The 143,439-nt window shown below is 44.1% G+C and overlaps 4 protein-coding genes across 19 annotated transcripts in view; 1 reads left to right on the top strand and 3 right to left on the bottom strand.

Moving 5' to 3' along the window:
* Positions 1-313: 313 nt before the first annotated feature.
* ENTPD4 (ectonucleoside triphosphate diphosphohydrolase 4) lies at positions 314-54,122 on the bottom strand. 7 transcript variants are annotated; one of them, XM_073324955.1, is made up of 18 exons: positions 53,993-54,122; positions 53,517-53,780; positions 51,495-51,650; positions 43,199-43,282; positions 34,171-34,305; positions 15,835-15,945; positions 15,227-15,353; positions 13,329-13,523; positions 11,539-11,744; positions 9,556-9,706; positions 9,358-9,461; positions 7,615-7,674; positions 7,142-7,296; positions 5,284-5,450; positions 3,447-3,771; positions 2,862-2,947; positions 1,835-1,996; positions 314-1,456 (listed from the first exon to the last, which is right to left on the bottom strand). In XM_073324955.1, exons 7-18 carry the CDS (start codon positions 15,232-15,234, stop codon positions 1,228-1,230), a joined length of 1,848 nt encoding a protein of 615 aa, XP_073181056.1. In that variant the 5' UTR covers positions 15,235-15,353; positions 15,835-15,945; positions 34,171-34,305; positions 43,199-43,282; positions 51,495-51,650; positions 53,517-53,780; positions 53,993-54,122; the 3' UTR covers positions 314-1,227. The 7 variants fall into 7 exon arrangements, with proteins under 7 accessions (XP_073181056.1, XP_073181057.1, XP_073181061.1 ...); XM_073324956.1 differs by lacking the exon at positions 53,517-53,780 and having other exon boundaries at positions 51,495-51,606; XM_073324960.1 differs by lacking the exon at positions 53,517-53,780 and having other exon boundaries at positions 7,166-7,296.
* On the top strand, positions 46,689-82,402 carry SLC25A37 (solute carrier family 25 member 37). 10 transcript variants are annotated; one of them, XR_012156273.1, is made up of 6 exons: positions 54,610-54,765; positions 72,507-72,735; positions 75,303-75,359; positions 77,172-78,216; positions 80,707-80,773; positions 82,019-82,402. XR_012156273.1 is itself a non-coding variant. In XM_073324963.1 (4 exons), exons 2-4 carry the CDS (start codon positions 72,513-72,515, stop codon positions 77,690-77,692), a joined length of 801 nt encoding a protein of 266 aa, XP_073181064.1. In that variant the 5' UTR covers positions 46,689-46,711; positions 72,507-72,512; the 3' UTR covers positions 77,693-82,402. The 10 variants fall into 10 exon arrangements, 5 of the variants coding, with proteins under 5 accessions (XP_073181064.1, XP_073181063.1, XP_073181062.1 ...); XR_012156270.1 differs by having other exon boundaries at positions 77,172-80,773; positions 81,342-82,402; XR_012156271.1 differs by having other exon boundaries at positions 77,172-80,773.
* A 35,838-nt stretch (positions 82,403-118,240) lies between these two features.
* NKX3-1 (NK3 homeobox 1) lies at positions 118,241-123,421 on the bottom strand. Its single transcript, XM_073324968.1, has 2 exons — positions 123,085-123,421; positions 118,241-119,958 (listed from the first exon to the last, which is right to left on the bottom strand). Exons 1-2 carry the CDS (start codon positions 123,410-123,412, stop codon positions 119,543-119,545), a joined length of 744 nt encoding a protein of 247 aa, XP_073181069.1. The 5' UTR covers positions 123,413-123,421; the 3' UTR covers positions 118,241-119,542.
* Positions 123,422-138,593: 15,172 nt separating this feature from the next.
* The window catches only part of NKX2-6 (NK2 homeobox 6), a 4,902-nt gene continuing 56 nt past the window's right edge, over positions 138,594-143,439 (bottom strand). Inside the window, exons 1-2 of the mRNA XM_073324835.1 lie at positions 143,204-143,439; positions 138,594-139,186 (exon numbers count right to left, since the gene is read on the bottom strand). The exon at positions 143,204-143,439 is cut by the window's right edge and continues 56 nt beyond it. Of these exons, the coding sequence (XP_073180936.1) occupies positions 138,594-139,186; positions 143,204-143,439 (829 nt within the window). The remainder of the gene's footprint in view (positions 139,187-143,203) is intronic.

Genomic DNA, 143,439 nt, shown 5'->3' on the forward strand with positions numbered 1-143,439 from the left:
TCCACCAATGCAGTGCAGCAACTTCTGGGATGGAGCTTAACCCCCTCGAACTGCATATCCGATCACGGTACACCAGTTCAAAACAGGAAGTGAAAACATACAAACCACCCACAGATCTGTTTGCTCTTAGTTTTAAAAAAGTGGACAAAAAAGTCAACTCTCTTCAGAAGCTGGGGGGATTCTAATATTAAGACTTGCATCAAGTTTCATAACACATTTATACTCACCATGGCAGGTGATTTATAACGGGCATGTTAGAAGCGAGCGCCCGCACTGTTTTATATAGGATAATAAAGTTTTCATCAACCAGAGGTTCATATAAATGCCACTTTTAATCATGAACAAGTTTGCTTTCAAGTAAAACTAATATTGTTTTAAATAAAATATAAATTAACAGGTAAGAAGTTATACCAGGAAAGAACAAAAATAAAGACAAATGTGCACTAACTGAAGTCTGTGCATTTTCCAGTCCTTTCAAGCTTATGAGAGTTTCAGGGAGATCTCTGGACCATCATGAAACACTGTCAAATGAAGGATGAAAAAGAAATCACTTTTGCCACCATAAAACTATGCTTCTGAGACATCAAGGCGAAATCTATAATGACTAAACGAAGCAATGATTTCAGTTGTGTTTTGCATAAACACAGCAGTAGCCACAATAGATGTTTCTCTTCCGTTGCAGTACCTCAACACTTAAGATGTCAGCTTTTCACATTTTAACAGGTCCATTTGTTACTGCTTCTAAAAAAACCCCACACTTCCTTTTTCTTGATTTAGGAGGCTGAGAGTTTAGAAGCTGAGTGATATCAACCATGGACTTGAACAAAAATATGCACAGCTATATCCACTCATCCTATCTAGTAAGTGATATTTCAATATTTTACTGAGGAAAGAGAAATCAATCATTCTGTTACCATAAGCTGCCTCCACTTATTTGTTTACTGGCATCAAGTCTTGACTTCCCCTCCCCTTTAACGTGAAAGTGCATTTACTTTTTTAAATTACTTTTAAAAAACATTTTTGGCAGATATTCTCTAGTCCATTCGGCGTAGTCTGACCTCGATTTCCCATAATCTAAGTTGTTTCCAAAGCTCTTGCTGAGTTTAATACTGCTGGGAGAGGTTTCCTCATATGATTTTTGCGGGGGCGGGAGGGAGAAACCCTGAGGTAAAAAAAAATGGCTTGTACTTTAAAAAGTCTAATAAGGAGGCTCTTTATCCTGGTGTTTCATAAGGCTCCTGGAATCTTCTGCGGTGGGAGGCCTTCCTCAAGCCAGAGGGAAGCGGATGAGCCATTGCGCAGCATTCTCCGGTGAATCCGTCTCAGCCTCAGCAGATACAGCACAATGGACAGCAGCACAATCAGAAAACAGACGAAGAACAAGTAGTGATTGTAAACAAAGGAGAAGCCCCTCCAGTGGGAGTGATTTCCTCTGAAGTTCTCTTGCTGGATGTCTCTGAGAAACAAAGGGGGAAAACACGTACAAAACAGGAAACAGGACTTCAATCCTTCAGCAAGGCAAAAAAATTGCCTTTTGATCTTACCACAAAAACTGAAAGCACGTACACTAAACACATCTCAGCAACCATTACTGTCGTTGAGCTATCTGAAGACAAGAGGAATCTGGCTGACTTGCTGGCGTTTGTTTTTTATCCGCAGAGATTTTTACAAGACATGCTTTGATTTAAAATAAGCACCCAGGCCCTACGTACAAGTGTTTTATATGCTAAACTTGAAGCAATGTTTCCTCTGCTCTTGTTCGCCACCTGCTTTCATATCAAGCCACCCCACCATCCAAGCCTTGCACCTAACCATTTGCAAAAACAAACAGTACCTTAAAGGTAAAAATCGTGTTCGGTAAAGGATGGCTCCCAAAGTCCATTGCACTTCCTTATCATAAACCTGCAGAGCAGTTTTTAAGTTGCTGTAGTTGATGGGAAAAGAGAAACCACTGTGGAACACTTCATACATCCAGGAAGACTTAAAACACTGATACCTACAGAACAAGCGGAATAAAGGCTGGTTATGTGTCATTTGATTTTTCATTTTTTAATACTACTTATACAGTGCCATCGGGTCACGCAGCACTTACATATACAAGATTCAGATCCCTGCTCTGAGGGGTTCATAACCCACTGTAAAGACAAGAATATAGATAGCCCCAGGCCCAATGGTCTTCCACATTATATACGTTAGGTCTTCTCTGTGCCTGTCTTATAGGTGACAGCGGGTTAACCAATCTCTTATTATTTAAGCCCACTCTTCTTCTCCGATCCAGTACTGATGTGGGTTAGCTGTTTTGGGACTCACGGGAACTGGGGGTTTGTTCCCCCCCCCCCGCTTTTATGAAGGGATGGCACCAAGCACAATGAGACTGGAAAGCAACACGGAAGCCTCGATTCCTAGTCACCTGCTCCAATCATGAAACTACACGGCAAGGTAACACCTGTCCTGCCAATCAGTGACATACGGAGATACCTCAGATTTCATTAAAAAGTTTTATAAATCGCAATAAAAATGCATTACAAGATTGTTTCCCATACTCCAAGAGTTGCATTGCTGTATCACTAAAGAGCAACACTGGTTTACGATCAAGCTCTCTTATAGCGGATGCAATTAAGTTTCACTCAACCTGATCACAATAGGTCCTTTCTGGCCTGGGAATCTTCAAACTTGCATTCAGATTTCCAATGCCTTTTTAAAAAGGGAGAGACCCACCTTCTCTCTCTAATATCCTGGGACTGACACAGCTACACCTATGCCACATACAACAATGTTTTAAAATCAGTCATTTGGGCATAACGCTTCTCTTCTGGCAACTCTGCACGAATGATTTCTGCTGTACAAACATGAATACTCACTTCAATCTATGAAGATCAGCATGTGATGCATAAAGACCACGGTCAAACCGTTCCTGCAGGACAGACCACTTAGTGGCACAATAATCCTTAACAAAACAAAAAAAGGCTCTGTTTACATACTAAATTAAGGAAAATATGTGATGCCAATGGATAAGCAGCTTTATAAACAATGAAATGGAATTTAAAAATAAAAGTCAAGGGAAGGCTGGCAAAAAGTTAGTGGGTCACAGTTGGTTTGTGTTCTGGTCTCCTTTTATATGATTTGAAGCACATCTGCTGCATGACAGATAAAGAGACTGTAGTTACATTTTTCAAGTGTAAGAGTTCGGCCTGAGTTTTCTACAGTTCCAGCCCAGAATTTGAGAGCTGAACTCCAGACAATCTTGCTCATCCTAGAATCCCTCTACTATTACGTAGTAGCGAATCGTTCTCATGAGAAAACCCCGATGAGGCCAGACAATGAGCTACTGTCAGTTATATAGGAAAAAGGAGTTTGGATTCCAAAAGAAAAGCCTCATTGCCCCAGTTTCAGAAGTGGACGCTGTTTTGGATTACTAGGAAGATTATACCACAAGTATACTTCACCTTTGCAGCTTTAATAAATTTAGCAGCACTGTAGTCTCCCCCCATACGCAATACATCTTCGGTACAGTAGAAAAACTCAGAGAAGCCATAAAACTCGCTGTTCTGGAAGTGCACTGCAGGCTGATAGATGCCGTTTAAAGAGGTCTGGGTTTCATTGGTCTTATTCATGAGAGGCTGAATAATTTCACGACACAGATTAAAATCTCCAGTCCCTCGCATGTACAGTGTCTGTCCATTCTGTCGGATTTCATCCTCAACCTCTAGAGGCAGGCAAGGGTCCAGGTAGGGAGACTCAGAAGTCATACCAGTCTGTTTACCCAGAAGTCTGTCGTAAAATTAAGCACAGTTGAAACAATCGCAGGTACAGTACGCTCAAAATCTTATTTCGGACAAAGTTACATCATCAAAACAGATAGAATGAAGACCAAGTCATTCTGACTGGAGCAAGTTTTGGCACCTACTTTTGCATTCAGAAACCATCATACAGAGTACATTAAGTCAGGCACGCTGCGCTAGATCTACCGGAGCTATAAGCCATTTGGTCCGGAGACAGAGGAAACAAAAATTCAAGCCACTGCAGATTTTTTGTATTATGTTAAGATTTTACAATAACTCCATGAAGTGCATCTAAAAATGCCTCGGTGCAGAGCAGGCTTTATTCAGAATGCTGAAGCTACCAGAAACAACAGCTGCATCGCTACTCCAGTTACAGCCTGGCTAACTGATGCAAAAGTCTTTAATTAGCATAATTAAAGAAAAAAGTTTCATAAAAACAGTAACTGGAAGTTGGTACAAAAAAAAAAAAAAAAAACTACACACACACAAGTAGAAGTGCAGCTAAAATGGATTCTAAGGCCCCGTCGACAGTGCCCCACATTTTGGATCAAGGTGGTGTCAACAGCAAGGTGCTGTGCTGTAACTCCCCCGTGTGGACACTGTGCACACAAACTAAAATAAGCGAAGTTAATAACTTAGTGCAGCTTGATAACTTAATTGGTTAACAACACAGTAAAAGCCTCCTGATTGGTTAATCATTAAATCACACCGTGTTTCAATAGCATGTGCTGCAAAGAGCTGCAGGAGGCACATTAAAGGACTACTTGTGGCTCCCATGCTTCAGTCTGAGTATGACTGCTCCAGGCTGATGCAGTGTGGGATCTGGAGGAGATTTCCGTTTTGAGGGCGAGTCAGAGAATTTTCCCTCAGCCCCAAAAAAGAAAACAATTATTCTATTTATCCAGTCAGACATTTGGTACCTGCAGTTAACTATACTGCTAGAACAGACTGCTTGGCTCAGTGAAGCCCGAGCACCTCACATGGGCGAATTCAAATGCTCCCAGGCCCTCCTGTGGCTGAAGGAATAATTCCTCCATCAGCAATCTCAATGGTAATTTACAGCACTTGTATAAAAATTGACTGTTTCCTAGAACAGAGCTTCAAAATAATTTGCTGGAATGGCAGGTCTTGGGAACACCAAACACTTTGGATCATGAAAGCAGGCTTAGGTGGTTCTCCCAGTCCACGCTTTCTTCCCTGCAGCAGGACAGTTCCGTAGCCCTGAGAGTAAAGCCATGCGGCAGCATTAAAGCACTTGAGTCCTGCTGAGCTAGCCATTCTCTGAACATCATACTTCTGCCATTTGTGGGTCACAAACCTATTTCAGTCTATCAAGGTTCCAGAGTATTCAAGTTAGGGAATGAGTAGGAATAGTATTTAAAGAGGGACAGTATACTGCTCAACAATTTTACATGTGTCTATTTAGGAGGTCTACATTTTGCTTGGGTTTTCAGGACAGTTTAAGCATTTATAATATGCAATCAGCCACACAGCAAATTACCTGTTTCTAAACATTGTGTTGGTAAATATACTGTCCTCGTATCTCTGCCGTGCTGCATTCCCACCAAAACCAAGGAACGTCGCTACATACACTCTGTACACGTGCTCGGTCTGATGAGCATCACAGCCCAAATTGAACTCTGCAAGTAAGTTTTTGGCTACTTCCTCCTGCAAGCACCGAAGTGACAGGAGATTAGAGATACTTTTGCAATATAAAGCAAAGCTAGTCACAACAAGCCTATGAACACTCGAGTGCTACAGGCACTGAAGTGTCATCTCAGATCGGTTCTCAGAGACTCTGCATTCAGCCACTCTCACTCAGATTGCCTCAAGACATGTCCCAAAGTTGCTTGTCAAAATTTCTGAAGCACTTCAGAGAAAACACCAGTTCCGACACTTTGGGATGGTCTTCACTACAGGGAGATCTATGCTGCTGCAATCGAGGTAGCAGGGATCGATTTAGCGGGTCTAGCAAAGACCTGCTAAATCAATGGCAGAGTGCTCTCCGGTAGACCCTGGTACTCCAACTCTCCGAGAAGAGTACGGGAAGTCGACCAGAGAGTGATATTCACGTAGCTAGAGTAGCGTACCTTAAGTTGATTTACCCCGGTAGTGAAGACAAGCCCTTCAAGTAGAATGTGCAAAGGGAACGGGCGTAATGGTGTGTGGGGGTTGCAGCATCTGCAGTAGCAGGCTCACACACATTTGCTTGGTCAAGAGGGCAGAGGGAGGACCAAGGCATCACAAAAACTCTTTAGATCTAACATCTGACCCCAAATTCAGATAGTGCCTTATAAAACGATATGCTGGTAAACAATTCTTTACAACCTCTCGAACTATCAAATTCATCTTTAGTTCAGAGGACAATTTTTTTTTTTTTAATAGTACAAATAGTCAGTTTCCTCTCCCTGTTCAAGTTTTGAAACACTTAAAGTATAAGTGCTTTGTCAAAGACTTGTAATAAAATAAGGAGCTCAGATGGTATGTATTTCAAAGATTAGGATGATCCCCCATTAACATTGGTATTGAATTCTAAGTTTTCAAAGACTTCTCCAATTAGATTTCCACTCCAGTATCCTCTTCCTATATATGGGCATATCCCAAAGATGTGTGTAGGAAGAAGGGGAAGAATATTGCAGTAGATCTTTTGAGGAAAGAGGACAATTCTGCCCTCTATCTGAAGAGGCAGAGCTTGCTAATACAATTGTTCAGAATGAGGAAAAAATGCAATTTTACAGACTGCTTAAATAAAAATTGTTTCGTTTTAATCATGTATTGTTGGTCAAAGCCTGTGTTTCTTATACAGTCTCTCCTCTGGCAAATTCACCAGGAAGTCCATGGGAGTTTGCCTTATTCAAGACTTCAGGATTTGCCCTAAAAATCAATACATACTTTTGAGATTAAAATAAGTCATATGGTTCCATTTGAAATTTAGAAACAAAGTTAGTTCTCGTCTCTTTCACAGCACATATATTGTGTAGTGCACATAGCACATTTTGTTTAATACAGTGACCTGTTACTTTGATCATTTTCTCACGTTCAAGTTTATCAAGGGAAATTACATGACAAATAAATACAGCTCCCTTTTTATGCGGGAATTACACTACTTTTAGCATGAAAACTCTTAAGTACAAGTCTGCTTAGAAAAATCCAATTAAGAAAGTTAAATACTTGTACAAACGAACTTTCCACCATGCTTTATCAACTTATTTTTTTCAAATGAACAAAACACAAATGAATTGCTTAGCTGATGAGGGACTCGTGGTCACATCTTCTCTTGCCTGGTGTTGGGATGTGATGTAATGAAACAAAAACCAATGGATATGGGTTAAAAACAGAAAAAATGTACAGATAATAACCTGCTGTGAAGAGGCAAAGCTTACAGTTTTAGGGACTTCATATGCTATCTGGGTCGACACACCACCCATGTCGAGAATACCCACTGTCCTCTTACGAATGATGGCTTCTTTGTTCTCACTGGTAGGGATATGCACCTCTACTACTGCCTCATCCTCTGGAACACAAAATGGATAGCTGGCAATTCTGAGAAATACATTTGTGATGGGATCTGAAGCAGTATCAAACTCAAAGAGAAAGAGCACCTTCCATTGAACTGCTGTGTTGTTAATTACAAAATTTAATATTGAACATGAATCACTGGACTAGTCCGGTGAAATTTAGATATTGCTCTTTGCACAGTGCGTGACTGGTATGCTCCAATATGCCTATTTGAAGACACTCATTAAAAAATAGTTATCTGGCACTTCACTTCCACCCCCATGTGTTGATAATATACAGGAAGTTCCTTCTAAAATATAATTAATATACTTGCCATCATCAATATGTTCAAATCGTCCCAAAACAAAGTTGATGCCAATCCACGCATACACTCCTAGAAGCATTTAAAAAAAAGCAGCAAGATTGTAAAAAATGTTAGACCATCTGGTAGCTTTTTAAAAATCTATTACAGTTTAATCTCCCTCACTTATCTTTATGTTCATTTCATTTGTTAACACATTGTATGTCAACTGTGTTAGACACTGAAACTTTTTATAAGCATTACTTCAAAATTTAACAGTTTTTGTCACCTAAAATACTCAAACAATTCTCATAAAGTTCATTAGTTTAATCATTCAGTAGTTCAGTCATTCTTTAAGGCAAGTTTTTAAGTAAAAACAAAATATCAGAATAAAACGGGAAGATCTTGTCATCTATAAGTAATGCTACATTGCAGTCATGGGTATTTTTAATAGAAGTCAAGGACAGGTCATGGGCAGTAAACAAAAAGAAAAGGAGTACTTGTGGCACCTAAGAGACTAACAAATTTATTTGAGCCTAAGCTTTTGTGAACTACAGCTCACTTCATCGAATGCATCCGATGAAGTAAGCTATAGCTCACAAAAGCTTAGGCTCAAATAAATTTGTTAGTCTCTATGGTGCCACAAGTACTCCTTTTCTTTTTGCGAATATAGACTAACACAGCTGCTACTCTAAACTGGTCAGTAAACAAAAATTCATGGGCCATGACCTGTCCTGACTTTTACTATATAAGCCTGACTAAAAGTTGGGGGGGTGGGGAGTGGGAAGAGGGGAATATTGACTCAGCAAGACAGCTCTGGGGGGCCCCGCGGGTGCTCCCTACTCAGCTCCTAAGCGCCTCGTGCTGCCTCCGCTGTGCCCTAAGCCCCGGTTCTGCAGCTCCCATTGTCTGGGAACCGCGCCAAATGGGAACTGTGGGGGTGGTGCCTGCCGGCAGAGGCAGTACGTATCGCTAGGAGCTGAGGGAGAAGAGTTCCTCTCGCCCTTCCAGGGAACCTGCCCTACATAAGCACTTCCCCGCATGCCAATCCCCAGCCCTGAGCCGCCCCCACCCCCACCCAAACGCCAGCTGCTGGGGAGCAGGGGGGCGAGACTGCCCCAGCAGCAGCCTGTGCGACGGGCCCAGGGGCTTCGTCAGCTGCTCAGGAGGCCCCTGACCAGGCACACCAGCAGCCACTGCAGAAGTCATGGAAAAAGCCAAGGAATCTGTGACAACCACAGAGCCTTATCTATAAGCCAGTCATAGCCAACTATTCTTCCTCTACAGTGAGCATATATGTTTCTAAAAAGACTACTTTTTTCATACAATCAGAAATACAGGGCTGGAAGGGATTTTGTGAGGTCATCTAGTACAGCCCCCTGCACTGAGGCAAGACCAAGAAAACCTAGATCATCCCTGACAAGTGTTTGTCCAATCTGTTCTTAAAAATTGCCAATGATGGGGATTCCACAACCTTCCTTGGAATCCTATTATATTGGACTGGCTGATGTCAGAAATAAGAGAAAATGGACACATATGGCCTGACAGCTAAATAAGGAGGCATTTGTTATTTCTCCTGATTTTAGATGACATTTTTCATAAATTATTGGGCATTTTTTGCTTTTGACCAGGATGCAAAACAGTTGCTGTTGAGACATAAGAACTCTTAACTTACCAAGCATTTGGACAAGCCAGAAACAACAAGAATTTAACAAAACGGGACTGGAAAGGAACAAAAATATGTTAAAACTCTTTTCTTCTACAGCATTAACTTACCTTCCTGTTTCCCTGAAATAACTTCTGCATGAGAGTCCGAAAACAGAAAATCAAAATGCACAGGAATATCAGTGAGCAGATCTTCTAGTATTGCCTTCTGCTGGCTGCAAAATTACCAACATTTTGAACAACGGTTAAACTACTCAAAGCACTAAAATCTTTAAACTAAATATTGAAAGAAATAAGGTACCTATTCACCTCTCAGGCAGGATTCTCATCCCTGCAGTACAGAGGATATAGAGAGGAGTTTCTTTGTGTTTTGCACGGGGCACGTGTTCTGCAGCAAAGTTCAGAAGTGGAGAAATATAATCACTGACTCTTTCAGGAGAGCTAGCAAACTCTGAAATGCCTAGAGAAACAGATAGATGAATGAGGAAATGCCAAGTGTAAAGTAAAAGTTTCTTTCACATAAAAGCATCAAACTTGCTTTTTTTTTTAACCTCATAGGCTTTGAAGATTTAAAGTAATTATTTTTACATAAAATTAGCTATTTGCAACCGCTAACCAGTTTTGTAAGAAAGGGGCTCACAATCAGTTAATGTGTGTAAGGGAATTACTTAAAAACTAAAGAAGACTTGCTCTACTAATAACTTTCCAGCTAACAGTCAATGCAAGGCACAAACCAAGTACAAAATACTATTAAAGTATCTATGCTATATATAACCCTCATAACAATTCATGGTAATTTCTTTTTGGCTCTATCAATATAGCTTAGTGAAGTTCTAAAGTTCTGAAATGCAGTTTACCTCACCCTGCTCCCATTTCTAGATGTTTCAGTTCATTGTGGTTTTTAGGTTAAGATTAATATAACTCTTAAATGCTCAGCACAGACTTTGGCCCAATCCTCATTGTGATCAGAATAGTGCTTGCTATGCTGTCACCAGCAGCATTTCCATGGTCAGCATACACAGATATTTTCACACAATGGCATGAGAACTATGCAACAGGAAGACATGGATTGGACTTCAAAAGGAGATTGCTTAAACTCTTATTTTAAAAGTTCCCAAACAGTCAGTTTTTAATTATTCAAATACGTTGTTCCACTAAGTTACCCAATTGTTTACTTTCAAATTTGAGACAGATTCCATTTATGAATTAAAAATAACTTTGCATTTAACCTAAGACCTTACAGCATTTTACAAATAGTAAACCTTATAAACCGTGAGAGAGAAGTATTTCCCGCTCTGAAAAACGGAGGTAACTTCTGTACAGAAGTTAAATGACTTAAGGTCACCTAGTGAGTTAACTGCAGACGTGAGAAGATAACTCAGGTCTGACTCCTATTCTAACCAATAAACAATGGCCACAATCTATAGTTCAGCCCATTATCACTTCTTTGAATTTGTCTCTGAAACATTTAAAAACAAACACACACACACCCACTACTTGTTTGCCAAAATAACAGAATCAAAACTGATTCTAACTGAGCAGAACTGGTTATTTAACTGACAGCTCAACCTGTGATGCTTATAGGTACCTCCTACCTCCACATTGGCAGCATTGTAACAAACTGTAAAGCTGAATAAATCACCTTTCAAACCAAAACACAGATGAAGTCAATGGAGGACTACAATAATGTAGTTGTCCATTTCATAGTCCTTTGGGAAGCCACTGCAATCCAGTCATTAATATATAATTTGATATGAAGCAATTTTAAATTATCTGTGGCAAGAATTGCTTTACTGATATGCCTAAATATGATTTATTACTCCTTAATTTATACTTGCATCTAAGATATTTTAAAAGATGGACATAGGTTGGTTGTTTGTATTCCAACTGACCTTTCAGGCAGCAGGAAACAGTTTTTGGTTTTGAAGCCTTATTTTCTCTACCAACCTAGCATGATTATTTTTATGATTGGAGACGAGAGCAAGCTACATTATGACATTTCAACTAGCTTAATTTTCAGATGGTTTTACAATTAAGATAATTTTCAAGAAATTGTAACACTGTTCTATTTATTACTCGGAGGCCCTTATAAAAGGCTGTTTATGAAATACATCTAATTATTCAAATATGCCTAGAGACCAGTTGTAGCTACGAGACTCCAGAATTAAAAAAGAAGTCAGCTCTCTTCAGAAAAATGAAGCCTTGGGATTTTAATATGAATCTTGAATATTGTTTTGGGTTAGATAATCAGCTGTTCAGTCATTTTTTTCTAAACATTAGGGTTTTTCATACCTGGTTTAATTTTCATAACCACTGGTTTTCTGTTTTTGTCCCTCATTTGTTTGATGTCCAACAGATCATGTGGGTTGCCATTGTGTCTTGGCCAACAATACACAAAGATCCTAGACCCGCTGCTGCCACAGTCTACCACGATGCCATAGTTCAGATTGGGATTGCTGGTATCTGTAGCTTCAGTGTCAGTCACTCGAGCAAGGTATCTAGAAGAAAAAGCGGCTAAAGTCTATTGGGAATAAGGTTTTGTTTATATGCATGTGTATTATAAGTGTGATTTGATATACCAGACTAAAAAAAATTGTGAGGGTCTTTAATAGAAGGGAAAAGTGGTTGGGTTTTTTTTTGTTTGTTTTTTTTATTAAATAGACCTTAAGGCACACCATACATTATGAGATTTGTAAGCATTATCGTCATTTTGCACAGGGACAACATGAAGCACAGGGAAGAGAAACGTCTGCCCAAAATCATACAGTTGTTGGTGGCAGAGCTGGAAGTGGAAGCCAGGAGTTTCTGACTCCCCGTCGGAAATGTTATCTACTACACAGTACTTCTCCTTCCAGCTTTTATATGTGGAGATAAGGACAAATCAAACATCCTAAATTATTGGAAAGATTAATGGTTAATAAACTAAAAGCAATTTTAAGTGAGGAGAGGTACATCTAAAGAGAAACATGAGAGAAAAAATTTAAAATACAATTATGCAACATATAGACATTCACATACAGTCGATTCCCCTTATTAGCAACCTCTCTGTTGCCAGCAAAGAGTTGCTATTATCTGAAGGTTGTCAATAAGCAAAAGATAGATGTGCAGAGCTGCAACTCCGGGAGGAAGCACTGCGACATGCACGATGTCTCCCTGCAGCCCTGCAAATCTGCCTATGGTTGGGAGGGGAGGCTGCGGACAGGACAGCAACGGGGAGGGTTGTAAGACTGCAGCCAGGGAAGGCATGTCCGAGTGCTTCCTTCCTTTGCTGCATCCCTGCAAACCTTCCTGAAGCTGGGGCTTGGTACGTTCCTGCGCTTCCTTCCTGGCTGCTGTCCTGCAAATTTGCAGCCAACGAAGGAAGCACTGGGACATGCCGAGCCTAGGTTCCCGGTACCAGGGCAGGGCACAGCCTGGAGAGGACAGACAAGTACTGTGCATCCTCTCGGGCCCCCAGCGCTCCTGACCTCTGTGGAAAGCCCCTGCAGCTCCCCTTCCAGCTGCAGGCAGGTTTGTGGGACTGCAGCCAGGGATGCCATATCAAAAAGTTGTCAATAAGTCGCATGCCTGTTGCCAATATCCAAATCCCATTTACATTAAAGGCAGTGGGACAGGATCGGTTCCTGGCAAAACACTGCTATTACCTGGAAGTTGTTAATATCCTGATTGTTATTAAGTGGCATCCACTGTATATGTAAGAGAGAGAGATAAACATATACAGTTGTCCAACAAGCTCAAGAGAAGAGTGCCAAAAGGATATAGGATTTAACAAAAAAGTTCAGACCTCACTTGCAAGCTTGTTTAGGAGTTTACGCCTTTGCCTTCAAAATACAAAAAACAATAAGTGTGAAATTACTCCAAAAGTAATATACAAGGTTTGGAGAGAGGAAAGGATTCCTCCAAGACTGATTTCAGTGAGTAGCATCTTACATAAAAGGCTTTCAGTCAATTTATTTTTCCATGCTGCTTCGTACACATCAGGAGACCCAATCGCGACTCGCTGGTTCAACTGTTTGAAGTGATCAACATGGAACACCTGAGTTATGTTCATTTCCTGTCCTGAACATTATATTAGTCCTCACCTGTGAAACTTTTTATCCCTGTACAAACGCCCATATTTATTCCGGATGACAAGGGAATAATAAAGCAAGGAGCCGGCAGCAGCAAGTATACCAATGACAATAATTTGTCGCAAAGTGGTGTTCAGTATACGAGGACACCCCACTGGGGAGATGCTGAAGTGCCAGGAAGCAGGAAACAAACAGGAGATGCTGATCCTGAAATTCATAAAGGAGACAGACTATTTGAAATGCATCCTAAAGGCAGGGAGCTAAGCCTTCCCAAAACTGGCTAAGAATTTGAACAAATACTTAAATGAACTTCCAACTTTAAAGGTACATACAAAGGACCTGCTCCTGTTCCTAATAAAATTATACTGAACTCAGTGGGATCAAGATTACACCCTGAATGCTCGAAGAATCATCATCACAAGTTTAACAGCCAACAAACACCTTTCTGTCGGAACATGCATCCTACAATTTCAGTCAAACAGATCTTTAACTACCAAAATCTTAACGTTGCATAGGCCTCCTACTCAGGTTTTGCTTATGTTTCAATGACATCCAGCGTTAACAGAGGTTTTGCCTTTGTAAAATGCAAACAAGCTGGAAACCCAAATACTTCAGCACTATGACAGTACATGAGCTTAGGCAAGTGTTTGACACATGCAGCATTCTATTCCACACCACAAACTTTAAGCTCTTAATTTCTGCTTCAGAATCCATGCACAACAAGTTTTAAAAGCTGCACAACAAAAGCTTCTTTCATAAGGCTCATTAGCACAAACATATCAGAATGAGTTTTGAGTATAAAACTGTTAAAACCCTTTCTGATAAGAACGGCCATACTTTGTCAGACCAAAGGTCCATCTAGCCCAGTGTCCTCTTTTCCAACAGTGGCCAATGCCAGGTGCCCCAGAGGGAACGAACAGAACAGGTAATCATCAAGCGATCCATCCCGTTGCCTGTTCCCAGCTTCTGGCAAACAAAGAGGCTAGGGACACCATTCCTGCCCATCCTGGCTAATAGCCATTGATGGATCTATCCTCCATGAACGTACCTAGTTCTTTTTTGAACCCTGTTATAGTCTTGGCCTTCACAACAGCCTCTGGCAAGCAGTTCCACACGTTGACCGTGCATTGTGTGAAAAAATACTTCCTTTTGTTTGTTTTAAACCTGCTGCCTATTAATACATTTTGGTGACCCCTAGTTCTTGTGTTATGAGAAGGAGTAAATAACGCTTCCATATTTACTTTCTCCACACCAGTCATGATTTTATAGACCTCTATCATATCTCCTCTTCGTTGTCTTTTTTCCAAGCTGAAAAATCCCAGTCTTATTAATCTCTCCTCATATGGCGGCCGTTTGCCCTATTCCAATTCCAATAAAGCTTTTTTGAGATGGGGCAACCACATCCGCACACAGTATTCAAGATGTGAGCGTATCATGGATTTATATAAAGGCAATATGATCTAGCTTAATTTGCATTTTAATGGAGCTATATTAAATGCCACTGTACTTACTTTCCTTTAATACCATTGTTTCATGGCACTCAATCTGTTGTGCTCTGGAGGATGGTGTTACAGTGAAAGTGCTTTATAATTCTAACACCTCTGTTCTGCATTTATTCTTAGCTTTGCATTATCATGTTCAGCAGAAATGTGATCCAAGATTCGTCACTTTTCATTTTCAGAACAATTTCCAAATAACTAACCAACTAATCCTCAATGTCCCTGTGAGGTGGGTGGTATTGTCGCCATTATAGAACTATGGGAAAAAAGAGATTGAGTGGATGCCCAGATTTAGAGGCACTCAAACCTCAGAGCTGGGATTGGAGTTCAAGATTTCTAGGATTGCAGCCCTGTATTCACCATCCTGCAACTCTAGCTGTTTGATATTGAGGATTAGTTTGAGTGTCTCACCTTCCCATGTTGGGATATTCTGATCAGGGCAGGCAGTCAGGCAAAGTAGCTTGTGTTCTAGTATCATCCAGACATTCCAGATTTATAAGGCACATGGATCCTCCCCAGAGCCATCGTTCTTCTATTCCTGTATAACACAGATTTTAGTTAAATTAAAAAGTGATGTTCTCAGTAAGGCCCCAATCCTGTAATTCAGGAGCCTGAATGAAGTCAAACACTTATTAGGATTAGTTTTATATATTCCTTGCAGCATATCTGGTAGAGAAGCTCATTTTGAGGAGTTTATCTTTAGCTCTCGTAAATCACCAACAGGGATGGCAGCCCCCAAAATATAAATCATTCCAACTGTATTCTTCCGGAGGATTTTCAACATTTCAAACACAAAAAGCAATAAATCCAGACTACATTTCATTAATATTCTTAAATAAAGCATTTCTTTCCAATTAATCCCAAAGCACTTTACAAACACAGGCCCCAATACCGAAACAGGATCTGCACAGTTGGTTGATGGGATCCCATATGGATGCATGGGTACACCCATACACATCACACTGTGAAATTGAAGCCCTAAATATATACTGTATGAATTATATGCATGGATCACTTACCACTGAAATGCAGCCACCAATGAGATGGAACAGCAGCTGTAGCAGTGCACAGCAACACCATATAAAAAGCTCAGGACGGGTAGTGCTGAAGAACAGTGAATCAAGTTGGAACTGCAGGGAGAATTTAAGGAAAAAATCTGAATAATTAAATTGGAATTTGATCCACACCAGCATTAACATATTTCAATAGAGGAAACCTACCAGTTTACAAAAAATTCTGATATGTGATTTTTATCTACCATTGTTAAAAACAGCATTTACAACTGAGGGAAAGAAAAAATACACCTTTTTTTCAGTTTACTTTCCCATGTGACAGCACCTTTCCTATAGTCAATTTCATGTCTGTGTGGGCTTCAAACAATAACAATGGAGAGAAACATTAAAACCATGTAAATATAATTCTGAAACCACAAATTGCCATGGAAACTATCAGGCATATGTAATACCCAGAACTACTTTTGATTTCTTCTGCTTTATATTTTTTAAGCTTGTCTAGGTTTCATATTGGCAATGTTCCTTTATTAAATAAGTAAAAAGTTACTATTTCAAAATAATTTTGGATGTACGATTCTTATTTATAGTCACACGTGCCCACTTTTACTCGAACCGTCCTCTCAATCAACAATTCTGTAAATCCAGATTACAGGTTAAAAAAGCACTCTGGTTCACAAACTCAGTGGAGTAAGGAAAAACTCTTTTTGAAAGACATTGTGAGACCTGGATCACCAGACGCATTTTCTCCCTCAGCTCAAAAATCCACATAGCAAATGCAACAACCCTATCATTGCCGTGAATATGAGAGTGTTTTCAAAGTCTCATTTACAAAATGACATACCAGCCAGCCTTAATTATTCTAGCAGATACGCTGTACAACAAAGATGCTACAAGACATTTTGAGAGTTAGGTTAGAAAAACAGCCAATCCTCTGTTAGTGCTGCAGTCAGTAAAACGGTGTCCTTCAATACTATAGAAGCCTGGAAAGATCAATATTTCAAGGTCTGCGTGGCCTTTAGCAACGGGAGGCAGATAAACTTTACTGACCCAGATGACAGAATTTAAATTCTGTATTCAGAGAGGGTTTGTTTAAAGGAAAGTAACAGGTGCAACCTATAGGGTCACAGTGCAGCGTATGGTTTGATTAGCAAGGTTAGGACAGCAGCTCAGGAACATTACTACTGCTTAGGGCACGTCTACACTACACCAATGCAGCTGCTTCTCTGTAGCACATGTGGTGAAGACGTGCTATGCTGACAGGAAAGTGCTCTCCCGTCAGCATAATGACTCCACCTCCGCAAGAGTGTCCTTTCCACATCCCTGAGCGAGGTAAGTTACATCGACTTCACTGGCAGTGTAGACCGACCCAAAGCAATAGGATAATAACGCCAAACTCTTATATAAACCTTTCCAACCCCAACATTTTCCACAAACCACAATTATAACCTTCACTCATTCCATCACAGAGCGGGGAAGTGACTGGCCCCAGGTTGGCCACATAGTGAGCCACACAGCAGAATCAGGGCAGATCCCAGCAGTCTTAGCTCCCAGTGCCCCCCCTGCCCTAGTTCCCTAGGACCTCACTCCCCTCCTAGACTCAGAAAGAGAACCCTGGAAGCCACACTTCTAGTTCCCGCCTGCTGTAACCCGCTTACCCCATCCTAGAACTGGATGTTCAGGAGTTCCAGCCCCCCCCCACCCCAGAATAGAACCCAGGAGTCCGGCCTCCCAGGCCCCCCCTTCTAGAACCAGAACCAGAACCCAGGAGTCCGGCCTCCCAGTCTCTCTCTCCCCCTCCCCTTCGAGGGCCAAAAACAGAACCCAGGAGTCCCCATCCAAGGGATGGAACCCAGGAGTCCGGCTTCCCAGTCTCTCCCCGCCCCCACCGAACCGAGAACAGACCCAGGAGTCCCAGCCCCCCTTCGTCCCATTGCTTTCCCAAGCCAGGGGATGGAAGGAACCCAGGCGTCCGGCCCCCAGCCCCTCCCCGCCCGATGCTCCGGTGGGGAGGAAAACGAGGCGACTCCTCCCCCGACGCCCACCCCATCAGCCCCGACCCTGCTCCTACCCGCTGGTCTCGCTCCGGCTTGGCTCAGCCCCGGCACCGCCGCGGCGCGTCGCGACACCTCAACCATTCCCACTTCCGGGTCCCGCACGCCGGACGTGACGGAAGCACGCCGGCCTTCACGCGGGAAGCCCACGAGAAGCTAAGGGGAGGGGAGCGAAGGGCAATGGGCTGGGCTAAGGATTGGTCTGCGTAGGCCAGGGGGGCGTGGCTAGAGGCTGGGGCGGGGCTGAGATGGGGGCTGGGGTAGGGCAACAAGGCATGATGGGAGTCTGGCTAAGGCAAAGCATCATGGGAGATAGGCGTGAGCTGGGAGCCTGGCTAAGGTAAAGCATCATGGGAGTCTGGCTAAAGCAAAGCATCATGGGAGCTAGGTGTCAGCTGGGAGCCTGGCTAAGGTAAAGCATCATGGGAGTCTGGCTAAAGCAAAGCATCATGGGAGCTAGGTGTCAGCTGGGAGCCTGGCTAAGGTAAAGCATCATGGGAGTCTGGCTAAAGCAAAGCATCATGGGAGCTAGGTGTCAGCTGGGAGCCTGGCTAAGGTAAAGCATGATGGGAGCCTGGCTAGGAGTGGGCTGGGGGCATGGCTAGGGTCAGGTATAGTGGGGGCTTAGTTACGGCAGGGCAGCTGCTGTGTAAGGGATCCAGGCAAATAATTAAGTGGCTATTTAACTGTCCCTCACGTGGGGTTCATGCTGGGCCAGCGGGGGCTGCTCATTGACCTCCCCAACGTTTATTTATTTAGCTTTCCAGAGTATTGAACCATTGCAGATTTCCATCAGAATTAAAATTAACAATGAACACAGCCCCTTTTTAAATGCAATTTTGCGGCACAGATACTAAAGGTTCTTCCAGCCCTATGTGGATTAACAGACCACTACTGTATTTATATCTGAAATCTTTGGCACTACTTACAACACTCTAGATGCTTAGGAATCATCCTGTAACTTCACACCTAGGGCACTGCACGCATACAGTACTGGTAACCCCACATGTTTAAAAATCATCAGTCTCGGGACCCAAAAAAATCACGGGATTGGTTTTAAAATCATAAGATTTTTTAAAACTGGGCTTCTTTTTATTTACCTTTTGGATTCTGGTACTTGGATCACATTTTCAAGCTTTTCTGTACAGCCCCAGGGCCTAGACATCTAATGGTGTTTTTAAATGAAAGCTGAGATTTTCACATAATCACTCTAGTCCAGGAACTGGGACTTTAAGAAAAAACATCAAATATCACATGAGACTCCTCAAATGTTGCAGGCTCGTGGCACTGCACTTATAAAAACATTGCACACTGAAGGCCTGATCCTGCAACTGTGCACAGTGAGGGCACTGTGCACTTCGAAGAACACTGCAGGTAAAATCCTCCCCCCTTTGAAGTCAATGAGAGTTTTGCTGTTGACATTAGTGGGGCCAGGATTTCATCCTGCCTGCTTTGGGCCTGATCCTACAAACACTTCCACATGGGAATTGTTTTTGTGGAGATGTGTTTGCAAGATTCAGCTCACACTTTGGAATGCTTTGCCTATAGATTGTTTTATTTCCGCATGTTGACTAACAGACTGGAGCACCTTTCCATCACAAATCCACATGCGATCTTAACAAAGGCATTGTCCTCACAAATGCACTTTAAGAAGTTTTATTGCTTAGTCTTTATGAGCACTTGGTATTGGTCTTTATCTGCAAATCCATCCTTGGATATAAACATTAAACAATTTGACATGCAGCTCAATTGTATTCCACAGTCCAACAGATCATTAAAATGGAACCAAGAAACAGAACACTGAAAGACTTTAATCTCTCTGGACACTCGATTACAGACCTAAAAGTTGCAATTCTTCAACAAAAAAACTTCAAAAACAGACTCCAACGAGAGACTGTTGAATTGGAATTAATTTGCAAACTGAACACCATTACATTGGGCTTGAATAAAGACTGGGAGTGGATGTGTCATTACACAAAGTAAAACTATTTCCCCATGTTTATCCCCCGCGCCCCGCCCCCCCCCACCTCCCCCCATTCCTCACACGTTCTTGTCAACTGCTGGAAATGGCCCACCTTGATTATCACTACAAAAGGTGTTTGGTTTTTTTCTCTCCTGCTGGTAATAGCTCACCTTACCTGATCACTCTCATTACATTGTGTATAGTAGCACCCGTTGTTTCATGTTCTCTGTGTATATAAAATCTCCCCACTGTATTTTCCACTGCATGCATCTGATGAAGTGAGCTGTAGCTCACGAAAGCTTATGTTCAAATACATTTGTTAGTCTCTAAGGTGCCACAAGTACTCCTGTTCTTTTTGCGGATACAGACTAACACGGCTGCTTCTCTGAAAATTGCCACTGTAGTGTCTCCTTAATCTTATTGTCAGGAATGGTCTACTTATTACATACTCCTGCTGTGAGTGCAAGGGACTGGACTAGATGACCTCTTGAGGTCCCTTCCAGTCCTACACTTCTATGATTCAGCCACTCTACCTGGATCAACAGGCTTTTTAGTAAGTCTTTCCATTAACACTGGACCCATCACCTATGTCTGAGTTGATAATAGCATAAAGTTCACACCCCAGACTGGAATGTATCTGATAAAGTGTGTCTGTTTTTCTTCACATCTATTTACTGGTAATGCCAATGGATCTTCCAGCCAGTAATTTAGGTTGGGGAGCCTGCTAATTAGAAGAGAGCTAAAAGATTTTTGCATAACATTTAAAATGTGTCTAAGTGGAGATGCTGTTTGTCTTATTTTGATAAGAAGTGACTTGAGGTCAATCTTTGTGGGAAACAAGGCTTTGGGTAATGTGAACATTTACAATATAAAATATAAATCCCGGTAGGGATTATACATGTCAACAATAGTTCTGTCTAGTTTACAAAATTATTTAAACACTGTTCTCATCTGGGTCCCAATCTGACAGGCACCCCCAGGCTTAAGTTTAAGTACATGAGTAATCTGACTCAGTGGTTATATATCATGCAAAAATATCTCGGTTCTCTGCTAAGTAAATTCACTTGTATAAACGTTGATGGGATTGAGGCCATTATTTGGTCCTGTCTACAAAACTGGCCACTCAGGACTGGGAACCATTTTAGCTTGAACTTTATTTAAACGAGTTGAAACAAGTTGATTTATGGGTTTAGTTGGTTCATTTTTTTTACTTTAAATAGCAGGAATATCAAGTCTCATCTTCCCTGTTTCTGCTGAAGGACTCATTGGAAGATCAGAGAACTGCAGTAGGAGCTTTTTCAGCCCTCATTGGAGGCCATGTGGAATTGAATCTTTCACAAAAGATGGATCTACACTAGATTTCTTTTTATACCTTCCAGTGGTATCAGCAGTAGAAGCTCTAGTGTAGACAGTGCACTGGCATCTATACTACATCTATACAGATGGTTCTATAATGGGCTGGGGCATCAGCCCAATTTCATCCTCCTGCACGCTGGTAGAAACCCATTTAAATTCGAAACCAAAATCCAGCCAGGTTCAAGGTCCCAGTGCACTTTCGGTATGTGTTTGAATATTAACCCTGCTACTAATTATTATTATTATTTTATTTATGCTATTGTAGGAATGCCTAGAGGCCCAAATCATAGTTTAGGACACCACTGTGCTAGGCACTATACAAACAGAACACAAAAGACAGTCTCTGCTCTGAAGAGTTTGCAATTTAATCCGAGACAAATGCCAACCTAAATTCACTCGACAATTTCAGATCGATAAGGGCTTCTTCACTTCTTGCATTAACATATTGTGGAGAGTGCTACTGTACTGTGTTAAACAGCCATCATGTTCTATTCCAGAGGTGGCTACATTTCAATGGTGGATCCCTAAATATCCCTTGCTTACGTCTGAAGGAATTTGTGAGGTTTAATTAATGTTCTTTGAGATCCTCAGGTGGAAGGCACTACAGAAAGGCATTATTAATCTGCTAAATATGTTTTAAATTTACAATCAACATAAAACATGCCAGTGCTGACAGTTTCGGGGCAGTGAAAGTTTCCTTGACATGTGCGCGTATCATGTTTTCAGTCAAACACTGTTTCCATTCTTACCCATTTGCATGACTGCCTGGGGCGGGGTTGTATACTCAGCTGCTTTTCCATCTTTGCTGGGCAAGAGATTGACACAGTAACCTCCCTCTGTTTTTTCTGTGGTGTCTCTAAACATGACATCCTGGCACTTTTGCCCCATCAGAGACACTTTGGCAAATCTCCTCCGGCACTTGGTCAATTAATATGAAGAGTTCTCACTTCTCCTCGCTCAGCGTTGGAGGCCATTATTTATTTCTTAAAGGCACAGTATCCCACATCTTACAGTTTGTTTCCCAGTTGTTTGCTATTCACAAATTCATGCTGCCTTACCAATGTGCACAGTCTTCCCCAACAGGGTCACCTGCAGACTGAAAGGCAATGCTGGCTGGTGAAGATGGGTACGAAAAATTGATATATAAAACCAGAGAGACAGTGTTATCTACTGGACAGGGCACTGGACTAGGAGAAGACAGTTTTATTTTCATCTCTGCCATAAAACTCATCGTGTAACCTTGGGGAAGTGATTTTACCATCTGTGCCTCTGTTTCCCCTCCAGCCCTTTGTCCATCTTGTGTATTTAGATTTATGCCGTTCAGGGCAGGGATTGTGTGTCTGTGCAGCACACAATTGCTCTGGGCTGAGATCTCTAGGTGCTATTGTAATACCAATAAAGAACAATTATAAAGATGCCACTTAGATACAGTTTATAGCAGGTAAAGATCATAATGTATCTCATTCAAAACAGGGCAGAAAATGCTCACACTACGTATCTTTTATAGATAAAAAGAAAAGACTCTCTTCATGGCCTGCTATCCTTGGTATCTCTGGTATGACTGCCCACAAGAAGGACTATGTAAATATACTTAGAGAGAGAGACCTACCCAGTGCGTACTAGAATGAGACCCGCCAATTCAGACAGACCACTGAACAACCATCAGATGCTAACAATTTTAGGATGCTACTGACAGAGTCCGGAATTGAACCAAAGACCTAGAGGTTGAACACCTTCTCTTGTTTCTAAATAGCCATCTTTAAAATTATGGTGTAGCTAGGCCATTTGCTATGGAGCAACAGCAGCTCTTTAGCCAAGGCTCTGTATGAGAGAAGGGATAACCTGTATGAAGCCATGTGGTTGCAAAGAACTTTCCAAAGGCTGAAGCTCATCTCCCTCAAATTTGCTACTTGAAGTGGGACAGAGCCACATGCTCCTGTGCTGCTGCTGGGCTCTACATCCTTCATACATAAGGCAGTGTTGCCCACTAATGTGTTGCAAGTATGTATTCAGCACGGGGTGCCAAGCAACGTTGAGCTGATAGATGGTTTTGTCAGGTGATACCTCACAGCAAGGATTTAGCACGTATGAACTGCTTTGTTAAAATTAGATTCTGAAATTCCTTCCAATCGGTCACCTGGAAAATGTCTTTTCAATGCAGATTCAGCACCCACAATATTCTTAAGAGCTTGTATGTATTCGGCAATGGTGGTAACATGAGGCCCTGAGTTTAGGACACATTAAAGAAGGAACCACCGTATATACGGCTGTGTCACAACCTCAGCATCACTCCGTGTTTCTTTTTGTTAGCTGTTTTGCCATTTTCTCCTCTACCACCAGCCTTGTTTATGTGAAAGAGTCAAACCACAGTCAGGGCTGGGTTTGCACATGGGCCACACAGTGACCCTCCATATGGTTGAGCAGCAGGGTTTGCACTGAGGAGCTTCCGCACTACAGCACTGAACACGACCATCTGAGCTAAAGGAGTACCACTTGATGGTGGTAGTAGTAGTAGTAAACTATTATCCTCTAGTGGAAGAGCCACTAGAAGGGAGGGTGACACAAACTTTGCCAGGATGTTACACCAGCAACCTCCTCTCCATGAGCGCACACATGTCCTCCATTGTCTTCTGGCCTAGTCTAATTCCCAACCGTGGCAGATAAACTTGGGGAAGGGGCTATCTTCTTGTCCTCTCCCAACTCTCGCCTCAGTGACAAGTTCTCTAGCCCCATCCTCCCTAACCAAATCTTGATTTACACTAAGAAAGGTGAATTCTATTCCTAACCCTTGCTGTGCAGATAGGAAAACAAGATCTGGGGCTAACTAGGTAACAGCCTCATAAGGTTTTCTCTTCTCTGATCCATGCTGGTAGGAAAGACACATGATTCAGCAGGAATGTTTACCTAGCTAAAGTGTTACTGTTAGTGATCTCTGGTAGTATAGGTGGTCCTATTCCCAGCTCTCCCAGGGGCCTTGTCTGTCTGCTAAGAACTTGTGTTTCATTCCAGCCCCTAGTGTTATGCCATGATGAATTAATCTGCTAACACAGCTACAAAACAGACACTAGTGACTTTCTGATGATATTTGCTGGAACAAAGGTAGAGAGGAAATGTCCAAGTTCACTTGCCCCTTTAAACCATTTCAGTAGTCTAATTCTGCCCTCAACCCTTCTCTGTTTGTTACTGTGCAGTTCGAAATAAACAGACTAAATTCAGGGATGGGCCCAGGAGTCTGAATTTTGGTTGTGCGAAACCTCATCAATCATGTTTTAATTTTGCAAACCCCATGCTCGAAACCAAAAAGGGTCTAGGTTCCAATTTATCACGACTGCCAGAGTAGGGGAGGACTTCGGGTGACGGGTCCCGGTTTTCTTTCTTCTCAATAAGAAACAATTAGTTTTGCAAGCCGTCAGCCATCAGCTTTCAGTTTCACAAAATCAAAACCTGACCTAGTTTGGCTCTAGGATTCATTTTTTTCTCCAGACCACAGTTCAGGGGATTGTGAACAAAATCTTTCAGTTGTGGCCCATCTCATGTTACACAGTAAAGGCCAAACCCTGCTCTTTCTCTCATGTAAATTGGGTGTAACTTCCTGATGCCATTGGGAATTTACATCAGTGTAAGTGGAAACAGAATTTGGACCTGGGTGACTGGAATGAGCGCTGCAGATGCCCAGCTTGTCTGTAAATAAAATGAGACCACTTGGATTAATTATTATTATTATTTATTATTATTTGCAGTGCCTAGATGTCCTACCCAAGCTCGGGGAGTCATTGTGCTAGCTGCCGCACAGACACATAGTAAAAGACGGTGCCTGCTCCGAAGAATTTGCAAACGAAATAGGCAAGACAGACAAAGGTTGAGAGAGGACACAGAGGAGTGAAGTGACTTGTCCAACATCACACAGAAGATCAGCGGCGGAACCAGGAATAGAACCCAGGTGGCCTGGGTCCCTGTCCATCGCCTTAACATGGATGTAGGTGCTCAATGTTGAGAATTTTGGCCTACATGACCTACTTGTGACATAGGCAGGTGTTGTTATCCCCACTTGCAAGGGGAAAACTAAGGCTCCGAGAGCTGGAGTGACTTGCCACAGCTCACACAGAGTCAGTTTCATCCAGGAATAGAAGCCACAGGCTAAGCTTCTCTTTTCCATTCAAATGTGAACATCTGTCCCAAGTATCTGCACTGTGAAATGGAATGTTGTCAACTGGATTTAGACATTTTTAGTTTAACCCGGAGGTAAATATTTTGACAGATGGGGATTTATTCCCTTCAAAGAGCCATCGGGGCATCAGCATTTTGTCAGAATTATGCGGGGGGAATTCTTACATTAAATATTTCTTGGAAAGAGTGACACAGCTCTGCTCCTGACTAGAACTGAGATTACCATCATCCCTGTACAAACTCTGTATGCAAACAGAGCCGATCTCAGCACAGTGCAGAGAAAGAAAGTAATGCTTTTTGTAACCACTAAGTGGCAGAGAAGCTTTAAAGTGGCTGCATTAATCACTGCTGGGAAATATATCCTGTCCAGAGCTATGAGAAGAACCATTGGTTTTTCCTTGAGATAGGTACATAGATCTGTGTTGAATTTCTCATGATTCAGATGTGATAGGGAAAGGAAGATGGGATTGGTAAGGAGGTGTAGAGTGGTGGGAGGATTTTCTTGTCATGTAGTTGCTATTTAATGCTTAAGTTTGTATCTTTGTTTTTAAATCAGTAAAGACATATTATTAGGAATAATGATAGCAATACTAATTAATATATAATAATTAATCCTACAAATTAGCATTCCTTTTTTCAACCTGAAAATGTATATTTTGTGGGAGGAAAATTTGGTAAAAATCCATTTTCGTTTTCCTGAGCCATCCAAGCATTTGAAAGAAAGTGCTACCTGTTAACATAATACAGATAATTATTAATAATAATGATCGCTCATTGGTCCTCATCTGCTATGCTATTTAAAATGAGACCAGTAACCTTTACAGGCATACATTAAGGCTTTTCATCTAAATATTTGACAATTATTTTCTTTCAGTTACAGATTTGTTTTTTCCCCTGACTTTTACTCTTTAAACAATTTAATTTTATTTTGGTTCCATTTTGTTTATTATAAGGAAGCTCATTTGTTGTCAACTCTTTATGACAATAGGTGATACGTGAACCAAAAAAACCTGAAAGTAAAACACAAACCCACCCCAGAGCTCTTGATTAACTGGGTCTAATACCAAACTTTCTGCATTGATCTTGTCATATACCTACTCATTCCTTCCTTAGCCTTTCCGTCCATACTGACTCTCCCTCCGTACAAAGTACAACTTCATTTCGTTACTGTGATTTGTTTCCTTTTCAATTCACTGTTGTTTCAGGATTTGTGTCTTTTACTGTATTGTGGGTTTGGGGAAAAGATGTGGGTGTTTTCATTCCTGGACTAAAAGAAAAGGAGTACTTGTGGCACCTTAGAGACTAACCAATTTATCTGAGCATAACCTTTTGTGAGCTACAGCTCACTTCATGGGATGCATTCAGTGGAAAATACAGTGAGGAGATTTATATACACACAGAACATGAAAAAATAGGTGTTATCATACACACTGTAAGGAGAGTGATCACTTAAGATGAGCTATTACCAGCAGGAGAGCCGGGGGGGAGAGGGGGCGAAGAAAACCTTTTGTAGTGATAAGCAAGGTGGGCCATTTCCAGCAGTTAACAAGAACGTCTGAGGAACAGTGCGGGGGGTGGGGATACTGGGGGGTGGGGGGAATAAACATGGGGAAATAGTTTTACTTTGTGTAATGACTCATCCACTCCCAGTCTCTATTCAAGCCTGAGTTAATTGTGTCCAGTTTGCAAATTAATTCCAATTCAGCAGTCTCTCGTTGGAGTCTGTTTTTGAAGTCTTTTTGTAGTAATATTGTGACTTTTAGGTCAGAGATTGAGTGACCAGAGAGATTGAAGTGTTCTCTGACTGGTTTATGAATGTTATAATTCTTGACATCTGATTTGTGTCCATTTATTCTTTTACGTAGAGACTGTCCAGTTTGACCAATGTACGTGGCAGAGGGGCATTGCTGGCACATGATGGCATATATCACATTGGTAGATGTGCAGGTGAATGAGCCTCTGATAGTGTGGCTGATGTGATTAGGCCCTAGGGTGGTGTCCCCTGAATAGATATGTGGACACAGTTGGCAACAGGCTTTGTTGCAAGGATAGGTTCCTGGGTTAGTGGTTCTGTGGTTTGGTGTGTGGTTGCTGGTGAGTATTTGCTTCAGGTTGGGGGGCTGTCTGTAAGCAAGGACTGGCCTGTCTCCCAAGATCTGTGAGAGTGATGGGTCGTCCTTCAGGATAGGTTGTAGATCCTTGACGATGCATCGGAGAAGTTTTCTTTGGGGGCTCAAGGTGACGGCTAGTGGCGTTCTGTTATTTTCTTTGTTGGGCCTGTCCTGTAGTAGGTGACTTCTGGGTACTCTTCTGGCTCTGTCAATCTGTTTCTTCACTTCAGCAGGTGGGTATTGTAGTTGTAAGAATGCTTGATAGAGATCTTGTAAGTGTTTGTCTCTGTCTGAGGGGTTGGAGCAAATGCGCTTGTATCATAGAGCTTGGCTGTAGACGATGGATCGTGTGGTGTGGTCTGAATGAAAGCTGGAGGCATGTACGTAGGAATAGCGGTCAGTAGGTTTCCGGTATAGGGTAGTGTTTATGTGACCATCGCTTTTTAGCACCGTAGTGTCCAGGAAGTGGATCTCTTGTGTGGACTGGTCCAGGCTGAGGTTGATGGTGGGATGGAAATTGTTGAAATCATGGTGGAATTCCTCAAGGGCTTCTTTTCCATGGGTCCAGAGGATGAAGATGTCATCAATGTAGCGCAAGTAGAGTAGGGGCATTAGGGGACGAGAGCTGAGGAAGCGTTGTTCTAAGTCAGCCATAAAAATGTTGGCATACTGTGGGGCCATGCGGGTATGCATAGCAGTGCCGCTGATCTGAAGGTATAATTCTCCCCAAATGTGAAATAGTTATGGGTGAGGACAAAGTCACAAAGTTCAGCCACCAGGTTTGCCGTGACATTATCGGGGATAGTGTTTCTGACGGCTTGTAGTCCATCTTTGTGTGGAATGTTGGTGTAGAGGGCTTCTACATCCATAGTGGCCAGGATGGTGTTTTCAGGAAGATCACCGATGGATTGTAGTTTCGTCAGGAAATCAGTGGTGTCTCGAAGATAGCTGGGAGTGCTGGTAGCGTAGGGCCTGAGGAGGGAATCTACATAGCCAGACAATCCTGCTGTCAGGGTGCCAATGCCTGAGATGATGGGGCGTCCAGGATTTCCAGGTTTATGGATCTTGGGTAGCAGATAGAATACCCCAGGTCGGGGTTCCAGGGGTGTGTCTGTGTGGATTTGTTCTTGTGCTTTTTCAGGGAGTTTCTTGAGCAAATGGTGTAGTTTCTTTTGGTAATCCTCAGTGGGATCAGAGGGTAATGGCTTGTAGAAAGTGGTGTTGGAGAGCTGCCGAGCAGCCTCTTGTTCATATTCTGACCTATTCATGATGACGACAGCACCTCCTTTATCAGCCTTTTTGATTATGATGTCAGAGTTGTTTCTGAGGCTGTGGATGGCATTGTGTTCTGCACGGCTGAGGTTATGGGGCAAGTGGTGCTGCTTTTCTACAATTTCAGCCCGTGCACGTTGGCGGAAGCACTCTATGTAGAAGTCCAGGCTGTTGTTTCGACCACAGAACCACTAACCCAGGAACAACTATCCTTGCAACAAGCCCGTTGCCAACTGTGTCCACATATCTATTCAGGGGACACCACCCTAGGGCCTAATCACATCAGCCACACTATCAGAGGCTCATTCACCTGCACATCTACCAATGTGATATATGCCATCATGTGCCAGCAATGCCCCTCTGCCACGTACATTGGTCAAACTGGACAGTCTCTACGTAAAAGAATAAATGGACACAAATCAGATGTCAAGAATTATAACATTCATAAACCAGTCGGAGAACACTTCAATCTCTCTGGTCACTCGATCTCTGACCTAAAAGTCGCAATATTACTTCAAAAAGACTTCAAAAACAGACTCCAACGAGAGACTGCTGAATTGGAATTAATTTGCAAACTGGATACAATTAACTCAGGCTTGAATAGAGACTGGGAGTGGATGAGTCATTACACAAAGTAAAACTATTTCCCCATGTTTATTCCCCCCTCCCCCCCTTGTTCCTCAGAGGTTCTTGTTAACTGCTGGAAATGGCCCACCTTGATTATCACTACAAAAGGTTTTCTTCACCCTCCCACCCCCCCGCCCCCCTCCCCGGCTCTCCTGCTAGTAATAGCTCATCTTAAGTGATCACTCTCCTTACACATCTCCTTATGATAACACCTATTTTATCATGTTCTGTGTGTATATAAATCTCCTCACTGTATTTTCCACTGAATGCATCCAACGAAGTGAGCTGTAGCTCACGATAGCATATGCTCAAATAAATTTGTTAGTCTCTAAGGTGCCACAAGTACTCCTTTTCTTTTTGCGAATACAGACTAACACGGCTGCTACTGTGATTCCTGGACTATGGGCTCAATCCAAAACCCATTTAAATCAAAAGGAGTCTTTCTGCCAACTTCAAAGGGCTTTTGGATCGGGCTACAGCTCTGGTTTTCATTGATGAGACCACGCAGCCTTTGCTTTTGTTTAAATTATACCCGTTTAGTTATGTAGCTATAAACATCCAGGAGTTTTCAGGCTCTTTATATACAGACACTTGTTATTAATTATTATACTTTATCATGATTAATTTTGAACCTTGCTGAGAACTTGACTCAAAGGGAGAATACAGGAGCTGAGTCTCCTCTCCCTTACACTGGTTTTATACCAGGTAGTTCCAGCAAAGCGCTTACTTAGCTTTAAGCATGTGCTTGGTCAGGTGTTTTGCTGAATAGGGATGGACTTAATCATGGGCCTACAGATAAGTACCCACTTAAGTTCTTTGCTTAATTGGGGCCTAAGCTTTTTCAAGGTGTAGAGTGAGTGCAGAATCAGATGCACAGAGTTTGTCACCAAGTCCCCTATTTGACTCTCTGCACCTTGGTTCCCCATCTGCAGCGTGAGGATGGGAATGGCTCCCAGGGGTGTGCTGAGATCAGTTGTATAATCTCTAGCGTGGAATGCCATGGAAATGCCTATACATCATGTTGCCTCGATGCACAAATGACAGTGGAATTTGCTTTTGCTTCTCCTCACCTGTAATAATTACTCATTTCCATGGGACAAATCTTACCCTCTAAAAGCCAGCTCCCTTGTACCTTTGTTCCTAAATTAGAATGATCAGTGGGGGCTGTTAGGAGCTAAGATCAGACTGGAAACTATTCCTTTGATTCCTTTTAAAGTTTTTAAAGTCAGGCAAGAATTTTGTATGGCACTCAGCTGCAGGCAGAGAATGCTAGAGCTTGTGAGGCTGCCAGTTCAAACCAATTATGAATTAACTGACTTGCCTGGGCATTAAAATGCCTAATAAAACTTGCTCAGTCATTGTAATATGGACACTATGTTTCTATTCTCATTATCTGATTTGGGAAGGTCATGGACCTGCATGTACTAGTCCACAGAATCATTTTGGTGTAGTAGTTAGCTCTGATGGTGCCCAAACTGAGCCTCCTAACAAACTTCCTCTCTGTGTACAGCTCACAAGAAATATATTGTATTGGGGCTGTGTACCTTGAATGGTCCCTTGAAATATGTATTAACTCCTTACGCTAAACAATCACCTTGTATTTAGCAGTGACACTCTGAGTTAGTTTCCCAGACCTGAAGAAGAGCTCCCTGTAAGCTCAAAAGCTTGTCTCTCTTATCAACAGAAGTTGGTCTAATAAAATATATTACCTCACCCATCTTGTCTTTGTGGGTCAGGAAGGAATTTATCTTCATGAATGAACAACATGCTTATATCACAGTGGCCTGGGGTGGAATGAACGGTGGGCATGTAAACTAATGTGCATACATCAGACCTGTCCTGACATCACCCTTTGGAGAATGTTATATAAATCTCCAGTGGTTCAAACTGGAAGTGCTTCCAAAACAAATTTCACACAGAAAGGGAGCAAGTTATATAGTGGGTAATATGGTAACTTCACCGAGGATTAAGTTTTTCTTGGAGGACTGCATCACTACAGCTACTTATCCTTTCAAAAGCAGCTTTTCATCCATTGATCTCAAAGTACATTACAAAGGTGGATATGTGTCCTTATCTCCATTGTACAGATGGGAAAACTGAGGCACAGAGCTTGGCAGTGACATGTTCAAGGTCAGTGGCAGAGCCAGAAGTAAAACCCAGGTCCAGCTAGTCACCTGTTGTAAATCAGCATAACTCCACTGAAGTCAATAGAGATCATGCCAATTCACACCAGGATCTGGCTCTCTCTTGGGATATTCCATTGCCAAAGTGATTTCTGTTGAAAAAGTGAGAGGGCCAGATTCTCCACTTGCATATCATAGTGGTAACATTTTACACTCACTTGATTTGCCTCTCTATTGCTCTGCACCTTGTGTAATCGATTATTCCAGCACTAGCGTTTTGTACCCAGTTTGAACATGAGTAAATGACGGCAAAAGGTAGTGGGGACACAAGGCCTGTTATTATTGTGCAATAATTGTGCATTTAGCAATAATACCAATCTTTATTCTACTCTGAAACCTGTATTAAAGCAACTATTATTCACATGAGTAGACTTGATGCTCACCACAGAACTAGCTTTTCTTGCCAGCCAGCCCTAACAAGTGCTTCTTCTGAAAGCTTTTTATCCTTTCTCACACTGCCCAGCCTTGTTTTACTACAGCGTATACATATGTTTGGCACTAACCTAATTCCCTTCATTTCTTCTTCTATTGCAGGTCATTACTGTGCCCATTACTAGGCTCATTCTATTGCCTGGAATTGAAACGGGCCACAGGAAATCAGATTTTGGAGCTGTTGCCAAGAACAGCTGACGTAAGTGACCTGTCAACAGGTACTCCTCCGTAGGTCCTTATTCTGCCAGTGTCCCCTCTGCCTGCACAGAACTCCATTGTAGTCATCAGATCAGATCGCAGAATCAGGGCAATAGTTGGGTTCTCAGAACAGTGTTCAATAGGGATGATAGAACAGTGTCAATGTGAAGTGAAATGAAACTGTGATAGCTCAGTACGATCGGCAGTTTCTTAGATTCATCAGGTGTTTCCAATCTAATCTATCATCACCTACTTATTTAGCAGTTATCACCACAGGGCAAGATTTTCAAAAGTGACTACACATTTTGGATACCCACATTTTGAGGTGCCCAGTTTCAGACCATGCTGAGCACCCACATGCTTTGGAAAATCAGGCCCCATCAAGGTGCCTCGAGTTGGGCGCCCAAAACCACTCGTCCCTTTGGAAAATCTTGGCCACATTAAACATCTGAGAAGCTCAGTGTAGAAGGATCAAGCCTGGTATGAAACACGCAGGAATGGGATGGTGTGTCTGGGCCCCTTATGAAAACCAGATGGGGCTCTGATTTGGGCACATTGTTAAAGTGGAATTGTTCTAAGTCACGATAGAGTTGCAAAGATAATGGAGGGATTCAATGAAGTGAGGTAAAGTACTGAAGGCTGCAGGTTTTCTTACATGCTTCCTCTCTTTTTAACTTTCACTGTTACTCTCTCACATATACACACACACAGTCTTTCTCTCTCTCTGTCTTACACTAACTCACACACTCTCTGTCTCTCTCTTCTACACACTTTGGCTGTGTCTTCTCTGCTAAGAAAAGGGGTGTTTTTCTACGATGTAACTAACACACATTAGCTATCCTGCAGGAACAACACACTGGTGAGAAGTCATGTTAGATTTATCATGAGGGAAACTAGACAAGGCCGGCACCATACCTCCTGCCTGGGGTGACCTCGCCCAGAAAGCTCATGCTCAAATAAATTGGTTAGTCTCTAAGGTGCCACAAGTCCTCCTTTAGTTTACCTTGCAGTAAAACTAAAGTGCCTTATCCCCACTAGCTAATTCACACACCTTTTCTCAGCAGCACCTTCACCTATCTCCCCATCTTACACAGACATCCACCAAATGGTAGCCACAGAAACTCCTTTCGTTTCATGCTAGTGGCTAGGGATGCCTCTTCGTTGGTTCAGTAACTTGTGTTTAGTAATTACTTTCTAATGTAGTATCCTTCAGAAATGCCAAGTGTGCTGTTCCCACGGCTGCAACCAGAGGCAGCTGGTCGAACCACTTTACCTTAGGAGCTTTGTCTTCACTGCAGAGTTAACTTGGGTAATCAGCACTGGGTCTGAGTGCTCAGGTTGGCCTAGCTGGGGCATGAGTAGCCACACTGCAGAGCCCTACCTGAGTGAGTGTGTCTTTATGGGTGCGTCACTCACCTTAATTTACATGCCGATGGAGAGAGAGACCTTTTGCCTGGCAGAAAACGTGATTCTCAGTTCTGACTTTAGGAACATATTTGCAGTATGCATACATAACTCCTTACATAGTATCTGTACATACATTGCACCATGATATACGTGTGACCCTCATTTTCATTTAAGACCTCACACGATATTCTTTGGTGAACCAGATTGGACATACCAGGATCAGGGTATTCTTGTCACCCCGGGCTAGTTGGCATTGAGGGGTTTATGGAAGTTTCTTTTTCAGTGGAAGCCATTTTCTCCTAAAGCTACTGGACCTTTGCATGGAACTGCAGCCTCTCAGTCTGCATTAACCCACAGCTATGGGGATTTCTAGGACAGAAAGAATTACTGCATAGGGACAACCAGACTGCAGACTCTTTTGGTTTAGTATCCAGCATGGGTGCAGGACAGGCAGTGCCAGAACCAACTTTCCTCCCACCCTGTACTGTCTCTGCCAGTGCACCTCAGGCCTTACGGTTGGGCTGGATCCAAAGCCCAGTGAAGTCAATGGAAAGAGTCCCATTGTTAATAGTCACCTCAAGGGCTGAGAGATGAGCTCATCTCTGTAGCCTCTTCATTTCTTGTCTCTCTGTTAGGACTGTTACGAAGGAGGCCAGTTGTTTTCTTATCTTCAGCAGAAGGGTGGGCCTGGAACCAGCCCTCAGAGCCTCCTGTTGGCACAGATAAAGAATCACGGGCTAACAGGGGTGGAATTCATCCAAGGCGAATACGATGAGCAGAGATCTTAGCAGCTCAGTAAGCAAGTGGGTGCTTTTGGATCAGAAATACTGGCAGGACACTGAAAGAACTTCATAGGAGACTGGAGCTAGTACACTTGTCCTTGCTTTTCCAGGACATGAGAGACACGAGGGATAGCTCAGTTGTTTGAGCATTGGCCTGCTAAACCCAGGGTTGTGAGTTCAATCCTTGAGGGGGCCATTTAGGGATCTGGGGCAAAAATTGGGGATTGGTCCTGCTTTGAGCAAGGGGTTGGACTAGATGACCTCCTGAGGTCCCTTCCAACCCTGATATTTTATGACTCTATGAAACCTTGAGCGCAGCAACAGTTGCTTTCTGCTGTGATGGCTCACTGGTTCAACAGATGTGAGCAAACTTTTAGGTGGGCTGCATCTCACAGTCTTAAAAGGCATGATCAGCATGTGATCCTCTTGAAAGCATAAGGACCATGCTTCCATTCAGTCATCTGATAATGATGTCGAACAGCTATTTTAGATATAGATGGCTATAGATACAGCGGTTAGCTGTGCCACTATAACTAACATAAACCTTATTTCTCCTCCGACAATATTGCACTTAGCTCGTGTCCAGACAGGAATTTTAGCCACTAGTGTAGCTGCATCAGTTTGTATCACTGCAGTGTGATGTGTGATGTGAACCTTGTTGCACGTACCGCTGCACTGGTGGAAATCATGCCTACACAAGAGGTTTCCACCAGCATAGCTAGCTATGCCAGCTAATACTGAGTGTAGACCAGCATTCAGTGATCTCTTCTGCCAAGACTCTTTTACTAAGGTGAGCTCTGGTCCCTTTTGTTTGTTGTTCTCCCCTTCTTCTTCTTTTTTTTTTTCACACAGCAAATCCAGTTGCCTTTGACAAACTGCACAGAGACAAGGCTTCTGTATATCTCAGAGCAGGGGCACAGTCCACAAAATTGGGACCCAGATGCACATGCAAATTGGCTGAAAATAGGTATTCCTAGGATTCATAATTCCAGCCTGGGCCTGTTATAGGATGGGTCTGAAATGTGAAGTTCAGGAACCATCTGAACTTTGGGAAAGTTTATCTCTCTGCAGAAAAGTCCCGTGGAACTGAATTGAGAATGAGCTCCTTTCTGTAGGTTTTCTCAGCCATCCTATAGAATATTCCTGCTCTAAAGTTCTATAGAATGATTACAACAACCTATTCAAAGAATCTCATCCTCTATTTAAATTCTATAGGTTTTTCAGAGTAATTACTGTAGAAACACGTTGGTTCCATCCCTATTAAATTCTATAGGAAGGAAGAGGAAGTGCTCGCCTGGATTCCTGGTTCAGGCCCATCTCTGTAGTGTATATGGCAAAAGGGGGAAAGGTTATTTGCCTTTTGCAGACTGAACAGAGATGAGGCAGAGGTGCATAGGTTTGTGTGAAACTGGCAGCTGGCTGCAGTGGGGGTGTGACTGGCGGCTACAATGTGTGACTGGCAGTGGGGATGGGACTGGGGGCTGAAGTATGTGTGGCTGGCAGATGCCACATGAAGGAAGCAATTTGAGGGTCACCAACAATCCCAGAGGCCACACATCGAGCAGCCCTCCACTCGTGTCTGCTTTGCTGCTGACTCCTAACTGAACCTGACAGGAAGGCAGTTACCAGAACCGCTAACTCTCTGGGGAAAAGCTTACAGGAGCTCATTCCCTTGACGCTCACTTTCCGTACAGAGACTAGAGGAGTAGCGAGAGTGTGTGTTAACAACAGCTAAGGCTGTGTGGGGAAAAAACAGAGTCACCATCAAACCAGCCAAATATAAAAACCCTCCTTTGGGCCTGTTTGTTGGAAAACCAAAGTGAAGCTTTTACTTTGTCAGCAAATCTTGGCCAGGGTTCGAATTGGGCCTGTTTGTTGCAGCTTGGTAAGCAGCTGTAGTAGCTGCTCTGGAATCTAAACTTTCGTTTAATAAAATAAGGTCCCCTGCCCTTACAGTTGTGGAGAAAACTTTTAAAACCTGGCCTGAGTGTAACTGGTGCAGCCATATCTGCCTGAGTCTGCAGACAGCCTGAAGCACTAGTGGGTAAGAGGCACAGATAAATTATTATTATGGGGGTTCTCCAAATGTGCGAAATGCTTTCCAGGCACAGCAGGAGATACAGTCTCTGGTGTTAAGGAGCATATAGTCTTTATTTGTTGGCATATTTTCAATTATTATTTATATGATAGTCGCACCAAGGGGGTCAGAGATTAGGGCCCCATTGTGCTAGGTGCTGCACAAACACATACTCAGATATGGTCCCTGCCCTGAAGAGCTTGCAATCTAAAAAGACAAAACAGATGAAAGGTGGGAGAAGAGGAGTATTATTGTCACCCTTTCATAGATGGGGAGCTGGATCACAAGATGAAGTGACTTGCCTGAGGTCACACAGGGAGCCTGTGGCAGAGCTCTCAGATCTCCTAAGTCCCAGTCTAGTGCATGAACCACAAGACTACCCGTCTGCTAAAGTTTACAGTTACAAATCCGTTATATTTTTATGTCACATTTATTCCAAGGCTTTTTAAGTCTGAATCTTAATGACGACAATTTAAATGCAAATTTTAAATTCCTGATCATAGCATCCAAAAAAGGAGAATGGCCATCCTATTCTGAAGATCTGCACCATCTGCTGAGTAGCGTCTCATTTTGGCAGCATGACTTGGAGGAATTTGGGTTATGGGCGGAGCTTGGGAGAAACACCATCACTTTATTTTTCCTTTCTGACCCCTGTTTAAGACCTTACCCATCTCAGGTCTAATATCCTGGGACCGACATGGCTACAAAGTACACTGCATAAGACAAAGTTGTAAGGCATTATTCCCAGCCTCTCATCATAGCAAACAGGAATAATATGCCATGTACGTAAGAGAAAGATAAACAGACATTGATGCAACCGGCCAGATGATTATTTGTCACATTATTGACTCTGCTCATTACTTCTATGGGGTGGGTTACTAAAGTGGACACCTGAAGGTTAAGGAAGAGCAATAGTAGAAAAACATGAAAGAGAACGGAGAGGAGCAGAGGCTGAGTTGAAGTAGAATATAAAGGCCTGATTCTCCATTGCCTACACTTTGTGCAGTCATTTATGTCAATGCAAACTGGGTGTAGAGCCAAGCCATTTTGATATACGAGCATGTGTTGCTCCTTTTGCACTGGGGTAAAATACTGCACAAGATGCAGAGCACCAGAGTAGCAGGCCCAGAAAGAGGTTAGAAAAGAGGAAAATGGATAAGCAGAGAGGTGATGTAGGTGATATTTACAGCCTATGGTATGATCTAGCTTGAAGAGAAAAAAGAATTTGTCCAGGTTATCATTTCTGGAGAGGATAATTTTGGAGAAGTGCTGAGAAAAATCCTATTTCCATTTTCAAGCTGCGAAATGCTGTTTGTGGTGGTAAAACCTAGAGTGACCAGACAGGAAATGTGAAAAATCGGGACAGGGGGTGGATGGTAATAGGAGGCATTATAAGAAAAAGACCCCAAAATCGGGACTGTCCCTATAAAATCGGGACATCTGGTCACCCTAGTAAAACCACCTCTGGCAGAAATGGGATCAGCTGAGCTCCCAGGTCAGATCCTCAGCTGGTGTAAATTAACATCACTCTATTGAAGTCAAAGCAGTAATGCCTATATACACCAACTGAGGATCTGACCGTGGGTACCAAATTCTGTTCTCAGTTCTGCCTATCTAACAAAAGGAAATGGAATTACTCTAAATTTGCACCGGTGTAACCAAGAGTGGAATTTGGCCCTAAGGGTCCAAACTTCTTGTCCTTACTGCCTGAATGAGGACTGCAGGATCAGACCCTTTGTAGAAAAGACAAGGAGTAAAGGACCTGCACACATGGAGGCTGCTCGTGATATTACAATAACTGTGACTGCCCCAAATGCACTCCCCTACCTTGGGGCTAGCACGATAGCATCTTGGCCCATGACTAAGGCTCCTAGGTGCTAAAGTAGTACAAATAAATAACAATAATAATAGGGCTTGGTGTCAGTGACTTCAACAGGCTTTGAATCAGCCCCTATTGCAGAAAAGGAGTGGACCTCATAGCACCCCGCCAGCATCAGGAGATGGCTACGTTGCGCGAGTACAAGAAAACTCTTGCTAACCAGAAGCTTTCGCTCCATGACAACCTTGTTCACTTGCCTTGCATTCATCTTAAGCCCCACTGACCATTCTGGGTGGCCAGAGAAGCTCTTTTTTCATCCAGCTTCAACCCAGAAGACACCTGGTGAATGCAATGGGCTGCGTCTGATGTAAACAGCAAGCACCTCGTAGATGATCTCACGTTGAACCCCCTGGTTTCTTGCTTCACTGAAGACAGTGGATGACCATCAACTGTATTAGGATGCTACATGGAAGATGCATGCACCTGATGCATGAATGGAGAACCAAGGATTCGCCACAGTGTGAATGGGGAGCCCTCCAAGCCACTGAACACAAGTGTCCCATCTTTCCATCACCAGGAGGTCTAGCAAAGGTGCACTTTGCATCTCCTGAAGCTCTCGAATGGGTTTCAGATCTTTCTATTAACTTGTAAATGTTGCTAGTTCCATATGAAAGAAGAAAAGTAAGGAAAGAGAAGAAGAAAGACTTGGACTGAGTTTGGCACTCCATTGCCTTCAGTGGGAGTCAGGCACTTAAATACCTTTGAGGATCTGGGTCTTGGGGGTCTGGTTTTCCAATGTAGTTACTGCTGATTTCTACCACAATAAAGGTGAGGAGAATCAGGTCTTAGGCATTCACTTAATCTATGCCATGCTTCTGGATCCCGGGCCCCTGTTCAGCACAGCCCACGTTGAACAGAACAGCCCCCCACTTTCTATTTTAAAGCAGAAGCTGCATCTACAAAACAACCTTGTTAATATTGTCCCTTGAGGAGGCTGATAGGAGAGACAAGGTGTATTCAGAATGGGTGGGCTCCTATCTCTCTGTAACATATCTGTGGCTCATTCGCTGTCCTGCCAGCACCTACCTGAATATCTGGTTGCTGCCTGAACAGCAGCAGGGAGATACAAGCTGAGGACTGGAAACACAGAGCTGTGTGTGCGGGTGCCCTTTCTGATCAGTCTGAAATCACCATGGACCAGTCACTTGAGTCAGACTGGAGTTAGAGGGGGAGGAGGCAGCATAGGGAGGACAGTGCACAGCGATGGAGGCGGGGCCTTGGTTTTATCCTCTCTTCCTGCATTTTTATACATTTTTCTTCATCTCCCTTGTGCTCTGGTTCCAAAACCAGATGGGCACCTCCACAGACTAACTTGTCCCTGCAGCCTGGCATTCTTTGCTTCATGTAGATTGTAAAGCCAGAAGGGGCCATTATGACTCTTCCAAACCTGTTGGGTTGTAGGTGTTCTATGAATTAAGATACTTGCATGGTCCTCATTACTGTAAAGATAATACAAGCACCTGCTACTCACTAATGACTGTACCCCTCGTGAAGAAGGTCTGGTTTATTACCCCCATTTTTACAGGTGGGGAACTGAGGCACACAGAAATGAAGTGACCTGCCCAAGGGCACACAGCAAGTCTGTGGCAGTCCCAGATTTGAACCCAGATTTTCTGAATATTAATATGGTGCCTAAAACACAAGATCATTCTTTTCCCTCCTCCATTCCAGCCCATTGATTTCTATGGATTTAAGTCTGCTGACACGTGTAAACAGAACTAAATTGAGGACCACAGCAGAAAGAAACCAAAAAAATGCAAATTCATTCCAGAGAAGTCACTCCTTCTAGATGCATTCCCTGTCCTGGCAATATGCCTTGGAATCACTGGCACCACTTCAGACAGCTGCATCTTCCCCAACGTTTCCTGACGGCTTCAAACCAGAAAGGCAAGGTGATGAAGAGATTTGGTTAAGGGAGAAATAGAAAAGTGACCATAATTACCCAGTTCTATATAACCTCTCTGTGTTATATTAATCCACCTTGCTAAATGATGACAAATTAATTCAGATGATGTGCAGTGGGACTTCAGGAACAATGCCCATTAGTCAATTTTTAGCCTCACTTACATATGTGAAGTCATTGGGGCTTACATGAGTATAAATGGGTACAGAATCTAGCTGCATAGCTTTAATGGAGCTGCACTCTGTAGATTCTCTCTTTGGTTTCTACTCATGGTGGGGCCATATTCTGATTTTAGTTACATTAGTATAAATGTGGAGTATCTCTACAGAAGTCAGGAAGGCTTGATTCCCTCTGAGTTACTTCAGTTTTATGCTGGTGTCACTCCACTGATTTCAAAGGCATGGCACTCTGGTGTACATCTATTACACTGTAATACCCCTACTACCTAGGTGATAATAACGAGGAGTCCTTGTGGCACCTTAGAGACGAACACATTTATTTGGGCATAAGCTTTCGTGGGTTAGAACCCACTTCATCAGATGCATGGAGTGAAAATACAGGAGCAGGTATAAATACATGAAACGATGGGGGGTTGCTTTACCAAGTGTGAGGTCAGTCTAGCGAGATAAATCAATTAATAGCAGGATACCAAGGGAGGAAAAATAACTTTTGAAGTGGTAAGAGAGTGGCCCATTACAGACAGTTGACAAGAAGGTGTGAGTAACAGTAGGGAGAAATTAGTATTGGGAAAATTAAGTTTAGGTTTTGTACTGACCCAACCGCTCCCAGTCTCTATTCAGGCATAATCTGATGGTATCCAGTTTGCAAATTAATTCTAGTTCTGCAGCTTCATGTTGGAGTCGGTTTTTGAAGTGTTTTTGTTGAAGAATTGCCACTTTTCGGTCTGTTACTGAGTGACCAGAGAGATTGAAGTGTTCTCCTACTGGTTTTTGAAAGTTATAATTCTTGATGTCAGATTTGTGTCCATTTATTCTTTTGCCTAGAGACTTTCCGGTTTGGCCAGTGTACATGGCAGAGGGGCATTGCTGGCACGAGAACTTATGCCCAAATAAATTTGTTAGTCTCTAAGGTGCCACAAGGACTCCTCGTTATTTTTGCTGATACAGACTAACACGGCTACCACTTTGAAAAACGGTTACATAGGTGATAAACTTTTTATACATGCATGGGCTGTAAATCTATTATTGTGGTATAAATCTGGAGTAATGCAGCGGTCAATCAAGCCAACAAAATTACTCCAGATTTATAGTAACTGAGTTCAGAATCTGGATCATGACGTGGGAATCACATGATTGACAAAACTCTATTTTTCTCTGCAGCAATTATGTCTTTGCGGAGAACGAATGTTTTGCATTGCTGTTTTTCTGTTATGAATCTAAGTTGTGGAATGCAGGAAGCACTTTAGAAAAGGGTTACAAACACAAAGGTGTCTTACGCTGCTATTTGAGTTACTGGATTAAGCTGGGCTGAAGAAACAGAAGATGCCTTTGTTCATTTTTATGGCATTTGCCAACATTATGAAACCGAAATAGGGCGCAGACTGCACAAGTGAACTTTTCTCCTCTGCTGATTTTTCCTCTCCAGTTAATCAGCCATCACAGATAAATTTATCTCAGGTGGCCCTGGCCTAAGGCCTGATCTTGCAAGATTTATCCAAATGAATATGCCTTGCTCCTGGGAGCAGACTCATGAAAATCAAGGGGAACTGGTAGCTTGAGCAAGGAGTGATTGCATAAGTAAGGCTCGCAAGATCTGGCCTAGAGTCTTTCTTTTTCTGTAATTGCCTGTTTGTTATTTACCTTGCCAGCTATGTCAGATGCTGCATGAGAGGAACTTTGCTTTGAATCAAAGGTAATGCCCCAAAGACTTTCAAAAAGAGTTGGGTGTATCACTGCCCTGTGTGTCCCCTTCAATTCATATGGGGGCAATGTAGGGTTAAGCAATCCAGTTCCTGTGCCCAATTCCTACTACAGGAGGCCACTTACTCTAGTACTGCAGAGAACAGACCAGCAATGGAGCAGTACACTGGTTGTGCAGGACCTTGATGGTGAAGATGGGGGTATTAAGTTCAGTGTTGAAAAAAGAGGAAGCCAGAGAAGGGAGTCAAAGAGGAGAGCTGAGGTAGGAAGGGCCATGAACACAGATGGAGCATTTTGGGAAGGGGAGATGCAGGGGGCTCAGAGAAGAGGAAACCATAGTAGTCATGGCAGAGACAGAAGGGATGTAATGTAGAAGAAGGAGCAGGATTTAACAAGAACCTAGAGTCGTGGGGGAGAAGGAGAAAGAGAGTCTACAGTGTACGTCAGACTTGGCTGGAAGCAAATGCAAGTTCATTGATCTCAGTGGAGTTGCACTTGCTAGCACCAAGTCTTATGAGTTTGTATTACTTGGGAGTGGGAGATTCTTTGCACCAAGAGAATAAATAACTGGCTGGTATCTTTCCTTGTTTCCTGATAGATGAAGTACCAGAGAATACAGAGGCGATGGGGTTGTACTTTATGAACGCTGCTCCATATGACCCCAGAAATGTTCAGCTGCCTCCAATGTTTTTTTAATTTACATGAAGAGAGAAGCACTTCTTGGAAAGCTGTCCAGCTCCCATTGAAGTCTCTTAGGCCCAGATCCTCAAAGGTATTTAGGTGTCTGAATCCCTTGGGAGTTAGGCACCTAAATCCCATGGGAGTTAGGCACCTACGTGTCTTTGAGGCTGTGGCCCCAAGTGACCCCATTAGAAGAGGAGGCCTATAGGGCAGATAATAACTAGTCCTTAGCCGAGGCAGGTAAAATGTTCCCAGCTCAGCTTCCAACTGGGTGAATCACAGCTAGCTTCATGTTCCATTACAAACTGAAAGCCTAACACAGCCTTGTCAAAAGTATCTCACAGTGAAACCTGAGCCCAGTTTAAAGGGAGCATAGGGAGGATTTAGGTGTAGAAACCAACCTGAACTTGCAATCTTTGTGCAGTGTAAACCAGGTGATGCTTAATGGCTTCTGATGAGCTTCATGTTCGGGGTTTGGTCCAGACCTGCAGTTCGAACAAAGAGGGTATGAACCTTTATTAGGTGAAAGTGAAGAAAAGGCTCACATGACTACTTGGAAACTTCACCAGTCATCTTTCACCCAGACCTGGTAAAAAGAGGCCAAATCCATCTCTGGTGTAACTCAGTGGGGGCTGCCGGAGCTCAGCACCTCACAGGATCAGGCTCCAGCTGTGTTAGGGAACAAAATATACTTACAGGAGCCCTTGAGTGAAAACCCTTGCTCCTTAATGGTCTGAACTGGGACAAGGCTGGCAAGAAGAGGCTTTGTGGATCAGAATCAGACACAAAGCTCAGCTTCACTGCATTATATAATTACCTAAGATTTCAAAGGTGTTATAGCCTAAATGTAGGGTTGCCAGTTTTGGTTGGACATACTCCTGGAGTTTTCATCACATATTGTAATCTTTAATTAAAGATGAATCTTACATTCCTGGAGACTCCGGGACCATGCCTAAATTGCATGCAGTGCATTCATTCGAATCCTCCTTTTGAAGCAAATGCCTCAACACCATACTCACTGCTTCTGTAGCTGTCTTTTCCTCATTGCCATGTAATATAATTATCTTCTATAAAACATATACACACAAAGGATGTGTCCTGTAACTTGCCATTAGATGATGTAATGCTTCTGAAGGCTAGATTACCTTAAAGGTAGGCTCACACCAATTAAACATAATGGTCCAAATTCTTTTCTCAATTACACCGCACTGTCCACTTCAATGAAGTTGTAACAATGCAACTGAGAGGGGAGTTTGGTGGTGAAAAGGGGTGTGTGTGTGTGGGGGACCTCCAATTTAGTGTGTTACTGAATGGCCGGAGAGCACTTAGCTTACGAAGAAAAAAATCCTGCTGGATCTTGTAGATAAACAAGACCGTTTTCGGTTCTCAGAAGGGTGTCCTCCTGCCCTGCTCTAAGCCAGACGCTCCTACGTTATCTTATTGTATGCACTGCCCTTAGCTGTCCCTGGCATCACACACACCTCCTGTTCGTAGAATATGACTTGCGATAAGCCTAACCTAGTCTCCCTAATCAGCTGAGAAGGGCTGAGCAGATGCCTTGGGATGCTGGAGGATGCATTACACCCTTCTTGGTCAGAGGTTTCGTTCAAGACAGGAGAGGACGATTTAATTTTAAGTAGGTGGATGAAATGCAAGTAGGTGGAACAGAATTTATAAGTGCAAATATTATTGCCCTGATTCTCTACACTAAGGCAACACTACATCAGCATGGCAGTGTGTCACATTTACACCCATCTCCAGGCCCTATTACATTGCCACGGTGGTGTAAAGTAGCCTTAATATAAGTGACACTGCAGGCCCACTGGTCTGATTGATCATTGTCTTACGTGTTGTTTAGTCATTTGCACCAGTGCAATGCTCGTGCAAATCACTACTATTCTGATTTGGTAATGTTTCACACCCACTTTGCACAAGTATAAATGACTGCATTAGATGCAGGGCAATGCTGAATCATGCTCTTTGTGACTTATTGCCAGAGCTATTTTCCGCCACCATTGTGATTGCATGACTTGCATCACCACCTCAAAGTTTTTGGCTCTGTGAGTAACTAAATAACTTATTAAACCAATAGAAGGGAAAGCACCCGGAAGAAGAAGCTCTTAAACATATTTCACACTCATAAGAAAAGGAGCAATTTGCTTGCTGAAATTGCCTGAGATTCTATGTTATTTCAAGATGTTTTGCAAATATAGTCTAATTCCCCCTGGGGATTATATACCGGCACATGATTATGCAAATTCATTCTTACGTTGTTAATAATTTTTAATCAGGCAACTCAGATAATGTGGAATCCTCTGAAAGGCAATGGATTACATGTCTTCCTACTAAGAATAGGACATGCCTGGTCTGACTAATCCACAGTATGGACAGATTCTTTAATGGGATTGCAAGGATGTAAGTGAACATAAGAACGGCCACACAGGGTCAGACCAAAGGTCCATCTGGCCCCATATCCTGTCTTCCGACAGTGGCCAATGCCAGGTGCTCCAAAGGGAATGAACAGGTAACCATCAAGTGATCCATCCCCTGTAGCCCATTCCCAGCTTCTGGCAAACAGAGGCTAAAGACACCATCCCTGCCCATCCCAGCTAATAGCCATTGATGGACCTATCCTCCATGAATTTAACTACTGGTAGTTCTTTTTTGAACCCTTTTATAGTCTTGGCCTTCACAACGTCCTCTGGCAAGGAGTTCCACAGGTTGACCGTATGTTGTGTGAAGAAATACTTCCTTTTGTTTTAAACCAGCTGCCTATTAGCTTCATTTGGAGACCCCTAGTTCTTCTGTATGAGAAGGAGAAAACAACACTTCTATTTATGACAGGTTTCAGAGTAGCAACCGTGTTAGTCTGTATCCTCAAAAAGAACAGGAGGACTTGTGGCACCGTAGAGACTAACCAATTCATTTGAGCATAAGCTTTCGTGAGCTACAGCTCACTTCATCGGATGCATGTAGCTCACGAAAGCTCATGCGCAAATAAATTGGTTAGTCTCTACGGTGCCACAAGTCCTCCTGTTTATGTGTTTGTAGAGCCGCTAGCACAGTGCGGCCCTCGTCCCTGACTGGGACTCCTCGACACTACCACGCTACAAATAAATACTAATAATGATTTGGTCCCATGTGTATTTAGGCAGTTTCAGAATAGAGCCACACTTCACAAGGGCACAAGCAATAGAACTCATTTTCTCACCCTTAGGTAGGGTCTGATAGTTTGGAATCACTTCAACCCGTAGGGTGGAGGGCAGCCGTCAGTGCATGCTACGCTAATGGAGAGATTTTGGCAAAGAACATCAGGGAAAGCCCTATTAAAAATGCCCTGGTATAAGCTAGTAGCTGCACAGAATATGGGCTTTTAAGGTGTCATCCAGGAGACATCGTTACCTCATACAGTAAACAGCAGGAGACAGATTTGCAGCAGGTATAATCTGCTCTAGCTCCATTGAAGTCGGTGGAACTAGGTTGCTTTATATCAACTGAGAGTCTGACCCCATAACTTCAGACCGATAAAGGGCTGTGGCGACGGTGCTGGGATATGAGCACGTGGTTCCAGGGAGCTTAGGTATTTCAGACCTGATGATCAGACCGCTAAAACCCTCTCTAAGGTTGCTAGACAAAGTCTTCTGTCCATTTATCATCACCCTTTGTATCTTTGTCTGGATGGACACCATCTTGTATATTGGCACCAATACACATTCCTGCCAAAGCAGGCCCCCTTGTGCAGCAGAAGAGATAGCAAGGCTGATCAACAGCAGAATAGATTCCTGCTGCGTCTTCTGCATGACGTTAAATTATAACCAACTTTTGCACAGAAAACACAATACATTTTGAATCGGTTCATGCAGCTACTCTTCCAGGAGCAAGGCGTAAGACTGAGAGAGAAAGGGCTCATTAAGGTAAATGACCCACTGTAATTTCTCCACCTTGCCATGCCAGGCCAAATAAATTGGAAAGAGATTAGTTATGATTGATTCTGTTATTTATAGAGTAGAAATTGAGATAAACTAATGGGAGCAATAAATGAGTGTGTTCTCCTGAGCGGCGTTTTAATTCAAAAAGTTTTGTTCATTGACTAATTTTGCCTGATGAAAAGGAACTTATGCCTGTGTTTAACTTTGTGAAAATAAGAGGTTCTATTGACTTCATTTAGGACTACTTATGTGATGAAAAATAAGCACACGCAGAGTTGCTTGTAGGATCAGGCTCTTAAAAGTTATTTGAGCCTTAGAAACTAAGTCAAATTGTCTGTAAACAGCACGTATTTTGTTTAGCCTTATAGGAGAAAAATCATCTATTGCAATCTCATGTTCCATGGTGGATTGTGATGCAGCAAAAAACTGACAGAAAGATAAAACAATTGCCAAGCCATTTTAGTTTTGTTTAAAGATTTTTTTTAAGTTATATCCATTTCTTCGTGACATAGAAGGGTCAGGGGATTCATAATATCCACAGAACACCTTTGTTGTTCAAGATTTCATCTGAAAGATTTGACACATAATAACCTTGGTTTCAGAGTAACAGCCATGTTAGTCTGTATTCGCAAAAAGAAAAGGAGGACTTGTGGCACCTTAGAAACTAACAAATTTATTTGAGCATGAGCTTTCGTGAGCTACAGCTCACTTCATATTTAGTCTCTAAGGTGCCACAAGTACTCCTTTTCTTTTTGATACTAACCTTGATGGCTGGAAGGTCTGAGTTGAAGCTACTGAGATCTGAACACGTGGTTTAATAGGTTCTAGCTATTCTAAACACAGGGCCAGTTTCTGCCAGTGTAGAAGAATAGGGGAGGCATAAAGGGGACCTGTCAGAAGGCCAGTCAGACTCTCTGCCTGACCCCAGCCCTGGAACAGGTTAGAGCAGTGGTTCCCAAACTTTAACAACCTGTGAACCCCTTTCACGAAAATGTCAAGTCTCACAAACGCCCTCCTAAAAATGAATATTTCCAGGGATTTTCTCCTTTACCTGAGTATAAATCATAAGAGCAGTGATCTTGGAAATATAAAATTTGTTTTTATGACATGCTTATGACACACTATTTATTATTCATTATTATTTATCATTACAGTATTTGTATTACATTATGAAAATGGCAACACTCTTCCAAGATCTCACTTTCATAGCTTGTCTCACTTTGAATAAGCCTGTTATAAGACAAGGCTCCTATGTTTTATCAAGGAGTTTCATCAGGGAGTATCAGATGTGAAACAGCATGAAGGTATTTAGGAAGCCAACTCAAAGAGTTCCTTCTACACAAGCATTCAGGTCTTGAGCAGTCCAAGCAAACGATGCACTTTACAACAAAGCTTAAACTTGTTTTTCATATTAATTTTAAAAACATTACTAGCTGCCTATTTAATTTTAAAAACAGCAAAAAATATCCACCTCACTTTCCATTTCTTATAAGGAGTCTTGACGTTTAAATCTCCTCAGTGTGATAGATATGCTTGCTTTGATCTGCTTAGCTCTTGGAAGTCCAAGGGCTCTGGGCTGCTGGCCCCATGCTGCCCGGGGTTCCTAGGGACAGCTCTGTCCGCCATTAGGGAATTTTTTCCCCGAGAACTCCCTGTAACATTTCATGAATCCCCAGGGGTTCCTGAACCCCAGTTTGGGAACCACTGGGTTAGAGCAACCTGGGGGCTGCTCTAACACGTGCCAACTGGCAACTGTCCCCAAGGGATTGTCTACAAGTTGAGTTTCGCCAAAGTGAAGCATGCTCTGACTGTGGCTCCACCCTGCACCTGACGCCCCTTCACTCCCTGTGACAAAGGCCGCAAGGATGGTAGGTCTGTGCCTGTTGTGGCCGACCCCATGTCAGAGGAATCTCCATCAGGGGAAATAGGATTAGATTCTATCTCCTCTGTGCCGTCACAGCGGTGCAGAGGAGATGGAGCAGAACAGACAATCTGGCCTCTGGTGTTTGGATAGCTGAGACGTCACACATTTAGATCCTTTTAGCAAATAAATTAAACCTGGAGCAAGGCGGTCTGTGTTTCTGGAGCACCCAGGGTGAAATTATGGAGGCCCTGAAAGCAGAACAAATTGGTTTATGGGGGTACTGCATCAGCAATCCTCTTTGCCCCATGGTGCCAAGCTTTATAGTGACATAGTGGCAGTGAGCTAGGGGCATAGCCAGTAAGTTCATGCCTCATAGACACGCGCACGGGGAGGGAAGTCGAATCATGTTGCCAATACATTTCATTCATAGCCTGCAATAACAGCTAAGCACCTTCCTAGTCACTTGGTCTGCAGAGTCTTTTAAGGACTTCTTCCTGTCCAAGGACTGCAGGGTTTGGCCCAGGGATGCTACTCCAGACCCTGAAAATCAGCTTATTCCCCGCTCCCCCCCCCACTAGTAAGCCACTTCTGTGGCACACATTATCTTGTTGTTATGTATTCGAGTAATACCTAGAAGCCCCAGTCATTGGTCAGGACCCCATAGTGCTAGGTGCTGTACGAACAGGGAACAAAAAGATGATCCCTGACTAAAGAGCTTACAGTCTAACCATAAACCTGCAATTTAACGCAGGGGCAAAGCGGTTAATAGTGGGGAGTGGAGGGTTGTGTGTATCTGGGTCTGGGTGTTAGCAACACGGCTCAAATCCAGTTTTGCATAAGAAAAAACATTCCCTTCTGTGGTATTTCGTAGCTTCCTCCTCTCCTGGTATCTCCACAACTCGGTGTCTGACTTCTCATAGTTATGTAAACTTCCCTGAATGTGAGGTGATGACAGAAAATGCCTAGAATAATTTATGCTTCTCAGTTTCACTCTTTGAGACTCAAACTAACTCAACCGTAATTTGAAGGGGGCTTGGTTTAGGCTTACATTTTCAAATATGGCCATTGGATGTGGGTGCCTAAAATATCTGGGGGTCTAACTTGAGGTACCTTGGGCCTGGTCTGCAGAGGCATTGGGCACTCACATTGCTCACTCCAGGGTGGGTCAAACTGGTCTCCCAAAATCAGCAGCCACTTTGGAGAACACTGGCCATATTTATTTATTTTAATGTCAGTGGAAAAACTGAAAGCTGTTCCTTCTCTGTGATTTATATCTTCATAAGCAAGTTTTACAGGGGATCCTTTGGTTCTTCACTGTCTGAGGCTGAAGAACACAGTAAATAACTTTATAGGAGGGTGACAGTGGCTTCCATGTCTTGAAATTGTTTTGGTATCAGTATGCATCTAGCTGCATGACATACAGCAAGACATTGAATTATGTGATCCACAAAAGAGTGCAGAGAAAGTCCCCCGCCACGCCTGTACCGCTCCCAGACTACCCTAAGTAAGTCCTCTGTAGAAGTGTCAGACCAATGTTGTATCACCAAAAAAAAAAAAAAAAAAAAAGTCAAAAGGAACACCGTTCACAACTGAGAACCTTTTGCCAAGCACTTTCTGCCTCCAGCTTTCAAGCGTGTAGCCAAGGGTTGTCGGCACATAGTCTCAGTGGGTTTGGGTTGATTTTGTGGTGTTGCAAAGGGAGTATATGTAATTGAAATATGCACAGGAAAACAGGATTGTTTAGTGTGTGTGTGTGTGTGTGTGTGTGTGTGTGTAACACACAGTGCCTGATTCAACTTTCATTGACACTGCTGTAAATCAGGAGTAACTCCACTGAGCTCAATCGACTTACACCATTGTAAAATGGGGGTTAATAAAAGACGAATCATCAGGGCTTTTCTTCATGCCAGACGTAATCTGCAATGTCCTCATAGTAAAAAGCACTACAGAGAAAGGGAAGGGGCAGGCAGAAAGAAGGAGGCTACAATTTTCCAGTTGATGATGTGCACGGTAATTTCAACATTAAGGAGTTTACATAAGATTCTTGGCAAATCAGCAAATCATGCTAAGTTTTCTCGCTCAGCCTAGGTGGGGCTGAGCAGAAGACAAGTTCTAGTAATGTTCCCTCCTCCTGTTGTACTTCTTCTCTCCACAACCAGGAACACTGCAAACAGCGGAAAAACAGCTGCTGTTCTCTTCTGAAGTCTCTGGCTTAATCTGCTTTCCCTTCAAACTGCAGTTGTAGATCCTCCCCTCCCTAGGAATGCCCCAGTTGCTCCTGAGGTGTGTGGTCTGCTCTGTTCATACCCATCCAACCATTCCAAACTGAGTAGTTTATCTTTGCTTGGCCTAATGTATGGGACGCTGGACAGGGAGTCAGAAGACCTGTGTTCCATCTGTGCCATGCCTCTAGCCTGCAGCCTGACTTTCAGCAAGTCTGTTTCCCCTCCCACCTTTTGTCTTTTTAGAATGTAAACTCCCTGTGGCAGTGATGGTCTCTTAGCCTAATGAGACATACTACGTACGTGTATGTACAGCACCTAGCCAAATGGGGCTCTGTTCTTGGTTGGCTGCCCTGGGCACTAGTGTAATACTCTATAAATAGTAATCCAGTCCAGGTTGATTCACTGGTCTGGGATTATCAGCCCTCTCTAGCACTTGGAACAGGATCAAGCTGTAGAAGAGCTCAAGGGATTGAAAAAGAAGAGAGTGACAATGGAGGGGCAAGAAATGGGAGAAAGAGAGAAGACATACAGCAGAAAAGAGGCAGATGAGAACAAGGAATGGCTGGAAGAAGAAAAGAGAAAACTGGAATTGGCATGTATGCTTTTGGGTTTTTAAAATACAATATGGTATGAATGAAGTGGTACTTACATGAGTGGCTCGGCTTCTCCTCTTACTTACCCAGTTTTACGCCATTGTAACTCAGATGCGACTCTTGATTCACAGAGTCTGCCCGACTCATTGGCCATTTGCACTCACTCCACGCTCAATATACAATTCCATGCTAGAGATGCTGCAGATTTCAGTGTGATAAAGTACAGAGGTGGGCTGGAAACTCTGTAGCAAAGTGGAACTGAAATCATGAATGGTTTCAATACCCTGCTAATATGCTAGTTGCTGTTCTTGGTTATAATATAACCTCTGCTTAGAGGATGAAGCTCACACCAGCACAAAAGGGCCATGCACAACCAACTGAGCCACTTAATTCATATATCAAGGCCTTAAATGGTCTGGACAACCTGAGGTGGGCCATTCGCATAGGGGTGAATTTTACCTGGAGTGAAAAGAAATCACTTCAGCTTGGGCCAAACGCTGCAGCTTCTATTCAGAAAAACAACCGTTGAAATCAAATGGGTGTTTTGCCACAGTCAGGACTGCACAATTAGGCCCTCGAAGAGGTTTCAATATACACAAGATTGCTGCATTCATTAAAACCAAGGAAACATTCCTCCCAAGGCACTACGCACAGCTGACATGCAGCCACTTCTGGAATGGAAGGTGACAGTCACCTGGCACATTGCCCAGGGAAATTTTGGCCAAGCCATTATTCTTACTTCAGCAACGTGGGCAACCTTCCTGTCAAGAAAACTGCATGGAACTCAGATAAGCTGTTAGATTAATGCTGCAGGGATTTGAAAGTGTGGCTTGGGCGGGGGTCCGGCCAGCCTGAATCCCAGACCACTGAATCGTCCAGTTCCGTATTTGTATCTCAAGCATTTGTATTATTTATATGAGTATTTACATTCTGCCCCATGGCTTAGGAAGGCCTTTAGCAGGTGAAATAATGTAAGATAGCGTTCTTGTGCATTTCAATTCCTGAATGCTATGAATACCCTGAGAGTAGCAGATTGCTTGTAACTTTGGCCCTATAAATGTTCCCCCGATGCAGTGGGAAAGACTATAAAACCCACATATACAATCAGAGGGACAAATTCTCTGTCCAAATGAAATAATAGGCAGCAGGTTTAAAACAAATAAAAGGAAGTATTTCTTCACACAATTGCATAGTCAACCTCTGGAACTCCTTGCCAGAGGACGTTGTGAAGGCCAAAACTATAACAGGGTTCAAAAAAGCACTAGATAAGTTCATGGAGGATAGATCCATCAATGGCTATTAGCCAGGGTGCGCAGGGATGGTGTCTCTAGCCTCTGTTGGCCAGAAGCTGGGAATGGGCGACAGCAGATAGATCGCTTGATGATCCCGTTCTGTTCATTCCCTCTGGGGCACCTGGCACTGGCCCCTGTTGGAAGACAGGCCACTGAGCTAGATGGACCTTTGGTCTGAGCCAGTATGGCTGTTCTTATATTATGTTAAGTAATTAGGCAAGGCTCCATTGAAGTCAGTGGAAATGCTCCCATTTAGAACAGCAGAGAATTTGGCACAGATACTTAGTTTTGTTGGAGTTCAATGGAATACTTTTGGGCTTTATGCAGAAGCCAAATGCATACATGCCAAGTGTCCTTCTCTCTGCCTCTCCCCCACCCTCCCCGTTCCTTAGCATCTTTTTTTTTAAAAAAGGAAATATTTATAGTTTTCACACGTTGTCCTTCCAGAAAGCTCCCCTTCCCAAAGAAGTTTATTTTGCATTTACTGCATCTCCACTTGTCTCCCCAGTCTTGAGGTGCTTATTCAGTCCGTGGGAATTTTGTATAAATTAAGATGGAGAGAGGTTTTCCTCTCCATTCCCACCATTTTTAGATCTTCTGGGCCTGATCACCCAGTGCCTTGCAACTTGTGTCAGGGTAACAGGTCACTACCTCCCAAACATCCCCTTACGGCATTACACAAAGTAAAACTATTTCCCCATGTTTATTCCCCTACCCCCCACTGTTCCTCAGACGTTCTTGTCAACTGCTGGAAATGGCCCACCTTGATTATCACTACAAAAGGCCCCCCCCCTCCTCCTGCTGGTAATAGCTCACCTTAAGTGATGACTCTCCTTACAGTGTGTATGGTAACACCCATTGTTTCATGTTCACTATGTATATAAATCTCCCCACTGTATTTTCCACTGAATGCATCCGATGAAGTGAGCTGTAGCTCACGAAAGCTTATGCTCAAATAAATTTGTTCGTCTCTAAGGTGCCACAAGTCCTCCTGTTCTTTTTGCGAATACAGACTAACACAGCTGCTGCTCTGAAAGTTGGCGCTATAGCAGCCCTTCCTCAGTTTCCCCTTTGAAACACCTAGAAATAATCGAGAAACTAGTTTTGAGAAAACCTAACACACCTGCTTGGGACTAGCTTAATAACAAACAACCTGTGCCTTCTATCACTACATACTTTTTGAAGGGGAGAAAACAATCCCTTGAAAGGGAAACCCTAATTTTCCATCATAAAAAAACAACCACCCAAAAACCATGCCCTGATCATGCATTACCAGCAGGCAGGTCTCCTACCTATAGCCCACTCCTGCTCCTCAGCTCTTTGCATGCAACTCGCCTGCCCTGCAGTTCTTGCCTTCAGGCCCCTGCCTGTTGCTTCCCCACTGCCTCCCATCCAGGCCCTGCTGCAGCTGGTGGGGGATAGCCCCCCTCCCCCGGGCTTTGCAGCCGGGAGCTGACATCACAATGGGAGGGGAGCGGCCCCTTCCAATCAGCGCCCAACCCAGCTTCTAAGCCGGGCTACCATTGGCGGAAAGAGCTCGCGGGGGGGGGGGGGAAGGGGCGTGGCTCCCTGCAAGAAGCGAGTGAACTTTCTCCTCGCGACCAGCTCGCGCCTCGCTTGTCCGCGCCGATGGAGCTGAGCCGCGGCCGGCCCGCGGCGGCGCTGCCCGGGATGGAGGCCGAGAGCCCGGGCGAGGACTACGAGAGCCTTCCCACCGGCGCCTCCCTCTCCACCCACATGACGGCCGGGGCGGTGGCCGGCATCCTGGAGCACACGGTCATGTACCCGGTGGACTCGGTCAAGGTGCGCGGCGTTGCAGGGCGGGGGTTGGTTGCGAGGGGGCGTCCCTCGCTGGTGCATGGTTGGGGGGGGGCATTTACCTCTCCCCCCCCCCCGCTCGCCCGCCTCATTATGTGGCGCTTCCTTCCGCGTTATTGCAAACGGGCTGTGTGTGTCCGTCCGTGCAAACGTGCTTCCTTGCCCGTGTAGTCGTGCAAATGTTGGGGTGATTGTGTTCCCGTCTTTCCTCTTGGTGGGGGGATTGCAATCCCCCCACCGTCTCCTCGTGAGTACGCCCTTTCCCTGGTGGTTGTTGCATACATGGGGGGGTGAGTGTGCTTTGCACTTTACAGTTTAAAATGCGCGGGGCTGCTGTCTTCCCCCCCACTTCTAAATCTCCTCTTTGCATTATACTTCTTCTTCTTATGTGTCTTCGCATAAGGGGGTTGTGCTCCCCAGCCCATTCTGTGTTGTAAATAGGTGGCCATCTGTTGTTTCTCCCTATGTATTGTGGGGTAAGGTAAAATTTTTCTCAGTCCCTCCCCCCCTCCCCCCTGCTTCTTTTCTGTCCTGTTGCAAAACTGGGGCGCATGGGGCATCATCGTGGTTCTGTGCCGTAGATTACGAAGTGGGCCTGGGGAATGACTATAGGGTCTAGCAGTAAACTCAAGAAAGCTGTCAGCCTGCATGGGAAGAGCTGTGTATCTTGGACTAATGCATGTGCCACTCTAAACACGTGAGGGCTTCAGAAAAGAGCCTGCATGGAAGGGAGGGTTGCGGCTCCTGCATTGTGATCTGCAACTGCAGCCTGGACGAAGGTGTAAAGGGCTGTTGACCCTGTAATTGTCTTTTACTCTTCTCTTGCTGACTTTTATGGGGCCCAGAGAATGGGGAGGATGTAACAGCGCAGTGTCTGTGAGGGCAGCTTGGCTCGTTGGAGGGGTAAAAGTCCATATTTTGCCATGTTTCTGCTTCAGTTGTATCAGGGAGGAGTTGGTTTGCCTTTTAAGTGTCCTGTTAATAACTCGGGTTGTGCAAGCAACAGTGAACCTGTCTGTGGAACCTGTTGGATCCCTTTTCAAGGGTGTTTTAACATGCTCTGCTTGCAGAGAGATCTTGTAAAGACGATGATAGTGCCAGCTGGTATTGTCTGTTTAGGAGCTCCAAGGAGTCGGTGTCTCCAGGATGCTTGACGTATGAGCCCAGGTTGGAGTGATGCAGGTCAGGGTCGAAAGTGGTGGGTCAACAGAAAGGAGCCAAAGCAGAATCCTTGTTTAAATGATGGGTGCACTACCTGCAAGCCGGTGGAGTTTTAAATACAGCCTAGCAGCAACCCTCTTTGCCCAGCATGAGGGCAGAGTTTGATGAACTGATCTCAGTGGCCAAGTGCCATCTCATCCCCTCTGAAGGAAGATAAAACTATTGGCTAACACTGCGATTGTATGCATTTAGTTCTGACTTATGCATGTATACTAAGCTTGTACATGTATATGCCTGTCCAGGCTGGCTGCTAACTTCTGACAAGCTGCTAATAATACAGCGGTATTGTTATGAAGATAGACCCCTGTCTGGGCTCCGGTCTACTCCAGTGGAAGTTAGCATGTATGTTAGGACACTGAGATGGTTATTAACACCTCTGTAAAGAATGGAAGGTTTTAAAGGTGTCTGAGGTTGTATGGATCTCAGAGTAATTATTGTGACTTCCAAAACTTGTTCTTGACTTCTGTTTAACTATATATCCATTCACAAATAGAGTGTAGCTTAAAATCAGGGGAGGGAAAAAAAAGGCTATAAAGACTGCAAACAATGTGATTTGTAAATGACTAAGAGCTTTTGAGAGGTGCGTCAACGTTTTGACACAGTGAATTTAGCTAGCAGGCAGGCTTAAGAATAGGAACAAAACATGGGTAATGAAAGCTGGCAGCATTCTCCTGGCCCCAGATTTCACTGCAAATCCCAGTTCACTGAAGGTTTGCAAAGCTGGGCCAGTGTATGGCTTTTGGGTGGAAAAAAAAATATGAAATTGATGAGCTTCATCTGGTGTTTATCTGAAACCAGACAGAACTCTGCAGTGGTCTGAAACTCTAAGTGAAATTAGTGGGTTGCAAATGGACACATCTGAGTCTAACACCAGCCAAGTCCAGTGCAAAAGTCAAAACCTTAATTGGGAGGCTCAACTTGCTTACAACAGAGGCCTGGAACTAACTGTCTGTCCTGAGACAGAGGATGGCCTTGTGGATAACTGGGTATTAGGATCCTTGGGTTCTATTCCTGGCTGTGCTGTAGGTATCTTCTGTGGCCTACTGTAAGTGTCTTAAGGTAGGTCTGCAGGGCAAACAAAGCGAAAAACAGCCCACCACAGCGGAGCTTGGGTCAGCTGACTCAGGCTTGCACTCTGGGGCAAAACATAGTATTGTAGATGTTCCCCCTCGGACTGGAGCCCAGGCTGTGAGACCTGGCTCTAGGCTAAAGGGGAACATCTACACTACTAATGTTTGCCCCTGTAGCATGAGTCTAAGTCAGTTGACCTGGGCTCCGAGACTTGCTGCTGTGTCTCTCTTGTATGGTGTGTTTTGTTTTGCAGTCTGTTTTCACCATTAGTCACATGGGGATAATATCTACTTTGCATATGGCATGAGGCAAAGTTGTTAATATTGTAAATGTTTGACGTCAATGCACAGAAGTAGCCCTTACTGATCAGGGATAAGAATATATTGTACAAAGTTGCTAGTCTTCACAACCTATCTAGTATGTCTTATGCCCCAATATTCCTAAGTACATAGTTTGATAAACACCCCTAGAATAGTAGGGCATGTCACTGTTAAGAAGTGGATTGTTTCAAAATATTCCACTAAGCTTTCTTTCTTAGTTCAAACAAATGATCCCTGTCTTATTCACTGTAGCTATCTGGAAGCATGTTGTCCTAATTCTAAATTAGAGATGGCAGAGACCTATTTGGCCCTTTAGATGGTAGGTTCTCAATGTGGGGGTTGGGGTTACCTGGCCTTTCACATCTTGCCAAATGGGAGGGGGATCCCAAGTAAATTCTGGGGGAGCTGATACTCTAGTTTATCCCCTGTACTTGCAGGGCTGTTTGAAACCACAGTAGAAAGATGAGTTTGAAGGGAAAGAGAGGAAATTCCAGTATCACACTGTTAATGCGCAAGACACTTCCACGCTGACAGATGAATGTACAGGGAATATTCCTATTTTGTTTGTTCCCCTCATTCCTGACTTCCATTCTAGCAGGAGTATTTCATGATGAGCCAGTTCCTTTGGGTTCTTTTGTGCAACCTTTCTAGGTCACTGAATTGTGCTGGATTAAAAATGCTGAAGCATGCTTTTTCTAACAATTTGCAGAATGGTGTTAATCGTGGGGCATCGCTTTTCTCATATGGCTTACATTAACAGTGTAAGTAGTGTTAACCCCAAGCCACCTCCCTTTTCATGCCAATAGGCAGGTATAATGAGCTTACTGTATTTTGCCAAGTCATGGTTAGAGTTGCACATCACCACTCAGGACTTTCCGGTGTTATTCAAGAGGGCATTTCCTTTACTGGGAAATTGGTGGGGAGGGAGTAAATGAAAGTAATGTCTGTTTTCTTTTAAGCAGAGCTTCTCTGTAGCAAGGTTAAATACACTGAGATCTATGTCATGGTCAAGGGGAATGACAGTCCTAAATTGCTTCACAGTCTGATTACTAAGAGGGTGAAGAGTAACAGCCGTGTTAGTCTGTATTCGCAAAAAGAAAAAGGAGTATTTGTGGCACCTTAGAGACGAACCAATTCATTTGAGCATACGCTTTCGTGAGCTACAGCTCACTTCATCAGATGCATTCAGTGGAAAATACAGTGGGGAGATTAATAAATTTATAAATTTTCCACTGAATGCATCCGATGAAGTGAGCTGTAGCTCACGAAAGCTTATGCTCAAATGAATTTGTTAGTCTCTAAGGTGCCACAAGGACTCTTTTTCTTTTTAAGAGGGTAAAGTTTTCTCTGATGGGTGGGGTGATGACTTGACTGTAGTACTTCACACTTAGATGGCATGCTCCATCAGAAGATCTCGAAGCACTTTAAGGTAGGTAAATGTTACCCCCATTCTGTAGATACTGAAACTGAGGCATAGAACATAAGCAAATAACCCAAAGTCACACAGTGCCACAGCTGGGACTAGAATTCAGATTTTCAGATTCCTGGTTTTGTGCTCTACTTACAGTGGCAGGCAGTATTATCTAGAATCTCATCTCTCAAATCCTGGTGGGTTAAGAATGAAAGCTGACAACAATGAAGTGCCCAAAAAACCCAACCCTTTTTCTCTAGCAAAAGTCTACTTTAAGTGACTTGATTTATCTCTCTTAAATCACATACTTCTAATTCTATTTGCATGTTCCTTTTTCATCATCAGACATGGCTAATCTGTTACATTGCCAATTATATACATATAGTGGTCACTTGCCCACCGCTGAGGTGCAGCCACTTGTGGGGCGTAACGCAACAAACTGTGATCCTCACCCTTGTGCAGCACTATCGGAAGCTGCAGTTGCTCATATAGGTCGAAAATAGGTAGGCCTTACCATTTACATGGCCAAATTATGCCTTTGTTTAGCCCATTGGGATTGCACAGGTGTAATGACAAAATTCTGTCCATGTAGGCTGCTCTTAGGCAGTGTTGCCCAGTGGCTAGAACACTGGACTGGTGCTCAGGAGACATGGGTTCTATTCCTGACTCTGCTGAGTGACCATTGGCCGCTTTCCCTTTTGTGCCTGAGTTTCCCCATCTAAAATGGGGATAATGATCCTTACCTTCTTTATAAAATGCTTTGAGAGCTACTCATGAAAAGCTCTATGTAAGAGCTAGGTATTGCGTTGAGCCATCACGCTTGCTTGAACAGCAGAATTTGGAAATTCAAGAGGCTGTCTACAGTTTCTCTCCTAAAGGTTTGATGCCACCAGGAAACTGCAGGCACTTTGCGGGAGTTGATTGGTGTCTCATTGCTGCTCCTGTGCCAGGTAAAGCCAAGTATCAAGGAAAGTGAACAGGAAGAGCCCATTTCAGCTACAGTGTGTGAAGAAATGTTCAAAGTGATGCTGCCAAGGACTTTCCCTGCCATCTGTTTCCTGGAACCTCCCATCTGCTATGATCTCTTGTTACATCTTTGATCGTAATTTTCATTGCTTAGGGTGTCACTTTTGATAGTTTAATTCAAAGCTTCCTCTCGTAAAGGTTGTTTCAGGTAGCCAGGTGTTCTGTGCTGACTTCAGTAGCAACAGTTGTGCTACAGCAAACTGCAAAAAATGAGAAGCGCTCTGTAAGAGCTGGCTGGTAAAATATTGCTTCCATCTGTAGGTCTTAGAGCTCTTTACAAAGGGGGAGGTCTGTATCATTACAAAGAAGGGAAGTAACTTGCCCGAGGACACCAAACAGACTGATGGCCGAGCCAGGAGTAAAACTGGGTCTGTTGAGTCCTGGTTCAGTGTTCTATGCACGAGACAGACTCTCCGTTCTAAGAAGAACAGGAGGACTTGTGGCACCTTAAAGACTAACCAATTTATTTGAGCATAAGCTTTCGTGAGCTACAGCTCACTCCGTTCTGTTGTTCTGCATCTGACCCCACGGACCAGCCACGCTTCTGTTCAGTGCTATACTTAGTACCTAATGGAAGGGTGATTGTGTGGTTAAGGCAGTGTACTGGGACTTCGGAGATCCGAGTTTAATACCTGACAATGCCACAAACTCCCTGTGTGCCCTTGGACAAGTCACTTTGTGGGGGTCTGTTTCCCAGTCTGTAAAGTGAGGATGATGACCCTTCTCTTGTGTACTTTGATCATAACACTCCCCACCTTAAAGAGTTTATATGCCATGTGTTTGTATGTGGCCTAACACAATGGATCTTGGGTCTCCAGGTAATACTATATTACTAATAAAGCACTTGGAATCTGACTTTACTAGTGCACTGGGTAAGCATTATTCCTCTCTTTCGATGAAGAAACTGACACAGAGTTGGATTGGCTTGCCAAAGGTCTCAAAGGGAGTCCGTCAGAGCTAGAATTAGAAATCGGGAGTTTGTGTCTCAGTCCTGTGGTCTGATACAGTTTGGGAAAGTTCATGTTTTACAGGGCAAGCGAAAGCTTTCATCTTCTGAGAACCTCTTCCTTTAGTACGGATTATGTTGGGTGATCTGCTTGTCACCTGCAGTGACAGTGAAACTAGTATATTAATACAGTTGCCTGTTAAAAGCAAGAAGCTTCAAAGTACATATATACCAAGGAAGTTGCGTGGCTGGAATTCATAGGTTTCATTAAGAGGATTTGACTCTTACGGCTACAGTCTGGCTGAGTGTGTATTCCATGTCTCAGACAGTTGGAAAAACTTGACTTCTGGTGACTTTCTATTGGTAATTGAAATGGTCAGTATTGCAGCAGTAATCTTAGAGACGCAGTCATAGATCGCTTGTAATAAAATGTCGTGGTTGTGACGCTAAATTTCCATCTTCTAAAAGAAATTGACTAAACATTACGTACAAGACTGATGGATTTCTCTTTATGCTTATGTAACGCTAGTGGTGAAATATAGGGGTTAACTTTGTGCAACTTCCAGGAAAACCCCTTATAAACTAACCAAATGTCTGGACAGTGTTTTTTTTTCCAAGTTCTGTTATTAACTATTAAGAGGTCCTTAATCTGACATGCAATTTATTGAAGTAAATTAAGCTCTAATTATTTTGTTAATGTTATCTTTAGGTAGAAAATTAAGTACTCGTTTGATTTTTATTGCTCTACTATGAGTGTCGGTCAGTGTTCTTGGTGCCCTTGAAAATCTCTCTTAAATACACTAACAAATAAACAGCGGCATCACTTACCCCAGCTCAAGTCAAATAACCCAGTGATAAGATAGCGCAGAGTAACCTCCTCCACCACCGCTACCTAGTGCTGCCCAACACCCCTCTCCTCCATCTGCTACAGTAAATCTGATGGTCTACAGATCTCACAATGAATTTAGGGTTTCTCAAACTTTTTGTAGCGTGAACCTCTCCTCTTCCCACTGGTGCCGGAATAGTATTCCTGTGGCAGGCATAACGATTGTTTTCATGAACATGGCTAGGAGGATAACGTATCTTTAACTCTCTTTTAATGCAAAAAGAACAGGAGCACCTTATGGCACCTTGGAGACTAAGCCCACGAAAGCTTACGCTCAAATTGGTTAGTCTCTAAGGTGCCACAAGTCCTCCTGTTCTTTTTATAGATACAGACTAACACGGCTGCTACTCTGAAACCTGTCTTTGAATGCAGTTTCTCAACTGGAAATGAGGGGGCAACTCGTGACCCATCTGCTCTTTGTGGATGATGTGCGAAGTGCTCTGCAGACCACACTTTGGAATCTACTGCTTAAAAGTCGCTACTGTAGTGTATCCCCTGCTGGGTGAAATGCACCTGCTTAACCTGCAGTGCTGCTTTGATCAGCACCTGGCACTGGTGGACATCAATTGAGGACTACAGTGAAGAAATGGGTGTATCTCGGGGTTTCTCAAACCTTCGAGTATCCTGATTCTCCTGTCTGCTTCCCAATCCTGATTCGCTACCTTCCTGTCATTGAATAGCATTTGCAACACAGCTTCAGAACCACTGCTCTATTTCTATATTCCGTTAAAAGGGCAGCAATGGAAGCTCTGAGCTAGGGAGTAAGCATCTTGTGAAGGGGCTAGTGTGTAGAACTTCCATACTGTACTATCCCCAAAGTAAAACTTGGGGGTTAAACTGGTGTATGCAGCATTGAATCACTTTTGCTTTAATAGAATAGTCACTATGGCTCTGCCTTGCATCTTTTCATAAATATCAGAAAGGGTTAAATAAAATATACATTGCAGATAAAAACTTCCTCCTTTGTGTGAAGGCCTGGGTCATGAAGCAGGAACTGAACGAATGCAATGCTTAGGGCACGACAAATCCAGAATGTGGTAGGAAGTCTGGTAGCAGACTCTCTGGCAATAGCCATGTGTTGACTGACAGCACTAGCGTGGTCATGTCTGGCTCAAAGGAGAACTTCAAAACTCTTTCTTAAAGGGTTAAAGATCTTAAACGATTAGCAATGTCTAGAATTTCGGCGGGGGAGGGTAATTAAGATAAACATTTGAATTTTTCTTCTTTCACTTGACTGCCCAGACCAAACAAATAATTGTGGGTACCACTGTGTAAGGGATTTATCAGACTCCCATTGACTTCAGTGGGTTTTAGATCAGGCATTAAATGCACCCATCAAACTGAAATATAGTGAGTCTTTATAACAGGTCGACTGTATCCATGGACTGGGCTGGTAAATGAAGGGTGTTACATAATCCAGCTAGTCCTGTACTTTGTTCATGTCCTGGCTTTCTGTAAGGAGTTCAATGGCTTGTTTTTAGCATTGCCTCCTTTGAGTAAACTGAAACCAGCTTAACTGGATAACCTTAATTGTTCTATAGGCTTTTTGCCGCTTATGCAATGAGGATTATTTTAAGTGGCTGGGATAAAACTCTCTCTCTTGATCACTTAAGGATGTGAGGTTTTTAAAGCATCTTTCGCTGACTTCACACAGGCATTTGAAAAGGTGGACCAGCCAACCTCAGTACCGAGTTGCAGTGTCTGAGGCTGTCTATGCTGCAGACTTCTGCTGGCATAGCTGCTGTGTTGGCAGGGGTCTGAAGAGTTGTGATCCCTGGCCAACATAGCTGTGCTGGGAAAAGCTCCTAGTATTAGATGCAGTTACACCAACAAAGCCACACTTCTACTGGTATAGCTTGTTGGACTTGGGGGAAGTGTATGCATGCATAAAGTGTGTGTGTGTGGAGGTTGTGTGAGAAATGCACTACATTGATAAAAGTGCAACTTTGCTGGTATAGCAAACTATTACGCCTAATTCCTGGTGTGGACGTGGCCTTAGATGCAAATTGCAGCTCATGGTAGTTTCCACACATCTGATTTGAGAGGTTCTGAATGCACAAGATAACTGCTGCACAACTCCTATATATTGAGGTGTGGCTAGTTGGGCTATTGCACACTTAGGATGGATCCGATCACTGTAATACAAGGAATTAATACTGCAAGAAATCATGAGAGGTGCAAAAATACAAAAAGGAACACTGAAACATCTTGGATGAGGAAGCATACACCTGTTAGTCATTTTTTTTCCCCCCTCCGTGTCCTAACCTCATGATGAGGGATAAATAAGTAGGCAACTGTGTAGCCTCTATTGCAGCTTTCTAAATGTAGAAGTATGTTCAGGTGTATCTTAGGGTTTACAGGAAGGCTCAGTCCAGATGAATGTACAGCAAATTGTTTTCCACACAGCTCTGTGGAGTTGGTGTTAAAACAGTAATTACTTGTCCAGTGCTGCAAGTGTGAAATCCAATAATGGCCCCTGCTCTCTGAAGAATTTTAGGTCTAAAAGTCGTGATTGTAGAAATCTGGTTCGAGGGGGGGAGAGAAGGGGACAGGAGGAGAGAGAAGGAGCAAGGCTTATAGTTACAAGGTTGCTTTGACGGTTCAGTACATGTCTTGCGCTCTTGAAACCTGGGCTCGCATCCCTGGCTTTGCTCTAGGCTTCCTCTGTGACTTTTGGCAAGTCACTTATATTACATGGACACAGCAAAAGTGTGTGTGTGTGTGAACCATGCAGCAGTGGGTCTCAGTGCTTGGGCCAACTGACTTGGGCTTTCAACTCCAGAACTAAAGATAGCAGTGCAGACTTTTTCTGTTTGGGCTGGAGCCTGGGTTGAGAGACCCTTCCCACGCCAGGTTTCAGAACCCGGGTTTCAGCCCGAGCGGGAGCATCTACACGCCTATTTTTTTGCCCTGCAGCATGAGCCTGGGTCTCTTGACCCAGGCGCTGAGACTCTCTGCTGTTTCTGCTGTGTAGATGTGCCCTAAGTCACTTGCGTGCAGTCACAGAAGAAGCCCTGCAGTGAGAGTCTGAATCAGTTGACTTAAGCTCTTGGACTCGCTACTGTGAGTCTTTTTGCTATGTAGACACACCCTTAATCTCATTGTACCTCAGTTTACCCATCTGTAAAATGGGGATGCTACTGCTTTTCTCCCATTCCTTGTCTTGTCTATTCAGATTATAAGGCAACTCCTGCACAGAGAGGCTTATTGTATGTACAGCACCTAACACAGTGTGTTCCTGAACTGGATTGGGGACTTCAGCTTCTACTGGAAATCAAATAATAGATAAACTGAGAATGAATTAACATGCCATTCCTCTTTGCTCCAAAACAGTGAAGGACGCTTTCTGTGGGGTGGGGAAACTTAACTTCCTTCAATAAAAGAAGACTGATCAGGTACGTGCCTGCACATAGACTTCCAAGTTGATGTGACACTTAAAGAGAAAATAATGGTCTAGGTTCACTGCCATTAAGACTTCATTAATAACAATACATAGCTCTTTATAAGACCTCAAAGCACCTTACAAAGGAGATCAGAATCATTCTCCCCGTATTGCAAATGGGTAAACTGAGGCACAGAGGCAAGTGACTTGCCCATGGTCACTCAGTAGATCAGTGGCAGAGCTGAGAATGTAATGCAGGTCTCCCGAGTCCTAGTCCAGTGCACTATCCATCATATGTAGCTTATTCGTGGCTGCTCTTAGCATAAACCAATCAGAAGGAGGTAAGGTGCTTGGCATCTCACAGGGTCATGCTCTTAGTTTTAACGATCGACATTTTTTTTGCATTGTTTGACACTTGCTGCTTTGGACAGGATAGAACACACAGAGCATCACTGATAACATTGTTTCTTTCATCCGTAAACATTAATTCCTTTTTAAATCAGACTCTTCTGGATTGGACAAAGAATGCATTCTAGTCGGTGCAAAAAGCGTGGACGGGAGCTGCGTGCTTGTGAACCTGTGTGACTAAAGAGGGTGTGGCACAGAAGTATTTCAAAATTCCTTTAGTGCTTTGCGTGTAGTCACATGTTTTTGTTAGTACCAATGATTGGTTGCCTTTGAAAATTGAGATGTCTTTTCATGCTTTTATTTGGCATGTGGGTTTAACTAATCAGGCTTCCCTGGTTTTCAGCCAAGGCTCATGTACTCTGGATGTACTGTTTGAGTGTTCTGAAGTTATAAAACAGATCTGGCCCAGTGAATTTCAAAACAATTGAGTCTGGATGTCAGTAATAGCTGTGGTCTAAGGCCCTGATCCAGCAATGTTTGTGTGCATACTTCACTTTAAATAGGTGATTAGCTCCATTGACTTCATTGAGAGTGTGTCTAAACAGGGAAATTGATCAGAAAAGCTGTTGTGGAATAAGCTTAAGATATTGCCGAATAAATATTCCAAAATAGCTCCCCTAAAAGAACTTTTATTCTGGAGTAATTGACTCTCACTCACAAAGCAGAATAATTGTTCCGGAATAAAATCACTTGGTTCTGGAATAGTGTCTACATGGGAAACTATTCTGGAATAGTTTATTCTGCATTAGCTGTTGTGGTCGGCTTTCCCAAGTATGCAACCGTGAGGACCGCATGTGAGGCCTAATCTGCACTAGAAAAGGTTTGCTGGTGTTGCTGTTCCGGCAAAACCTATGTGTAGATGCAGTTTATAAGTTTTATATACCTGCAAAAGAACTCTAGTTGGCATGAGTTCCCTGAACAAAATAAGCTGGAAAAGTGCTCTCTTTCCCCCCCGCCCCAGTATAACTGGCTGCACAGAGCTTTGCTGCTATAAAAGTGTCACAAAAATCATACTCCTAACCGATGTTACTGCTGAAATTTAAGCATAGACCAAGCCTGTGTTAAGCTAGGCACGTGTGTTTTCAGGCCTCAAATGGCATTTAGATGCATTGACAATCATAGCAATTAAAACTCTGAGGTGGGGCAGGGGAGGGGTAAAGCTATTGGAGGTTTTGAATAAATTACTATGCCTGTTAATTCCATAGTTGTTAAAACTTTTTGTGTGTATGTAAAGAGTCTCATCAACTTGGCTTCTGACTTTCCTTTTGAACTTGCTCGGATGCTGAAGAAGTGACAGGAACAGAAAGTGAAAATGTGTCCTTATATTACATGGATAGTGGCCGTAATGTGCTAGCTCAGTGGAGCAATGTTTGGGTTGCATAACCTTCAGGGAATGTTTTTAAAATAAATAGTCATTTGGTTATTTTTAAAGAATTTCTATCAATACACTATTAGATTCTGTGAATTTTCTCTTGGAACACAGGTTTCAGAGTAGCAGCCCTGTTAGTCTGTATTCGCAAAAAGAAAAGGAGGACTTGTGGCACTTTAGAGACTAACCAATTTATTTGAGCATGAGCGTTCGTGAAGTGAGCTGTAGCTCACGAAAGCTCATGCTCAAATAAATTGGTTAGTCTCTAAAGTGCCACAAGTCCTCCTTTTCTTCTTGGAACACAGTTATTACTTGTAATTAAATAGCTCTCAAAGCACTTTGCAAAGGCAACTAAACATATTTAAGATGGGTATTGGAAAACTGAGGCACAGGGAAGGGAAAACTCATTTCCCAAGGTCTCACAGTGAACTCGGGAGAATTACCCAGGACTCTTGAGCCCAGCCTTGCGTTTACAATTAGAGCAACTGCCACCTAGTGTCCCTTACATAGGTGGCTCTTTATGTGACTTGTCAGGACAGATGTTTTTAAAATCAACTAATGTGATTCCAAAATAGACGGGGGGGTGGCTATTTCTAGTGTCAAGTCAGTGGTGGCGTGTAGCCTCTTTGACAGAAATCATGATTTATTTTTTTTCCCTCCTGGTAAGACACTGGTTAATTCACTTTCCTTTCCCTGTCCTATCTTCAGATCGTCCTTGATTTTTGTTGTTGTTGTTGATTTCTTCCACCACTTTGAAAAAAACAAACAAAACAAAACAAACACTGCATTTTTCAGTTAGAGCAGTGAATGCAGTTTGGTATGGGGTTGTTAAAGGAACTTGATTAAACTTCAGAAACAGTCTGGGGAGGGGGAACTTGTGTAATGCTTACTGTGCTTTGGTTCATGATCCTGCATCTGAGTCATAAATTACCACCTATGTGTGGTGGGTTTTTGTTGTTTGTTTTTGGTTGGTTTGTTTTTTGGACTTTAGCCAAATGTTGTCTCTTTGGCATTCATTCAGGTTTTCCACTGGATAGAATTAGCACCCTCTTGTGCCCAGCAAGTCTTAGAGGGTCAAATTGTTTTATAACCGGCAAAGGGCTAGCTGAATTCTAGAAGCTTTTGCAGGAAGCAGGGGAAGTTCTGACATGCTTTGTAACTAGATGCTTAAGCCCTTTTTTCTTTAGCTATGGATTCGACTGAGCATGGTGCAAAGTGTTTGCTGATCTAATAGAGGCATGTTTTATGGCATCATTAAAGGCTTGCTACCTAATCTCTGATTTTTATTAGGTAGTCTGTTCCCTGCATGATTGCTTTAGAGCATATGACTACACATGGCCAGGGAGGAAGCATAATGGTTAAGGCACTTGAGAGATGTGAATTTGATTCCTGTCTCTAATGCAGACTCCCAGCTTGGTCTTGCACAAGGCATTTAGTTTTTTCCTGCTCTGGTTCCCTATCTGTAAAATGGGGATAACACTTCCCTGTCTCCGGAGGTGGTGAGGACAAACACTTCAATGATTATGAGACATTTGGATTCTGCAGCAGTAGGGGCTATAGAAATACTTAGATACACCCATCTTCTTTGTGGTGTGCAGAAAGGAGAGTGTTACAGAAGGGCAATGACTAAAACCGCAAGCCTGTCTCTGGTAGTTCTCTTCCCCCTCTCCCCCCAAGCAAGTTAGGGGGGTAGTCCCTGTTGTTGATAGGTTGATTGCTGTGCTTAGACCTACTGGATTCACTTAATAGGCCCGACAGTTGCAAGTCATCAGCTGTAAATTAGCTTCTGTCCATTAACAAATGTAATTCCTGTGTTGTGTTGCTTTTTTAGGGGGGTGTACCGCAAATAAAAGAATGTGCAGGGGACTCGCTTCATGTGCCTTGTATCGTCCTTTAATCGGTAGTTCTGTGTAAATGGGGTTTACTGTACTGGGTTGGCAAAAAGCAGATTGACAGCCTGCTATTCTATTTGGGTATTATATGGGCAAGCAGGGACATGGGTGGCTCATGCAGTCTAACACTTAGCACCTAGATGGAATGGAAATGCAAGCCAGGAAATGCATTTAAATTGCTAAATAAGCCTGGACATTGCCCTTGAGGGCCCTGGCCAGTGGAATTGAAGGAGTGTTCTTTAGTGGTTAGAGTAGGGGACTGAATTTGGATGACTGGGTTTTTCCTCCCCACTCAGTTGCTTTGACAGCATGGACGATTCACATTCTGTCACCTGTGAGGTAGGTGAAGGGATGTTCTCAGGTATTAGTAATAGTGTGTAAAGCGTTCATGTCCAGGAGTAAAAAGTGGCATAGGAGTGCTTAGTGGCTGCAAATGTCTAAGCTAAGAGCTGCTTTTTCCAGACGTAATGGATACAGTGGAGAGAAGCTTTTTTAATAATCATTTTCTGCTTATCACTGGCTTCCAGGCTGTTAATACCTATGCAGCTTTGAGCAGGAAAGCTTTCACCTCCTGATTTGCAGTGCTATGAGCATCTTGTAAGTACACTTCCAATGCGTTCTGCTTTAGGTACAATAGAAACCCTTCTACTTTCAGACTAATACTACAACTTTGCCTTTTCTCTGACCTTCTGAACCATTCCCTGACGAGGAGTGCCACTCTTACTTCTTCAGTTTAGTCTCGCCTGTAAAACAGCTGCGTTTGAATTCAGTGTTTTAAGACAGATGCAATATTGTTACGCTGCTGTGTCAATCGTAGATATTGTCTTGGTGCTGTAAAGTACCAGGACCGTATTTCTTAGTGCGGGTATTCTCCAGGGCTCTGAGCTTGCAAACACACATCTGAGGGAGGCTGTGTCTATATTACCAGCGCTACAATGCTCACTGCAGTGACTGAGGAGGCTTTTCCGTCGCTATAGTCAATCCGCATCCTCGAGAATCAGTAGCTAGGTTGATAGAAGAACTCTTCAGTCTATCAACCTAGCAGTATCTACTCTGGGGCTTTGGTTGGCTTTACCGTGTCTCTCGGGGGTGAATTTTTCATGCCCCTGACTTATATAGTTGGCTGACGTAAGTTTTAGGTGCCGATCAGGCCTAGCTTTGTGGAAGTGAGAAGCTCCATATTTGGAGGGAGGTTAAAATGAGGACGTCAGTGACCACATCAGGGTATGTCTTATGCAGTCTTCGTAAAACAGAAGATGTAGTAATAGTGTGTGACAGTTCTGTGCAGTCGGATGGTATCTCAAGCAGAATGCACTAAAATACTTCTCAGATCCCTACATCTACCAAAGCAAGTTTATAAACTTACTTGGTATTATAGTGGAGGCTGTTAACTATTAAAAGGTCAGAAAAGGACTCTCTTCTGTGTCTATGAGAGCTGAGCTGGACAAAGGTGGGGTAATTTTGTATTTTGAAAGTGTCTTAATCTCGTCTATAACACCTTTTTTATTCAAAGGCCCTCCTGCATAGTTACTCAGGCTTTGTCTACGCTACACAGCGTTTACTGACATGGCCGTGTCATTAAAAGTCGGGCAGTGTAAATGCTGTTTGTCAGCACTTTTGCTGACAAAATACTTCCGCCCCCTACGAGCGGGATTCGTGTTGTCCGCTCCTGCCGATAGGGATCTGTTTACACTGCCACTTTCCACAGCAAAACTTTTGTCTTTCAGGGGGGCTTTTTAAGCATTTGTGAATGACAAAAGTTTTGTCGTTCAGTTGGCAGCGTAGACCAAGCCTCAGATACTTTAGGGCAGGGGGGGCCAACCTGTGGCTCTGGAGCCCCATGCGGCTTTTCTGAAGTTAATATGCGGCGCCTTGTCTAGGCACCGACTCCGGGGCTGGAGTTACAGGCGCCAACTTTCCAATGTGCTGGGGGGTGCTCACTGCTCAACCCCTGGCTCTGCCACAGGCCCAGCCCCGACTCCACCCCTTCCTGCCCTGAGCCGGCCATGCCCTTGCTCCTCTCCCTCCCCACCAGCGCCTCCTGCATGCCATGAAACAGCTGATCGGGAGGCGTTGGGGGGCTGCTGATGCATTACTGTGGCTCTTTGGCAATGTACATTGGTAAATTCTGGCGCCTTCTTGGGGTGGCCAACCTCAGCCTTACTTTAGGGCCTCAGCTCTGAAAACACTTAAGTTGTGGATGTGTGAGAGGAGGTGTTCTGTTTTTTTTCAAAAGCTTAAATAATGCCTTCATTGAGTGGCCAAGCACGTACCCTATAGCTGTAATACTTTCCGTGGAGTGAGTTGGATCAAAGGCGTTCCTCAACATCCAGATCCCGTGTCCTCTGGTCAAAACAGACACTGTGGTATCTTGTCCTCTTAAATGGTCTGTCGGGGGAAAGCGGCAACGCTGGAAAACTCGGCTAGTGAGATTAAGGAGATAAGAAGTCTGCTGTCTAAGGTTAGGAAGGTGGGTAAACTTTCCATGGAACTTCTGTAGACCCTCCTCATTGAGTGGTCAAAAAATGGTTCCTGTAGGGCCACAGTTCTGTCTTCTGGTGCGGCTGTGTAGCACTGCTTACCAGTCCCTTCTCATCCAGATAAATTAGGCCTCTCTAGAGATCTGCTTTTCTTGCTTACAAAATGGAAAGCCTCTTTCTCTTCTTCCAAGGGGCCTCACCTTTTGACAACCTTCTCAAATTACATTTTTTGGGGGGCTGACAGAAAACATGACTGTTTTAGAGGCATGGAATGTTACAGGCTTATCACCAATTACAAAGCGCGCTGTGCTGTTGATGATGATGTAACTCTGAGCATTTCTGCATGAGAGTCCTCACTCTGCAGAAGAGGAGAAGAAAATATGGAAGTTTTTGCAGATTCTGGTAAGCAGCCAATACAATGTGTTAACACACGCTCTATTAGATTGCCGAAAGAGTTGCACAAACTCTCTGCAAGTTCTCGCTATTTTCCCCCACCCTGCTGGAGAATTTACTTTCAGTAATTTCTGCTACACGTGACTCTCAAGATCAGTTTTAATTGCCTTAGTAAACAGCATCTGCCAGGGAATGACCAAACGATCACTAAAACCAGGCTGAGATGTGGAATGGGGAAATGGTGTATGGGTTATAACAGGAACAAATTAAAGGCTCAATCAGTCATTCCTTGCTCAACCCGAACTCTCTTAGTGAGGAAGTTGGCAAACTTGCTGTCTCTGAACTCGCCCCACTTGTATGTTGGTGCTTTGAATATATGACCACTGAATTATAACCTCCCGACCTAGACATGCTGAGAATATTTTAAACACTTGGTTGTCACTATGGAGTCTTGGACGTAATGCAGTGTAGTCTAGCTGGCCTAAGAGCGTTAATACGTTCCATTGTCCTAGAACTTTGGAAGAGACTGGTTCCTGGGCTCTGTGCCAACGGAGGTGTGCTTTTCTTTTGTGAAAGAGCCCCAAGGGCTTAGGCTGTAGCAGCCCCTGCTGGCATGAGGCTGGAATGTCTGCAGCGTTGCTATGCATCGCACAAACTGTTACTTGGTGTGCCCTTCATCAGAAGAAATCTGCTGCCTGCTTGAGTTCCCTACTACACAGGGAAGGAGAGGTGGAGATGGGGAAGCTGTGCATCCGTTACCCTTGGGGATTGCAGTTCTTTAACAAGCTGCAGCTGCTAAGGACTTAACAGAGAAGTCCTTGTCTTGAGGTTAGCATAAGCGAAGGCATCATGGTGTGTTCTGTAATTTTTAAATGTCAGTGATGGATTATGAGACGCAAACTGGAGCGTGTGCCTTCTGAGTTTCTAAACTGGGCTTCGCAGCTTTGGCATCTTTGAGCGCAGCTTTGGCAATTGCTGAATGTTTTAGATTTTCTCAGTACTGCAGGCTAAGGATTAATGTGGCACAATCTGGAGATGTCAGAGCTCCGCATAACAGAATTATTCACGTCTCTAACCAGGGACGCGCATGTTGGCTTGCAGGGGCCTTGCAGCGCTTTAGGACGATTGGCACACCTTGTTCTCTTGAAGACAGCTAATTAAAGTCCTCTTCCTCTTCTTACAGACCCGAATGCAGAGTTTACAGCCAGATCCCAAAGCCCAGTACAAGAGCGTGTATGGGGCCCTGAAGAAGATTATTCACACTGAAGGCTTCTGGAGACCTTTACGAGGAATTAACGTCACCGTGCTGGGGGCTGGCCCTGCCCATGCAATGTATTTTGCCTGCTATGAAAAAATGAAAAGGACTTTAAGTGACATTATTCACCACGGAGGAAATAGCCACCTGGCCAATGGTATTTTGCAACTGTTTGCAATTAATTACCTGTCTCTTGCCTGCTTCCTGCTTTTACAGTGGCCTGGCATCCTTGTGTCTACTCTGTTGCTTTGGGAAGAACTTGACACTGGCTTTGATTTGTTGCATTCAGCCTGGTGTTGCACAGACACTTGAAGTGTACATGTATTTGGGGGCGGTGGAGAAACATGAGATGCAAAGCCTACTTCCAAGTTTCCAAGGGCTCAGCAGCCAGCAGGTTCCATTAGGACACTTATGGCCAGGCTTCCAAAAGTGCTCTGCATCCACCGTGCCAAGCTCTTCTTGACAAGCTGGCCCCTTCCTTTGGTGCTTTATATAGTGGCTGAGCTGCTCAGAAAATCCGGCCTCTAGAGTGTGTTAACTGGCACGGTGGGCCTTTGCTGCGTTAGGGCTAACCAAACATAACGCTCCAGAATTGCAACATAGGATATGTCTGCACAGCAGCTGGAAGGTGCAATGCCCAGCTCAGGTAGACGTTACACGGGTGAGCTAGTGCTCCCGAAATGACTGTGTGGTAGCGGTGGCATGGACGGTGGCTCGGGCTAGCCACCTGAATACAGCCCCTTCCGAGACTCGAGAACCTTCTTGCTTGGCTAGCCCAAGTCGCCACCGGTGCCATCACAGCCTTGCACCATTTTTAATGCGCTAGCTGAAGTGGCCCTGACATGTCTGTGTATACCTGAGCTTGGAATTCCATCTCCCAGCTGTTTAGACGTTCCCATAGAGAACAGACTGGCTTTGAAACAAGCTTTCCTGTTGTAGGCTTCTGCTTTTGAGTGGGTTTCATCTTTCCCCTACTGGGTAAGAGGAATAGAAATGGCTTATTAGAACTTCTATGAGGAGCAGCTTCTTAAAAGGGGATGCTGGCATAAATATATTTGTGTGTATGTATGTGTGGGTTTTTTCATACATAGGCACACAGCCCAGTTGCAGTGTTCAGAACATAAGTTTCCCTTTTTAATGCACAGCGCCTTATTTGGCCAGACAGCGTCTCTGTTAGAGGTACTGCTGGCCACCAAAATGTCGTCTTCCTTCTACCAAAAATTTCTGCCACGCTGCAAACCGTGGGAAGAATGCTCTGTCTCAATCAGAAGTTAGTCTGGATGTAGGAATCACTGGGGGAAACCCTCTGGCCTGTTACGCAGGTCAAACTATAGGACCATGATAGTCCCGCCTGGCCTTAACCTGTGAAAGCTTGAGTGGAATTTGTTCATCTTAGTCCCACAATGGGTGCATTAGTCCCAACCTATTGTCATAGCATGTCATTAATTTTGAGATGGTCTTGAAACTGAACACGGTGTCGAACGTTACATGTCCAGATGGACCAAGGTTCAGTGATGACAGATGCTTCTAACACTTAAAAATCTAACACCATAGCAGCGTGATGAATGCATTTGTAGTTTAAAAAAATCGGGGCTTTGTTCTTGCTGTGCTGACGTAGGGTTTCTTGGGTTTCCATGCAGTACTCAAAGCAGTGACTGTGACTGACGGCCAGTTGCATCTCTCTGTCATTTCTGCAGCGGAGCCGATCTGCACTAAATCTTTCATTAAACTGCTTGATAAAAGGCCCTCTCTACACAGAGGGTTTTGCCAATGTAGCTATATTAACAAAACCATCTAGTTTGGGCACTTAATAATATAAAAATGCTTATACCAGAATAGCTTATGCAGGTTCCCGTGACCATCATAAACTGTACCGGTGTAGCTGTGCCCACACTAGAGGGTTCTATTGGCATACTTATGTTGATTAGGAGTGTTGGTTGGTTGTTCTTCCACACCCTTAACAGACATTGCTTTGCCAGTACCACTTAAGTATAGGCCAGGACTTAATGTTTTTTGCTTAACGACTCCTTTAAAGTCATGTGCTCTTATTTCTGACATTTATTTGCCGAAACTGTACAAGCTTTCAGTAGCAACAGTGGAAATTTAAGTTAAATGCTGAGGACAAGGAGAACTGACTTGAAAAGCCATTCGGGCAATGGAGAAATTGGCTAAGGGAGGCTCTGGAAATCTAGTTACGCTTGAACTGAAGCTCATCTACCAGTGCTAATTAAGGAATCTGTAAGGCCTTAAATACACTAGAGATTACATTAAACTAAGTAAACTTTAAAAATCAGTCTAGGTAAATTGATGCAAATTCCCGGTTAAAAACACCTTTAAACCAGTGTTAACCTTGTTTATCAGTGTAGCTTGGCTGTCTTTACACTGATCTAGTTAAACTGGCGCAGTTTGCTAGCCTAGGCGAAGCCTGCATCCATTCTGTCATACGGAAACAGGATGGACTACGTGACTCACCATATTGACCCAACTCCAGTGGCCGGCACATTAAGTTGTAGCAGATGTCCCTTCCAGCCCATTCTACGGATGGATTTTATCACACTTCCATGAAGAGCTCAGGACTGTTAATTTGAGAATATACTGTGGGAGCAGAGGCTGTTGCGTAACTTTATGCACTGCATGTCTCGAATTGTGACTTAACACTGGCCTAGGTTAACCTACAGAAGCTGTCCAGAATTGTATTGTGAAGGGAACTCTTCTGTTTTGCAGGGATAGCTGGGAGCATGGCCACATTGCTCCATGATGCAGTAATGAATCCGGCTGAAGGTAATGTCCTTTATTGTAAGTGGAAGTGGAGTTAAATTGGGGGAAAAAAGTAAGTTGCTTGGAAACTCACCAGTTGAGTAGTGTGTAACTACTACTCTTTCACTGACTGTGAGCTAAGGGTCACGGTAAGCTTGTGCAAAGAAACTCTGATCGCTTCAGTTGAAATGGATGGAACTTCTCAGTTGCGTGGATTCTGAGCACATTTTCTCCTAACATACATATATAAAATATGAGGAATAAAGTTAATCCTCCATTTGAATATTGACATTTTTATCCGATTCTCTGAGCCAGCTGTTGAAGGGCAAAACGTTCTGAATGCCCTTTTGGCTCTCATGTTTGTGTGGTTTTTTTTTTTGAGTGTTTTTTAAAAAGCCTCCCTAAATCTATAGCTTCTTATGTATTGTGTAGCCAGAGATCAGAAAAACAAAAACCAGTGTGTGCTGCAAATGTCATCCAGGCTTAGGTGGAAATTCTGCTCATAAGCAGCATGGTACCCTTCTGAAGGCAGAATATCATCTTGGGGAAATTCTAATAAAGTTATTGGTAATTATTCATTCTCTAAACATAATATTTAAAGCCCTTGATATTTAAAGCCCTCATGCTATGGTGCTGAGCACACTATATACACTTGGGTAGAATGCCTGTTGGTTTCTGTGTGGTGTTCCTTGGTGTGCATCCTTTTTAAATCAATGGGAAGACGTCTGGGGTGAAATTCTAGCTCCTTTGGAGTCTATGGGGCGATGATGTCACCCCAAAGTTCCAGAGTCTTCCGAGTGTCTCAGCTGCACAATAAATCACTTGCAGCGTAACTACTGGCCGGAGCCCATAACTTGCAGTGTTGCATGCAAAATGCACTCTGGATTTGCAAGCAAACAGACATTATCCACCGAAAATATCCCAGCAGTCCTCATTTCGCTCTGTGTGGCTTAACACTCACTACTGCATGTTTATCAGTGAACTGCTGTTGAAGTGTATGTTCTTGATATGCTGTGGCCTTCATGTGTTTGATTTCTAAGTGCTTTAAGAACCCTCCCATCATTTTCCACAATGTACACTTGAAGGAAAAGTTTTTTCCTTAAGGGAAAAATATTTATAGCATCAGATTTCTCTATATTTATTGGAACTGTCTGAGGAATTTTTTTTGCAAAAACTCAAATTCCTCTCTCCCCCTCTCCCCTCCCCCCAATAGAAATGTTTGAAAACGAAACCTTTCCAATCTGCTTTGTTGTTGGTTAAAAACAACCTCTTTGAAGAGGTAACATCACAGTGGCTAATTAGAGCACAGGCCCACAAGCCAAGCGCTTGTGAGTTGCACCCCTAGCTCTGCCACTGAGTCTCTCTACGGCCTTGGACCAAGTCACTTAACACACAGTTGTGCTTCCATTGCTGTAACATGGGTGTTGCTATGGTGAGTCTTGCAACTGGCTTCTAAAGAAGCAGGATCAGCCTCTTACATGTGTCCCTGTTGTCTCTGAAATGATCTTTGCCTTCCTGAGGAACTGAGAGTTCTCTCCGGTATGGGGAAGCTCTGTGAAAGGGTGAAGTGTGTAGCTTTTTGTTTAAAGACTTGATGAGGATGATTTTCACTTACGAAAAGATCCAATAGATGCTTCTATCTGCAGCATTATCCACTTAGGGTGCTCCCCACTGCTGTAGGGAAGGTTTGCAATGCTTGTGAATTGGGAGCATAGCTCGAGGTTGAGATGATGATTACAAAAGAACTTGTGTCTAACTTGTTTATCTTTTATCCCATTGGCTGCCTATCCATCCTGTCTGGTGCCACGTGACCTCCCGCGGCCGCTACCGAATCAGTGGTGAAGCAGCGGATGCAGATGTACAACTCCCCTTACAAAACAGTCTTGGAGTGCATACGAGCAGTGCATAGGACTGAAGGACTGGCTGCCTTCTACCGGAGTTATACCACGCAGCTCACCATGAACGTCCCCTTCCAAGCCATTCACTTCATCACGTATGAGCTCATGCAGGAGCAAATCAACCCCCGCCGGGAATATAACCCCCGCTCGCACGTCCTCTCCGGTGCCATCGCGGGAGCTGTGGCTGCCGCTGCCACCACACCCCTTGACGTCTGCAAGACGTTGCTCAACACTCAGGAAAACATGGCCTTGAGTTCAGTGAACATCAGTGGGCACCTCTCTGGAATGGCCAATGCTTTCAGGACAGTTTATCAGCTGGGCGGTATCCCCGGGTATTTCCGAGGGGTGCAGGCTCGTGTCATTTACCAGATGCCTTCAACTGCCATCGCGTGGTCGGTGTATGAATTCTTTAAGTACTTCCTCACGAAGCACAAGCTGGAAAAAAGAGCTCCTTATTGAAAGACTTGACTAGAGCGAGCCTAAGGTTCAGATGACATTTTTGTAAACTCTGAGGGACTCGCTAGTGTTGTGAAACATGCAAGATTTCTTGTGGATTCACAATTGAATTTCACTTTTCTGTCGTTGGTGGGGAGAGGAATTAAGTGGTCATTGGCGAAATTTGGCACCCTGTTTGCTAGAATCAAATGGTCTAAAGACTTTTTTTAATATATTTATAGCTTTCAAGAAGTGAAATTACTATTTTTTTTTTCCCCCTCTGGATAAGCTCTAAGATGTAGTGTTACCACTTCACCAGAAAACTTAGACTGCACAGGGGGAAAAAAATAGTATTGTGAGATATTTTACAGCAAAGAAATTAAATATCCTGTCACTGAACAAACTTTATATATATGACCTAATATAAAATAGATGGATAATGTTTATCCTTTATTTTTCTATGTAGAAATTTTGTTTTAATAGTAGGGAAGTTGAGCTGTTTATAGAAGGGAAAAAAAAAAAGAAGCTGAATTCTTCCATCATGATATGTAAGAACCAAAGCATTTATTTTTATTTTTATTTTTTTAAATAGCCAGAATGGCTTTAATCATAGCATTTAACCCAAAACAGTGGCCAGGATTTTCATATGTCCGTATGTAAGCTGCCTCCAGTCTTATGGCGTCCACTTGACACCTTAAAGGAGCCCGACTTTTTGAAAGTGCTGAGCACGTGCTCTCTGAAAAGGGTCTGTTTGAGGGGTCTCAAGTTGGGCAGCGAAAACCCCTGGTTGCTCTTGGAAAAACCTTAGTTTAATTGTTACACCTGTAGCTGACTTACGATTGTACTTGAAAGAGGAGTATTTTTAGCAAACTTATTTTAAAGGTACAGTTTGTGGCGTTTTAATAGATAATAGGTTTCATTACTCTTATTTATTCATAATCTTATTTTCCACGAACGCCTCACTCCTGCTTACACATGAGTAACTGTGCAGGACTCGTACTCGTTTACATACAGAAGGTTACTCTGCTCCTGCACGCTTTTATACACAAAAGTATCGGTTTACAGTTCTATAAGACAACTCACCTTGAATTGTAAGAGTTGCATACTGACCACAAGGAAACTGTCAATCACAGTGCAAAAAAAGCTCTTGAAAAGTGAAACCTTAAACAGGAGAACAGCAGAATCAAAACCTTTTTTGTAAAGCAAAGCCAACAAATAGCAGCTGTTTGTTGTCCGATTGGTATGTATAAATGAAGTGTCCTAAAACCTAAAGTTTAGTGGATTTTAGGGCTTTGGGGACTTCATTTGCTGCTATGAAATCCGATGCTTTATTTCATGCTTCTGTAGTAAAGAACTCCGTGTGTTCAAAAAAGCACATTGGACCCTCAGTTCGCTTTTTATGGGCTTTTTTGCAAGCGACGTTTGTGGATGGCTCCACTTAGCCTCCATACCTCACCTTCTTACAATGTGATGTTGAATCCAGTGTTTACCAAGTACAGCTCCTGCGCTTGAGGCAAGGAAAACCATTGACTGCTCTCCCCAAATTAAACTGACCACTTTTGCAAATATAGTGTTTGAATTTTAAATATCTAATATTTGACCCAAGTTATCTAATTTAGGTGCAATAATATTGTGGAAGATGAAAAGGTTTTGCTGATCTAAAGAGCAAAAGCTGAACTTGATGCTGAATTTATTAACTAATAGCCAGTTGGCTACCTAGTTGGGACTAGGTGGCTAACATTACAATCGATGAAAAACCTAGCAGGATTTTTCTGGTTTTAGAAGTGTAACTGAATAGTAGCCCCCCTTTGAAGGGACATCAGTGTGAAAAGGTTGATTCTACCTGAAACTGTCCACCTACTAGTGAAACAACCAACATTTAAACTTTCCTAAAACGGATACTGCAGCAGACAGTATTTCTCTGTTTGCTTGTTTTTTGCATTTGACAGCTTTGTACAAGATCATTTTTGCTGTGTGAAAAACCCATTCAAAAAATACAGGAGAAACAGCAATGTGGAAGAATCGTTTTAAAAAGAAAATTATGATCCAAAAGCTGGCTGAGGGTCTGGGAGAACATATAGGACCTGAAGCTACTTTTTTGAGTTGACTAGATTGGAAGTTGGTATTCCTCTAACCCCAAATTAAGTCTTGATCGTGCACCTTGTACCAATGACTTACAGGTACATTTTTCTGCTCACCTGAAAGAGGTGAAAAAGCTTTACCATGTCTAACGTTTGCATTTAATTTTTTAACGTGGAGTTTTTCATTTAAAGTACAGCTTAGTCTGTATCTATCTAATAATGAAAAGTCACTGTAAAATTGGGGAATTTCACTAAGGCCTGAGTGAGACAAATTGGAAGTCAGGTCCTTCACTGTATGGTGGCTTTCATGTGATCTTACTTTTGCATTACACTAAGTTTGGCTAATTACTTTGGTTGACCAATATTTATTTGGGGAAGTTAAATCACTACAAGAAATACTTCTCTAGTGAATGTACATGCAACTTGTGTAAATTTTTCTTTACAAGTGATAAGGAATTATGGAACATTCTTTTCATGTCTATTGCTATCCCTTACATTCAATTAACTTTTTTCCTTTTTTTGACAAGCTTAGTTTTTATTTAGCTTTTCGAAGTGCAGAATTTGTAACCTCTGCCTATTGTGAGCATGGTATTGACACTAGAAAGCATTCATGCTCATCTTTGTACCAAGAGCTTGGTGTGAAAGCAGATGCAAGCTTGGCAGGGTTTTTAGCCTGAGGTTTTCAAAGGATTTGGAAGGCTGTTTAGACGGCTTTCAAAAATCTCATTCCTAACATTTAATGAAAAGTGAGTGGAGCTGGGGGCATGCTGAGTATATGGAAGAATCTTGTTAAGAGTATGCTGAATACAAATCTGATATGGGTTGGTCACAAACCAGCCAAAATACAGACTAGGTAAATTTTCTGAAATGTAGGCTTCAGACTTCTGTGAAGGCTTTTAAGCTTCGTTAGATCAGACTTCAATGCGAATACTTTTTGTCTGCTTGAATTTTTGATAGGTGACCATTTAATGGGCAGGCAACATTCAAGAAGTATTCCTCAGTTCTTAGCACTTGAAAGTAATTGGTGAGTGTGTGTGTGTGGTATTTAGAAACTAGTAAACATTTAGATTGAAGTATGTCAGTTATGGTATAATAACAAGTAAACTTTATAGTCCAAGGACCTTCCTCTCCATATCTTCCAGCTGCAAAACATTAATCCCTGTAGTGAGGTGAATGTTGATGGTGCAGATTCAAATAGAGGTGGGTACTTCACTTGTTCAGGCCCCTTTAAAAATTCCATGTATCCCCACCTTGTTCAACAGAATAAGGGTGGATTTGCACCTATTCAGTTATTTGGCAAAACTTTCACTACTGTTACTGCAGAGAGAAGGATACGGTGATGTGAAAGTGAGCTGGGATTCTCTCCTGGCTCATGTATTGCAACCTTTTGTGCTGATGAAGCAAGCCAGAGCCCAGCTTGACATTCACAGTCCTGGGGGAGGTTGTAGAGCTGCTAGCTAGAAAGAAAACTCTCTAATATTGCAGGGCGGAATTCCCCTGGAAAATCATGTGGCCCTCCTGCTGTCTCAAATGCCTTGTTTAGACCTTCTTGGAGCATAAGGCTTCTTTTTTTATTATTCATTGCAACTCAGGTTTGATGCTAATTGAACAAAGTTTCTTGCCTTCGAATAAGACCAGCTAGAACAGCCTGTTTCCAGCATGAACTTCCTTTGGTGTGTAGAAGTCAACCTCTGTAGCAACCTGCATAAATTCTGGCAAACATTTCCTTTCTATTGACTTCTCAACATTAATCCTTTTGACGACTTCACCCTGGACAACCTGCAGATAGAGCCTGATCCTATGTCCTTGGAGCCCAATGGAAAGCTTCCACGGCCCTCAGGTGCAAGATCAGATGCAAGGGGCCAGATTTGCCAAGGGCTCAGTGCCTAAAGTGCGTGCCAAACTCTTTCAGAAGAGTTGAGTTTCTGTTTCGGTACCAATGGGGGTGGGGGAAGGAAACTTGCTTCAAGAGCTTGCACAGCAGGTGCTGATCTCTGCTGAAAGTCGGGACTGTTCTCGTGGGATCTCCCACTTGTTGAGCGCTTACAAAAATCTAGCCGCTTAAGTCCTATGTAAGTTTCTGAGTATTTGGAAAATGTGGGTGGTGAGCATTTGAAAACCTAGCCCCTTAACTCTGGGCAATATTCTCTATTATGTAATCAAACATGGACCAATAACTTCAGCTTGGAATGGAGCCCTCTTGGAACCATGTTCAGTTTCTCCTCTTGCGGTACTTCATTAAAATCTAATGCTTGTTTATCAACTCCAGTGTTGACCTGCTGGATCTCCAATTTAAAAGGATCCCAACCAAAGCCGTGTTGGGCTGCATCTCATGTAGGTTGCAACTTTAAAAAATACATTCAATATTCTGCCAATAACGTTCTGTTGACATTTTAAAACCAACTTTGTGTGTGAAACAGATGTATTGCTGCTTTGTGGCTGCAACAAACGCACATTTTTTAAGGGGGAGGATGAGTGTTAAAATTTATTGTTTAAGTTGATGTTTTAAAATTGCAGTTTTTTTTAATTCAACATTGTCCGTCTTTTTAAGAGAACATACATATATTTAATAATGCAGAAAATTTGGCTTCTGAAATGCTGCTACAGTTATAACACTGGAGCTCAAGGAAATAAAAAGTGTTTGATCTTTGTCCTCGTCAGACTCGTGCTTGATTTGTTTTAATTTAACTTTTATGTGGTAGTCGTACCTGGAAGCCTCAACACCCTGTTGTGCTGGGCATTAGGCAAACACTGTAAATGGCAGTTCTTTTCCGGAGCATGGAAAGATGCTCCAGCAGGTAGGGGTGATGGCCTATCATTTGGGAGAACCAGGTTCAATTCCCTTCTCTGCCACGGACTTCCTTTGTGATCCTTGGGCAAGTCATGTAACTTCTCTGTGCCTCTATTCCACATCTGTAAAATAGTCACAGTGGCCCTTCCCTACCTCACCCGAGTGTTGAGGATAAATATATCCAAGATTGTAAGGGCATCAGATACGAAGGTAATGGAAGTCGGAAAAATACCATAGACGAGGCCTGCAGTCTAAAACACGACCTCATACCCACATGGGTTGGAACAGAGAAGTAACTGACCTAGGATGACTTGGCACAGATCAGCGGGTGGGTAAAAATTGTCCCTATGAGTAGCAGTAGCAATCTTGCTGGTCTTATGGAAGAAGACATTTGTGCAACATTATATAGTAACCCTTAGGTAGCCAAAGCCTTAAGGATTTACTGGGTCCTGGGGGTAGATGGGAGGCAGTGGCTACTGAAAGGCAAGGACCAGCACAGAACGCTTGAGCCAGTCCCAACATGCGTTCCCTGCTTGGATCAGCGATCTACACATGTCCCCATAACTTGTCCTGGTCGGGATGCAAGGTAGTGATAGACTGTGGGTCATAGTGAAATGAAGAAACCTCATCCTGGCATCTGTTAGCAGAGCAGGAAGCTGAGAGATGGGCAAGTAACACAAGGGTTCTTTCTGCCTTGGAGGGATGGTGCCTTTTAGCACCTGTTGGGAGGGGATGCCTAGAGAAGAGGGTTGGAAGGGTCTCCATGGAAGGAGGAGGCAGGGCGGGGAGGGAAAGGTTGAAATTTCACCTGGCTCTCATCCCTTCCCCATTAAACCTCAAGGTAAAAATACTTTGTCATAGTATTTAAAAGTTGAGTTAGGATCAATTGTAAACCTCTACTGCAAATCCAGGACTACCCTTTCAATGGCTACAATTCCTAGTCCGGGAGGCATTTGTTGAAGCATTCCTGCTAGGCATGGGTTAGTTTGGGAGATTCACAAGTCCAAAAGCTCCAGAATTTTTGCCTTGCTTGTTCCTGTAGCAAATCATGATGGGTTTTTTTTTTTCTTCCCAATGTGGAATTTAAAATCCTTCACTAGCTAAAAGGAAGCCTGTTACAGACAGAACTTCACCGAGAACACACATTCTATTTTATGGAAGATGCTTCTGATTAGGAACGAAAACTCCAAAACTTGGTTGATTTGAAACCATCTGGAATATGAGTCAAAATTAGCAATTAAGAGAATTTTAGAAAACTTTTTTCTTTTAAAATGGCATTTCATTCTGAAAATGTTGAAACGGAATGTTGGAACAACTTCTTCTCCCCCCCCCCCCCCCCCCAAAAAAAAACTGACAAAACTTCTAGTTTGATTGGGCAATGCTTTACACTGGCTTGCCCTGGGAGAAATAACTACACAAGGTGCAAGTAGCAAGGAATCAGGTGCACAGATTATCTTTTGTTGAGGAGAATTGCTATGCAGGTCTACCTTCTTGCTGCCTGTGCCATTGCTTTCTTCACAGGATTTCCCCTCATGCCCCTTCTCAAAGAAACAACAGTAATATTTGGAGTTAAACTCATAAACCAGGTTGATCATTGCCAGTTTGAAATTAGGTGAAACAGTGTTCGTCCCTAATTTGTACATTCAGAATTAGCAAATCCTGTTGTATAGTTTAAAAGTTATGATAATACTAGGACAATGCCGGTGGAAATTATTCCTGTTTTATCTTTATTTTGGAAATAAAATTGGTATTGTCAGCTGCTGCTGCTCAAGAATGATAAGTCTAGAAGCCCAAAAGCAAGGGGGCCTCTTTAAAAAAAACAAACAAACAAAAAAAAAACAAAAAACCACCCATCTTGGGGCTTTTGCCTTTTGGTTTCTGAGCAAGCTTTTCTTTGCCATTCTGAGGGCTAGAAACTTCCTTTTGAAATGAAAGCTGGGATATTCTTATATTCACATCTGTTCAAGAAGTGCATCTTTTAGAGAGAAAAAAAAATAAACCACCAATTATTACTAGGCTTCCACACCCTAAAATTAAGGTAGTTACTAAATCTGCACTGTAACTTCTTGTTCCTCTAGGTAAGAGACAGGAGCTTTTACACTCCTATTGCTTGCCACAAGGTGGCATCTTGCTGTCATTCTTGGTTTCAAGTTATTTATGCATCTAAAGAGAGCAGTTCAGTCTCCAACTTTCTTAGAGACACAAGGTGGGTGAGGTAATATCTCTTATTGGACCAACTTCTGTTGGTGAAAGAGACAATTTTTCGAGCTACACAGAGCTAGTGTTTAGAGCCAGTATGCTACACTGTTCTGTGAGTGCCCTTCAACTTCCTTAGAGGTCTGAGATGAAAATCTGCTTTGGTCCTGCAGATGTTTGCATCTAAACTGGAATAATATCTGAGCACATTTTGCATGTGCAGGGAAACCTTCAGATTCCTGGCTGGCAGTGAGTCTGGTACAGAGCTAGGAACTGATCCCTGACCCTCTCCACAACCATCCTTCCTCCTTAGGCTGTCTGGGCAGGTAGGCAAACCTGGCTTTCTTTGCCCTCCTCCGCAAATAAGCTTTGAGATAATTCTTGTCCCCAGAGATGTGCACAGTGTATCCTGGCTGACTCTTGTCACATGAGTGTATCCCAGCCAACCAAGGTACCTTAGGCCATTATTTTTGGCTTATACCTTGCTTCCAGGACTGTTGGAAGGCAGAATGACTTGAAGTACCCAAGGAGTGCATTAACCCTTAGAAATGCACTGACTGCAGAGTGACACGACTATTATGAAATAGGAATTACAAATAACAAACTGGGATACAAAAGCAGCTTTGTCTTTGGCCCTGAAGCTATGTCAGAATCCATTGGAAATGCATGCAGGAGGGCTGCTTCACTGCAGAACTTCTATTGACATAGACCTGTGTATATAAAGATCAGGGATAATCTGTAACTCTAAGAATGTATGACTAGGGTTTAGCATTCTGGCTGATTGTATCATTATTTCATCAGATCGTGCAAACTAACGAGGCTGGTAGAACATAGGAATGGCCACACTGGATCGAACCACAATCCAGCATCCTATCTCTGACAGTGACCAATGAGTTGTGCAAATTGGGCACTGCGTGAGCTCCATTTCAAGTGGTTTTTGAATTTGCCTCATTTCATTTTAATGGAGTGGGTCAATAGATGGATGGGAGACCTCCCCGGCCTGCAGCAAAGGGGTTGTTGGTAGATCAGGAAGGGGATGCTGAATCCTCTGGTTCAGTGTTGAAATGATGACCAAGTATGATGCGGTTCTGGTCTGCTAGAGGAGTTGCCTTCCAATGAGATCTAAAACCAAGGTCTTGGCACTAAAGGCAAGAAAGGACCCCATGGCACATTTTGCAAAAGTGACCCTCGTGGCCTGTCCGAATTGTCTCCGGTTCTGATGACCTAAATTCTTCCTGCATCGTCCGTGGCACCTGTTCTCCTGTCCATCTTCTCTAGCAAAGTCCAACTTGGCAGGGTCACATAGTCCTTGCTCCAAATGTAGTAAGAAAAATAAGTTAACTATTGAGACACATTTTAAACACAGCCATCCTTCTTCACAGCAGGACTATGCATTCTTTAGTGGAAGCACAAACTCCAGTCTGCAGAGAGCTACAGCTTAGCTTCTCTGAGGGATTCACCTGGGAACCATCTCATATAATTCTGACAAGGAGATCAAGGGTAATTTGTTTCCTTTCAGTTTTGGCTGGAATATGGCAGGTTTGAAACGAGTGCTAATCCTGAGGGTATGCATGTTCCAGCGGTAAAAGGTGTGAATTTCACGGTGCACTGTGCTGCAATGAGGAGATATACCCAAGACCGAAAGATTAATTTTTTATTGTCACATGTAGAGTTCTTTGAAAGACAGTAATTCTCTCCTACCCACCAAACGTGTCAAGTTTGTAATGCTAAAAAACAAGAACGTGGTCAACGTCTGAATTCAGTTTTGATGTACACGGTTGACAATATACAAGATATACTATGTGAAGATTACTGCTATCTTTTGGCCTGTCAGCAAGTCTTCTATGCATTTTGCTATTGATTTTACATTGAAGGTACTCAGATCGTAGGGCAATAAGCTACAGTATAAACCACAAAGCAAGACAGATCAATCGCCAGCAAGCATCAGCAATCTCACCAGCTTGTGCACGGGGAAGTGAGTGTTCAGAACCCTGGCCCATGTAGACTCATGGGATACGTCTACACTGGGGCTGGGAGGTGTGATTCCCAGCCAGGCTCGACAGGCTTGGGCTAGGGCAGTTAGAGCTCGTGTGCTTCATAACGGCAGCATGAATGTTGGGGCACAGGGGCCAGCCTGAGCTGTCACCAGTGCCTCGATCGACACGCTACTATTTTGAGTGCGCTCGCTCGAACGGAGCTACCACGAGTCTGTCTACATGGGCTGGAAATCGCACTCCTCAGCTCCAGTGTAGCTGTTACCACAGAAATTAGTGATGGAAAAGCGCTCTAGACCCATTTGCCCCACACCAGCGGTTCTCAACCGGGGCTCCGCGGCCCCTTGGGATCCACGAGCCCTTTCAGGGGGGTCACAGAACTCTGCTGCTGAAACCTGGTGCTCCGAGTCCTGGCGCTCCGAGTCCTGGCGTGTTTCTCCCCCCCCACCCCAGGGTTGAAGCCAGGAGTGGCGTGGGACTGAAACCCCAAACCTCCCTCCCCTGCAGCATGGGCTAAAGCCCTGAGCTCCCCCTGAAGCTGGGAGCAATGCGGGGCTGAAACCCCAAGCTCCCCTTGAAGCCAGGAGCGCCGGGGCTTCACTGGCAGAAATCTTGAGCCCATGGACAGAATTGAGGGGGCACAAGGGTGTTTCTCCCCAAAACTGCAGTGCCTTACCCAGAGTTGGACAGTCCTGGGGGCAGCTCTACCCCCTCTCCCTCGGCCCCGCTCTGGCCCCACCCTCTGGCCAGATCCTAGGCAGGAAGACAAAGCCAGGCAGTGAGGGGCCGCTGCTCCTCTGGCTGGTGGTGCCATGGAGTGGGCAGCCCTGGCATCCCCCCGTCTGCTGGTGCCTCAGGTTGCGGCCGTTCCTCAGCTCCCAGCCCCCTTTGACTGCTCATGCGGCCAGTCAGAGCTGCCCAGGCAGCTCTGGGCCCAGCAGAGTCCGCGGGGAGCAGCCACCGGCTACAGCCCCAGACAGGTGGGTGGCCTGATGAGGCGAGTCAGGGGGTGGAGGTGGTGCTCCCTGCCTGGACCCCACTGTGCAGAGCTTGCCAGAGCCTTGCTGGCCCTTGCCCCCTGCCCCCAATAGAAGTCAAACTACACCTATGACCAACGGTCCCACCCCTGGCCTGGAGCCCCCCCAGAGTTTTTCTAGCCTTCTAAAGGGGGCTTCAGAAAGAAAAAAGTTGAGATCCCCCGCCCTACCCTACTGTTTTGTCTTGTGTTCTTGTAAGTGGCTCCTATAAAAAGGCTTCCGTCTTTTCCTGTAGCCCACAAAAGCTTATGCTCAAATAAATTTCTTAGTCTCTAAGGTGCCACAAGTCCTCCTGTTCTTTTTGCAAATACAGACCAACGCGGCTGCTACTCTGAAACCTATCTTTTCCTGTGGGACACTATTCCTTCAACCCAATAAATATGGTTAGAACGATGATGTCTCGAGTAGTTGGCCTTGCTTTCCCTTTTCTTATTTCTCTCCCTTTGGCCATGCTTCACGATGATGTGGACTGGAATGAGAGCTGCATGAGTGCTGAAAAGCATTTCCCGGTGACGTTTGGCGAGCCTTTTAAACTAATTTGCTTCAGTTGTGTTTGTGTTTGGTTTTGTGATTATTATTGGCATGTGAGTTCAACTGGCAAGAATTTTTTCCTGTTGTTACCTAATGTTAAATGCGTGAGGAACTCAATGCCACTGGATATGGTGTGTTAGCTAACATTCAGGGTTTGATGGCTATCAAGAGAAGAATTAAGTGTCAATTACTGCAAGATCAAACTTGTTCACCCGTTGTGACTGAATATAATCATCTGGGGCTAAGTTTATAATTTGAAATCAGTGCACCAGCAACTGGAAATTAACATCCACCCACATTCTACTACCCTTGGTCTATAACCCCATCATTTCCCAGCGCTAACTCAGTAGTGCACACGATAGGATTGGTAACATTGCATAACTTCTCCACCGCAGGAATCATGAGGAAAATTCTGTGGACTGTGGTTTGCAAGAAGTCAGAGTAGATGATCTTTAATGATCTCTTCTGGCCTTAAAATCTTTTGGCCAGAGTCTCAATTACCTCCTTTGTGCTGCTCAGATAATGGAAAGGGGCCTTACCGTGGGAATAAATGATCAGAGCACTGTAAAGGGGCATTCATGTAAATGAGAATCATTCCTGGGAAATATACAATAATATCTGCAAAAACAAAGAGGCGTCCACAGGGTTTTAGCCCACGAAAGCTTATGCCCAAATAAATTTGTTAATCTCTAAGGTGCCACAAGGACTCCTTGTTGTTTTTGCTGATGCACACTACCACGACTACTACTCTGAAACCTGTCACAATAATATCTAGCTCTCTCTGTCAGTAGCTCTCAAAGCACTTTTCAGAGGAGGTCAGTATAATTGTCCTCATTTTAAAGAGGGGGAAACTGAGGCACAGAGCGGGGCAGTGACTTGCCCAAGGTTACCTAGCAGGCCAGGGGCAGAGCTGGGACTAGAACCCAGGTGTCCTAAGGCCCAGATAGGTACTCTGTCCACTAGGCAATACTGCCCCCCCGCCCCCCAGCAAGAGTTCTAGATGAAGGATTAAAACAAATATTTGCCTTCTGAGAAAAATTGCCCCTCTAACAATCCTTTGCCCTTCTGTAGTGCTTCTTATCTCAGGGTTTCAAAGCATTTAACAGACATTGGCATATTTCCTTTGACTTCAGTCGATCTATGCTGATTGACACCAGCACAGTATCAGGTCCATTACGGTAGTTAGCCTCAACCCTCAGGTAGGTAAATGTTACCCATTTGGAGAAAGTTAGAGAAGGGAAGGTACTTGCCCAAATCAAGGACAGGGCTGAAATAGAATGCAGCTCCTCTGACAGTCCGTGAACAAAGCTAAGGAGAAACCCAGGTCTCCGGATTCTCACTCTACTGCTTTTACACTAGCTCTGTCCTTCCTTCTCTAAGTCTGACTATCTCTAAACCTAAAATGTGCAGGGTGTATCCTCTCTTGCAGCAACTGGCCAATCTTAGCGAAGAGCTTTGCAGATGACAGGCGCCACATTAGTGTGCATTGTGATACCTGTGAGAGCAGGCCTGGCCAGCTGTTTGGAGTGCCCCATCCGCAGAAAAGAGCTACTTCCTGAAAAGGATTTGAGAGTGCCATTCTCTCTGTGTAGAGAAGGTGACAATGGTTTTAGCATCCTCCGAGGTCTCGTGTTTAAAGATGCCATGCACAGGTTGAGAGGCAGCCTGGCCTTGTGGATAGGGCACTGGACCCAGGAGACCTGGGTCCTCCCCTTGGCTCTCTTACTCACCTGCGGTGTGACTTCAGGCCAGTCACTTCCCCTCTATTTCCCCACCTGAGGATGATGATGATGATGATATCCTCCTTTGTAAAGTGTTTGGAGATCTTTGAACCAGAAGCACCAACTGTTATTGTTGCAGAGGTAACCTGATGCCCCGCATGGCAAGGTGCCCCAGAAACTGTCTGATGTGGATGTCATGCATCCAAAGCCAAAAGAGGGAGAGTAAAGAAAGCACAGTAGTCAGGGCAGGAACTAAAAGGGTGTCTTACTCTGAATTAGTCACAGGGAGCTTTAGCCAGAAGCTTTAGCCAGAAGCACCTAACTCCCACTGAGGATCTGAGCCTTACAGACTATACTAGAGAACACTGGAGCGGACATGTGTCTATCTATGGTACTTCTATAGCCCCCTTTCTTGTAGGAACTGAACATCTCACAACCCTCTGTAATGTATTTATCCTTACAACACCCCGGTGAGGCAGGGTGGTGGTGTTATCCCCATTGTACAGATGAGGAAGTGAGGCACAGAATGGGTAAGTGACTTGCCCAAGGTCACACAGTGAGTATATGAAATGAATGGCAAAGCACAGAATTGAATCCAGGTTTCCTACATGCCAGGCCAGGGCCGTAGCCACTGCACCGTGTTTCCGCCTTAGCAGTGATGACTATACTGTAGGGAGTAAACATCATTCTGGAGATTAAACTTTGGGGGATCTTGCATTAGAGGAGGTGAGATATTGTATTCAAAAGCATGGCTCAGATCAGTTTTTAGTGGACAGGAGTCTACCTCGCCTTGCTGGCATTGCCTAGCCCCTTGGCTGGCAGTCGCAGAAGGGCGGCCAGTGACCATGGAGACTCTGTCTGGAGTTGATCCCTCCAGGTCAGATGCACTGGAGGTGCTGTGGTGGGAAGTTTGAACTGCTACTGCCCCTGTGGGCCTGGTTCCATGAATATCCGGAGGATTTTGGGCCGCAGGAGAATCAGTCTGCTGTAGCCTTTCACCAGCACTGAAATTCCTCACGAAGCTGTCCTGCAGGAGACAAACTCCTGACCAAGGGGGTGCCAAGTCTGACTCGCGTAGCAGAGCTGCTGCCCTGCATCCCAGTTTGAGACCAGGCCGTCGTAACCCTTGAGAGCCTGCCCGTGGGTTGCTAAGGCACTGGGGAGAGGGTAATCAATTAAATCCTGCCCTGGTGCCTGGCTGCCTGCAATTGACATGCACGTTACTCCACATAACACTGTGCCGAGTGACAGTGGTCAGGCTGCGAGACCTTACCCAGATCCACAGTACAAAGGCATCCTACCCAACCACCCTGGGCCTTGATTAGCATTTGTATTCCGAGGCAAGGGACACCTTGCCAATTGACATGCTAAATGCACCATTCGGGGGACAGGACGCCTGCTGGAAATGAGACTCGGTTGAGTAGTGAAGCCTCGAAGCAACGCACTCAATGTGCAGCTATCCAGTGTGCCTGTTTGCAAAACCTCCATTGCCACAGTGCAGTTACGAGCACGCTGGCCAGCCTCCAGCGGGGGATTTAGAACAGCCTGGCAAAGCTGAATGGAAGCAAAACACAATGGGGCTCTCGGAAGCAGGAGGTGATGAATGAATGATACATGCCAGACCCCCAGATAGCACGTGCCAAGAAGGAAGGAAGCAGGGAGAAGGGTAGGTTTTCAGTGGCAGCTCTGGGTCCTGGGTGGGAGTTGTCAGCCAAGCTTTAGTGCAGATGGAGAAGAGGTGGACAGACTTAACGCAGTGCCAGCAGGCTCCACTCCGAAAGCTAGCAACAGGAAGGGTTAGGGGGGAGCCAGGCTGTGCATAATAATCATAGACAATTTGTTATCAGGAGCTCTCCCAGCAGTTTACAAAGGAGGTCAGTATCATTGTGCCCATTTTACAGATGGGGAAACTGAGGCAGAGAGCAGCAAAGTCACACAGTAGGCTAAGGGTAGAACCAGGAATAGAACCTGGGTTTCCTGAGTCCTAAGCCAGGGCTCTATCCACTAGGCAACACTGCCTCAATGGCTATACTTCTTTGTGAGTGCGAGACATTGATTTAAATCATGTCCATCAATAGCCACGTGAGGCCTCCATTCAGGACAGCACTTATACACAGGTTTAAATCCGTCCCTATTCACAATAGCACATACACACTTTAAGCATATTCTTAAGTCTCATTGGCATCAATGGAGACTCAGATACATGCTTAAAGTTAAGCGTATGCTTAAGCACTGTCCTGTATAGGGATGTTTTCCTGAATTGGGGGTCTATGTGCCCATGTAATAAATGGATGCAAAGCATTAAGTTCAGAGTAGAAGAACCATCCTAAAGCAAATGGTCTGGACAAAGGGCAATTCCCAGGGGCCTCTGACAAGCCTCCCCCCTTCCCCGCTCACATGCCAGTTAAATATGGATTGATCCCTAATTATTACCAAAAAAGCAATGAAAATAGTGTCGGGGTAGCAAATATGAAGAACAAGAAGGAGGAAAGGTCAGCAGGGCCTCTGGAGATTTATTGGCCCAATTGAAATCCTCGCCCAATTGAAGTCAATAGTAATAATCCCATGGACTTCAATAGGGTTGGGACATCTCCCCTAGGTTTTAAGGTCAGAAAGACCTATGGCCACCTAGCCTGACCTCTTGCACGATTCACCACTGGCTCTCTTACAGACTCGTATGGGAGCTGAAACAAATGTGATGACCCCTCTTGTGCTTCCTTTTCCACGTTTGTAAATCAGGGATAAAACATTTCCCTAACTCCCAGAGGGGTGGCGACTCTACATGCATTGGTGTCGGGAAGGCACTTGGATACTATGATGAGGGGGCCATGGAAGTAGGCACCTAACCCTGCCAAAGAAAACAAGACTTTCATCACACCCTAAAACCATCCCGCAGCCTCCTCCCGGAAAGTGTCCCATGGCTGAGGATCCCTGAGGAAGTCTTGCCCCCAGCGTTCTTGGGAAGGACAACAGACCTCCCCAAGCTGATCACAAGCACTGGGCAGGTTGTGGAGTGAAAGGTATTTAGTTATCAAGTATTCATTATTACTATTTATTATTAGTAATGTATTTGTTCTGTGGTTGAGCCTAGAAGCCCCATCCATGGACCCGGACCCCATTGTGCTCGGTGCTGTACAAACCCAGAACAAATATATGGCCCTTGCCCCAATGTGCTTACAGTTTAAACTCATGCTGTGTTGAGGGCCAGCTCAAGGACTGTGTACTCCTTAAGCCTTCCAAATAGGAGTTATATGATGCATAGGACTCATGCTTGTCCTGATGGGTTAAGTGCATCTGGCCAGCTCTGATATTTTACGTGGTGCACAACTTTTTTGCTGGCCTCTGTGTACTTGGGGTAAGTTTCACCTTTAGTGAAAAGCCAAGACGATGCACCAGCGCACGGGTGTTCTGAGATCTAGAAGAGACCGGTTTGTTTGACTGATGTGTTTACCAAAAGGAGATTGAATGATAAAGTTGTTATGTATGTTCGGTAAAATGTTCTATATCAGTTTTCATCATAGAATAAATATTTAATCTTTGCTCCCTTCTGCCCCCTTGTAGCAAATGTGTGTGCAGGTCTGAAAGTTGAGACACACGTTGGAAGGCAACGTGGATTGTTTATTTGCAGATTTGTGGGTGGAGAGTGTCTGAATTTCCTGATATTGATGGTCATTGGAGGGGGCTTCATTTTTTAGGTATCAAAGACATTTCACACCTGCATATTTTTATACAACATAATATTTTCATCTATCTGTCTTACATACGGGGAGTGGAAAATGAACCCTACATTTAAGTTACTTAACACTTTCCATAAGAAGACAGTCTTGCAACTCTAACACCTTCATGGTTTGCAACAGGCCTCTGAAATTCTATAGGAAGAAAGAGAAGTGCCTTTTCTCAAATAGATATATAGATAAATAAATATAGATAGATAAACTCCCCTCTCATTAATATCAATATATTGGAGGACAGTTTTGTGTTCTGTTGGTTGCATAATTTTATTTGGTTTTGGAATTAATAATGGGTGCTTAGAGTCCTGGTTAGATACCCCCTATTTAATTTTGTATCAACCTAAATATACATGAGAGAGAGCACAAGCTGCTTTATTAATTTCTGATTTTAAAATGTGCATCTCCATTTGCTTTAGAGCAGGGGTGGGCAAAATACGGCCCGCGGTCCAGATCCGGCCCATCTAACATTTCTGTCTGGCCCGCCAGGCTCTTTGGCTGCCCCCTCGCGATCTCCAGGCCGCTAAAAGTCCCACGGTGCAGTGGGGCGCTCAGGCAGGCTGCACGCCTGTTGTGGCCCCACGCTGCTCTCGGAAGCGGACAGCTGCTGCTGGCATAGCTCTGCGCACCCCTGGCAGGGGCGGGAGGTGGCTCTGCGCACTGCCCCCAGCACCTTCCTCACAGCTCCCATTGGGCGGAAACCTGCAGGGGTGGTGCTTGCAGGCACAGGCAGGGCACGGAGACCCACTGCCCCTCTCACCCCAAGGGGCACGCAGAGACGTGCCAGCAGCAGCCGGCCGCAGCCACTTCCGGGAGCGGCGGGGGCCACGGCAGGCAGGCAGCCTGCCTGAGCCCTGCTGTGCCGCTGGCTGGGAGCCACCTGTAGTTAGCGCCTCCCTGCCAGAGCTTGCATCTCACACGCCAACCCCCTGCCCCAGGTCAGAACCCCCTCCTACACCCAAACTCCCTCCCAGATCCCGCACCCCCTCCTACACCCCAACCCTCTGCACCAGCCTGGATCTCCCTCCTGCACCAAACTCTCTCCCAGAGTCCACACCCCTCACGTTCTCCTGCACCCCAACACTCTGCACCAGCCCAGAGCTCCCTCCTATGCCCAAATTCCCTCCCTCCATTAATATAGTAGAAATGTGCAGGCCAGGACAACTTACCAAAATTCATGGAGTGGCCCCCCTGCTAAAGTTATTGCCCACCCCTGCTCCAGAGTCTAGATGCATGCATGCTAAAATGACCCTGCAAAACACAATTACAAATGGTCAGTAGTTGCATTGCTGATGTCAGTAGGTCTGATGTACACCAGCCTAACACAACAGAATGCCTCTGGATAGACACAGCTGTGGCTGATAACCCAATCAAGCCCAAAGGAACTATGCCTGGGTGAAACTCACTTCAGGGCAGGGCCTATGTGCCAATTAAGACCTTCTTGTGTGAGTTTAAATGAATCTAAAGTGTGCAAATAGGGGTAAATTTCACCTAGAAAGAACAATGATACATCTGGTAGTAATTGTGTGTAGGTTTGGTTCCTAGCTTACAACAAAGTATTAAGCTTTTTTGCCTAGATCTACAAACAGTCTCCTACCCCGCTCCTTTCTCAAAAGTCTCAACAGGGCTTGCAATATGTTAACTGACTCTAGGCCTAATCTCACTCACACCTGTGCAACCCCAGAGTAACTCCATGCTAATAAGCAGAGTTACCCCAGTGTAAAACTGGCATGAGAGGAGATTCAAGCTCATTGCAAGGCATCCCTTAGCAGAGGTGTTTTTCTGGTAGCTACTCCTTTCCATTGAGGAGAAAGAAATGGCCGCAGCCCTAAAATAGCCATTTTGCATCTGGGTGCAGCAGAGTGCATTAGCTTTCCTTCTAGCTGGTGAGTGATTTTGATTTTTTTTATGTTTTCCCCTTTCTCTCCTCCCTATGAGGGTGGCATAGGTCTTTGCAATATGCTCATCTGATAATGAGTCTTGGTGGCACAGAGCAAACCAAGGGGCTCGTGGCTTCAGAGTAACACACAGAAGACAGGCCATAAAATGCCCTTCTTTTAAAAACGTTGCTGTAGCACTCCTGAAGATTGCTGCGTGGCTAGTCCTGCAGGTCAAAGCCGTCTGTCGAGCCACACAAGGGAGCTAAGTTAAAACACTGTGAATTTTAACATCCTGAGAAATTGATGCTTTTGCTCTTAACATTCGAAGTGTGGTTTTATTTAAAAAAATGAGGGGGAAATGTTGAGGTGTTTCTTTTCCTGCACGCTTCGTGCAATTGCATCCCATAATGGTGCATATGGAGAAGAGAATTTTATTGCTATAGTGTAAAAAGAAAAGGAGGACTTGTGGCACCTTAGAGACTAACCAATTTATTTGAGCGGCTCTGTAGCTCACGAAAGCTTATGCTCAAATAAATTGGTTAGTCTCTAAACCCTGGGAATGTGTAATTGTTGCTATAAAATCTATCTAAAGTGTGTCTAATTAACCGGTGCTCTGTCTGTGACTGGAAGTCACTAATTTTTTTAGTCTTGCTGGAGACTTGGACAATCTGAAAAAATGTCCTATTTTCCTGGCATCAACCTGGATTGTTAATTGTCGATTGTAAATTCCTCTAGATGGTAGCATTGCTGTACTGGACCCTGATAAACAGGATTAGACCACTATATAGATAAGAATATCCAGAGTTATAATGGTAAACATAAAAAAAAAAAAACCCAAGGATTGCAGTCATCAGACACAAGTCTGGTGCTGTTCCTCTGCACAAGGCTGAAATTCAGCTCATTTTACCAGTCATTCTTTTTTTGCGGGGGCGGGAAGAAGGGAGGATGTGAAGAAAATAATTTATAAATAAAAATAACAAACTCTCACAGAGGTGATATATCAAGTTCTTTATCTGACAAGTGCTACGATCTACAGTCAAAATGTACACCAGGGCCTTTTTGAGCAAATTCTTTTTTCCCCTCCTTGCAAAGACTGTATGTTCCAAAAACATTTATTTACGTAATGGCTCCTTTGGAACCATTACAGATTATTGTGTAAATATCTTTCTAAGGTATTTTAAAATGCATCTGATTTACCCAATGGACCGTAGCAGCTCCTTCAATGACAAGGCTCTCTTTTAGTAAAAAAAAAAAAATCGGCAGGGCTTTGGGTTAATACCTTCTCTGTTTAGTGTTCTGTCATTGTAAAGAAGTCGTGGGCTGTTACCAGAAAGTAAACTCCCTTCCACAGTGCCATGCATGTACAGTAAGCTTCCTGGTTGGTATGTTTCCCACTGGGCTGAAGTCCACACCACCACTGAAATTAGCAGTATTTGGCCTCCTTGCTGGCAGCTTCAGCAGAGAGGACTTGGATTGGATTGGGGGAAGCGGAGTGAGCTCCTCTTTCCTGCTGAGAGGTGGCCCCAGCTGGACAGGGTGGGGGCATGTTGGCAGAGGAGTATGGGGGAAGTGTGTATTTGCTACTGTCTATACTGAACTTATTCTGTCGATAAACCAAGCTTGTCTAGCTGGTGGCTCAGCATTCTGGATGGAGCATTGTATCTAACCAAAGTCACTTTTATGCCCAGATCTTCAAAGGTATTTAGGTGCCTAACTTCCATTGATTTTAATGGGAGTTAGGAGCCTAAATACCTTTGAGGATCTGGGGCTTAGTCTTTCTGTGCCACAGTTCCCCATCTGAAAACTGGGGATAATATCATTGCCCTACCGCACAGGGGGGTTGTGAGGGTAAATACATTAAAGACTGTGAGGCACTCAGATAGATACAACAGAGGTGGATGCCTTATCAATACCTAAGATAGATAGGAGGAAGGAGTTTAAAGAGTAAAACAACTAATTATTAACAACTCCAAGTCCAATACAATCCATTTGCACAAGTGAAGGGTGAAATGACTGTCCCACAGGTGGCAAAACTGGATGATGATGTGGGGAGAGCACTAAAGTCCCTTGGTGGATCTGGGTCTAACATTTTTTTCACACTTCTGTTGTGTTCCTTTTCCATTTCTAGGGATGGTGCTACATATCGCTGGTTTAGGGATCCTGGGCCATGCACCAGATCCTGCTGGCTTCCTTCCCTAAGCGAGGGTGGGTTTGGGAGAATTAAAAGAAGCTTAGTTAGGCGGTTCTCTAATTATGCATGTGGGAAAAAGTTGTCGTGTGATTAGTTAACATTTAGATTTACAGATATCCCTTTCCTTTAACAAGTCTCTTTGCACATATTTAGAAACAGCACGCTCTCGCGCTCTCTCTCACTCTCTCTCTCTCTTTTACATTTTAGCTTCTCTGGTACATTTAGCTGCCGTTCCTTGACGTTTCTAAGGATGGCACTACTTATCAAACCCAGGGTTGTGAGTTCAATCCTTGAGGAGGTCATTTAGGGATCTGGGGCAAAAATTGGGGATTGGTCCTGCTTTGAGCAGGGAGTTGGACTAGATGACCTCCTGAGGTCCCTTCCAACCCTGATAGTCTAGGATTCTATCAGACACTGGTTCGGGTGCTCAGGGCCATCAAAACCTTTCATTTTGATAATTTTGAAACATTTCATTTAGATTTTGATTTTTTTTAAAAATGTTTTTTACCTTTTTGAAAGATAAATTTGGAACCACGAAACTCAACTTTCCATTTTGAAAATGTCAATTTATTTTTTGGAAAATGTTTGAATCAGGAGGTTTGTTGAGACGGGCCCGTCCCTACAAACTGGTTTGGTTTCGATACTCCAGCATTTTCCAAAGAAAAAAACACTGCCTGAAAATTCCTGACTAGCTGTAGTTACAGTCATGCATTCTACGCGTAAGATGCTACCATTCTAATTTGCTAGTTTCAAACCCACTTTGCACAGGGAAATTAAGACACAAGGTGCAGAGCAATGGAGCATCATTTTGGGCTAGATATTCTCAGTGAAAGGTGTTGTTGTGTTGTTAATATTTATATTACCATAATGCCTAGGAAGCCTAGCCACGGACAGTATCCCATTGTGCTAGGTGCTGTACAAACATAACAAAAAGATGCTCCCTGCCTGCAAAGAACTTACAATCTATGCCTAAGACAAGACAATACAGACAAAAGTACAAGGAAACACTGAGGATATTGACATGGATGGTCTGTTTCTTAGTGTGTTAGTGCACGGTACATGTAAAATACAACCAGCCTGATTTGGTAGCATTTTACACTGACTTTGCACTACTGAAAAAGATTGTATTAGATGCAGGGCAAAAGAGTCGGGTATTATATCCTTGTTCTGTCCTTGCTAATAAGAGAATGCAACATGGAACTGAGTGGAGCCATGAGGCAGGGGAATTAAAAGATCCATGTACCTTTTGTTGCGAAAGAATTGTCATCCACCCTTGACTGATCACACATCTACATCACGTGCTGTACCAGTTTATGGACATGTACAACCATTCCTGTCCCGGGCTGCCAATGTTCTATCAATTGGATTTTTATTACTTTATGTCATTTGATCAATCCAGGATCTGAGCAGTATTTGTTCACCGCATGTGATTATCATCTAGTTTGTTTCATTGTTTGTTTCTCATCAAATATTATTCCGGCACTAAAGGAAATTTTAATGTAAAGGCAAATATGTCCCCTTCTTTCCCCTCCCTCCCCCTTGAAATTGCATTAAGCCATGTGTTTACCTTGGATGACAAGATACTGCGTACAGAGTATGAAAAGTTTTTTTTTCCAGACACACCTGCAACCTGCTCTCTTATTCTGTCGTCTGGGAGAATGAAAACATATATTTGGCTATGCAGATTTCTGTTTACAAGACAGAGGGTCAGGCTGCAGAACAACAAAATGGCACAAAGGGCCAGGTGCTGCTTCTAGTTAAACCGGAGTAACTCCACTGTACTTCTGAAACTTTGAGTAGACGGCCCAGCGATGTGTCAGAACAGAGGGGAAGGTATCAATGATGCTTTTCTGGAAAGAAGATGGAAATAATCCAACAAAGGTGAAACTCCTCCCTTTGCAGAGGACCAGCCCAAAGTCCCTATGCATCATTAACACCCTCCTTAGAGGGCTTGAGGGACACACATGGCGCACACAGGCCTTATACCGAATATCTGCACGGGGTTGAATTTCACCCTATGAGGAGATGGAGGTTTGCTGGCAGAGTAACTTACCTTTGGTAAAAAGAACAGGAGGACTTGTGGCACTTTAGAGACTAACAAATTTATTTGAGCATAAGCTTTTGTGAGCTACAGCTCGCTTCATCGGTGCTGGTCTTATTTTTTCTAGCTGGCTCTAGCGTCTACCTCACTAAAACGTGGTCTTCCCCTCCACCCCAATAGTATCCTCTAGGAGACTCAGCAGAGAGAGTGCCCGTGACTGAATGAAGTATGGAGAGTGAACTCTCCTCTCATCCCTTTAGAGGTTCTTGGTGGACAAGTGTGTGTGTTGGGTGGTGGAGGGGAACGTGCATCCTGTACCTGGTCAATGGACAAGCAGAGGACGTCATAGGGGGCTGGTCCTGTGCTCCCTTTCACCAGGTTTATACGAGTTTAGCTCTGAGAATCAGGTCTTATGTATTTATTTATCTATTTTTAAGCAAACTTTAATGCTGCTGTCTGGGTGCTCTTAAAAACACACTTGAGCTATAGCAACATGGCAACTTGCACCCGCTGGCCCTACGACTCCAGAGATGTCAATGTAGCACTTTTTACCAGCAGGAGCATGCTCTGTTCCAGAACTATTGGGGTCAGGCCCTAATTTCACTAAGATCAGGAGGATTTTTCTCATAGAGTTGGGATTGTTTTTTGGAGAAGGGACCCTTGTGAGAAGTAACAACAGTGGGTGTGAGTCAGGTGAGAATGAAACAAGGACTACTTTGAAATTGGGTTCGGCCCTCGTAAGGCCTTTGGGCCGGATTGAGTCTAGACTGTTATGTGGATGTAAATCCACAGTCGTTCCAATGAAGCTGGTCCAGTGAGAGAGAGAGAGAGAGAGAGCAAGCCAGAGCTGCAGAACCTGGGAGAACTGGAGAGCAGACTTCACTACAGACATCTTGCACATCTCAGTTACTGTTGTCAGGGCTCAGACTGCACTGAGTTGTTGACAAGAACTTACTTTTTATTTTTATGGCTCCTGTCATGTTTTCCAGGCAATCTCTAATTCTGACAGATGTGAAGGTGACCTTGAAAACATGAACGGATGTGATGATGCAAGCCTGAATTTGCAGGCAGCCTGAAACAATAACCTTTACATGCCCCATTCAACCCAACAAAGTGTTGACACGGATGCTTAATGAGGATCCTTTAAATGTACCACCTCTATTTATCTCCCCAGCCTGTGCTCAGGTAGCACTTTAAATAAACTTACAATGATGAGATCAGAATCTGGCCCTATGTGTGTGTCTCTAAGGGGTCTGAGAGGAAAAGATCGAAGTGTCAGATTCATCCCTAGTTCAAAACCATTGATTTGAGTCTACTATAGCCTAGAATCCATTTGAGGGAGTGCCTCTTGGCATGTCCTCACAGCAAAAGCTGGGCATAACCTACCGAAGTGAGCTTGACTCTAGCTAGTGCAGGTAACAATAGTAGCAAAGATAGCGCAACATGGGATTCAATGTGACTAATACAAGCCTGGACCCTTGTTATGTGCTTGGCTAACTAGCCCACCCACACTGAAGCCCATGCTGTGCTGTCTTCACTGCTATCACTACCTAAGCTGGCTGGATTCAAGCTAGCTCGGGTAGGCATTTGTATGTGGGGCCAATGTTTTGCCCCAGTGCTTACTTTTGCTTTTCATAATTTGCTGGCAGCTGTGTGCCTTCCTGGAGGAAACTGATCAAGCAGAGAAATGCTCAGAGTTCCTATCCTTCCTCTTAGAAACTGAAAACCACAAGGAGATATAACCCAAGCGGTTATTTGTGCGGCAGGCGGAATGCTTTTTCCCCCCTGTTATATGCTTCTAAAAATCTCCTTTTCCAAGTATCTGTTTAACAAGCTGTATGTAGAGAAGTTTATGCTGATCTGTGCCCCTGGGTCTGCCTTGCGATTGCAAATGAGATGAACGGTCACCTGATGAAAGAAATTGTATTCGATAAATACAATGATAATTCCTCCTTTCACTAGAACAAATAGAAGGCAAGGAGGTTTCACGTAATGTTAATACCCAGCAAAAGCCAGGGAGGGGTAGAATCCTGTTAGCTCACTAAATAATGGCAGAGGTCTCAGGTGATATGTATGTGAAAGGAAAGAATGTCTGTAGCAATACTAGGTAAGGCAAAATGTTCTCTGGAGGGTATCCCTTTTTCTGATCTCCGATTCTGGGCAAGAATTGATCACTTGTAGGGGGTCAGGAAGGAATTACTCCCTTGAGGAAGCAGTGTGCAAAACATGATTTCTTCGCCTTTTTTTCTAAAGCATAAGGCTTTGGCTACTTTCAGAGGCAAGAAACTGGCCTAGATGGCACGATGGTCTGATCTGATTTGTTTGTTTATTAGTTGTATTACTGTAGCACCTGAGAGCTCTAGTCCTACTCTAGGACTCCTACATTTGTGCAGCTCCTAGAACCGTGAACAAAAAGCCTGTTCCCGTCCCCAAAGAGATTATAATCTAAGACCAGAGACAACAGATGGGTTCAGTGTTGTTGTAGTTATGTGGGTCATGAGATATGAGAGAGACTGTTCTGTTGGTGGAAGAGACAAGTTTTCAAACTCCACAGAGCTCTTCTCGAGGTCTGGCAAAGGTATTTCATTCTCAGTGCTCAAGAGCAACAAAGCACCGAGATGCTCTTGAGTCATGGTGGATCGAGGGCATTTTTGACCGTTGTGAACAGAGAGCAGGAACGTGCTCCACTACAGTTAATGATCGTGAGTGACGAATACAGCCGTAAGGCAGTTTCAACATTTGGGAAACATTCTAGCACACTGGGTTCAGTGATAACTCGGCACATCCAAATAGATTTGCTTTTGTCGCCTTTTCTCTCTGTCTCTGAGGGTGAGGTGAATTCAACAAATGGAAGAAATTCTTTGGTAAAATCTACTGGGAGATCGTCCGGGTACTTCTGACACAGACATTTGATACCTTCACTGACTTCGGAACATGAAATGTTAGGTAAAAAAATCTGTCAGTACGCTAAAGGTTTTGTCAGTGTTTTCGTAAGCCTCGATCCCATGTTCTGATGAACTCTTCAGTTGGTCGATGACTGTGATGAAGTTATTAACTCTGAAGGCCTCCTTGTCACTGAATTAGTGGGCAGTTGCATCGTCACATGTCTTCTGTCTTTTATGGCGTTTGGCTGACTTGTACTCATGGTTAGCAGACCTTGCAGCCCCCTGAATTTCATACTCATCAAAACTATCCCGCCTTTGTTGAAGAACGGTTCCAAGACTCCTCGTTAGGTTTACAGCAGTGGAAAGGTCAATTTGAGCACTTCGCAAGCTTAGACTGCACTTGCTGAATGGCTGAAGAAGATCATTCCAGATCTCACACAAAATACCAGTTTTCAAAGTGCACATTGCATCACTCAGGATCTTTGCATCTTTCCTTGTGGCTGATTTTTGAGATTCATCATCCTCGATGCTCTCTAACATATAGTGGTTCAAACTAGATTCTCCAGAGACCCGCAGACAAAGAAAACGCTCAGGGTCGTCGTCCTGATCCAGCAAACGGACCGGACCCTTGATTCATGCAGGGCCCCAATCCTGAGGAGACGATTGGAAGGACTTGGCCTACTGGTAGGACGGTTTGGCCCGGCAGATAAGCAATCTCCAGAGTTCCTAAAGGAACAGACCTCTTTCTCTCTCTCTCTCCTGACAAGCCATCTTACCTCTCTGCCTAACTTCCTGCCCACGGTCTTTCTCTAAAATGGGGGTAATTACTTTTTTTAAATCGGCTGGTGGAGAAGAGGAGGTCTGCAAGCTTAAAGAATGTGCGAGACCTTTTGGCTGAATAGCACCAGGTGATATTTCTCAGCTACTCTGGATGGCAAAATCAGATAGGCTTCAGTCCGTTGCATGTACCTTATGGCTCTCAATGGCATGGACATTTGAACTGAGAGACAAGTGGCTAGTACGTGCCAGAAACTCTATTTCAACATGAAAATTGAGCTTTGAAATGAGGATTCTGCATTTCCCGCCCCCCTTCCCACTTGTGCATGGCAACACCTAGAAGAAAACAAATAAGAGACATATTGGCACAGATCCTGGCAGCTTCAGCACTCTAAGTCTCTAAAAAGGATTAATATTATCTTCCTGGCATAAAGGGCCTGATAATCCCACATTCTGTTTGTTTCAAACCCAGCTGAAAAACAAACTCGCTCAAGGGGAAAGTCTGGCATTGTTTCCAGCACTGAAGTGCACCACTCACTCGAATTAGGAGTGGCTCCTTCTGAAGTGTGATCAGCCATTATGTCTGTAGGCTAGTGGTTACAGCTAGAAGCTGAGAGTCAGGGTTCTGCTCCCAGCTCTATGTGACCTTGACAAATTCTTTGGGACTGATTCCCAGTTCCCCTCCCCGCCTCAAGGCTGCTCTAGCTTATGCTCTGCTTCCCATGTCACCAGAAAGGTAGAGAATAGCCATAGAAAAGTGCAGAGCACTGGACCATGTCCCCAGTCTGCCCCTTATGCTGGGGCTGGGAACAGAGCTGGGGTAGAACCTTTTATGTCAGCTCCACGCTGGTTGGGGGAGGCCCCCTACACAGGTCATATATAGGCAGTCTTTGGGGGATATTCTGAGATCCTCAGATGAAGGAAGCTATAGACATTTCAACTGCCATGTTTACTGTAGAAAGCTGACAAAAGGAGGTATGCCCTCCACCCCAGAATTCCAGGAGCTCTCACCCTTGTCTTAAGGCTTATTTACACAAGTAATTATTCTGCTAGAGCTATGCCAGTCAATTGCCCCACATAGGCAAGCCCTTTTCAAATGAGATCTTCCATTCTCCCTGAGGGCAGTGACAGAGAGCCTTTGGTGCCTCCACCCAAGCTGTATTTGCCAGGCTCACATTAACCCTGTGATTATAGGTTCCTACTGCAGGACTCCACGGTGTTCGGAAACCTGCCAGTGTTTCACGGGAAGATGGTTCACCTGGCACAGGGGTATGTGTTTTACTCTTGTGCCAGGTACCCAAGAGCTTCAGCAATCTCCTTAAATCCCGATACTTTTTTGAAGACCTCAATATCCAAGGCAAAGCATCCAGACGAGGATGATGGAAGGAAAATTGATTTACCATGAACTATTGCACTGAAAGAAGTGGCTGGGTATCGTGAGATGTTCGAAACACCGAGTAAGGATAGTCTTGGGTGTTAAGGCACTCGGGAGATCTGTGCTCAGTTCCCAGAGCAGGCTTTCTGTGTGACAAGTATATAAGCTACTCAATCTATCGCTGCCTCAGTTCCTCATATGTAAAATGGAGCTAATGATGTTTCCTTTCTCCCACTCTGTGCTTGTCTATTTAGAATGCGTCCCTGCCATGCAGAGTTGCAATCTCATTATGTATTTGTACAGTGCCTTGCACGATGGTGCCCAGTCTCACCTGTAGGTGCAAATGTAAAGCAAATAATGACCATCATACAGACGCATAATTCATTTTTGTGGCTTTTTTTTTTTTTTTTTTTTTTTTTTTACAATTTAGTCTAATTAGAATTTCCAAATGAAGTGTAGTGTCTGTGAACCTGCTGCTGAGAATCAAACTGCCCAAGTGGGTTAACAAGACAAATCTGGGGCAATTTTCTAATAGATGTGCTGAGCCTCCCTATTCGGCTACAGATTGAACTGGTTTGATTAATCACCACAGAGGTTTCAACAAGTGGATTTAACAATCAGACTCTGGAAATGACCTAAATTGTCTACCAAACCCTGTCATGAGAATTTAACTTCCCAAGAAGACTGTATTTTGTGAGCTTAAATCTTCTTCATAAAGTCAGATTTTTCAAGTGTGCGGCACCCACAAATGAGGCCAGATTCCCCAGAAAGCTCAGCATGTTGGGTGTGGAGCTTGTCTGAAAATCTGACTCCTCTTGTGGGTGCGGAGGACTTTGGAGAATCTGGTCTTTATTGAGGTGCCTAAATGGTGCTGAACTCTCTTGTAAATCTGGGCCACAGCGCTGCAGAACTCCCCGAGCTAGAAAGTAACAAGGCAGTAACAACAGCTGTGGCCCCAGTAACCTCCAACTCCATCTCCCAGCATAGTTATCATTGATGTTTGTTACTAGGTTGTTTCTCCTTTACAAACTGGAGAACACTGTGGCATTGTAAGAGGCTGAACTTCAAGGGGCTGCTGGCCATGTTGATTGTGTCGACAGAACACAAGCTGTAATCAAAATAAGTTACTTAGAACAGGAGCACTTTTTTTTTTTGTCCAGGGTAATTTTGTATATTGTAGCTCTTGGTTCTGTTCCATTGCTGTGCTGTGCAGATTGCATTGTTTGGGGCTTGTAACGTTTCGGTTTTGCTGATCTTGCTTTATTGCCTGGATACTGTGTGTGGGTGCTGTATGAATCTTCGTAATTTGGACATACCTGCATGCATCTCTGAGAGCTAAAAGGCTTTCCTCGTGCTGTTCATCAGGGTACTGGACTAGAGGAGGATGATAATTCCTAGCTTTTATATATAGGGTCCTACCAAATTCACGGCAATGGAAAAACTCGTCACGGTCCACGAAATCTGTATACTACAGGGTAAAAGCACACAAGCCCAGATTTCCCGGGGGAGACCAGCGTGTCTCAAATTGGGGGTCCTGGCCCCAAAGGGAGCTACAGGGGGGTTGTAAGGTTATTTTAGGGGGGTTGCTGTACTGCCATCCTTCCTTCTGCGCTGCTGCCTTCAGAGCTGGGTGGCCGGCGAACGGCAGCTTCTGGCCAGGCGCCTGGCTCTCAAGGCAGCACCCCGCCAGCAGCAGCGCAGAAGTAAGGGTGGCGATCCCATCCCATGCTGCCCTTCTTCCTTCTGCGCTGCTGCTGGCGGCGGCTCTGCCTTCAGAGCCGGGATCCCGGCCAGCAGCCGCACAGAGGTAAAAGTAGCAGTAGTGCAACCCCCACCCCCCGGCAACTCGTTTTTGGGTCAGGGCCCCTACAATTACAACACTGTGAAATTTCAGATTTAAATTGCTGGAATAATGAAATTTTTTATTTTAAAAAATCCTATGACCGAGAAATTGACCAAAATTAACTGTGAATTGGATAGGGCCTACTTATATGGCACTTTTCATCAGTAGATCTCACTGTGCTTTGCAAAGGAGCTCAGTGTCACCCCATTTTACAGATGGGGAAACTGAGACACAGAGCAAGGAAGTGACTTACCCAAGGTCACCCAGCAGGCCAGTGGCTGGAGCCTGAAATAGAACCCAGGACTCCTGAATCCTAGTTCCGTGTTCTTTCCGCTGGGTGAGAGTACTGGTCTCATCCATTATGGCATTTCTTATACCTCTGCATTTCTCTCAGTACAGTTTCCTAGGTAGCACAGAACTGCTGTTCAATGGCCCTAATGCTCCTAGTTTAAGGAGCGTGGCTGGAGCATGCTGTACTTACATTTATAGATTCTTAGCCTGGAAGCAACCACTGTGCTCCTCTAGCCTGACCTCCTGTTCAATACGGGCCGTAGAACTTCCCTGAAATAATCCATAGATCAGATTTTACAGACGGTATCCAATTTTGATTGAAAAATGGTCAGAGATGGAGAATCCACCACCACCCTGGGTCAATTGTTGCAATGGTTAATTATTCTCACTATTAAAAAATTTACACCTTATTTCCAGTGTGTATTTGTCTAGCTTCAACTTCCAGCCATTTGATCGTGTTAGACCTTTTTCTGCTAGATTGAAGAGCCCATTATTAAATATTTGCTCCACACTTCTAGACTGTGATCAAGTCACCCTTGAACCTTCTCTTCGTTAAGCTGAATATATTGAACTGTCTGAGTTTATCACTGTAGGGTATGTTTTCTAATCCTTCTCATGGCTGTGCTCTGAACTCTCTCCAATTTATCAACATCCTCCTTGAATTGTGGGCAGTAAAACTGGACACAGGATTCCAGCAGCAGTGCCGAACACAGAGGTAAAATAATCTTTCTACTCCTCCTCGAAATCCCCCTGTTTATGCATCTTGGGATCACATGAGCTCTTTTGGCCGCAGCATCACATTGGGAGCTCGTGTTCAGCTGATTATCCACCACAGCCCCAAGTCTTTTTCAGTGTCCCTGCTTCTCAGGATAGAGCCCCCCAGCCTGTAAGTATGGCTGACATTCCTTGTTCCTCGATGTGTACGTTTACATTTAGCTGTTCTGAAAGGCATATTGTTTGCCTGAGCCCAAGCGATCCAAATCTTTCTGAAGCAGTGACTTGTCCTCTTCATCATTTACCACTCCCCCAAGTTTTGCATCAGCTGCCAACTTCATCAGTGATTATTTTAATGTTTTTCTTCCAGGTTATTAATAAAAATGTTAAACACAATAGGGCCAAGTACTGGTCCCACTAGAAACACCCTCTTGATGGCAATTCCCCGTTTAAAATTTCCTTTTTGAAACCTATCAATTAACCATCTTTTAATCTGTTTAATGTGTGCCATGTTAATTTTATATTCTTCTCATTTTTAAATCAAAATATCATGTGGTACCGAATCAAACACCTTACAGAACTGTAAGTATATTGCATCAACACTGTTCCCTTCAGCTGTCCTAATGGATGGCTTGTAGGGGCTGTTGCTGTGAGGACATACATTTGGTTAGGCCATTAACCTGGGATTTGGGAGACCTGGCTTCAGTTCCCTGCTCTGCCACAGATTCCCTGTGTGACCTTGGGCAAGTCACTTAGTCTTTCTGCAGTAGGGAGATAGCACTTCTCTCCTATCTCATAGAGGAGTTGGGAGGATAAATGTGTTAAACATTGTGAGGCTCTCAGATACAACAGTAATGGGGGCTAGATAAGTACCTTAGCTAATTTTACTCGGGAGGCCACAGAACAGATTGATTGGCCCAAAGATGGTTAAAACCTTTGCCCCTCCCTCCCACCTTCTGGTCTTGGGATCACAAATGAAACAGTTCCCATAATGCTCTGTTACCCTTCTGCTGGAGTCAGCCAGTTTGGGCTTCATAAACCTGACGCTGAGAATGTGCAGAAGGTCCCAGGAAGGCTTTTTAAAGTTTTCTACTCTGATTTTCTTCTTGGGCTGGAGATTGTCAACAGAACACCAGTCGATGTGCATTTCCTTTTTGTTTTCTGTAAACGACAATACTTAAGTTTAAAGAACAGACGTCTTTTCTAAGAGCGAAGAGCTCTGTAAATTATTGCAGCCGGACGTGTTTGGAAATGCCTCCGTAGCTATCCTTTGTTGATTTATTCTGTTTGTCTTCACGCCATGATGTTCCATATTAAATCCAAGCAGCCGATTTCTTTCGTAAAAGAAAAAAAGAATCTGCTGAAGTTTCTGTGAAGTCACGCAGTGTAATTTCCCATGGGAAGATCGTGCAAGTGCAACTGGAAATCTGTGCTTTGCCATTTCTGCAGAGTACCTTTCTTCTTTTCTAAGTTGTACGTGGTGGAGTCTGTACGTCAGAATCATGGCTGGGACACTTAAGCTGCTTAGTGGCTCCTGCACTTTACAGGCTCAGTGCTGCAAGGTGGGGAACGCTCCAGCCTCCATACAGTAAATCATTTAACCACTTGTTTTAACTTTAAGCCTCGGTACCAAAAACAGATATAACCCGTTGTGGCATGTGCCAATCCACAGAGGATGTGAATTGTTGCAGTTGCCGGCTACGGAACCCGGGTTCTTTAGCTCAATCTGTAGCATCACAAGCTTTTAGCCCCAGGTTCAATCCCCAGTGTCGGACAAGATGTTGGGCATCACACAGATGCAAAAACATTGAATGCAAAATTGGAGGCCGTGTTTCAAAATTAGGCCCATGAAATGCAGAATTTTCAGGACTCTGTATTCTGGCTAGTGACAGCATAAAACTAGCCCCTCTTTGAAGAGAGTCCCTTCCAGCACCATGAGTAGGGTGACCAGATGTTCCGATTTTATAGGTACAGTCCCGATATGCAGGGCTTTGTCTTTGATATAGGTGCCTATTTACCCCCCGGCCCACCATCCTGATTTTCCACACTTGGCCACCCTAGCCATGAATAATCTGCCTGGCATGTATGCAAACCTTATAAACTTATGAATTCTGTCCCCTGACTCGTATGTTCCTTGTCAGAGAGTGTCCCTGTGTGTGAATTTCAATTGATGGAGGAGCTGGGATGGGGACAGAGCACGTCTGCTCCAGGTGTAGATTATCTGGTGGATGCTCATAGGCTCATAGATATTAAGGTCAGAAGGGACCATTATGATCATCTAGTCTGACCTCCTGCACAATGCAGGCCACAGAATCTCACCCATCCACTCCTGCAATAAACCTCTCACCTATGTCTGAGCTATTGAAGTCCTCAAATCATGTTTTAAAGACTTCAAGGTGCAGAGAATCCTTCAGCAAGTGACCCATGCCCCATGCTACACAGGAAGGCGAAAAACCCACAGGGCCTCTTTCAATCTGCCCTGGAGGAAAATTCCTTCCCGACATCAAATATGGCGATCAGCTGAACCCTGCACATATGGGCAAGACTCACCAGCCAGATACCCGGGAAAGAATTCTCTGTAGTAACTCAGACCCCACCCCATCTAACATCCCATCACAGGCCATTGGGCCTATTTACCATGAATAGTTAAACGATAAATTAACTGACAAAATCATGTTATCCCATCATACCATCTCCTCCATAAACTTATCGAGTTTAATCTTGAAGCCAGATAGGTCTTTTGCCCCCACTGCTTCCCTTGGAAGGCTATTCCAGAACTTTACTCCTCTGATGGTTAGAAACCTTCGTCTAATTTCAAGTCTAAACTTCCCGATGGCAAGTTTATATCCATTTGTTCTTGTGTCCACATTGGTACAGAGCTTAAATAATTCCTCTCCATTTTTGTATCTAAAGTTTTGAATGATGCTGTGCGTAAAACCTGCCTGAATGTGATCCTAAGCTTTCTCACTGTATAAAGGGCTGGGGCACTTCTGTCCCACGTAAGCCCTATTTTGAGGTCTGATGTAGAGTTTGGATAGTGTATAAGCCTTGGGCTCATCCTCTGCCCAGGGATCGATTTCACCCTATATTTGATTGGTTTTGGAAAAGATTTGAAATCTTCGTGCTTCAGAGCTTAAACCAGCCTCTAACTTTTGGGGGTCAGAGCAAACTTTCCATAGGGTAGGTAATCCCATATTTCCCCCTCCTACAGGGTTTCTTGTACCTTCCTCAGGTAGTAGAGGTCACTTTCAGAGCTAGGATATTGCATTAGATGAAGGACAGGTCTGATCTATTATGGCAATTCCGATGTCTCTGTACTCTTTATGCCCCCTGTCTCCGACTGTTAGCCCAACTGAATTAACTGCTTGCCATCAATCTGGTTTGCAAATGTTGATTTAGGTCAGAGAGAATTTTTTCTTGGTTCCCTTCCTGGGGCTGCTTGCCAAGTGTGTGGATTATTGAATGCAAATGTTAATCAACAGTTACGTTATCCAATGACAACCCTTTTTTTTTTTTGCTGTGTTAAATGGCTTGGCAGAAACAAGTGTAAATATTATGTCAGCATTAGACACTATTTAATCCTGATTGATATATGTTGGCTATGGAGCCTGACTCTAACTGACAGATGTTAAATGATGTTTGTTGCACTACTAGAAACAGGAGTTCTGCATTGTAAAGGTTGATTAAAACTCCATGTCTCCATAGTCTGGGTGGGATTTTCTTTTCTGTATTAATCAAGAGGAAATTTATCACAGCAAGAGTTTGCTTGGTCCTTTCTGTTGTTGTCATTAATGCTTTACCACTGGACTATGTGGATATCAAAACGTTACAGCCCTTTTTTTCTCTGTGTCCTTGTGCTTTGTGTTAAAGTATCAGCGGGAAGGAAGCCTTACTGTCCCCTGTAGAAAAGCTCTTGGGGGATTCAACAGAAAAGAGTTGCAAAGGAGGAAAAATTATACAGAACTCGAACATTCGCTGTCTCTAGGCAGCAGTCAGCCAACAAATTCTTAATGGCAGGAGTTGCAAAATAATCTGTGGGTTCCTTGCCAAATCAAGTTGGGATGTTAGTGCTGCGAGTTGCCTCTCTGGATGTGGACGTGATCACAGTGGGTGCGATGTTACCTGGTTCCCAGAATCGGCTTTTGGAGAGGTACTGGTGCCAGGAGTGTATGCATACACGCTCCTTGGAACGCTGGCAAAAATCTAACGCCTGGGATGGGTAGCACCGATATTACTTGACACGTGAATCCAAAAGCTTTTGTATTCTCAGTTTACAGAGGAGGAAATTGAGGTCTAGAGAGGCAAAGTGGCTTGCCCAAGGTCACCGAGTGAGTCATTGGCAAAGCAGGGAATAGATCCAGGTATCTGGGACCAGATTTTGAAAGGTGTCTACTTATGCAGCTAGGCATCTAATGGGACTTAGAAAAGTGCCTGGGCACATTTAGCATCTGTCTGCATCGTTAGGTGCCTAAATACCTTTAAAAATCTAGCTCCTTGACCCCTAATCCCATGCTCAAATCACAAGATAGCCCCACCTCTCTTGTCAACTGCACATACACAAAGCAAGTCAGTCTAATACACGTGGTGGATTTGAGGTTTGCAAAAGAAACTTCTCAGACAAGAGTGGCAAGTAGGGTGGATCTTGTGAAATGGATTGGCTTGTGTTAAGGGATTAATAATGGGCTGAGGAGCCTTTCACCTCTAGGCCACTAGTTCCAGTGCATCCTGGGGCAGTGGAGACCAGAAGTTGTTACCAGCTGGTGTCAAGTGGTGGTAGCTTGTGTGAAATGAATTGTGGTCTCCATCCGTTTAATTGCAAGATCAGCATTGTAATGGTGTCTGGTTTCTTTGGTGTTTTCAGCACTGGGGCTGAAGACTGAAATGGCTTTGAGACAGAAGGGCCCTCTCACCCCAAGAGGGGGGTCCCTCTTGATCAAATTCTGCCATCTTGATGGCTGGTTTGTTAGCTTAGGTGAAAATGAGGTGATTTCAGTCCAGTTCCTTTTATCTGGTAAGAAAAACCACCACCACAAGTAGCCGTGGAGGGACATCTCAAAGCTGAGACGTGGGCTTGGATTCTAGACCATTCTCTCACCCCCGCCCCCTCGCTATATGCAGAAGCATGAGGGCTAAATTTGTACCACGTGAAACTGGTTTCAAAAGGTTGGTTTCAAAAGGTTCCCTTATGTTTTCTTCTCTCTTGAAGAAGATACTTCAGCTTGGTGCATAACACCTGATCATAAAGTAATTTAAAGATTATTATTTTTTATTTGGGGGGGCCCTATAAGGCCAAATCGTACCCTCAGTTGCACCCCCATAAATCCATTGAAGTCCAGGAATTTAGTCTCTCAATTTACCCCAGTGCAACTGAGAGCAGAATTTGCTCCCGTTGTACCTGTTGCACGGATACAGGACTTCAGTCTCCAAGGCTGTACTTTGTGCGCCTTTCACAACCAGTTAACATCACTGCTTTGAAAAAGTACCCCACAGGCAACATAGCAGGGCCATGTATGGCTTATAAGGAGCAGGTGTGTGTGCTAGGCTCCCGGCTTTATGGCTATTTTTTCTTACAGAAATTTAAATCCGCTAAGTTAACAAATAAACATTAAGAAATAATGAATAAAAAAAAAACATTTTGAGGGAAGATTCACAGCTCGGTTCAGCTTTGTCCGCACAAACACGGACACGTTTCTGCTCTTGCTTACGCTAGTGTAAATCTGGACTATGTTCCGGAGAAATCAACTGTTACACTAGTGTAAAATTGACATCCGCTCAGAGCCAAATCCCATAAGTCTGATTCTGTGCTGTATGGCATCTTTTGCTGTTCTTTACACTTGCACTACGAAATCAGAATGGTAGCAGTTTGCACATACCTGGCACTGGTGTAAATGAGGATGGGAAGTGCAGGGCCATGGAGAAACGCTACCGTGTGGTGTGAACAGATTTAGAGAAAAAAAAAATCCAAATGCCGAAACACATTGTCCCAAATTCACTTTGGGTGTCCAATTACTCCATTGACTTTAATGGATGAAGGTGGCTCGTTTTGCTTTCTTGTCAGTTTGGAATAAGTCTCCTTAGTGGAAGATGGATGGAGAAAGCGACTCATCTGAAAGAAACACTTACTGCCTAGTTGTGGAATTTATGACAGAGGTTCCTGTGTGCTTTCGCTATTTTTTTTTTTTCCCCTGTTTGGATGAAAGTACTGCAGATTGGAGCATCAAAATACCTGATTTAAAAAATCTGAAAAGCACAGAACTTATTTCTGAGCTTCAAGGGTGAAATTCACCCCTGTACAGAGAGCCAGCACATAGGCTTCAAAGTAAGGCTTATGTGGGACATCAATGGTGAGTAGCCATAGCTCTGGCCCACGACACGGGTGAATTTCATCCAAAGGCCCCAAACCTTCAAACATGCACATGCTTAAACTTCAAACATTTTGAGTAGGCCCATTGGGTTCATGCAACTACTCTCCTGCACAAAGGTGAACGCATGCATAAGTTTTTGTCGAATGGGAGCCTACGAGTGTTAAAATAAAGAGCTGCATTGTCTCCTATCTGGAAAGCAGAGTGGGTTGGGTTGAGTTTACAGGGTTAATCCAAATTGAAAACCTTTAGAGGCCTCTGCATATACTCAAAGTACGGAAAAATGTGAAACCATCATACGTTTTAGCTAGAATAAGCGCCTTACTGTATAAACTGCTGGTCACTAGAGAGCCATCCATTTGCTGCTAATCAGGTGAATGATGTAAGTTTGGAGTCGTAAATAAATGGCGGCGGGAGAATTGTTCTCCTTCCTGCAAGGTGTGGTGGCTCCTGAGGCCTCCTTTAAAGTAAATGAGAATGGAGGTGGTTCAGCACGTGTCAGGATGTGCAATTCCTGGCTGGACCGGACCCAGCGTTGGTAGCATTATGTGTTAGCCTGCTCTTAACAGTGACGGGTGATGATCTGATTGATACCTGCAAATTTGCCGCTCACATTAGGCCTGATCCTGCAATAGTGACACGTGGGTAATCTGTAGTCGTGGTAGCAGCCCCGTCGACTTCAGTGGGACTTCTCACATCTGAAAGTACTACTCATAGGAGTAAGGTCCTGGAGGAATAAGGGCTAAATTATGGCTTTGAGAGCCAGAGTCACGTTTCTGGAAATGGGACACAGAGGCACCTTGCTAGGGAAGGTATTCTACCTAGGAAAGGCAGAATGTGGGATGCTTAGGTGGAGCTGTGAATCTGTGGCATCTTAAGGATGCAGCATGAGCTCCCTTGGAGCCAGATCCGAATCATAGAATATCAGGGTTGGAAGGGACCCCTGAAGGTCATCTAGTCCAACCCCCTGCTCGAAGCAGGACCAATTCCCAGTTAAATCATCCCAGCCAGGGCTTTGTCAAGCCTGACCTTAAAAACCTCTGAGGAAGGAGATTCTACCACCTCCCTAGGTAACGCATTCCAGTGTTTCACCACCCTCTTAGTGAAAAAGTTTTTCCTAATATCCAATCTAAACCTCCCCCACTGCAACTTGAGACCATTACTCCTCGTTCTGTCATCTGCTACCATTGAGAACAGTCTAGAGCCATCCTCTTTGGAACCCCCTTTCAGGTAGTTGAAAGCAGCTATCGAATCCCATTGAGCTCTGAGGATAGACTCCCGTCAGGCCCTATCTGTGCAGCCTGTAAGCGCCATTAGTCATGCATCTGGGCTGGCCCCCAGCCATGACCCTTCGCCCACCAGATCCACTCCTGTTTCAGAGTGTTGAGTCATGCTGGCTGCTTGTCTTCCTCCCTTGCATTCATGGCATGTGAGCGAGCCCCATTGCTATTCCTGGTAAGAGTGCACTAGGGAAGGGAGTAAGGGATCCTGACCATGCACACCTTAGCCCGGTGTGTTAGCCAGATTTTGGCCCCAAATACGTGTACTCGAAACGCACATAAAGGAGATTTAAAAAAATGAACCCCCAAACCACAAACCCCACAGAGGCCCACTTCTAATGCAGACTTTTTATTCCAAAGTACAATACACACATTGGAAAAACAGTATCAAAATATATATACAAAAATAACAACCGTTTGCACTGGGCTGATTTTCATAAAAATACAAAGGGTGGCAGTTCAGAGTGAGAATAGCCAACAGAGTTTTGATCTAGGTTACAAACTGAGAGCAGAACAGCTGGGACACAGGTGAAATAGCCAAGTGGGTGTTCAGTTTCATGACTACTAAAGAACAATGGATCAAATCCATTGTTGCCCTGCAGATGGGGCCCAATTCTTCACTGTCCTATCATTTACACCTGTGCAAAATGGGTGAGCCACACTCTATGGTGCATATTCTTCTACTTTATCCCTTTTAAGGGCCAGGGTGTCTGGGGCTGGCCAGTCCTGCTCAGTTATCGGACCCAGCTGGGAAGGGGGAAGGTGATCCCCATGAAAAGACTGAGAAAACTCTGCTGTGGGCCCTGAAGCAGGGGGACGGGAGGGAAGGGTGAGTCCTCCTTTCACCACCGTGGCAACGGGGAAAGCCTGTGGGCGTTCTAGCACAGGATGGACAGAGGAACTGCTTTTGTGGTTGATATTTTGCCCATATTTTGTGCGCAGGGGAGAGACTTGAGTGTGGCAGTGAGCCCTTCCTGAGGAGGTCGGGAAATTGAAACTAAGTGACGGGGAAACTGAGGCAGCAGAGAGCTTGAAGCCAGACCAGGTAGGTGACATTACTACATTTACACTGGTGTGAATCAGAAGTAAGTTCATGGAGATCCATGGAGTTAAGAATCAGACCGTATCATTCTGATTAGGCAACGTTTTACACCCACTTTGCACTGATTTAAATGACCACACGAGGTACAGGGCAACAGAGAATGAGGAGCTTTACACCAGTGCAAAATAGGCATGTAAAGCTACCAAATCAGCATGGTAAGTGTTTTGCACCCATTTTGCACTGGTGTAACTGATGGAACAAGGTGCAAGGTATGCCCAGTTGGGGCCAAATGTGCCTGTGGATTTCTGCATTTGGTGCTTGCTCCTGCAGCTATTACCCCTTTTGAGTAATCCTATCCCATCGATGTTAGTGGGGCTCCTCAAGTGAGTCAGGGCCCCAAGATAGGACCCTAAGGAATCTTTTGTTCTAAGTACTGTATGATCACTTCTTTTGGAAAGTGGATAAGCAGCGTGCTTGAATATGAAACATATTGTAACAGCCCAGAGATGACCTTCTACTCTTAATGCTGACTGAGAGAAAGGACTGAATCCTTTCAGAATGAATAGGTTCTAAATAAAGAACGAGCTGACAGAAAAAAGTTATCTAGAGATACTAGAAGTTACATTCCAACTAGTTAGAAAACAGTCTGTTATCCTTTCATGTATTTCAAATAATTCACACAGTGGCAATGACCATAAATTGGTGGCATTGGTGAATTGTTCACCTTAATGGGTTTGATCCTGTAAACTCTTACTCCCATAAGTAATCCTGGCTCACGATAGGAGTCTTCTGGACTTCCGCAGGTCTCCTGGCATGAGTAAGGATACTTGTGAGTGTGTGTGGTTTGCAGATCTATTGTGTTGGGGGAGGAGGGAGACACAAGATCAATTTTCAAATATATATTTTCATGAAAAATAAGATTTCTAAAAATTCTCCAGACCTGAAGACGAGCTCAGTGTCCTCTTGAAAGCTTGTCTCTTTCCCCAATAGAAGCTGGTCGTCTCAAATATATTACTTCATTTCCCCACACTCCTTGTCTCTGAAAAGAAATTATTACACTTCCCATTCTGGAAGCAATCACTCCAACAATATGCAGCCCCAACTGTCTCGAGGAGAAGGGAGGGAAATTAGGTCTTTAGCTTTTTGTGGTTTGGGGTAGTGGGGGGGTTAATACTACAAAGATGGGCACCATTATAAAGAGCTCGATAGATTTTAAAAAAAAGCCACGGCATAAATTGGGAGGGCATAAATTGCCATAGTTCTAATTTGTACTAATCTGATTTGTACTACCTGAGAATTTGGTCCACTGAAATTATAAATGATCTAACATAATTTCCCCCCCCCCCCCATTTTCATTTCATTTCTATTTTAAAACCTTTATTTCCTCCACAATAGATGTTTCCTCAAACTTTACGTATGGGCAGGCATTTCCTTTGCTCCTAAAAGCCATCACTGCTACTTTGAACAGACTAACAGAGGTCAAAATATTACTATTCATTTAACAACCATGCATAAAAGCTTTATCCCATGTTTCCCTTGTATACTGCAAAGTGCTGAGCTTTCTCACTCCCCACAAAAGAAGATAGGATCAAAAGGTGCTCTGCATCATGCAGCATCAAGCTAGTATGGTATGTATCAAACGGAAGCAGGAATCACCTCTGTTAGTCTGCTCAAATGATGAGTGTGAATAATAACAATAAGATCATTTAACTCTGTGATCACAAGAAAACTTTACAGTAATAGTGAGCCTCTTCTGAAGCACTAGGCTGCATTGTCTCATCTAATTTTACAAACAGAATTGCTTCTCTTTAAACTGTTAGGAAGGCTGAAAACTTAAGCTATTTAATACAGTAATTCTATGTGTTAATGTTCAAACAGCATCAGCGTGGTGATATGCAAAACAGATCTGTCATTGTGATACTGAATTTTGTGCTGTCGTCTGGTTGGGTACATGCTGCCAAGTTACTGGTGGTATACATTGGTGTGTAGGCTGTAGAACCTGAGCAGATGTAAATTGGCACAGTTCCTTCAGAATCAGAGAATTGATTGATACCAGCCGAGGATCCTGCCCACAATATTTATTGCATATTGGAACACCTCTGTTGTCGCCTAGTATTTCATGTTTGTTACTATGCAGCGCATCGTGGCTACACATCACTTTGTGACACAGCAGAGAGAGAATGACAAACTTTCTACTTCAAACCAAAGGTCTTTACCGCTTGAGCTACTTTAACTTGCAGTATAGGTGCTATGACACATAGTTATGCAGTTCTAATTCTAGCCAGTAAAGAGCAGTGGTGTACATATGCACTGACCAGTTCATGACAGTAATTTAAATGGGGTTTGTCACGTTGGCTGACATAGTTCTAATACATCTCACGGCCTTCACCTTAGGACCACATGGCTCTTAGTTTCCATTTAATGGGGAAAAAATGCAGACTCCATTTTTTTCCCATTCAGCATCCCACCTTTTGTTCTGTTTTGAGAAGACCAGGTATTTAAATATTAAATATACTATGCAGTGTCACAGAATTAATGGCCTAGATGAACATGCCGAGACAATTGCTGTGCAAAACCATTATCATGACTTAGTTTTTACACGCTGCTCGTGGGGAGGGCTGAAGTTTTCCAAAGCACATAAGTCCCACTTTGAAAAGAGACTTAAACACGTGGGAGCCGAAGTCCCATTGACTTTCAATGAGGGAAAAGGGCAGACACTATAGTTTAGTGGACTGTAATTCAGGGGCCTGGGTTCTATTCCTGACTCTGCCCCTGGGTGGCCTTGGATAAATCACTTAATTGCTCTGTACCTCAGTTTCCCCATCTGCAGAATGGAGATTGTAATCCTTTCTAAAGCACTGTGAGATCTACCCATGGAAAGCACTATACAAAAGCATGGCATTTATTATTAGGTGCCTTGGAAAATGTTATCCTAGACTTGTAGCAGTGTCGAGAACCTTGCAAGTTCCCTGGAAGGGAAAAGGGCATGCAGGGTGCTCAGCATCACTGAAAATCTGGTCAGAAGTGCTTTCTCCCCCTTATTAGAAAAAGCAAAACAGTAAAAATAAAAAGAGCTTTTCTCTTTGGAAAAATTGAAGTCTTTAGCTGTAGTTATCACAAAGAGGGACTCCAGCCATTCAAGCAGCACAGGTAGGGATAGTACTGGTAGCCGTTACACACAGAAATCAGAGCAGCCCTGGAGACATCATCATCCTCTTTAAGGACTGGGAAAACAGAGTTCTTATCGAGTCCACTGAGTTCTGAGGCTAGCTGCTTCCTTTTGGTCTTGTACCTTCTGTTCTGGAACCAGATTTTCACTTGGGTTTCGGTGAGCTTCAAGTTCTTCGCCAGGTGGGCTCGCTCCGGGGCGGACAGATATTTCTGATGGCTGAACTTCCTTTCTAACTCGATGACCTGAGTGTGGGAGAAGGCTGCCCGTGAGCGCTTTTGCTGCTTCGGGGTCCTTTGGTTGCTCAGTGAGGATTTCAGAGGGTTTTCACAGTCCAACAGGTCGGTCTCCGTATATGCCTCTGGGGGAAGGAAGAGGGGAGTTAGACACCAGAAAGGAATCAAAACAGCTTGTTCTCAGGCGTTTTCCCTGCAGAGAGCACACAATTCTATTGTCATCCTGGAGACATTTTTACATGCTCACACGAGCTTAAAAATTCAGAAACCTTTGGTATATAATTCTCCGCCTGCCCCTGAATTCTGATACAGTGTTCACTCTGAGCCAGATTTTTAAAGGTATTTAGCCACCTCACTCCCATTGCTTTAAGTTGGAGTTAGGCACCTAAAGACTCTTAAAAATATGTCCCTCTGTTGTTAAAATGCCTTTTTCTTCTGTACTCACAATGGGTGTCACCATTATGGGGCCCTGACTGGGGCTCCTAGGCATGATTGTAATACAAATAAAACAGTGATGCCAACTTTTGGGATTTTGTGAGTCTTGCAATAGTTGGTGATTTTCTTAAAGTCGTAGATCCTGGAATCCTGTGATTTATGTGAGAATCTCAGCTTTCACTTTAAAAAGATCAGTTTCTACTCCCATGTTGCAGAGAAAAGTTTGGAAATGTGAAGTCAGTGCTCCCCAAAGGCTCAGATGGCAACTATATAGCAAATTAAAAAACAAAACAAGACCCCCCATCATCCTCATGATGTAGGGTTTGTTTTGTTTTTTTTCAAGGCATATCTCCTGAGTTGTGAATACTTGGGAATGGCAGCCCTAGTAATTTGTCGTCATCGGCCAACATTTGCAAAGATGGATGCCCAGTTGTATGTCCAGGCACCCATAACAGTGGGTCTGATTTTCAGAGGTGCTGAGCACCTGTTACTGTCATTGAAACCAGGCCATGATAGATAGATAGAAGCCTTTTAAAAAAAAAGAAAAGAAAAAGCGCCCTTATTCAGGTGGATCAGGATAAAATTAGGGGCCCAGTTCTCTTCCCACACACATTCCACTTAGTTCCATAGAGGTACTTCTACTTTCCACTGCTTTAATTGGCAGCAGGATCAGTCCCTTAGCATCTAACTTAAGGCACCCAAGTTTGAGAATTTGGGCTCTTGACTCAGTCCTACCTCATCCCTGTGAATGGCAAAGCTTCCGGTTGACGTCAATGGGAATAGGATCTGGATCCCTACGCAAGTTACCATTCAGGTGGGAGTTTTACTGCTAGAAGGCTGAACTTCTGATATATTCAGGGTAACGAGATCAGAAGTGTCTTTTTGCTATGGCATTGCTGAGCAAGTTTAGAGGGATAAGGAGGATACCTGCCATGTGAAAGACACACGCTGGTACATGCTGGTTTTAATGTGACAGGAGAGCAGAGCAAAGGAATTAAGGCATCGTTGATGCACATCACAGCTCAGCAGTGTAGCAACCAGACACGTCACCTTAATCTTATTTCCAGTAGAATCATTCTGTCACTTCAGCCCCTATCCAGACAGGTGCTGAGTGCCCACAGCTCTGATCGAAGACCATGGGAGCTGGGAGTACTCTGCACTTTTCAGGATCAAGCCCTCCATACCTAAAACCCACAGTTTGAAAGATTTCTTAAAGAGACAGCCTCAGGTTAAAAATAAGAACAGCAATGCCCTCCACTGTGGTGCTAAATGACACCTATGATTACTAAAACCGAACGAATCTTAAAAACAAATGAACTTGTCACTATTTACGCAGTTTGTTACTTTGTTTTGTTTTTTTTATTTCATTGAGCATGGACGATGGCAATAGGCCAGTTTCCCATGGTGAAATGTTTGGGATGGAAACAATAGGTTATGCCTCATCTGGTGCAAATTGGTTTAGCTCTGCTGAAGTCAGTGGAGTTGTGAAAATTTACAGAAGCTGAGGATCTGGCTCAATGTCAGGGATTTTTTTTTTTTTAAAGTACATTTCCCAGGGAATTTCTCCCCCTTCTTAAAGAAAGGTTCATTGAAACCTTTCTCTTGATCTTCGGTTTTGTGAAAACTTGTTTGAACGTCAGGCCCAATTTCACCTGGAAAGATCCCTTGTCACAAGAAGGTGATTGATTGATTAAAGTGTCTTTTATTATTATGATAGTAGTTCCTGAATATCTGGATTGTGCTAGGTCCTGCAGAGATGTAAAATAAATCAGTCCCTTCCCCCAAAGAGCTTACATCCGTTTGATCCCCCTTCTTGAATATCAAACACACAATGGAGAGAGACTGTGGCAGTCCCTGGAGAGTGCAGTGGTTTCCACTGCTTCCCCAACACCAACAATTTAAAAAAAAAAAAAAATTGTAGCAGCTTCTTTCTTACCCCCCCTCCCTCAGTCATGTGCCAGAAACTTGTTGATACTGAAATGGCACCATCCTTTAAAGGAAGCGCCATGCTATCTTGAAAGCATTACCTTCGCTGCGGCAGTGATTTGCAGCCTTTCCTGTTTTGCTGCCCCAACCTCGAAATACACAGGTCCAGAAACGCACCAGCTTAAAAATGACTCCTCGGCCGGTGTATGCCCAATAAGATGCCCATCACCCTGAACCCAGCCAATATTTTATCGTTAGGTGGAGCCCCAGTCGTGCGCCAGGACCCCCTTGTGCGGGACACACACAGAACGGCCAGCCAGCCCCTGTCCCAAAGAGCTTCTACTCCAGGAATGGGATTTTAAGACCTGCTGTTAGATTAAAGTATTCAGTGATGGTGAATGCAGCAGCCTCCCCAGGCCGGAATACAAATAAAGGGAGCGTCCAGGAGCTCTTTAAACACGCAGCTGCGGCCCTAAGTGGGGGGCTCTTGTTTCAGTCTTCCTGGGCTCTCCCGTGGACTCAGGTGGGGCCATATATATATTATTTTTTTTTCTCCCCAGAATGGTGGGGCGAATGTGCAGTGGCCCAGCACCCCCACTGGTTGAGGTGCCTAACTCGGAGCCTAACTCTTTTTGGGCTGGCGGGGGGGGGGGGGGGAGAATAGTCTGTGCAGACAGGGGCTATTTCTATTGCTTTCCCCCGGCAGAGACCCCCACGTGCGCGCCCCTGTCTCCTGAGTGGGAGGTGCCCCCGCGGCACCCCGAGAACCGAGCGCTCGGAGGTCGAGCTCCAAGGCGGAGAAGCTGCCCCCGCTTCGGGCTGCAGGGTCTCTGCTGGCCGGGACGGGGACCCGGGATGCTGACAGCCGCGCGCGCGTGGGCACCGCTTACCTGCGCCTGGCGCTCCTGCCTGCTCCTGGGGCGGCGGGGGGACCCCTGCAGGGAGGGGTGTCCCCGCCGGCGGCCGGGGAGCGGAGCTTGCACCGTCCGGCGCCGGCTCCGGGCGAGAGGCCCCGCAGCATCCCCGGCTCTTCCTCCCTTGCCCCGCAGCTCCGCGGTCGGCACCGTCCCGCAGAATGTCCTGGATGAGGAAGGAGGTGAGCGGCTTGGAGGAGAGGGGCATGGTCCGCAGCGAGCCCTGGGGGAGGCTCTTGCCCTCTGAGGGCTCTGTGCTGCCCTGTCCCTCCGGCCTCCCTGGAAGGGGTGCCCGGGAGCTCATCTCCCTCCCCGCAAGGCCACCAGGGAGAAGCCCACAGGCATTTTCACTTTGCAACGCTCCCTGCTTTGCATTTATAAGCCAGCCAGCCAAGCCTCCCGGGTCTGATTGGAGCCCGGGGCAGCAGTGAACGCCCTCGGCTACCTTTCTGGGCTCCCACTGCTCCTGAGCACTTGATATGTTCTCAGTGCCAAGGGAAACTGCCATGCCCCGGCTGCTCCTGGCATGCTGTGTCCACGGGGACTTGCAAAGTATCTCTCTTCTATCTCAATCATAAGGCTTTATGTTGGTGCCCATCACCTTGGTATCGGAGAGCCTTCCACTTCCAAGCAATAGCAACTGTCAGCGGGGTAGCCATCTTAGTCTGTAGCCGCAAAACGAGGGGTCCGGTGGCACCGTAAAGGCGAACAGATTTATTTGGGCCTGAGCTTTCGTGGGTAAAAAAACCCTGTATCTGAAGAAGTGGGGGTTTTTTAGCCACGAAAGCTGATGCCCAAATAAATCTGTTAGTCTTTAAGGTGCCACCGGACTCCTCCTTGTTGTAATCAAGTTCCTAGTGGACTTTGTGTAGTCTCTGGCATCTTTCCCTCTGCTTGTGGGGGGGGGGGGGGCAGGGAGGGCAGCCCTGGGTGTCAGTTTTGGGCTTAGAAGCTGGTGTCGGTTGTATGGCAGAAAGTAATTTGCATTGTTTATAATACTTACTTATAGTAGTTTGGGTATTAGATATTTAGGCCTTTTATCGGTGTTTAATAACAAGTGCTATTTTTCTGTGGGCCGTGTTAACATGATAGAATCTTTTGGGTCAGAAATAAAGCCAAGATCCTGATTCACTGTGGTCATTAAAGAGCTCGTGGCATATATATTTTGTCGTTGTAGGAGAGGGTCTGAGCTTTGAGGTGCTCAAGTTATGCAGTTGGTGGCAGAGCTGGGGTTTGCACACTGTCACATACCTGTGCTGTGGGGATGGTGGGGACTCTTACATCAAGTTATAGCCCCTAAACTCTGACAGTCTCCATTTTTTCATGCTTGCAGGAATATCTGGAGATAGACACTTAAGGCAGCCAGTAGTGGTCAGAACGGGGAAAAGAGCTGTATGTCTTTCCTTTCTCAATGGGAAGCAGCCCTTGCTCTTCTCCTGGGATACTGTATCCCTTTGTGTACTTGCAAACCCTCATTCGATCCTCTTGCATCATCCTCTGTTGTTTAAGACGCAAATATGCGACCACTTCTCTCCCTCCTCAGTTTGGTGTTTGCTCACGATTAGTGTTTGGCCACTACATGATTTGACCCCAAATACAGGGAGGAGTTGAGTATTGTGGGGAGCAAATCTTTAGTTAAATTTACAGGATTAAATTCATCTCCGCTGTAATTTTCTTAACTTCACTGGAGTTAGCCCAGTGTTGAATTTGGCCCATGCAGCTCTGGTAAGGTAGCAAACTTGACAGGAATATTTATGTAAAACCATCATAGATGATGGACTAAAATTCTGCTTTGGCTTCTGTTGACTTCCACGGGAAGCGCTTCTTTGAGAACAAAATTTGCCCTAAGGTCTAGATCCTCAGTTGGCAGGAGCAGATTTACCATGAAACAAACCGTGCGGTGGCACAGGGCCCCCCAACAATGCAGGACAAGTATCTGACAGCCTGCCCCCGAGTCCTGGCCGAGTCCCAGCCGGCGGTGCAGCAGACGCAGGCAGGCTGCTTGCATGCCATGGCCGGTGATCCCACGCTGCTCCCAGAAGCGACCGGCTGCTGGCTCGTCTCTGCGCGCAGAGATGGAGGCAGCTCTGCATGTTGCCCCCGCTCCAGGCAGCGCACGGAGACCCGCTGCCCCCCTCCCCACAAGGGGCACACAGACACGTGCCAGCAGCAGGGCTAAGGCGGCTCTCTGCCTGCTCTGCCTCCCTCCCTCCCTCCCCCTGTGTTGCTTCGCTCCCAGAAGTGACCGGCATGTCCCTGCAGCCTCTGGGGGGGAGGTGTGACTCCGCGCGCTGCCCCAGCCCCCAGTGCCGACTCCGCAGCTCCCATTGGCTGGGATCTGCAGCCAATGGGAGGTGCGGGGGTGGCGCTTGCGGGCAGCGGCATGCAGAGACCCTCTGATCCCCACCCAGCCTAGGAGCCGCTGCTGGAGGTGTGTGTGTGCCAGTCATTTTGGGAGCTGCGCTGCCCAAGGTAAGCACCACCCCCCTCCAACCTCCTGCCCCAGCCCAGAGCCCTCACCCCCTCCTGTACCCCAATGCCCTTCCCCAATCAAGGTACCTCACTTTATTTTCGTTTACTTCCAATTACTTATAATATAGGAGGAGGATGAAGGAAAAAAGAATGAAAAATGGGGGGGAGATGATTTTTTTCTTGTCTGGGTCCCAAGGGAGGGCAGAAATGAAGCTGTGCACAGGGCCCCACCAACCCTAAATCCACTGCTGTCAGTGGGCGTAAATCAGTACGGTTCCTTTGACTTCAGTGGAATTATGCTGATTTTATATAAATTGAGGAACTGGCACTGAATGTTTAGTCTGATGTATTTGCAGGTGGTCCCTAATATCCCTTTCCCTTCATAAGCATGACCTTCACCACACTGACTTCTCCTTCTAGTCCTATACGCTTATCCACCCCGAAATCCGAAAACAAAGCCCCTACCCCAGGGAGAGCATATACTCTTAAAAAGCGAGAGGCGCCTTGAAATCCTCGTGGGACTTCACTGTTGCTATTGACTTTTACATGGAAGGCGCTCAGATACTACACTGATAGGAGGCCGTATAAAGCCTTTATAGACAGGTAATGATTCTGCTTTTAACTTTTTTTCCATTCAACCTCTCTAAACTGTTTACACTGGGTTTTTTTTTCCCCCTGCAGTCTGTTTTGTAACAGGAATTACGTCCTTGGAGAGCTTCAGTAGCTCCAATAATAACTCTGTCTCATTATCCTCTTATTGCCCAAGAAAAGCAATTTGGAAAGATTTATGAAGCAATTGGAGCCGAACAGTATTATTCCAACAATGCCCCTGCGCCAGGTTCTCTAACCCCTGTCGCTTGCTTCTGGAGAGCAGATTAGGAGCTGTTGCTTGCTGCCCGAAAGTTTAGAATGCATTCAAACTGGGTGGCCTGCAAGTGACTTCCTTCCCAATCTGTTCAACAGCTTAGCCAGAGGTCCTCACCTGTAACACACATTGGGAATGTTTGCTTAGAGCTGGGAGAGGTGACCTTCTCACACTCTGCCAGTGAGTGGGGGGAGTGCAAGGCTGTGGCTGGCCTGGGCACCTTGAGATTTCCCACCTCTTCCCCTGTAAATATTGCAAATTAGCGTAGTATTTGGTGGGTGAAGCAAGGGTGGTGGTGGGTTACTGGTTATTGTGGGTCTGATTTTCCTCTTACTCAGACGTGTGTAGGTCAGGCGTAGCCGCGTGGAGATAAAATTGTTGTAAGAGGTGATTAAGGCACCATATAAATATAAACCCTGAGCCTTGCAAAGCATTTCCCTGGACTTCTCAGGCGTGATTCTGATCTCAGCCCTGTGGCTTGCAACAGTGTGAGCGCACCATCCGTTTAAATGCATACTGAAGCAGCTTTTGTGTACAGACAAGTCCTATGCTGATGTAAATCAGGAGTGCCGAAGTCTAGTGGAGTTACATGGAGTAAAACAAAACAGTGCAAATGCAAACAAAATCGGGCTTATTGAGTAAAATTTTCTAAAGCACCTACATGAAAGTCAATGGGAATTAGGCTCCTAAATCACTTGGGAGCTTTTCAGAATTGGACCCAGAGTGTTTTTAAGGCTAAGCTGTGTGACGATGTAACTGATCACTTAGGCCTTTGATCTGAATTAATAGCTTTACTGTTGTTGTTATTCACAAAAAGAAAAGGAGTACTTGTGGCACCTTAGAGACTAAGGAATTTATTTGAGCATAAGCTTTCGTGAGCTACAGCTCACTTCATCGTGAGCTGTAGCTCACGAAAGCTTCTGGTCAGATAAATTCCTTAGTCTCTAAGGTGCCACAAGTACTCCTTTTCTTTTTGCGAATACAGACTAACACGGCTGCTACTCTGAAACCTGTTACTATTCAGTCACAGGACACCATTTACCTAGTGCTTGATCTGCCAGGTCCTTGGATAAGTCTGTGGGGCTATTGCCCGTGTGTGTGTGTGTAGGGTACTTTGAGTGAATGGAAAGCTAAGTGTTCAGTATGGTCTTCTGCACTGAGCAGTCGTGAACCTCCGTTCCCTCTGTGTCTAATGCATGAGAGACAGGCACTCAGTTACTACAGTGGCGAAGGCCATACAAGTGCCTAGGGATGTAGGAGTACAGGGTAACGATGGAGTGGGCTGAGGAGGAAGAACGGGATTGTCTGATGAGAACAGGGGCGTGACCCTATTTGTCTTCATACTATTTCTCCCACCTCTTCAGCCTCCTGCTCTTGAGCAGCAGCGAGGTGGTGGGTGCAGGCGCAGTGCTCTTGTTGTTGTAGGAATGGTTTCCCTGCACATCCTGTCCTGCTCACCTTTGGCTTGTATATGCAGCGCTCCTCCCCTGTGCTGCACAGGACCACTTTTGTTGGGCTTCCCCCACCCCCCCGTGTAATGCAAATAGTAACCAATCAACTAATTAGTCATAAGTGAACCCTGAATAACAGAATAGCCCCCATTGAAGCTGTTGTCAGCTGTGTCTGCTTCTGCCAAGGCTGAATCAGCCCCAAGTATATATGCACATAGACCAAATTCTTCCCACTGCAGCCTCATTGATTTTAATAGGATTATTTGGTCCCTGTGCCTATAATTTGAATAAAATCAACATTCAAAATCTAGGGCAAGGTTCATCCCTGGTGTAAATCCACTGACTTCCGTGGCAGCCAGGTCTCCAGATTCCCAGTCCAGGTTCCTAATCACTGGACTATGCTGCCCCCCAACTCACTTCGTGTAGTTGCAGGGCTAAAATAATTCAATTCTATCCAAGCATAGGCATGATTACAATGAATTGCTTTGCTAGGTTTATTTCTGTGGGTGTTGCTTTGCTAGGTTTCACCCCAGGATCAACCTTTACCAGCCCACTGTGGTTACAAGTGTAACAGAAAACTTTGTTGATGAATGCCAGGTAGTTCAGCACAAACTACAGACGAGCAACAGAAACTGCAAGATTTCAGGAAATTCTCTTTTCTCCGTTTGGCTGTGGGAGTGCCCCTGTGTGGTTGCTTGGTGTATTGTGCTAAACCCATTCTAGCGTTGGCTGAAATCTTTGCTATCGTGTATGGCTGGCTTTTCAGATGTCTTAATGATACACAATTTGTGGTTTAGACAAGGTTTTTGAGTGGGGAGTGGAAAACAGGATAGATTTAAAGGGTAGGGAAATTTAATGCCTTCCCAAATTGCAAATCGTTCTACAGAACGGAGCAGGGTTTGGCCCTGGGCTGAGTATATTTTAAATAAGCCAAGAATTCTAATGGGGGGCAGATGGGACTTTTGGATGAATTGTTGCCAGCAGACACCAGTATTGTAAAGAGGCTGACCCTGCAGGCATCAGGCTCACAAAGCTCTCCTGGCTTCTGTGTGTCTCTGTCCATCATAAGGGATTTGGATTGTGCAGTGGCTACTGGATTAAGTCCTAGAGTGTGATCCTGAAAAGCCGTATACAGTTGAGTGATTCTGTTTTGCATTGCTCCTGTGAGGTAAGGCTTGCATGGTAGTGCTTGTAGTTTGCTACAGGCTCTAAAATAAGCTCGACCTGACATTGTTTGTGATTGGCAGTTGACAGCAGATGATGTCTGCCCTCCCTAGGCATTGCCAAAACCCTTCAAAATGCCACAGTCTCTCTCTCTCTCTCTTCCCCTCACCTGACATGTCCCTCCCCCCACCCCCGAGAGACCAGGTGGATGTTGCATTGGGATTTCAGTAGAGTTAATGGAGTGCCCCCACCTCCTGGAAGCTGCACATGCCTGTAAATGCATTTTACTCAACTAAAGCACCTTTAACCGTCTGGGATGGATGCACCACAGAAAAAACACTGAGGGCCCAATCCTGCAACCTTGACTCATCCAGGTAGCCCTTACTCCATGCCACTAGTCCATTGCTAGGGTGAAACTCTCTTGTCATGTATTGAGTTCCATTATTTCCTGTAAGGTTTTGCCCAGTGCATCTTCCTGCTGGTCATTTGTGAACATCCCTGTATGTTGTTTATTCTCTGGGTATTTTGCCACTTGATTAGTTTGACTTCCTTCTCCCCAGCTAAAAACTTGTTTAGCAGTCTTCAAGGTGGGGCGAGGAATTATAGGTGGCATTCATAAAGGTATTTGGGCACTTAATTCCCATTAAAATCAATACCTTGAAATTAATGATGAATCCCACCCTATGCGTCTAACAGTTAGCAGAGCCTCGGGCAGCTGGCCTGTCTCCCCAGCTCAGGAAGGACTAACAACAGACCCAAAGTATTTTAAGCCTCGTTCTTCGGGGTACAGTTTTATTCTTCACACAAATTTCCACAGACAAAGCAGGCTGCCAGGACCCAGAGGCCTTTCCCCTTGCATCTCTTTCCCCCTGCTCCAAGGCTTGCCAAACAGGAGCTAACCTTCTTCTTGCAGCTCTTTCTAACTCTCTCTACTTTCTGAGCTGTTTGTAGGGAACACATGACCCTTTACCTGGAGGGTGTCCTAATCGAACCGAGCTGGCTGGTCTCCGACTCCCTGGGTCTTAGAGGGGCAGACCATCCTGTTACTCCTCCTCACTGCAGTTTCTGTTGCACAGATCCAATAAAGTAGTGAGGAGTCTGCATACCTTTGAGGATCTGGGTCTCAGTGTCTTGAGAGAGCATTTTTGCAATCTATGTATTTTGGAGAGAGAGTGACCCCTAGAGATTGGATGTGAGAACCTGGAACTGGTACTTATGTCTCTGCTCTCGCTATGTTGGTCCCAGTCACGTGAACCTGGGTGACAAAGGTCAACACCGCACCACATGACCGAGGTCAACATCCGCTGAGCCCAGTGGCTACTGTTACGGTTGTTAACGTGTCATGGCTGTTTGGGGGCCTCTGCGAAATGAGTTTGGTGGGTCTTGGTTTTGTTTTGTAGATAAACAGACTGCTTCGTTCATTCCCCAGGGCTGCTAATCCATCATCTCTCACCAGTGCTAAATTCCCGGCACATTAAACAAGTAAATAAGCCGTTGTAGTTTAGTGTCCTAAGAAGAGGCAGAACAGTCAAAGCCCAAAGAACCAATCGCACTTGAATGACACGGGGGCAAAAATTCCCCAGCATTATTTTCAAGTTTAAGAAGAATCCACTCAAGCATCAGCAAGCAATAATGCTGTCAGAGAATCACCTGATGCGTGGGTAGGATGGTGGTAGGGGTACCAGAAATGAAGAGACTGTTTGGATTAGAGAAAGCAGTTCAAGAGCTTGCAGTTTTTCTTGAGATGCGGAAAGACTTTGAAGGAAGGAGGAGCCATCCCCTCTCATGTTGTTTTTCATCTAAAGGAAACATTAACAGAGGAGCATCAGTGAAGCTGTATGAAAAGGGCCACCTCCCAGCTGGTATAAATTGGCGTCGTGCCATTGACTGCAATCAGTGTTGATTTACACCAGTGGAGGATCTGACCCAATATCCTGAATACATGCCACAGCAGCAGTGACCAAACACAGCACAGAATGTAATTGTGGGCTGTGACACATGACTGATTTTCCTCGAACCTATCCATTGAGATATTTATCTGAGGGCTTGTCCACAAAAGCAGGTCATTCCCAGGAAAGTGGGGTGTTAATCTACCCCGCCGGCCACGCTCCGAGTGTCTGTGTGGACCATGGTGCCGCACACTAACCGTTCCCTAGCGTGCTTTCATCTACCCAGCTTTGAAATTAGAGTAGTTCGAAGTGCACTAGGGAACTGCTAATGTGCAGCGGCAGGGTCCACGCTGGTGGAGGGTAGATCACACCTCGGCTTGTCATTAGCTAACTGTTTGTTTGTGTAGACAAGTCCTTAAGTACTTATATGGGCCTGTCTTATGGGAGTGTCTCTAAATCTTTAATGACAGGTTTCAGAGTAACAGCCGTGTTAGTCTGTATTCGCAAAAAGAAAAGGAGTACTTGTGGCACCTTAGAGACTAACCCATTTATTAGAGCATAAGCTTTCGTGAGCTACAGCTCACTTCCTCAGATGCATATCGTGGAAACTGCAGCAGGCTTTATATATACACAGAGAATATGAAACAATACCTATTCCCACCCCACTGTCCTGCTGGTAATAGCTTATCTAAAGTGATCATCAGGTGGGCCATTTCCAGCACAAATCCAGGTTCTCTCACCCTCCACCCCCCCACACAAATTGGGGGGGTGGAGGGTGAGAGAACCTGGATTTGTGCTGGAAATGGCCCACCTGATGATCACTTTAGATAAGCTATTACCAGCAGTACAGTGGGGTGGGAATAGGTATTGTTTCATATTCTCTGTGTATATATAAAGCCTGCTGCAGTTTCCACGATATGCATCTGAGGAAGTGAGCTGTAGCTCACGAAAGCTTATGCTCTAATAAATGGGTTAGTCTCTAAGGTGCCACAAGTACTCCTTTTCTTTTTTCTTAAATCTTTAATGTCTTTCTCCTCACTACACTGCTGGGAGATAGCAAAGTGTTATCATCCCTCAGTTTACAGATGGTGAATGGTGGCACACGTAGGCTGGGTGACTTACCCAAAGTCACCCAGGAAGTCTTTGGCAGAGCATAGGACTCCCAAATCCTAGGCTATAGCTCGAACCACCAAACCGTTCTTCCCTTTAAAAATCAGAACAAAAGATTATTTATGTTGACTATCTAGTATATTTATATGAATGAATAATAATAGCTAGAGTGATGGTAGCAAGGATAAAACTGTAGAAGGGTTAACTCTCCTGCTTCTGGGTATATGAAATATCTAAGATCAAGAAGAAACTTCCCCTGTAGAATTGATAATTGTCCATTATAGAGTTTTACACCTTAGCTATGAAGTGTAAATGCTTGCTTGTACTGCTTGCTATGAGAGACAGAACACTGGACTGCATGGAACAGTGGTTTGATCTGGCATGGTAATTCCTGTGTGTGTGTGTGTATGTGTGTGTGAGAGAGAGAGAGAGAGAGAGAAAATATTCTTGCATGTTATCAATGTATATTAGGAGACTAAATCTATATAATACATGACCAATTCAGTATCACCAAGCCTGAGCACTCAAAAATCATGAGATTTTTAAAAAGAATGCATTCTGGATTCTGTTTTACTTGCCTTTTGGTTTTTGAGCTTTTGGGATTCATGTTTTCAGACTCTTCTCTGCGCTAACAATTTATATTTTTAAATGAAAGCTGAGCTTCCCGTGCAGTGATCTGACTCCTGGAGCTGAGACATTAAGAAAAACACCAAGTATTGCAAGACATGTGATTAAAACTTTAAGAGTTGGCAGTGCTGTTGGTTGCATTGCACATGTTTTGCCTAGCGTTCCTAAAAGCCAGGAGCCTGTCGCTTCTCCTGATTGTGCTAGGGCTAGAGAGGAGATCCAAGGCAGATCTGATCTCAGAAAGTTCCCAGAATGAGTTTGGATTGAACGGGGGAAGAGCCAGCATGTCTGCAGCTTTGATTTATCTACCTGGCCTACATGACACCTCAAGCCCTGGGACAGGCAGGAAAGTGAACGATACTATCTCTTGGGGGGGAGGGGGGATTATTTTGTTTAGATGTCAATTATGTCCCATTTGGGAAGTGAATGAACACTAAAGAGTGATGGGGTTGAGCAGGAGTAGAGATAAAAGCCTAATTGCCTCCTGAAAGTCTCTCCCTAGCAAATACTTCAAGGATAAGTTGTCAAGAAGGGGGCTGAAAGGGAGGTAGCACTCTTGAGTGGAGAGAGAGTTCTCACTGAGGAAGATGAACCAAGAGGGGGTGATCTTGAGGGGGCCTGTTGTGTCTACTCTGATAGAGATGTGGCGGGGGGGGAGGGGGTTTCAAGGGGGTTGTGAGGATAATTTAGGGGCTTCTTCTTAACCAGAGTGAAAGTTCTGGGAGCAAATGGTTCCCTTAGGTAGATATTTGCAGGCTAATTTTTCATAGGATGCTGAGCATTAGCGACTCCAATTGACTTCATTAGGACCTGTGGGTACAAAGGTCCTCTGAAAACCCACCCATTTAGGGCCAGATTCTCAAAACACATCTGTGCTAGAGCTAGGTGGGAAACTGTTTTTTCCTATCCTGGGAAAATATTTGAGCTTTTTGAAAAATGTTCCTGTTCCCAGTTGGGGGACACAGTCGAAATCTTGAATTGTTTTTGCAAACTGACAAATGAAGCATTTTGTTTCCATCCTTTCTAAACATTTCATTCCACATTTGACCATTTTAAATGTGGGGTGTTTTTTTTACTGTAATTAGCTCAACGTTCAAGCAAAAAAGTTATTTTGATCTGGAAAACTGGAATTTTTTTGTTAGGAACATGTCAGAATGGGATTTGTTAACCATTTCAAAAGTGTTTCCCCCCCCCCGCCAAAAAAAAATGTTTTTGAAGTGAGAAAATCATCAAAACTGACCCTTCCCTGTGAGCAGTTTCAGTGAATCAACATGTTTTGATGGGAAAACAGTTGGCAAAAAAAATCACAACCAGCTCGACTCAGCACTTTGGGAGCTGACGCTTTTGAAAATCAGTCCGGCACTGGAGTGCTGAGCAGTTGAAAAACTGGCCCTAAATACAGGTTTCAGAGTAACAGCCATGTTAGTCTGTATTCGCAAAAAGAAAAGGAGTACTTGTGGCACCTTAGAGACTAACCAATTTATTTGAGCATAAGCTTTCGTGAGGAGCCACAAGTACTCCTTTTCTTTTGGCCCTAAGTAAATGAACTGTGATGTAGCTTTCTTTCTGTCTTCCTCTGAAAAAATTAATGGAGGGGTTTCCAATCAATAAACAGTTCGCAAACTGCTAATCCAGGACTATATATAAAAAAAATAAGATATTTTGTCTTTTTTTCTTGGTCAGTTTAATAATCCCCTATACACAGAATCGCACACAATCATCTTGTAAACACAAGCAAAATTACACAACGACACATTATCTCGCTCGTCCAGTTACTTGATTGTAGGGTTGTGTGCTTTTGCTTTTATGCTTTTTGTTTTTCTACAGTTAAATTTGTACTGCAGGTAGATCTTTTTCAGCCCAAAACTTAGATAGTATATTTCCTGGTTTTAAATGCTATTTGTTAACTTTCCTTTTAATGGCTTTGCTTTGAAAACACAGATACTAATATTAACAAAACTCCTTAATTGAATGTGTGTTTCTGTCTTAAAATAGTGTGCTTTTCATTAGAAAACTACAACATTTTTCTGGAAATATTCATTCAAATCAAATATATTGTATTTGGTCACATCTTTTTTTGTATTCACTATCCAATAATCCCACTATCCTAGGGTAACAGATTTTACTAGCAATAATATTTTTGGAAATAGCAAATAGTAAATGAGCATTAGAAAATGTCCATGGGATGTGAATTTTAAACTCGCAAAAGGCGTGCACTGGAAATCTGATTCCAAGTAACTCACTCAGTTAGGGAAGAGGAACAATACCAAGTGACCTAGTGTCCAGTGAAAACTAATCGACAGAGCTCAAATTCCGAATGCTTCCAATGATCTGTTCACGAAGGATCTCTAGGTCTAAAATTATTTAGAAAAAGCATCTAGCAAATAATTTCAAATAACAATTATAGCCAGGGATGTTGGAAACTGACTGTGGACTGCCTGTGAACAGGAAAAGGAGGGACGTTTGTCTACTAAATACTTGCTAGTTAATTATATTCACTCAACACTACGCTGAAACATTGTGTCCTTTCAATTAAGAGTCTGATCCAAACCCCATTGGGCTTTAGAAGCAGGCCAGTGCTTAATTTGTAATGAGAGGTGCTGGGGCTCAAGCATGTTTGTTTGTTTTGTTTGTTTGTTACTTGCATAACTGACAAGCCCAGGGGTGCCGGGGCTATGAACTGCCAGGTCCAGAGGTGCCAGGGCTCAACCCTGGCGCAAATTAAACACTGGATCAGGCAGGAAGGATGGCGTTCTCTGCCTTTGTGAATCCTGAGTAAGTGACCAGGAGTTCTCTGTGGGTGGGTGGGAACAGCATTGTGAAATTTATTTATTTATTTATTACCTTCGCACCCAAAATCCCCATTGCTCTAGGCACTGTACACACACATAGGAAGTCCCTGAACTGCTGCAGCCTTCTAGATCTCCGTCTGCCATCAGGTGGGAGGGATTTGTGTGAGCGTTACATTGTTCACTGGCCGTACACCATCCAGCTGCCTCTCCCTCTGACCCCCCGCAAACACCACACTACTTCCAATGGCTCCCCTAATGCAGCACGCTTCCAGTGCGTCCTGGGATTTCACAGCCCCTTTGTGGTGTGGGCTCTCCTCTTCCACTCTTCAGTGCAGCAGAACCAGGCTCCAAAAGGGTTTGGATGATTGAGATTTCATGATAAAATCTATTTGGACAGACATGGCCCTGCTGCTGCATAACATTGCCATCAATTATCTGTATTACAGCAACACCTAGGGTCCCAGGTGCGGTTGGGATCTCCATTGTACTAGGCACTATACATACAAGATATTTACAAGATTTAATGGTATTCTAAGGAAAATAGGCACCGCTTCCTTTCAAAGCAGGATTACATCATCTCCATGGGATTGAGACCGACATAAAAATAATTCAGTATTATGTTTTGACATCTCAGATTTCTAGGGCAAATAAAATGGGCCCATTTCTCTCACGTACACCAGCTTTACTTGAGTCTATAGCACGACACTGTTGTAAGTTTCAGAGCCGCAGCCGTGTTAATCTGTATCCGCAAAAAGAACAGGAGGACTTGGGGCACCTTAGAGACGAACCAATATATTTGAGCATAAGCATCCGATGAAGTGAGCTGTAGCTCACAAAAGCTTATGCTCAGATAAATTCGTTCGTCTCTAAGGTGCCCCAAGTCCTCCTGTTCTTTTTGCTGTTGTAAGTGAAACCAGAGTTTAGCTGAGGGGGTAGAGTTCTCCATACACCCGTTTCTTACCATCCCGGGTAAGGGAACCTAGCAAGAATAAAACAGCTCACCTAAGCTATTGTGGCTGAGTCAGAGGGTCTGGGTTTCTTTCATGACATATTGGTGACGTGGAGTGAAAGGTATATCCCACACCTGCTTTTCGAGTGCTGTCTTGTGCCCGAGGCTATGTCAGGCCACAACATGCAATGCTTTCTTTGGAACCTAACCTCGCAGTGACAGCAAATATGCTGTGCCAGAGGGCCTGGCAGAGGAGTTGCATGTTGATACCTGACATATTTGGGATATATGCTATTTTTGGTAGCTACTGTCTATATCTAGGTGGTTATGTGGTCCCATGACTGTAATAGCTCGGTGTAATGTCTGGGATAATACACTGTGGAATCATCTTTTCTGTTAGGACCATGTCTTTCAACACAAACATGCTTCAGATAATTTAATTTTCCAGTTAGAAAGATGATCTCTTTGATTCTGCATGTGAAAGCTAGAAGACATCTTTGAATGGCCTAGTTCTTGGATGAATATTGGCTATGGGTAAGATCTCAGGGGGGCTATTCACGCGAGTAAGGTGAGCAGAATTGGCCTCATTTGTATTGGACACAGACTGTATTGGCCATATATAGCTCTCTGTCTACTGGGGAACTCCCCTTGACGTTAAGGGCACCTGTGTGTAGACTGACCCACCGTGCTTGTGATAGAAAAATGAACGGTAAAATTATGCCCCCTGTGAACTCTCACCATGTTCTGCAAAAAAAAAAAAAAAAGTTAGAAGCGTGACAGCTTCCTGTCCGAAAATAATTTTTCCTTTATGAGAGCAGCATCTTCCCCTGGGCGGTGGTTCCACCTCTTGCCATTCCGGTGTAGAGAAATACTAATCCTTTTACACAGCGTTTCTTTAATAATATAATAAATTTCAATAAAACCATGTCCTTGTTTAGTCATCGAAAAAGATTTCTACAGTACCAACCAAACTGATCAGTATAACTATTTACAACATATCTAATGCCCCTGGAAATGCCAGCACAGAAGTGATTCTTGAAAAGCTCTCCTCCTCAGGCTTGGAAACCGTGTGCGGCTCTTCCAGGTTTAATACTTAGGTAGCTCTTGTAACCTGCAAAGCACTTTATAGAGAGAGAGAGCCAGAGCCTTAGCTGTCTAAATCGCCATCGCTCCTTTGAAATCAATTTAATTAAGCTGTTGGACACCAGCTGAAGATCTGACCCAGCAACTAATTAATTAACCCCCACAGCTCTCCTGTGAAATAAAATGAACCTATTGTAGGTATGAGGAAGGGAAGCGGAGAGGTTTAAGGATTTGCCCAGGGTTGCTGGGAAAGGAGGCTGTGTCAGAGATCAGAGCTCTGGAATTCCTGGCTCACAGAGCTGTGCTCAGGCCATGAGACTATGACCTCTCTCTCTCTCTCTCTCTCTTTGATATTTTGAGCCTTTATTTCCAATCGCTGTGCTGAATCCGATTTCCTGGTAACTGCACATTCTTTGAGCGGGGCAAGAGACAGGAGAGGTTTTTTTGTTGTTGTTTTTTTTTTTTTTTAAGTGTGAACAATATAATTGAAAAAATGGTGGTGGGTTTTTTCATTTTTTTTTTTTGTTTAATTGAAAAAAAATACACAAATGAAAAACGTGTGCTGGGCAGGAATGAAGATAGGTATATCCGAACTTTATCACAGAGGATAAAAGTTTTTTGTTTAGGAATTAAATAAAATGGTCCGCTGAAAATAGATGTGCAGAAACGTGCACAGCCAAAGTACTTTCCACATTTGTCTTTAGGAAAGACAGGAGGGTTGGTTGGGCTCGGAGGATCACTACTCTTCTTGCATTCGGGAGCAGCAAATACGCTTTGGGGGCAGGAGATGAGAGAGAGAGAGGAAGGGCTGTCTTTAAAAACACCCATGTTAAATAAATAAAGTGATCAGGCGCTTAGTCCCCAGGGATCAGAGCGTGAAAGCGCCAGAGAGCCCCTTCTTCTAGCACAACGGCTTTTGAAAGACACAGTCTCCAGGGGGAGGCCCAGCGCCCAGCCATGGGGGCGGAAGAAGGTGGAAGGGGACTGAGCAGGAACTGTCCGGGTCCGGGGCTTCTGATCCCCCCCCTCCTGCCCTGCAGAGAGGTTCAGCATCTTCCAGGTGGTCGGTTTCAAGGGAGCCCTTTACCAAGCCCTGATCCCTGCTTGCAGCGTGGCTTGCAAGTGCCCCTGCTGGTTCTGAGCGGCGCTGGAAACACTAAAGCTCATGTTCATGATGTGACCGGCGGGCGCGGTACGAGCGGGGCCCCCCGCGTAACTACCGCTGTAGTTTGCGCTGTAGGGGCTATTGCTGTAACCGCGGTAGTAGGCGTTATAGGAGTAAGGGCTGACCGGGACATTATAAGGGGCAGTGTAACCCTGTGGGCCCCCAAGGCAGGGCTTGCCATCCCTGACAAGTACAGGGACCGCTACCCTCCTGGGAGGCAGGGGGTGGGCAGAGAACTCCAGCGATTTATCTTGCCTTTGTCTCTTGCACTTGTATCTCCTGTTCTGGAACCAGATCTTGACCTGCGTGGAGGTGAGTTTCAGCAGGCTGGCGAGATGCTCCCGTTCCGGAGCCGAGAGGTACTTCTGCTGCTTAAACCGCCTCTCCAGCTCGAAAACTTGCGCTTGAGAAAACAAAACCCTGGGTTTCCGCCTCTGCCTTTGCTTGGGCCGTTCGCACGGGTCGTCTTTCTTCTCCGGGGTCTCGAAAGAGTCCGCGGGCAGCGATTTGCCTGCGAAGGCCAAAGCACAGGGAGACATTTTCAGCTCCACGCCCCCAGAAACGTGTCTCGAGTTTCCCAGCCCTGGGTCAAAGAACGACTCACGGGCTCCTGTGAAATTAGATTCACGATTATTAAAGCCATTTGGAAAACGGGCTGAATTAACCCGAACATCTTGGGGGGAGAGGGGAATCACCCCATGTTTCTGCCAAAAAATGAAATTTCGATTATTTTTTTCATCGACAACACAAAATTAGTTCAAGTCTTTCATCGACCAGCACTGATCGTTTCTCTCCGCCTGCCCTAAAGGGGTTATAATCAATAGACCCGATCCAAAACTCATTAAATCAGTGGGTGCCTTACCATTGACTTAGCAGACTTTGCATCAGATCTGTTAAGGCTGGTGAGCTGTCATTAATTACCGCTATATCATTTATGTATATTTCATTGGACCAAATCTCTCTCCAACTGAATTGCATAAATACGCACAAAAAGAAAAGGAGGACTTGTGGCACCGTAGAGACTAACCAATTTATCTGAGCATGAGCTTTCGTGGGCTACAGCTCACTTCATCGGATGCAACTGTTGCTCACGAAAGCTCATGCTCAAATAAATTGGTTAGTCTCTAAGGTGCCACGCGTCCTCCTTTTCTTTTTGCGGATACAGACTAAGAGGGCTGCTACTCTGAAACCTGTCACAAACACTCACTTCTGTTTCACTGAGATTGATGGATGAGGAAAGTAAAACAGGACCTGATCCACTGAACATATCCCATGTGAACGATTCATAGCAAATACCGTAACTCAGTATATACCTTGCTGTCTTTTATTACCAGAATATCGTGTGTGTGTCGAGGGGAGACACTGTACGCACTGTTCCCTCTAAGCGATGTGCCTGCCTGTGGACACAGATCCTGAACCCTGCACACGCACAACAATTTACACAGAAGAATTTTTTTGTGCACAGGGCCTGTCGGAAATTAGAGGGAACATTGACTGTCAGGCTATGTTTTTATTTAATTTGATGCAAGAAACATGAAGCGATCTTCAAATGAAGGAGGGAAGGCGATCAGCTCCAGGAGACAATGCCCATCAGAGCCTTGAGTGAATAGGTAGATAGCTAGGTTTCAGAGTAGCAGCCCTGTCAGTCTGTATTTGCAAAAAGAAAAGGAGGACGCGTGGCACCTTAGAGACGAACAAATTTATAGCTAGATCCACTTCGGGAGAATCCTACTCAGCGTGCGGCACCTGTTACCTTCCAGTGTGATTTCTTCACAGCTGGACAATGGAGCCAAGGAGTATTCCCGCTGCTCCTTTCCACACACCCACCCCACCTCCTTGCCGAGTCATTTCCAAATCTAGACGTCCGATCTTGGCAAGCTCCTGCTCGCAGGAGTAATCCTTACTCCAGGGAGTAGACCTCGTGGCTAGAACAGGGACCCACAAGTTTGATACGCGCCAATGTGGCAGAATCAGCCGCCAGTTTACTTAATGGTTCCCACCAATCAGTCCCGTGCTGTGGTGGTGGGTCCTGTCCGGAGGCTGCACGTTCGCAAGGAATCGGGGCGCAATGTAAAGCCCCCGGGGTGTATTCTGCTCTCTTTGCTCGTCCAGACTTTGGTTCCCATGTTATTTGAACTAAATTATTGAGCTCTTCCGGCTTCTTCCTCCGCCCCGTTACACTTGGACAGAAAACCGGTGTAGGTGATAAAAAATAAAACTAAACAAGCACAAGAAGAGCCTTATTGACTTTCTGGCTTATATAATAATAATAATTAATTAATTAATAATGCCGTTTAGGCGTTAGGAAAACGACCCACGTTCCTATTTATGTGCGCTGTGAAGTAGGAAGTTTTGGACTGAGTTATGCAAAACAAAAACAATCTGATCAGTGTGTGTGGAATATGCTGGCAGTTTGGCCTCTGGTTCCTAAACCTGCGTGTCAAATACACGTGCCGGTTAACAAACAGCTGAGAATGAGTCAATAACCAAAAAAAGGGGATCGGTTTGGACTAAAATTTCGACCCCGTCCAATCAATAGTTAGCAGGTTACAACTATTCTCGCTATTCTAGTGTGATGGATGCTGCTCGTGCAATCCTGCACGAAGGAGAGTTATTGTAGCTTTTAATTGTTCGTTTAAAAATCACGTCGTGGCATTGAAATCAACCACGTAGTGGGCTGTAATATTTTGAATGATTGTCTTTAGTTACAATCGTGCACATGTTAAATGACCACCCAGTCATTTCCCATGTCACTGGGAATGTTGGAATTTTTTCTGTTTTTAAAAGACTGTAGAGAGTGAGTGTGTGTGTGTATACATATTGTGTGTACACCCATTCAAACGCTTTATATTTTATATATTAACATAGTGTTAATGGATGTATACAATATATTATAAAGTGTTTGAATATATACACACACAGACCGATCTTTTTCTCTATGTATATAGTGAAATATTATAAAACGACTTCATATTTTAAATTATTTTCAGCTTATAACAATATTTTCCTTAGATGCTTAACAGAGCTAACTATGAGTTGGAAGCTTGAACTATTAAATGCAAAGCTGTATTATATTTATTTCCGTAAGCAGTAATTTATTTCAAATCAAAATACAGGCCACCCCCCAGCTGGACAGGTCAGTGGTGACATTTGCCATCTTACAAAATTCCCTGTGCCGAGGACTTAATTTTATGGACTTGTAACTTTGTGGCTGGTTTTATTTTTGAAACTTTTAAAGGACAATGTCGACAAAGAAAAAGCCACCTTCACAAAACATCAGGTGGAGGAAAAAATAAATATTGACAGTTGACCATTATTTGTTTTAAATAATATATAGGGGGTTACAAAATTTAAATACCAGCTTTGCTCGTGCAATCAAACGGGATCTAATTTGAAACGCAGTTGGGGGGGGGGGTGTTCAAAAAAAGCAACAATTTTTTTACATCTTTCACGGTAGTAATTTTTGTAACTGTATTCTCTGCGGCTGCGAAGTACCCGATTGCTTTTCTATTTGTGTGTATCCAAATGCTTTCCTATATTGTGTGTGACGAATATTACTTCACACTTAACACGGGTTGTGAAAATACTTTTACTGTGGACATACTGGTGGCTTTGTTCCTGGCATTGTTGTACTGTAAGAACTTTTAAAACTATAGGTAGGTGAATCTGAAGAGACTAGAATCCAGTTTTGTCGATGATAGTTACACAGAAGAATTTGAACAATTAAATTTGCATAGGGTTCTTCTATCAACAGGTACATCGCATTATATATGTCTCACAAAGATATCAAATATGTATATTACAAATTCCAGATTGCAACCTCTCTGGCTACACAAAAGTTTTATCCTGCCATTCTATATAATCCCAAATGAAATCACATGGTATCTTAAAGCAAACAAATTATTTCATTGCAACGGGTCTAAACACGATCTTGTAGCCCAGATTTTTTCTGTCAACGTTTCCTTAACGATTTTTAATGCTGATTTCTTGCGGTGCACTAATATATGGCTTGATGATAAGGAACCTATGCAATCCCCTTACCCCAGATTTTGTGTATTCACCAAAACTAAAAGCCTATAGCTGGCCTCATTTCACTGGGGGAATATTTTGGAGAGGTAATTTGCTATGAAGTTCAATACCAAATCTGTGCATCTCTTGATGGGATTAAGAACATAAGAATGGCCATATTGGGTCAGACCAATGGTCCGTCTAGCCTCATATCCTGCCTTTTGATAGTGGCCAGGGCCAGGGGCTTCAGAGGGAATGAACAGAACAGGTGAATTATCCAGTGATCCACTCCCAGCTTCTGGCAGTCAGAGGTTTGGGGATACTCAGAGCATGGGGCTGCCTCCCTGACCATCTTGGCTAATAACCATGGATGGACCTATCCTCCATGAACTTCATCATTGATCCAAAGCCGCTGAAGCCAAGGGAAAGATTCCCATTGATTTCCATTAGTTTTGGATTAGTCCCCAAGTTTATTAGCTGGTGGTATTTCTCCCTCCCGCCCCCCCTTTAACTAACTTACTTAGGTCCATGTCGTCGTCTTCTTCACAGGAGCTTCTCAGGAGCTCATACTCCTCCTCACGCCTCCTGCAATTTCCGCGCTGATCGACTTCCACCGGGAAGGGAAGGTCCCCAGAGTTGTAGGCAGCCTCTTGTTTCTTGCGCAGACAAGCAGGGGCAGGCTGCAGGGTCGGAGGCTCTTGCAGATCCTGGGGGAGGAATCCCTGAGGGTCCCCGCTCTGAGCGCTCTGCTGCTCC

Source organism: Lepidochelys kempii, chromosome 26, assembly GCF_965140265.1.
Source record: "Lepidochelys kempii isolate rLepKem1 chromosome 26, rLepKem1.hap2, whole genome shotgun sequence".
NCBI classification, from domain to species: Eukaryota; Metazoa; Chordata; order Testudines; family Cheloniidae; genus Lepidochelys; species Lepidochelys kempii.

Coding starts and splice junctions, on each gene's coding strand:
- ENTPD4 (XM_073324956.1), bottom strand. Junction 9,462..9,555: donor ATGAGAATCCTGCCTGAGAG/GTGAATAGGTAC, acceptor GTAATTTTGCAG/CCAGCAGAAGGCAATACTAG. Junction 7,297..7,614: donor ATTTGAACATATTGATGATG/GCAAGTATATTA, acceptor TTTGTGTTCCAG/AGGATGAGGCAGTAGTAGAG.
- SLC25A37 (XM_073324962.1), top strand. CDS start 54,330: ATGGAGCTGAGCCGCGGCCGGCCCGCGGCGGCGCTGCCCGGGATGGAG. Junction 54,504..72,506: donor ACCCGGTGGACTCGGTCAAG/GTGCGCGGCGTT, acceptor CTCTTCTTACAG/ACCCGAATGCAGAGTTTACA. Junction 72,736..75,302: donor AAATAGCCACCTGGCCAATG/GTATTTTGCAAC, acceptor TCTGTTTTGCAG/GGATAGCTGGGAGCATGGCC.
- NKX3-1 (XM_073324968.1), bottom strand. CDS start 123,412: ATGAGCTCCCGGGCACCCCTTCCAGGGAGGCCGGAGGGACAGGGCAGC. Junction 119,959..123,084: donor GGCAGGAGCGCCAGGCGCAG/GTAAGCGGTGCC, acceptor TCCTTCCCCCAG/AGGCATATACGGAGACCGAC.